The sequence below is a fragment of the Acipenser ruthenus genome, chromosome 3 (assembly GCF_902713425.1).
Source record: "Acipenser ruthenus chromosome 3, fAciRut3.2 maternal haplotype, whole genome shotgun sequence".
Lineage (NCBI taxonomy): Eukaryota > Metazoa > Chordata > Actinopteri > Acipenseriformes > Acipenseridae > Acipenser > Acipenser ruthenus.
The window spans coordinates 1,840,840-1,985,018 of NC_081191.1; the positions used below are offsets into that span (position 1 = coordinate 1,840,840).

A 144,179-nucleotide genomic window follows, 5' to 3' on the forward strand; every position below is an offset into this window, starting at 1 on the left:
AGTTTTTACAAAGTGCATGCGTTCATTTTCTTTTTTTCTTTTCTAACTGGCAAGCCAAAAGAATCTTCACTGACCCTTTTTCTGTTTTCAAATTGTACACAATCCTACACCCAACCAAAAAAAATATATACATATATATATATATATATATATATATATATATATATATATATTCAAGCTTTCAAGCTGCTATTAGAAAATAAAATACAAATCAATGAATAAGTAAATCAATCAAATCCAATAACCATGGCACATCCGTTTGGAACTGCCTCTAATGCGCATGCTGTGAAACACAATTTGGGCTTTTTAAATCTTTTTTTTCTTTAGCAACCAGTTTCTTTTGTCTAAATATAATTGCTCATAGAAAATAATACCTGATGCTCTTTAAATGGTTTTGTATCTGTTTAACCAGGGCACTCATTCTTGAGTCAAATCATACGGTTCAAGTTAAGGTTAAATAGGCAAACTCCCTTATATATATATATATATATATATATATATATATATATATATATATATATAATTTCTAATATTGCCCCACGGGCTTATGTGCAACTATTGGTTTGGCACCATGGGTAATATTCATGATCCTAACCCACCAAAAACAGTTAATGTAAGGCATTTTTTATTTTTTCAAATTGTACTGTTGGAGAAGTAATTATGCATGCTTCATGCTTGTGTTTCACTTTGTTATATTTTTTTTAATATCCCTTACATCACTTGGGGAAACACACCCCAAAATTGAATTGAAAAGTTCAAGAAGAGATGGGGGTTTGGGATCAAACAAACAAACAAACAATAATAAGGCTCAAATGGATTTCCTCCTTTTCATAAGCTGGTGATTGTCAGCGAAGCTGTGGAGACCTGGGGAAACTGAACTAATGGGAGAGGGGAAAAGGCTATTTTTCAAGGTGGCCGGTGAGATTTCCTCGATCTTGTAGGAGACGGAGTGAAAGTACTGGGGGTTCAGCTGTGAGCTGAAGGAGTTCTGGTGGGAAAGCACCCCCCGGCTGGTAAACTCATGGGACCGGTAGCACATGCAAGAGCAGACGGACTGGAGATCAGTCACCTCCGCTTTGTACCGCTGCCGCCCATGCTGCAAGTCTTCCTGGATGTGGATGATCATGCTGTTGTGGTTGCCGGCCAAGGATGCCCTCTCCTCGGCGTCCCGCCTCTCGTCTTCACTGTTCATGGTCAGGAAACGCAGGACCACGAGGTTGAGGAAGGCCCCAATGACTGTCAGCCCCACCAGGATGTACATGAAGCTGAAGGCCACGTACAGGGGCTTCTTCTGGAGGGCTTGCTTGTTCTGCAGGGCTACAAAATCCCCAAAGCCTATGGTAGTCAATGTAATGAAACAGTAGTAGTAGGACTGGAAGAAGCTCCAGTCCTCGTAGTGGGAGAAAGCTGCAGCCCCGATGCAGAGGGTGCCAATGCAGGAGAAGAAGCCCACCGTCACCATGTTCTCCATGGACACGTCGGTACTCCGCATGCCGCAGCACTTCTTGATCCGCTTCAGGAGGCACTTCACGAAGGTGTTCATGCGTTCTCCAAGGCTCTGAAACATGACCAGAGTTAGGGGGATTCCCAGCACTGCGTAGAACATGCAGAAGGCCTTTCCAGCATCTGTGCCAGGAGCAGCGTGCCCATAACCTGCAGGGAAAACACAAAGAAAAAAGCAATGAATAGGAAGTATTAGACACTAGGGCTGGTGTTCTGTGGATTAAAAAATATATATATATATTTTTAATATGTTTTTAAAATGTGAGAAAAGTAAAAAAAATCAGAAGAGTTTTATATGAAGGATTTCCATTACACGAGAGTAGAGGCTAACTGTAATGGGCAGCTTTTTAAATTAGCATGTAATTGTCAAGAAGACGTAGATCTGGGTTGGGGTAATTGTTCCATAGATTTTTGTTCATCTAAAATGTGGCACAGGTCATTCCTAAAGGTAGTTGCTCAGATCAATGTTCAACTTTCCTCTTTAAACAAAATGTTACATCTTGTTGCAGATTTATATCTTTAAAACAATGAACCAGGTAGCCTTTTCAAAGACAATTTACAGATGAATGCAGCTATACTGTACTTTCAACATAATACTACCACCCCACTGTTTACAAACATGTCTCCTCATTTAATTCCACTAAAGCATTTAAATTAAAAGCATTTCATGCTTGCCAACATGAATTTGCAACAGGCCCCTGACAAGGAAATGAGAGGTCCCATTTATGTTATTATGACCTAAAAAATGACCAAGATGTTCAATCAATCAGATCTTATTCTTTTTCTTCCTAGAAAAGGGGGTGGGAACTAAGGGAATATTGATATAGGGAGCTGAGTCTAAGCCCAAGAAGCTTTTAGCTTAATTAGACCTTCTTTTCAGTGCTTTGGTTCAGACTGGCCTTACTCCAGTTCATAGAAAGTTCTACAAAATGGACTTTGTCCTGGGCTGAAGTTGCTGAACCTGCTGGAACAACCACCTTATTTGCCTTAACAACTTCTAATGAAAACAATGCTGAGATATTTAAAAACATGAAATGAAAAAGCTGAGTTATATGTTTGAGGAAGCTGTTATATCACGCAGGTTGACAAATAGACCTTGCTATGGACGAATTTATCCTTAAAGCTGCCCTGCCCCATTGTTATGTTCCATTTAGAGACCCTATTTACTCCCATCATCCCTGCCATAACAGTAATACGCATTCACTACATTTACTGAACTTTTCAAACAATGTCTTTTCACATAAAAAAAATATTAAAACATATCATAATAGCACCAGTTTTTACTAACTATGCAATAAAACCACAATACAGGAAGCAACTTGAGTGACTTGATTGAGATGCATGTAATGTGGTAGTGTGCTTCTAAGCCTACATGTGACAAGGGACTGAAAAAAGGGTAAAATAAATAAATAAATAAATAAAAAGGTGGCAGTTCTAAACCCCCATAAAATAAAGCTTAAATAAATAAATACATTAAATAAATACATTTAAAATAATAAGGAAGAAAATTACAAATTAAGTTAAAAATGTTATTTTTGCCCTCAGCACCACATTTTTTAATAATGACACATCTATTTAACTTTTTATTTATCTGTATTTTGTCGTGAAGATCAATCCTAATTCTGCACAAAAAGCAAATTGCTGTTTACCCCACTGTTTGGCGCCTTCGCAACGCTAACAGTCGTACTGGCACTCTAGCATTGTCTCAGGGCAGTGAATGGGCGAGTCACTTAATCCAACCCCTACAGCTCATAAAACCTCCAGTGAGCGTCACTTAATCCAACCCCTACAGCTCATAAAACCTCCAGTGAGCGTCACTTAATCCAACTCCTACAGCTCATAAAACCTCCAGTGAGCGTCACTTAATCCAACCCCTACAGCTCATAAAACCTCCAGTGTGCGTCACTTAATCCAACTCCTACAGCTCATAAAACCTCCAGTGAGCGTCACTCAATCCAACCCCTACAGCTCATAAAACCTCCAATGAGCGTCACTTAATCCAACCCCTATAGCTCATAAAACCGCCAGTGCGCGTCACTTAATCCAACCCCTACAGCTCATAAAACCTCCAGTGAGCGTCACTCAATCCAACCCCTATAGCTCATAAAACCTCCAGTGAGCGCCACTTAATCCAACCCCTACAGCTCATAAAACCTCCAGTGAGCGTCACTTAATCCAACCCCTACAGCTCATAAAACCTCCAGTGAGCGCCACTTAATCTAACCCCTACAGCTCATAAAACCTCCAGTGAGCGTCACTTAATCTAACCCCTACAGCTCATAAAACCTCCAGTGAGCGCCACTTAATCTAACCCCTACAGCTCATAAAACCTCCAGTGAGCGTCACTTAATCCAACTCCTATAGCTCATAAAACCTCCAGTGAGCGTCACTTAATCCAACCCCTACAGCTCATAAAACCTCCAGTGAGCGTCACTCAATCCAACTCCTACAGCTCATAAAACCTCCAGTGAGCGTCACTTAATCCAACCCCTACAGCTCATAAAACCTCCAGTGAGCGTCACTCAATCCAACTCCTACAGCTCATAAAACCTCCAGTGAGCGTCACTCAATCCAACTCCTACAGCTCATAAAACCTCCAGTGAGCGTCACTTAATCCAACCCCTACAGCTCATAAAACCTCCAGTGAGCGTCACTCAATCCAACTCCTACAGCTCATAAAACATCCAGTGAGCGTCACTTAATCCAACCCCTACAGCTCATAAAACCTCCAGTGAGCGTCACTTAATCTAACTCCTATAGCTCATAAAATGTACTTTTTTGTCAATTGGTAGGTGGTACGGTTTCGAAATACCGCCTCAAAATATTTAAATTACTTTTTTTAAATGTTCTGACTGTCAGAATAACAAGAAAACAGGCAGGGATTCAGAAAGGTTAAAGGGTGTTAAGTTTAAAGCCGTTTGTATGTGAAGTGTGTGGGTTTGTCGTAAATAGGTAAACCGCAACCAAAACTGAGTGTGCCATAGACATGGTGCCGTGGCTGAGTCTGGAAACTCAGTGGCCGCTTGTCTTGTTCACAGCATAAAATCCACTTAGAAAAATAAGATTTTGTGTGCCGAATTGTACAATCCAAAGAATTATATTCTGTGAGATGTATATAATATTTTGAGAAATTATTATTACAATTAATATGGTTTCATTGTCTTTTGTGATATGTAGTAACTTTAGAGCTCTGTAAACATAAAACCACTCAAACAATACTTAAATATTTCAAGACAGACATGCAGTGGACATAAAGTTGTATTCAAAATATATATTTATCTATTAAACTGTCCTTCTCATAGGGGATCATGTGATCACACCCTGTTCCGCCCACATACTACAGGTCATGTGGGCATCTTAACTGACTTCACCACAGCACACAAACTGGCAGTTTAATGAAAATCACGACAAGATTTCAAAATGTTACTGATGAAAACAGAGACGTGTTCATTGAAAATCAGGAAAATGCTGCCACAAGAAAAAAGCCGTTGCGTGATATACATTTGCTAAAAGCGTAACTGGGAAAATGGAAAAATTCATCAAATACCAGTACAGCAACTCGACAACATTGCGGTATACTGGGAAGCAAAGACAGGTATTTAACATGACACGAATATGAAAGTTCAGTTTACTACAGTAACCAAACAGACTTTACAAAAACAAAAGAAAGTTTAATGGCAAAACAAAAGCATTAAAAAAACAAGGGAAGGGAAATGGTCATATGTGCTACTTTTTCAAGCTATTGTAAATGTACAACTAATTATAACAAATAAAGTACACCAAAGTGTGCAATAAAAAGCCTGTCATTGTATCTTGGGCTTCTGGTGACATGGATACTCCCTCTTCGGTCTCGTCATTTATTTGCACAAGAGTTTATTCCTTATATTATTATTAGTATTATTGTTATTGATGTTTTATTTTTTTAACTGCCTGTTTTTGTCACGTGCAACAAGTTTGTGTTCATACGCCGTGCTTAGGGGGTGAGTAATGATTAGTTGTAGTGATTGTGAGAGTAAAATGATCAGAAATGGAACCAGCATAACAGATTTGTGAGCTAGTTTTTCCTCTAGTTTAAGTCTGATGCATTTTTAGCTTTTATTGTTGTTGTGGACTATTTGGCTGTCAGTGTAGTTGCTGTTCTGTCTCGATGGTAGTGCGCTGTGTTTATTCATTTTTAGAAAGGGAAACGGTGATGCAATTTGATTGGTTTTCTAATGTGACAGTGTAGGTGCTGTGAAACTCAGGAAAGAACAAAAATGCAGCACTCTGATTGCCTGAAACACTTTACAGCATGGTGATGCAGAATCCTTATCGGCATGAGATGAGATGTTGGTGTGGTTCAGTGCGTAGCATGTGAATGATTTCTGGGGGCGCTCCTGCCTGTGAAGTCACTCTATACAGGATGAACTCATTGATATTTTGCTGAAACACATTGAGAGAGAGATTGTTGAAGATTGTTGCCACTGGTGAGGAGAAGTCTTCATAGAGACATATTTGGAAGAATAATTTATAATGAAAAGGGTATTACAGCTAGTTAGATGACATTCAGAGATACATAGTAATACACTTCCTTTGGGTCCATTATAATTAATGTAATTAATCAAATTCTTTATCAAAGTCCACTTTAAATAATTAGAGTTGCCATACTCACTGATTTAATGCACACTCCTGTCTTTTACAGTCAACACATTGTTGCTCTAACTCAATCCTAACTGTGAATATATGTGACATAAAACATCACTCTGTGACCTTGAACATGTGTATACCAAAATCAAACTTCACTGAGCTATTGTGATTGTGAAATAACTTACTGTACAAACCTTCCCATCAATGTTCTGCACAATGATAGACATATTCATTCATACATACGTACATACATACATACTATATATATGTGGGCAGCAGTGTGGAGTAGTGGTTAGGGCTCTGGACTCTTGACCCGGAGGGTTGTGGGTTCAATCCCAGGTGGGGGGCACTGCTGCTGTACTCTTGAGCAAGGTACTTTACCTAGATTGCTCCAGTAAAAACCCAACTGTATAAATGGGTAATTGTACGTAAAAATAATGTGATATCTTGTAACAATTGTAAGTCGCCCTGGATAAGGGCGTCGGCTAAGAAATAAATAATAATAGTATACAGTTAATTGATTTCTTAGTCAAACGATTACAACGACCACAACATTATTAGCATACGTGGTTATAATACTACACCTATTTATTTATGTGTTGATTTCAAAATAAGAAAAGCTGCTCTTCCCTCACCTTTACAATTTAGTACCAATCAATGGCAATTAACTTCAGCATTAAATGTTTTAAAAGCCGACTGGAAGGGAATTTTCCTCTCAAGCTACCGCTGTGAAAACTGGGATATGTATTTCTGTGGAGTTTAATCAGAGATAACACTTTGCCCAGGACTACAATCCCACAATGCACTGCAGAGATTAAGCCTTTCTAAGGAATAAGGAAAGTGTTTTTTTTATTTTTTATTTCATATCAAAGGATAAAATAAAGCTAAGATAAACAACCGCTTATTCAATCTAAATGAGTTGGTTAGTGTGATCATGACAGGGTCTATATTAAATAACACTGTCAGATTGGTAGTGATTGATACTCAATAACTGTACAAACACGGGAAACCAAGAAACCGCATTGTTTTGTGTTGAGTAATTACAGGTTTTATTCCATTTAAGTAATACCTAACAACTTTTTCAAGTTAATTACCCGAAACATACGAGTTTCGGCACATCCCTGCTTACCAGTACCATAAATATATTGTGAGAGAGTGTACATTCAATATCAAACTTGGGCAGCTGTGGGGCCCTGGGTGTAAAGAATGCACACTCCAGCTGGGTGAACGATGGTATAACTCTTTGAGAAGGTGTTTAAAAAAGGTAGTAAAGTGTGAGAAGACAACATCAACCAACTGGAGGGTAAACAAAGGGCTCTAAATGTAAATAGTTTGGGTATTGTTTGTGTTGGTGGTGGTTGGCAGGGATGGGGTTAATTCCTCTCCCTGCCAAAATATGTGAGAATGTGGCTGTTCCCAAACGAGGTAATTGGTGTTGATTGGGAACAGCCACAGACTATAAAAGAGAGCTTCCAGCTCCATTAGGGGACTTGAAGAGAGGAGTTACTGAGAGCATGAGTGCAGTTGGTTGTGCTGATTTAAACGGAAGTAAGGAAAACTAAATAAGTTACATGGGAGTGTAAATCGGTGTAAACAGGAATAGACTGTCCCTGTTTAGAGAGGGCCAATTTAACGGTTTAGTTAGACCCAGAAAAAGAGTTAGGCTTTTCTTTTGTTTTTGTGTGCACCTGCAGTGCATGTTTTTGTTTTGTTTCAAATAAAGCCATGCCCTGGTGCGTTTTCTTCTAAGTTTTGTTTTCCATGGATTTATTATTGCTTATTACACACTACAAGGACATTGTCCTGAGAGACAGCAGAAAAATTTGTTACAATATGCTTTAGTAAAACATATTCATATTCAACTCTATATAATATACACACAGGGTGGGACAAATCACTTTGTATGCTGGTGGCCATTTGGCCATTAGCTTTCAAAACCCGGTGACCAAGTGAACTTTTATGTTGGCCAACATTTTCAAACAGGGACAATATGAGGAGACGTGTATATGTTGCATACACGTTGTTTTTGCATGCTTTGTTTTCATGCAGTGGGTGTTTTTTTTATTATTTTTAAATTGTAGGAAGAGAACTATATACAATCGATGTGCCAGGGAACTGACTCCATAGGGAACTATATTCTGTGCATAAAATACCAGGGAACTATATACAATAAATGCCAGGGAACTATATACAATAAATGCAGGGAAGTATTTTCTGTGTGCATAAAATGTGAAACAAAAACACATTGTTTCAAGAAACCATTGGGGCAACCTTAGCCAGCACCAAGGAAATAGGCACAACTGTAAAAGCGGTGTGGGTCAAGGTTGCCCCAATTGTTTCTACTAACTTGGCTTGTGTTTTTTGTTTGATCTGCTTTTATTGTGCCTGAAAAACACACGCCAAGTTAGTAGAAACAATTGGGGCAACCTTGACCCCCACCGCTTTTACAGTATATAATGGATATGTATATAGTGTGTGTGTTAAGTATAATGGCAAAAGCATTTGAATGCAAAGTTATCAGTTTTCATAGCATTCAAAGTTTGTTCATATACATATATATATATATATACACCCTGCCGACTTACCCCCATTTACACAGAACTTGCGTTAACATAATTTGCAGGTGTTCAGTACCGTGATCAAAACAATGATGCCTTTGGTACCTGTCTTGGTATGTGTGATATTATTCACTATACTTTCTGAATATCACAATAGACAAATGAAAAGACTGGAAGACATACTTGCTTTTTGTTACGCAGAACAGCGCATGTCCTTAACTTTACTTGTGGCCATAAACATGGGTTTAATGCTGTTTTGTACATCGGTCACAGAGACCCAGGGATTGGAGTGAACGACAATGCCAGAACCGCTGTTTTTTTATTTATTTTTTTATAGCTAATCAGAATGTAGTGTACAATTAAATTGTTGAAAAATACATTTTTTTTTTATTGGACTGATGCAGTTCTTAAATTGGTGACAAATAAAAATACTGAGCGACAGTGTGGTTAGTAATTTTATTGTATGAAAAAAAACAGGGAGGATGTGATATACTATACAGGGCATCACTGTGATGATTGAAGACAGGGAGGATGTGATATACTATACAGGGCATCACTGTGATTGAAGACAGGGAGCATGTGATATACTATACAGGGCATCACTGTGATTGAAGACAGGGAGGATGTGATATACTATACAGGGCATCACTGTGATTGGAGACAGGGAGGATGTGATATACTATACAGGGCATCACTGTGATTGAAGACAGGGAGGATGTGATCTACTATACAGGGCATCACTGTGATTGAAGACAGGGAGGATGTGATATACTATACAGGGCATCACTGTGATTGAAGACAGGGAGCATGTGATATACTATACAGGGCATCACTGTGATTGAAGACAGGGAGGATGTGATATACTATACAGGGCATCACTGTGATTGAAGACAGGGAGGATGTGATATACTATACAGGGCATCACTGTGATTGAAGACAGGGAGGATGTGATATACTATACAGGGCATCACTGTGACTGAAGACAGGGAGCATGTGATATACTATACAGGGCATCACGGTGATTGAAGACAGGGATCATGTGATATACTATACAGGGCATCACTGTGATTGAAGACAGGGAGCATGTGATATACTACACAGGGCATCACTGTGATTGAAGACAGGGAGGATGTGATATACTATACAGGGCATCACTGTGATTGAAGACAGGGAGGATGTGATATACTATACAGGGAATCATGATGATTGAAGTTCTTCGCTGTGAATGACATAATAGAAAAAAAATCGTTTAAAAAACATGCACGATAAAAATAGCCTTCCCCCCCAAAAAAAAAAAACACCAAAGACAACATTATCCCGCCAGAAGCTTTTAAAACAGGCCAAATTTGGCTGGAAAAATGGCAATCTCAGCACTGGGGCAGTAGCCTAAACGTCACATGTGAGACACATTCATTACCAATTAAAATGAATGTACCCTCAAGTTCAATGTACAAATAAAACGTGTGTTCCTATAATTTGTTTTAGAAAAAATATATATTTTAATTGGCGTTCCGGTACTTTAAGATTTACGACTGCACCGCTGAAAGCTCCCTTACTTCTTTTTCGGATCAATTACTGCCTGCGTCACTTGCTATTTTGTTGGATTTATTTCTTCAATCAACACATGGCAGAACAGCAAATTGCATTTACTTGGGGGAAAAAAAATCCACCTTGAACGCAAAATGCGGTGGCTGTGACGGTTTTGCAGTTTACACTGAAAGTAATGCGCTTCAGTACCTGCACTGTGCCGCCACTGAACCATCTGGAGAGATGGTTCAGTGGCGGAATAAAGTGTGGCTGCATTTTACCGGCATTTCCCATTTACACTTAAAGTGATACCGCATCAGTGCTGCCACAGACACGGCAAATTGCTTCAGTGTAAACATGCCTTGAGAGAAGAGCAGAAGCAGTAGAATGTGTGCAGAGAAGATAAAAACGAGTGAAAGAGCAGTGAGTGAGGACATTAGTTTTATTGGATTATCTTGGCACGAACCACGGCCCAAACAGGGATTCACTGTTTGTTTTATTTTAAGTTCAGTTATCAAAAGCAGCAAGTTCAAACCCCATCTGGTCTCCCCAAGTCTTGTTTCCTTTACAACACGTTCGACGTTACAGTATGTATGTTCCATGAAAGTGTCATTCATATCAACTACATTTTTTTACATTAAAAATGTTAAGTTTGCAATATAAACCCAAGACATGCTTTGAATACAGTTTGCAATGCAGACGCCCTAGCTTTCATGCCACATTTGTTCAATTTTGCAACATTTGCAAGTGTAATGAGCATTGCTGAATAATAGCATATGGGAGGATTGGGAATGGAACATTGCCGTTCTAATTACACGATGTGCTTCTGGTGTTATTTCAGTGCTAGCATTTTATGATGTATCCAGATCAACAGTTGTGAGTGCTGATGCCAGTGGCTATGGCATTGGGAGAGTACTGCTGCAGGAACATGACTCAGAGATGCTACCAGTTGCCTTTTGTTCACGCACGCTGACACCTACAGAACGCAGGTACGCACAAATAGAGAAGGAATGCTTAGTTGCAGTATGGGCTTGTGAGAAATGTTCTCGCTATCTGTGTGGCCTGGACTCTTTTAAAGTGCTGACTGACCATAAACCCTTGGTGCCCCTGATAAATACTAAAGATCTGGACCAAGTCCCACTGCGTTGCCAGCACCTCCTCATTAGAATGATGAGGTTTAACCCTGAAGCTGCATACACCCCAGGGAACTCTACTCATCGCTGACACATTATCTTAGTTATTTCAGAATCTGCAGAATTAGATGGGGAGGTGGAGGCCTTTGTAGCAGCATTGGAAGTGCACAGCCAGCGTCACGACAAAAGCTACAACAGATTGCATGAGCAAGTGCTGCTGATGAGGAGATACAGAAAGTGCTACGGTACACAAGATATGGTTGGCCAAAATATATGCAAAAAGTTCACACTTGTGCAACAGGCTACTTCGACCAGCGTGGCCTGCTGAGTGAATTGGAGGGGCCACTGATCTACGGTTCCTGAATTGTCATCCCTTCTGCATTAAGGGATGAAGTCCTGAACTGGACCCATGAAGAAAATGAAGAGAGTGCACAAAACTTTCAGTGTGGTGGCCTGGCATTAGCAAGGACATTAACAACAAGGTAGCCTCATGCAGGCATTGCCAAAGTAACAGACCAACACAGCGCAGAGAACCTCTAATGACCACCCCGCTACCCAAACGACCCTGGGAACGAGTAGCAGCAGAACTGTGTGAAATTAAGAGGCAACACTACTTTTCAAGGTACATTGAAGTTGTTCATATGCCAGACACTCTTTGCAAAAGAGTTATGGCTAAGTTGAAGTGCATTTTTGCGCTTATTATTCCAGAACAGCTGGTAACCAACAATGAACCGCAGTTCACTGCCTTTGAGTTTCGGGACTTCCAAGAACAATACGGCTTTGAGTGCATCACCTCTAGCCCACACTTTCCCCAGGCCAATGGAGAAGCAGAGAGAACTGTGCAGACTGTAAAGAAGCTCTTGAAACAAGATGGCCCATTTCTTGCACTTCTTAGCTACAGAGCAACTCCCATTGAAGCTACAGGTTCAAGTCCAGCGCAGATACTCATGGGACAACAACTGCAAACGACTCTGCCAACTGAAAACCTAGCTCCCAAGTGGCCTGACCTGGAAAAAGTAGCAGAGTTGGACTCCAAGGCCAAGGATTCCTATAAACACTTCTACAACAGATGTCATGGAGTCAAATCACTACCACAGCTCAATCCAGGGGACCCTGTTCGAGTTAAAATAGATAGGGAAAAGGGGTGGAACACTACTGCAGTCGTAATGCAAAGACAAGAGCTACCCAGTTCCTACACCGTTGAAACCGAGCATGGGGAACTGAGAAGGAACCATAGCCATCTGCTGGTCACATCAGAGTCTGTAACAGACACTCCCCAGAATCCCCAATCTGAAAGCAGCACATTAGTGGAACAGGAACAGCCTACTCCTCCTCCTCAAGACCAAACACCTGAACCTGCATTGAGCGAGAAACACCTGACATCACCAAAAACAACTTCTCGCTATGGACGTGTCATCGTGAAAACAGCCACTGAACCTGCTTTGAGCGAGAAACACCTGACATTGCCAAAAACACCTTCCCCACATTGTCTAGATCCATAGTCCAGAACGAGGCGACAGCGATATTCTTTGATACATTTTCACCTGTGTGTGGTCAAATTCGAAAATAGTTTGCTGGAAAAGATTTCTATTTATTTTCAAAAAGTTTCAAAAAAAAGTGGGGACGTTGAGACAGCAAACTCGCGCTGTCTGAGTGAGGTCACAGACTCACGTCAACCTCTCAGCGAGCTCATTGGAAAAGCCAATAACGGTGGGTGAGCAATAACAATCAATCTGTTCATGTGTATTTGTTTAATCTATCTGTTCAGCTCCGTCAAACTTTCATTTACCACTACACCACTGATAGTAATGTCTGATAAAAAAAACGTAGTGGGATACTGTCCTACCTTTCTGTTGTTACCAAGAAGCATAAAAACATCTTTGACAGGTATAAATTTCCATATTTCCACATAAGTGTACAATACTGTATTTATTAACAATAAATACATAACAACAACATGGGTGTAACTGTTACAGTATGTACACTTTAGCACTGTATGGTATGTGCATGTTTGTTATATAAATTCATGAAGACCTTTTATTTTTAGTTAATATATGTTTGAAACACTAGTCTTACCATATATTAAAGTTAAGAAAAGTAACATTTATTTTGAGTTCGTGACCACTGATTTATATACACAATATTTAGAAATTACAAAAGCAAATGTAAAAAAAAGCATAAAATATTAATGTATTTAACTTTTACTCATTATATACTGTGGGTAGAGGGATATGATTTTTGTTTCTAGCCTAGTATGTGCTGACCATGATTTACACAGTTATCTGCACATGGCGGGTCTGGGGTTTCGTGCCTAGTAATTGTTGGTAGCTGCATGCAGATCTTTGCCTAGCCATGTTATATAATCTTCAATTTTCAACAATACCAGATTTTTTAATGCAGTAAAAACATTAAAATAGTAAATGTGAATTTATTGATAAGAAACGTAAGTTTCAAATTACAGGTGGAACCCTAGTTAGACAAGCTGTTAAAGACATGATACTGTATTATCGTTTATTTAATTTAAAACATCATAAACTATGTTGTTGTTTTGTGGGAAATATCCACACAAATGTAAGCGTAAAACTGTAGGACCAACAGCACTGTGGAATACAGCCTGCTGTTTTGAGAATAGTATTGAAAGTTGTTTTCAGTACTGTATTCAGTTTGTAGTTTTTCCTTTTTGTAATGTTTAAAAAAAAATGTGAAAGCAATGAACTGATATGTATGTGCATACAAATAATAAACACACAGTGCTTTGAATCGGTTTTACGTTTAATGTACTTGTATATAACGCTTCAGTACCGCTGTCAGGTGTACTTTGCAGAGTGATGTTATATACAGTGTAACACTCAGGTTTGGGGCTATCAGAAAAATACTCATTTTTAAATAAACCTTTACAGTGCAATATAGGTATGTTTTTGTAAACATCTGAACGCTCATTAATACAAACCACTGCTGTGTTCCCCAGCTGTTTGGATGAACGGCCTTCTACTGTATGTTATTCTTAGTTCATTTTTTAACTGTTGTTGAAATGATATAGTGCGTTCTGGCACTTTTTTGGGGGGGACTCGAGCACTGATATTGTAACTTTTTCATGTTTAGGAAGTAGCACTCAGGGAGCCGGTGTTGAATTCTCAAAATGTTTGTTTGTTTGTTTGAAACTAGAGAATTCCTGACAAACTGAACAGACAACAAGTCCTGCAACAAAGCAACTGTCCAGGTCGTTCCAATATATATATATATATATATATATATATATATATATATATATATATATATATATATATATATAAGCATGTACAAAAATCTTCAGTAATATACAATTGAACAAGAACTGTTGAGTATTTATTTTCAGTTCATACAGTATTGAATGACATTGTTTATATCTGATAGTGAAAAAGAAATAAATAAATATCAAGATAAAGAAACACAATCTATATGTATTGGTTTTGTATTCATTTATTTAAATATGTATTAATGTATTTATTTATTTACATTTTACTTTTACCAAATATATAGGCTATCCTTCAGCATTAGCTAATTCTCAGAAATTAACATTCCTTGATCTCCAATAGGGACCACAAATAGTGTTACTCTCATCAACCAGTACTGAGAGGAAACCATACCTCCTTGTGCGGACAGGGACCACAATGAGCGTTACACTGACAGGAAACCAAAATTTTTCAGAGATCAAGATCAGAATCTCAGAATGATGATGATGATGACGTGAAAAAATCTCCAAAATCTCCAAAATCTCCAATGTGTCCCAAGAATCTCAGCTGGCTGACTCCGTCTTTCAAAATACTGCTTGTTTGCTCAACTAATCATGTAGCCCTGACAGTTATAACAAACACAACAGGCTTGCAAGCTGAAAGTTATAGGTTCAAATCCCAGTATGCCAGACCGTTTTTTTAATTTCTATAAAGAAAGATATTTTTTGCATGCAAATGTTCAATTTCAAAACATAAATAAATCATTTAATATAAATGATATAGACGTCACAATAAATGCATCCCCTAGTATATTTCCATGACAAAACAACTAAATTGTAATATACATATGCGTGGATAACAGTGCCTGGGGTCTGCAAAAAAAATATGTTGGGAGAAAAAGGAGGACATTTTTAACTTACTTTGGTGACTTATTTCTCTTACTGTATGACAGGTATTGACTTTTTTTTCTACATTTCCCCTAAGAGTGTTGGGAACTACAAATTAAAGTTTGGTGCTTTTGGCTGATTTATACCCTGAAAACACGTAAACTATCCTTGCTGTATAGAGTCTGGCAGTTCTTGTGCTTCGCTGATAACTTGGCTCGAGGAACTACCGTTCCTCTCAATGCCAGGAAACAATTTTTTTGTGCATAAAAATGCCAGTAAGTGAAGTCTATACATAACATGACAGGGATCTATATACATAAAATGCCAGGAAATAGAACTACATTAATCAAATGCCAGGGGAGATAACTATATAAAAATTCCAGGGAAGTGAACACATTTCTTCACTCACTGTCATAGACAAGCTGACTAAAATACTAACTCTGTTAGCTTCTCCTCCTCATCTTCTGTTACATTCTCATTGTCATGTTGGCCAGATGTGGATTTTCCAAATCCAAATGCAAATAGATTTGACTGTTTCAGTTTGTTTGACATTTTATTTCGGGTAAGTATTTTGAGATTTTTTTTTTATTTCCTGTGCCGTCTAAGCAGATCAAGTTAGGAAGTCAGGGAAACTCAATGGCCTGTAGCTGTGTAGTTATTTTAAGCCCCCCTGTCTGTGCGTAAGGCAATACAGACACCTCAACACTCCTTTCATCCCCTGTTGTTGTTGGGGTGAGGGAAAACTACTTGCTTTTAAAGTTTGTTAGTTTCTAAAATGTCTTTAAGTTTGCAATAGCCGTCTCTTCCGAACTGCAGACAACGCAGAATGAATTTGGAATTTTAATTTTGGTTGTTCTACCATAACTTGACTGGCTGTTGTGCGTTGCTATGGAAACAAGAAAAGGGGGCTGGTTCCACAAAAAGATTGGCTCTGCGAGATCAACAGGACAGTGCAGATTCTGACAGTGGCATCCATGGATTGAAGGGGCGGATACGCCCGTTGACCATGGGATCTAAGGGTGACGTTATAAAAAGGAGACGTAGTGATGTGATCTGTTCTTTTGTGAATGGTTATATTAAAGGACCAGAAGGAGAACCTGTATTGTGAAACATGAGTGTTTTGTGTGTCGTTAATAATAGTGTTTGTAATTATTTGGACGGCTGACACGATCCGGAGCTGTCGCCAATGGCCAGCATTAAACCCGGATCAACACCACTGCACTTTTGTTTAACACTAAAGAACTGTATTCACCATGAGCACTAGCGCACGCACTGTGGACTGGTGTTTGTGTTTGTGTATGTGTTACGTGTGGGTGAACTAAAACGGGACTGTTATTATTTCGGCGCCAATCCAGGGATTACAAATAAGCAATACAAGCCGCTGTATTGCTTCATTACTATTGTTATTATTTACTGTCATTTTGCCATCAGGCCATTGCATTTAAAAAACCATTAAACAACATTGCACCTGGATTATAATTGTCTGTCTGTTTATTGATCACATGCACCTGCTCACTGCTAACCACTCTGCCACAATACAGTACTGTAAATGGTTAGTCGCCAACGTGGCGACTTTACGGTAAAATCTGCTGGCCATATTAAAACTGAAGGTCGCATTTGGCAACCCGGCAACCTTATTTGAACCACCCTGTATGCACATCATGTCCCAACATATAGAATCATCACAGGGTTCAGGAGGAGAAATAAAGCTTCTTCTTGTGAGGATAGGAGTTCGGTATTTGAGACTGGGTAATTCATTATGCATTTTCTTTCTTTAAGTTAAAAAAACGAAATGTTACAATACTTGAAATAAACCATGTTGAAACACTGGTTATTTCTTCTTAGTACTGAACATATTTAGTTTTCCTTTACAAAAAGACTAGGCCTGTGGTAGTGTAGCGTACCAGACAGTCAAATCAGGTTATTTGCTGGATAGAAGCTAGTATTGAAAATACTAATGCAAAGTAGACACTTTGTGATCAGCCATAATTAATATTAGTATATTAACCATGTATGCTAATAATGTTGTGGTCGTTGTAATCGTTTGACTAAGAAATCAATTAACTGTATACTATTATTATTTATTTCTTAGCCGACGCCCTTATCCAGGGTGACTTACAATTGTTATTATTATTATTATTATTATTATTACGTACAATTACCCATTTATACAGTTGGGTTTTTACTGGAGCAATCTAGATAAAGTACCTTGCTCAAGGGTACAGCAGCAGTGTCCCCCAACTGGGATTGACCCCACAACCCTCCGGTCAAGAGTCCAGAGCCCTGACCACTACTCCACACTGCTATCTACACATATCTCTAACCAATCGCCTTTCCTTTCTGTAATATTAGATTAGTTGTGCGCACACACTATTCTTAAATAAAATGTTGTTTTATATTTCTGACACGTTGTGTGAACGTTTATTATTGTCAAGGGAATCTGAGTTCTACATGATCCTTAAATAATGTATATGTCATTTCTCACATTTTGATGTCCCTGAGTGGGCGAATAGAGACTAATTTATATTTAAATAAATTGTATACCTAATTCACTACAGTAGGTATATTGGATATCAGCACTGGGGTATTACACCTTGAAAGGAATTTATGACCAATTGCCTCTTAATTTATTTTCTTATGCCACCCACAATATGTGTTTAATGTCAGCAGTTGCTGTAGTCACTTGTTATTTTCATTGTACCACCCACTTATTCTTTTGACATTGGTAGCTGACTGCATTACAACGTATTGTACTTGATTTCACATTTTAAAGCTAGCAGTCAAAAATGATTCTAAACCTTATGACACTGACAACTAATTCTGTGCACCATTTGTTTATTTTCCAAAGTAATTATCAAACTACAGTATCTGGAATCTGGTCAATGTTGACGGTCAATTTTGTGTGATAATATTGCACTTAAAACATGAAAAAAAACCTAATGAGATATGAGTAGCGGATGTTTTAAAGCGAGGGAGAGGGTTAAAAGACAAGGTCTATTCAATAAACAAGCTCAATTCAGATTAATAACACTTATTTATTTATATCTCAAACCTCTGGTGATCATTTTTCTGGATCCCCAGCCCCCTGGTATTAATAACACAAACTACAATATTAACCTGGTGCCTGGAAAGATTAAACCGTCTCTAAACTGTTATTGGATAATATATTCCTCTGGGTGCAAAGAAGCAGAGGAGCTGAGTAAGCGGTCTACTTCATGCTCTGATGCAGGTGTACCTGTGAGCCCGGCAGGGACAGAGCGAGGGTTCCGCATCTATCAGAGGTCAAAGCTATGTGCTGTATGTCATCTACGTTTTCATAATGCAGTACGTCATGTATGAACTATTTCATATTCTAGTACAGTACGTGTGTTCTGTTTGATTCTCTCTTGTTGTGAGATCATTGTTGTATTTTCACGGTATCATGCTGCTTTTCCATGAAACTCTGAGTCATAAGACATGCCCTGACCGCATTAATAAATGGAGTATAAAAAACACGCCTCTGTTTAAAAACAACTTGTGTTTACTGGCTCACCTACTAAAACACCACAGCTTGGAGGGCCTGGTGGTCCTGCACATTTTTGCCATGGGCTCACAAGGAATGCTCCAATTAACTTTTTGCAAAATAGGTCCCTCTGAGTTTTTTTAATAACACAGGACTCCCTTGATATTTCATAGTTCACTAATTTTGCTGGATTTGGTTAATTCATGGTAAGGCCATGTAGACAGTCAATTGTAAATGTACTTTACTTAAAGGACCTTAACCAATTCAATAGTTCAGGTGAAGTGAAATAGCAAAAAATAAATTAAAAAAGAGCACTATAATGGTATCTTAGTAATGTTGATGTTAAACTTTAATTGCAATGTTAAACGTTGTTTGTAAAACATGTCTTGGCTACATTGTAAAAGTCCATGCTTTTTCTGTATCTAAGTGAGAGGGAAGGTTTGCTGTTGAATAATACATTGTATTTTCACCAGTGAAGGATTCATGATTTTGAAACTCGTCTCAAGTAGAAATGTCCTTATATCAATGCAAACCATCTCCCATTACATTTATCCTATTTGCTGTTACATTCAATTTTTTATTGTATGTATTCTATCTCAGGGCACATCTGCCTCACTGTGTCACACACAGATGTTAAGAACGGGTATTGTAGTTTTAACATCTGGGAATCGTAACGGCAGTACATAGTAGCTAAAGTACCTGTATTTCATGTTTACTAAACGTTTACTACATCGGTTTGTAATGTATTGGCAGCTGAGCCCATTGAATTGAATGCAGAGACCAGGGCTGGACATGAACGGTTCGAAGACGAAACTCTTACCATTCCCCTAAAGAGCAAGCTCAGTAGTTGAGAGGTAAGTATGTGTCTCATGCTGATGTCAGTGTTTTTAACTCAGAAGATCCATTCCAGGTTATGCAAGTTGCTACACTGGAGTGTTTGCAATATAGTGAGATAAATCCTACTAGACACAGCTGTTGAAAATGTATCTCTTTGGTGTCCGTTATTTGGAAGTGATTAAAGATTCCTAGATAGAGGATAGCTGGACTCCACTGAGTGTGCCTGCAGGACACATAATCTACACAAGACCAATGGGTAAACCAGGCAGTCAGTCACTCTCCAACAGTGGCAACTTAAAATGTCCTCACCAGAAAGATAATGTGTTCAAAACCTCAGCTACAAACTGAACAGTAACAATGTGCTCACCAGAAAGACAACATGTTCATAACCTCAGCTACAAACTGAACAGTAAATCTTTAACTTATAGAACGCCACATTTAAAACAATTGCACATGTGCATAAACTCTAGGTTGCACTATGCAGCATAAACTCTGGGTGAGATTTTGTGCAAACAAACTATTAAGTGCTGGATGGATTAAAAACTTGGACTACTGGATGTCACCATGGACCAAAGTTGAGAGTCCCTGTCTTAGGCAATGACCTAACACACCACCTGGAAAGTCTCACTCTTTGACCTTGAATCTCACTCTTTGGGGCTGTAGAATCTCACTCTTTAGGACAGCCAACTCTTGGCATCTCTGGTAACAATAATCAAGTGTTGGGTGTTGAGGGTTTTTTATAATCCGACCTCCAGTCTCGTCTCATCAATCCAACGTTTTATCCACAGTTCCCCGGCAGAGTACATTGTTAGTTAATTCAGCATCAAAAAATGAGCTAAAATGTATATATATATATATATATATATATATATATACAAAACACTTAAATATTAAATACTGCTTACCATACTATCAAAATATGTTAATACTGCTACAGCACATTTCATTTTATGGAATAAACTTTATCTCAAAAAAATTATAAAATAAACAAGCACACGCACATCCTTCAAATCCATCCCGTTGAGCCTTCTTTTTTTATATTGTAATGCAAATACTTCAGCTCATCATGAAAACAGCCATTACCTTAATGACGTGTTGTGATGTATGGGCGAGAGGTAGGGATCCCAGCCCTGCTTTAGGCTGCCGCAGCACAAAGGTGCACTCAGCAATTCAACCCCTGCTTTATATCCCTGCGACAGTCAAGCTGTCCAATAAATAATATCCACCTGTGGAAGCACTGAACATTTTCATTCCACATTTTCAAGCCACAATGACGTAGAGAATACAGGGACTGCATCCCCCACTAGCAGTTATAATTACAGGGTTATATGTTCAGTTGCTGTTATTCTGTTGGGTTACATAGTGTCGTCACAGAGCCTGCCAGCTGTAGATGGTACAGTGAGGCTCTGAGGGCTTGTTAAGGAAGAAGTAAAAAAATAAAAAACACACACACACACACACACACATATATATATATATAGAGAGAGAGAGAGAGAGAGAGAGAGAGAGAGAGAGAGAGAGAGAGAGAGAGAGAGCCTGCTATAAAATTGCTGAGCTGATCTAATAAAAGAAAACGTAATCCCGGCCATAGTAGTTCCAAAAGTTCCTACGTTTTTAGATGTATCATACATGTAATATTAGCATCCAAGGTTAGCGTACAACGCAGTTCCAATCAGATCGATCCCGTCGGCTTGGGGTTCATTGCCAAATTCTGAAAGTAGAAATCTGGTCGTGTTTGACTTGGGGTTTTCATCTCAATTCTGAAAGTAGAAATCTGGTCGTGTTTGACTTGGGGTTTTCATCTCAATTCTGAAAGTAGAAATCTGGTCGTGTTTGACTTGGGGTTTTCATCTCAATTCTGAAAGTAGAAATCTGGTCGTGTTTGACTTGGGGTTTTCATCTCAATTCTGAAAGTAGAAATCTGGTCGTGTTTGACTTGGGATTTTCATCTCAATTCTGAAAGTAGAAATCTGGTCATGTTTGACTTGGGGTTTTCATCTCAATTCTGAAAGTAGAAATCTGGTCGTGTTTGACTTGGGGTTTTCATCTCAATTCTGAAAGTAGAAATCTGGTCGTGTTTGACTTGGGGTTTTCATCTCAATTCTGAAAGTAGAAATCTGGTCGTGTTTGACTTGGGGTTTTCATCTCAATTCTGAAAGTAGAAATCTGGTCGTGTTTGACTTGGGGTTTTCATCTCAATTCTGAAAGTAGAAATCTGGTCGTGTTTGACTTGGGGTTTTCATCTCAATTCTGAAAGTAGAAATCTGGTCGTGTTTGACTTGGGGTTTTCATCTCAATTCTGAAAGTAGAAATCTGGTCGTGTTTGACTTGGGGTTTTCATCTCAATTCTGAAAGTAGAAATCTGGTCATGTTTGACTTGGGGTTTTCATCTCAATTCTGAAAGTAGAAATCTGGTCGTGTTTGACTTGGGGTTTTCATCTCAATTCTGAAAGTAGAAATCTGGTCGTGTTTGACTTGGGGTTTTCATCTCAATTCTGAAAGTAGAAATCTGGTCGTGTTTGACTTGGGGTTTTCATCTCAATTCTGAAAGTAGAAATCTGGTCGTGTTTGACTTGGGGTTTTCATCTCAATTCTGAAAGTAGAAATCTGGTCGTGTTTGACTTGGGGTTTTCATCTCAATTCTGAAAGTAGAAATCTGGTCGTGTTTGACTTGGGGTTTTCATCTCAATTCTGAAAGTAGAAATCTGGTCGTGTTTGACTTGGGGTTTTCATCTCAATTCTGAAAGTAGAAATCTGGTCGTGTTTGACTTGGGGTTTTCATCTCAATTCTGAAAGTAGAAATCTGGTCGTGTTTGACTTGGGGTTTTCATCTCAATTCTGAAAGTAGAAATCTGGTCGTGTTTGACTTGGGGTTTTCATCTCAATTCTGAAAGTAGAAATCTGGTCGTGTTTGACTTGGGGTTTTCATCTCAATTCTGAAAGTAGAAATCTGGTCGTGTTTGACTTGGGGTTTTCATCTCAATTCTGAAAGTAGAAATCTGGTCGTGTTTGACTTGGGGTTTTCATCTCAATTTCCCCATGGCTATGCAGAATAAGTCAATATAGTTATAAATCTACCCAAAGTGTTGGGTGTTGTGCATTTACCTATCTCCAAAAACGATTTGAAATTACAGAGTTAGTAGTTCTTGGACACAGGATGGCCCTAATCCACGAAGGACCTTATATGTTATTACAGCAACTTTAAAATCAATTCATCAACGCACTGCAGTAATATGTATGACTAAGTATATACCGTAGTTTAAGCCAGATACGACTGCTACAATAGTACTACTACTGCGGGTACTACTGACTAATAATCCAAATCATAATAGTAATAATTGTAGCATTTTTAGAATGCTTTAGCATGAGTTTATAATAATGCAAGGAATACAGTCTGTGTTTATGTCAGTTTTCGTATTGGCAAGCAATGCTGTTCTATACTTGACTGACTCAAATTTGCAACATACTCCTGATGTCACCAGTAAGAAGATCCTGAAGAATGAACATGTCTCTATGTGAGTGACCTGTAGAAATCCAATGTATATGTAAGAAATAACCCACGACAGGGTGAGTAGTAAGATACTTATTTCACTTATAAAATGGCTAATTTTTTTTTTTTTTTAAATAATTACACAAACTAGCTTTTTTAAGGAAAAAATTAGAAATCTATTATGTATCCTTCCACTGCAAAAAAATAGTGCCTCAATACATATATTTTGTACTTTTTTATTTGCCATAAACATTACATTGAACATACCCATTTATAGTAAAATTTTCGAGATAAAATGGCATTTGGTAATTGAAAGCAGACTGATTTCCCACATTTCCCCACTTAATGTCACTGCACTGGCACTTGACATCAAGGGAGGAGCTTCCGAGTGTTTTGTGTGTGTGTGTGTGTGTGTGTGTGTGTGTTTTGTGTGTGTGTGTGTGTGTGTGTGTGTGTGTGTGTGTGTGTGTGTGTGTGTGTGTGTGTGTGTGTGTGTGTGTGTAGGAAATGATCCTACTCAGGTTTTGCGGTCTTCAAGCAAAGCTGACCAATTATTTCAATGGCCGGTAACCGGCATAATTTCCCTAGATTGTAAACCAGCATTAGATGATATGTGGAGTAAACGACTTCCGTGTCAGTTTGCGCAGTGCCGCAGTCCTTCCCGTCCGCGGCGAGCACAATAGAATTCTACGCTGAACCCGACCTTGTTTAGAAGCCCAACGCTTGTGTCAGAAGAGAGCAGGAGAGATTTAAATTTTGTTTTAAATATGTTTCTGAAATCGCAGGTGATATTTAGTTTAATAAGTAGGTGCCGCTGCTGCATATACAGTATGTTACATGCAGAGTGAGACTTGCGTGGTGATTTCTCAGATGGCTTTTGAATAAAGTGTTACTGTTGCTGCTTACCTCAGAGTTTTCTTTGTTCTGTTCTCTAAATACCACAGTATATTTGCCATTTTTTCTGTAACTCTTAGTCACAGAGATGAAAAAAAAAACATTGTTTGTTGGATGATTTAAATGCTGTTTCAGTTGTATGTTAGCATTTTTACCTACAGAAACATGGTTTATATAATTGTCACTATTAAGGTGTAGTAATAGTAAGTAAGTTGGTCTATGATGTCATAGCCGTGTGGTAAGACAATTCTTACAGCACGGTCATGTGATCTTGTTAAGCCAATTACAGCACTTAATTTATCTAAGCCTAGATAATAGATAGATAGATATTTAAAACAAATAAATGTTTTGCCTGCTTCAGACGTGTGCTATCAAAATCTGGGGTCGTATCTCAGGTTCACACATCCTGCTCACCATTTGGCTTCTGTCCCTGCTGGAAGCACATCTGACTGTCTCGGAGGAGTAAACTAGGTAAAGACTCCCGGGAGAAAGCAACCAGACATCTATTCCAAACTGAATGCATTGCCCTGTTCTATTTATAGTGCATCCTTATTGAGCTGTTCCCCAGCAAAGTCATTTCCATTCCTCTACAAGGGCATTCACAGGGGCGGCCTACTTACTTTATTATTATTTATTTTTTTAATTTAAGCCTTTTCCTTCCCACAAAGTTAACCAGGTAAAACAATTTTCAGTTTTTTAACGCAGCATAATTTATCTTAATTAACAAATTGACAAATTTATGTAAGATTATATGACATTTGGGATCTCTCTGTCATTTGCTTTCATTAGTTTAGATAAACAAATGTTTATAAATGTAGCCTGTCACTCAGCCAAATGACTGTTCTGGCTGAAGTCAGTCAACGACAGTCTCCCTCACTAGATTGTGAATCCCCACTCATTAAGACTGCTATCTCCTCAGTTCCTGGAAGTGATTGGTTAAGATTATTCTAATCCAGTAGAGAAAGTGGTTTTCACTACAGGTATAGGTATATGGGATTTTCATTTTTACTTTACTTGCACTAATAATCACAGTTGTTTGTGGTGTAAGTTTGTTGTTAAAATGCTAATCTGGATTTAAATAGATACAAACCTATGAAATAGGAAATCTAATATAAATTATATTACAATATAAACAAAAATGAGTAAGTGGAACAGGGTGAAGCTACTGAACCATGTCCAGCCTCCCGACTATAGGTGGCGCTGATGGGAACTGCAGGCTCCCCTCACATGGATACTGGATAAAGCCCTTTAAGGTTGCCATCTTTGTGAGGTCAGATAAGGTAGAGAACATGGTCAGCCATGTTGGTAAGGGCCCCTGCTAGTAGTCTATAGGTCCAGGCTGATTGGAGAGGTGGAGCTTCTGAGTATATATGGACCTACCTAGCCTGGAGCCTCTGGATGGGGCTTGAAGGAAGACAGGCAGTGAGACAGGGGCTACAGAAGGGAGTGTTGTGTTTTTAACTTTTGTTTTCTGCAAAACCTGTGCATCTATGTCTTCGTCTGTGCCACCATTTACAGTAAGAAAAAAACCTGAATAAGCTGTCAGCTACTGTACAAGCAAGACTTACTCTGTAACCATGAAACAAATACTGTAAGTGAAGTATGAGAAGATAATTAAACAACACTCTACTCGGTTTTACACGGGGCAGCAGTGTGGAGTAGTGGGCAGCAGTGTGGAGTAGTGGTTAGGGCTCTGGACTCTTGACCAGGTTGTGGGTTCAATCCCCCGTGGGGGACACTGCTGCTGTACCCTTGAGCAAGGTACTTTACCTAGATTGCTCCAGTAAAAACCCAACTGTATAAATGGGTAATTGTATGTAAAAATAATGTGATATCTTGTAACAATTGTAAGTCGCCCTGGATAAGGGCGTCTGCTAAGAAATAAATAATAATAATAATACACGGGCGCCCTTCAAAAGTATAATTATAATAATAATAATAATAATAATAATAATAATAATAGTTCTTGCACTGTGTTTTTCACTTCTTTCAGTGTGCAGATTGTTTCATTTCATTCCCCTCATGCCTGCTATGTATAAATACCATTCTGCAGAATGCAGTCCTGACTGCCTGGTCCCAGGGGTTTGCCATGCCCTCTGCTCCTGCAGTGGCCTCCAAATGCTCATATATCAAGCACACTGTGATGAGGCGGGCAGGCCTGACACACTATTTCAGAGAGAGGCTCTGCTTTATAGGCCCCTTAATGGCCACCCTTCTTCTCCATCGGCGTTCAATAACAGCTTCCCAGGGGCCATAATGCTTAGAGCGTCGTAATTGAATGATATCATTAACGGTATCATCATCTGTGTTGTCTATTTAATTAACTTGAGGATAAACGATGCCCTTATACATGTTCTTGATTAGTTTTTTTAATCACCTGCTGCAGCGAACTCTTGATGAATTAACTTAACCCAAGTTTGCTTCTTTTACAAGGTACCTTGCCAGCCACAGTATGCCTCTACAGCTGACAAACAATACATTAAAAAATACCTTCTTACCAAATGTACCACTACAGGTATACAGCAGAGTCAGAAAAAAAGAGAACTGCCAAACCTACAGTATTTAAAAATTAAATCTAGACTGTTATGAATGTTTATAACTAATACAACTTGTGTGCTGTTTAGGAATACCTCTGCCAAGATGTATTATGTTTAGTAATTTACGTGCTCGGAAAAAATCGGACTAGTTCTGTAATATAATAATACCACTGCCAGCCTTAGGAGAAACTGTTTTGATATTATTCAACAGACACTTATTTAACATATTCTTGCCTTGAAGGCTTCAGTTATTAGCAAAGGCAAATCAAACCAGAGCTTCTTTAAGTGTACATGTTGTGACAGAAGCTGTAAAATAAATGTACTGTACAAGTTGACAAAAATGTATCAACATGAAATAAGAAGAGCCTTTAAATAGCCTATCCCGATACAGCAGGCTGTGTGAAAGAAGCGGCACTGGTTTAACAATATAGGAGCGTATTCCTGACAAGGTTAAAATACAATCTGTTAGTGAAGCTGCATGCAGGTGTGCTCTCCAGCTGCTTATTGGTACAGTCGCTGCATTAGATACATATAAACCAATGTCATTTGAACCTGGATGCTCATTTACATGTACACAGTCTCTGGAACATGCATGGGCATTCACGTTGTGCAATTTCCACAGCATTTGGATTCTGAAAGCGGATCTGTTTAAATCTCTTATTTACATTCTCAGAGCCTGGTTACCTGAAAAGCCCACAATCTTTATGCAGGGATCGTTTCTTGGGTTTACTCAGTGTGTTTCCCTCCTTTAATTTAGGTCTCAGAGATTACTGCTGCTCCCAGTTTCTTTATTTTAGTGTTTAGTCACTTTGTTAGTTTCAAACATACAGCATAATACAGACATAAAAAGGTAGGCTTTAAACTGAAAAAAAACCTATGAAATGTCTGCTGCAGGAAGCAATTAATATTATCATGCTACCGTATACCATAGTAAATTTGCACAGTAATTATGTAGTTTTACCAAGCTTTTACTATGCATTTACCATGGTGTGCCATGTTTTCTTTTATATTTTTCATATACTTAACTATACCTCTCAGGGACAAATAAATATATGCCTGCCACCTCTCTGTAGCAGCTCAAACTGGACTACAGACTGGCCCCTGCCTGCCACCTCTCTGTATCAGGTCAGACTGGACTCTACAGACTGGCCCCTGCCTGCCACCTCTCTGTATCAGGTCAAACTGGACTACAGACTGGCCCCTGCCTGCCATCTCTCTGTAGCAGGTCAGACTGGACTCTACAGACTGGCCCCTGCCTGCCACCTCTCTGTATCAGGTCAGACTGGACTACAGACTAGCCCCTGCCTGCCATCTCTATGTAGCAGGTCAGACTGGACTACAGACTGGTCCCTGCCTGCCATCTCTCTGTAGCAGGTCAGACTAGACTCTGCAGACTGGCCCCTGCCTGCCACTTCTCTGTATCAGGTCAAACTGGACTAGAGACTGGCCCCTGCCTGCCACTTCTCTGTATCAGGTCAAACTGGACTAGAGACTGGCCCCTGCCTGCCATTTCTCTGTAGCAGGTCAGACTAGACTCTACAGACTGGCCCCTGCCTGCCACCTCTCTGTAGCAGGTCAAACTGGACTACAGACTGGCCCCTGCCTGCCACCTCTCTGTAGCAGGTCAAACTGGACTACAGACTGACTCCAGCCTGCCATCTCTCTGTAGCAGGTCAAACTGGAACCTCCACTCTGCACACAAAGTAAGCTATCTGAAGAGTGTCACGCAAGGAGCACTGGGACAGCCTCAAAAAATCCTCATATTCTCCCAAGAGTTTATTCTTCTTGATGTTTTTTTTTTTATGTAACCCCAGGTTTACAATCAGTTCCTATTTAATCTATTTCCCTTGATGTGATCTCATGTGATTCTCCAAGATACAAACCACAACCAAAACACAACCTTTGTTTTACACAATCAAGTGCCAAATCTAATACGAAAGTCGGCTTTTTAACGTACATTGTCCTACATTTCTGCAAGAATGAAAGACATTGTATTACACACTACGAATTTTGTTCAGCTGAAACTTAAACCCTGATAAATCAATATGGCTATTATTAATTTAACTGTGAGTTTAAAATTTGCTTAGAATTTTATCATGAAGTGTAACAGTTATCTATGATTACCCTGATCTAACTATCAGTGGTAAAATAACTTAAATGAAGATGCTAATATAAATGCATTAAATAATAGTAAAGGGTTGTTGCCTGTTTACACCAAACCACATTAATACAGTGGAGAGGGTTAAAGGGGTGTTCAAATCCATCACATTGCTCTATGATGAACTTGACGATGTCTGTTCAAAATAAGTTACCTGTTCTGAACCACTCCTTGACGTCAATTAGGTTTTCTCTGACCATTTGGTTTTAAAAGGTATGTTTTTATTGTTTTGTAGTTTGTTGAGATGTATGACAGGATCATGCTGTAAATGAACCATACAGTCAAGGTGATTCAAAGATTCATTATAAGAAACATACGCGTGTGCGTATCAGCACGTAACAATTTCATGTCTGCGTGCAAGGTGATTCTATCACAATACAAGCCACATTTGGTCTAATTGAAATTCATTTCAGTCAGTACTAGGACACCAAGTCAATCTGTCCTCTGTACCATTGTCAATCAGGATAGAAACGCAACTTTCATCCCAGGTTTTACTGCAAGTTTCATTTGTCCCACTTGAACTTTTCCTGTCTATGCGTTGTCTCATGAAGCCTAGTTCTAACTAATTAAACTCATAGCAAAACTGCTCCAAACTTCAGTAGCTCAACTGCTATCCAATGGGAGTAGTTTTTCAGCAGTGTTTTTCATCACGTAAACCAGTCCTATAAACCAGTGAAAACTCAAGATTCTCCATATTCTGTAATTGAATACTTAAAGCATTGTTAATTAAAATTCCAAATCAGGCAGAGCCTACCTTGACTAAAGTCATTAACATTACAGTAACAATGACATCATTATAGAATTTAGAATTTGAAGGGTCCCTGGGATACTTTTGCTATTGAATAATCTGCTGTATAAGCAACATTTTCTTTTGTGTCTTTTGTCAAGTTATCTCCACTAAAGTTTCCAAAAATAGGTATTTTAGTCTATCTGTTTTTGATCTTTGTTGTTTTGTTTTTTTCAAAAACAGCATCTATTTTTCATTTAATGTGCCTGAAGTCTTTATTCTGGGCTGACAAATCCTTCAGCTCTAAATCTTTTTGCACCACACACGTTCATCCTTTATAAATGCGTTATTAGATTCCTTTCTGGAAAAAGGGTACATGGCAGTGAATGAAGATTTACCACAGATTAGGATGGATTGAGAGATATCCAGTTTACTGACATTGTGACATTGTTCACTGATGCATCAATGATAGTAAGCAACACACTAAATCAGATGATATTATTTCCACTATTGTAGCTTCCATTGTTAAATATATTTTATATCCATAACAGATAAAGAACCTCTTACAGATAAAGAAATCCATAAATGCTAACAGCATTTTTTAAGTTTAAACAGTTTGTGGGGATGTTTATACCTTGGTCACATACTACTGTATTTAAATATATTTTTTAGTTCACTGTTATTTGCAAGAGTTCATATAATAGCTTTTGATTGATCTAATAGTCCATTAATCTCATGAGAAATAATAATAATGAATACCATTATCTGCTCTGGTCAAAGCATTGTCATAGCCTCTTTCCAAGCCATTTCAGACACACCGCTTGTGTCTTGTTTATAACCCTTATTCTTGTCACCGACCCCTCCCCTGTATTGATTGGAATGTAGTTTATCAACCAGAACAGCTGACCTAGTAATAAGAAAGTATGATATTTACATATGTCAATGTTTTGTTTTCTCATTCAGATAAATATGGTGCATTGTACAGTAAAAGCCCTCTAATCCTATCCTAAAAAGTCCCTTTTACTGTGTTTCATGTTATTGTTTACCAAACCCCTTTTCTAGGGAGGCTGACCAAAACAAACAAACAATAGACCAATAATAACACTTCTACTGTATAACAAAAAACTAACCAACGAAACAAAGCTCTGAATAGAACAATACATTTTCATAAGCAACACCAATGACAACAGGTCTATATATAGATGAATCATGCCTGTTGTATCAATTTACAAACAATTACAATACTCATTAAATTCAACAGTTAGCTTAACTCCTGTATTGCTACTGTTATGAAGACCATTGAAAAAATGCTCTTTCACTTTTCTCGCTCCACTGAGCTGGAACTTCTGCCTTCCTGTTTTTAGAATCAAATGCAATTTTTCTGTTGGTGAACTCAAAAGTCATTATTGTTTTAGTTTTCAATCATCTGAAAGATTTGTCTTCAAATCTTTAATTCGCCTGCTACAGTATTTTTTACACATTTCCGTGATTGAGGTATATTTCCATCTGAAACAAAAACATATTGGAAATGTGAAAAAAGTCAAGTTATCAAAAGTGCCCAGCAATTTAAAATGGAGATATCAAAAACACAAGCCAAGTTTCAGGAAACCATTGGGGCAACCTTGCCCAGCACAAAGCAAATAGGCACAACTGTAAAACCGATGGGGGCCAAGTTTGACCCAATTGTTTCTTTTAACTTGTATCAAAAACACAAGTTAAGTTAGAAGAAACAATTGGGTCAACCTTGGCCAGCACCAAGCAAATAGGCACAAATAGGCCCCAATTGTTTCTACCTACTTGGCTTGTGTTTTTGATGCAAGGTCGATCCCCTTTTATTGTGCCTGAAAAACACAAGCCAAGTTAAATAGATTTGACTGTTGTTTCAGTTTGTTTGACATTTTATTTAGGATAAGAGATATTTAGAGATTTTTTTTTTTTAATTTCCTGTGCGGTCTAAGCAGATCAAGTTAGGAAGTCAGGGAAACTCAATGACCTGTAGCTGTGTAGTTATTTTAAGCCCCCCTGTCTGTGCGTAAGGCAACACGGACACCTCAACACTCCTTTCATCCCCTGTTGTTGTTGGGGTGAGGGGAAACTACTTGCTTTTAAAGTTAGTTAGTTTCTAAAATGTCTTTAGTTGGCAATAGCCGTCTCTTCCGAACTGCAGACAACGCAGAATGAATTTGGAATTTTAATTTTGGTTGTTCTACCCTAACTTGACTGGCTGTTATGCGTTGCTATGGAAACAAAAGGGGGCTGGTTCCATGAAAAGATTGGCTCTGTGAGATCAACAGGACGGTGCAGATTCTGACAGTTAAACAGTTTATTACAGAACTGAAGAAGGAGGAGAAGGACATTTTTACCTTAGTTTGGCGACTTTTATTTCTCTTACTGTATGACAGTGTAACAGGGCGAGCAGCCCTGTACATTGTTTTGTGTTATTTTTAGAACGAGGGTTCATCCTCCGCCCCTGTGCAGATTATTGTTTTTGTTTATTATGATTTATTGTATTTATGTCGGCGAGCGCCGTATGTTTTATTGTATTATTTATGACGGCGTAGCGCCGTGTTATTGTTTTGTTTATTTTTAAAACATGTCCTGGCAGAGGCGAGATCGGTGCTCGTCCTCTGCCAGGTGTAATGAAAAAAACTCGTGCAGAAGGTGGCCATCTCCCGAATTAATTAAGTGATTAATTTTGTTGCTAATCGGGAGATGGTCACCTGAATATAAAAAGCCTGCAGATCTCCAACTCGTGGCGGGGTGTTGGAAGGAGAGAGTGAGCGAGAGGATTAAAACGAAACTAAAATTAAACTCCAGGAACAGTGAAGGCAAATGCTCAGCCTGACCTGGGTTTTGTTTATTATTTTTGTGTTCGTGATTTTGTTTTGTTTAACTATTTATTTTGCTCTGTGAGCGAATGTTTTCTGTTTGAATATTTTATTTATTTTTTGTTTGCTTTGAATAAAACGGCGCCCGCGCCACTGCACTATACCTTTTTGTTTTTGTGGTCCCTTCTTCTGCCGTGACGTCAGACCCTCGTCCATTCCTGTCACACGTGGTGTCCTGCGTGGGATTGCAGCGCCTCCAGGACGCAGGCAGAAGAGAGTACTGCATCTTTTTCATTTTTTTTTCGTTTTTTGAGTGTGTGGAGGGAGAAAAGGAGACTGAAGAGGAGGATGGGAGGAAGGAAGATGGGAGGAAGAAGGATGAGGAGACAGCAGCCGCTGCAGCAACAACAGCAGGCACAGGAGGAGATGAGCTGGGAAGCCCTCCTCCATAGCATAAGCCAGCTGAGTTGTTGCTGCATCTGTGGGGAGCGGGGGCATTTCCCAGTTAATTGCCCCCTCCCTGAAGACTGGGATTACAGCTGCTGGAGGGGAGACAAGAGGGAGGAGTTGGTGCGTCCTGTGCCTGAGTGGGAGGAGCCCGAACGTCCTGCGCCTGAGTGGGAGGAGCCCGAACGTCCTGCGCCTGAGTGGGAGGAGCCTGAACGTCCTGCGCCTAAAAGGGAGGAGCCCGAACGTCCTGCGCCTGAGTGGGAGGAGCCCGAACGTCCACAGCCCAAGAGGGGGGAGTCGGTGCGTCCACAGCCCAAGAGGGGGGAGTCGGTGCGTCCACAGCCCAAGAGGGGGGAGTCGGTGCGTCCACAGCCCAAGAGGGGGGAGTCGGTGCGTCCACAGCCCAAGAAGGCCGAAGGTCCACAGCCCAGGTACCTGCCAGCAGAGGGAGAGTTCCTGCTGGTGCCACCTCCACCGCCCTGGGAGGACTGGGTGTCTCTCCCACCTCCGCCAGCGGAGGGAGAATACCTGCTGGTGGCGCCTCCACCGCTGTGGGAGGACGACGTGTCGCTCCCACCACCACCAGCAGAGGGAGAATACCTGCTGGTGCCACCTCCGTCTCCATGGGAGGACTGTGTGTTGCTCCCACCACCACCAGCAGAGGGAGCATGCCTGCTGGTTTCCCTGTTGCAGCCAGAAGGGGAGGCGCCCCTGCCACCTTCGCTGCCAGAAGGGGAGGAGCCGCCTTCGCTGCCAGAAGGGGAGGAGCCGCCTTCGCAGCCTGAAGGGGAGGAAGCCCTGTCGCCTTCGCAGCCTGAAGGGGAGGAAGCCCTGCCGCCTTCGCAGCCTGAAGGGGAGGAAGCCCTGCCGCCTTCGCAGCCTGAAGGGGAGGAAGCCCTGCCGCCTTCGCAGCCTGAAGGGGAGGAAGCCCTGCCGCCTTCGCAGCCTAAAGGGGAGGAGCCCCTGCCGCCTTCGCAGCCTGAAGGGGAGGAAGCCCTGCCGCCTTGGCCGCCAGAAGGGGAGGAGCCCCTGCCGCCTTGGCCGCCAGAAGGGGAGGAGCCCCTGCCGCCTTGGCCGCCAGAAGAGGAGGAGCCCCTGCCGCCTTCGCAGCCTGAAGGGGAGGAAGCCCTGCCGCCTTCGCAGCCTGAAGGGGAGGAAGCCCTGCCGCCTTCGCCGCCTGAAGGGGAGGAAGCCCTGCCGCCTTCGCCGCCTGAAGGGGAGGAAGCCCTGCCGCCTTCGCCGCCTGAAGGGGAGGAAGCCCTGCCGCCTTGGCAGCCTGAAGGGGAGGAAGCCCTGCCGCCGTGGCAGCCTGAAGGGGAGGAAGCCCTGCCGCCTTGGCCGCCTGAAGGGGAGGAAGCCCTGCCGCCTTGGCCGCCTGAAGGGGAGGAGCCCCTGCCGCCTTGGCCGCCTGAAGGGGAGGAGCCCCTGCCGCCTTGGCCGCCTGAAGGGGAGGAGCCCCTGCCGCCTTGGCCGCCAGAGGGGGAGGAGCCCCTGCCGCCTTTACCGTCAGGAGGAGAGGAGCAGGAGCTACCTCTACCTCCACCACCACCACCATTGGGAGAAGTGGAGCTCCTGCTGCCGCCTTCATGGCCAGGGGCTCCCCTCCCGCCGTCGGCATCGCCTAGGGTCGCCTGTGTCTCCCTTGCATCTCCTAGGGTTGCTGCTGGTCCTGCGTCACCTCCCGAAGGTCCGCTGCCGCTGCCGTCGCCTCCCGAGGGTCCGCTGCCGCTGCCGTCGCCTCCCGAGGGTCCGCTGCCGCTGCCGTCGCCTCCCGAGGGTCCGCTGCCGCTGCCGTCGCCGTCGCCTCCCGAGGGTCCGCTGCCGTCGCCTCCCGAGGGTCCGCTGCCGCTGCCGTCGCCTGGGGTCGCCAGGGATCCGGCTTCGCCTGGGGTCGCCAGGGATCCGGCTTCGCCTGGGATCACTACATTGTGGTCGGAGCCCCACGGAGGGGAGCTGCCGGCCATCAAGAAAGGGGGGGAGGTCAGGAGACCAGCTCCCCCAGCCGCACTTTCGCGGCAGGAGTTTGGGTGGTCAGAGCCCCACGGAGGGGAACTGCTGGCCATGAAGAGGAGGGGGAAGGTCAGGAGACCAGCTCCCCCAGCCGCAATTTCGCGGCAGGAGAGAGTGTGGAGGGAGCCCCAGAAGAGGGAGCTGCCGGCCACAAAGAATTGGGGGGTACCATGGCCACCCCCCAGAAGCAACTCGCTTCCCCCTCGTCCGGGACTTTGAGACTGAGGGGGGAGGTGGCCGTTGGGGCCATGTGTGCGTTGCACAAGGGGGGGGATATGTAACAGGGCGAGCAGCCCTGTACATTGTTTTGTGTTATTTTTAGAACGAGGGTTCATCCTCCGCCCCTGTGCAGATTATTGTTTTTGTTTATTATGATTTATTGTATTTATGTCGGCGAGCGCCGTATGTTTTATTGTATTATTTATGACGGCGTAGCGCCGTGTTATTGTTTTGTTTATTTTTAAAACATGTCCTGGCAGAGGCGAGATCGGTGCTCGTCCTCTGCCAGGTGTAATGAAAAAAACTCGTGCAGAAGGTGGCCATCTCCCGAATTAATTAAGTGATTAATTTTGTTGCTAATCGGGAGATGGTCACCTGAATATAAAAAGCCTGCAGATCTCCAACTCGTGGCGGGGTGTTGGAAGGAGAGAGTGAGCGAGAGGATTAAAACGAAACTAAAATTAAACTCCAGGAACAGTGAAGGCAAATGCTCAGCCTGACCTGGGTTTTGTTTATTATTTTTGTGTTCGTGATTTTGTTTTGTTTAACTATTTATTTTGCTCTGTGAGCGAATGTTTTCTGTTTGAATATTTTATTTATTTTTTGTTTGCTTTGAATAAAACGGCGCCCGCGCCACTGCACCATACCTTTTTGTTTTGGTTGTCCCTTCTTCTGCCTGACGTCAGACCCTCAGCCATTCCTGCCACAGACAGGTATTGACTTTTTTCTGAATTTCACCTAAAAGTGTTGGGAACTACAAATTAAAAGTGAAATGGTGCTTTTGGCTGATTTACTTTGTAAACTATCCTTGCTGTATAGAGAGTCTGGCAGTTCTCGCACTTTGCTGATAACTTGATAACTACCGTTCCTCTCAATATGTGAATTTAAAAGGAAAACACTACTTTGTGATTCTTTTACCCCAGGCTATCATCAGCATAGCATGGAGCCCTGTGGAACACCACAGACAACTTCTGATAATGCCAGTAAGTGTGTGTGTGTGTGTGTGTGTGTGTGTGTGTGTGTGTGTGTGTGTGTGTGTGTGTGTATACAAAATTTACATTTTCAGCATTTTTCTGCTTATAGTATTTCACTGTTTCAATGCCCTTTGATATCACTTATTAATGAGTAAATTATGACTAAAGTGCTATCTGTTTAGTTGAAGTGGTTTTCACAGATATGCAGAAGTTAAACCCACTCTTAATTTCTGACAGACTTTATCAGTTGCTATAGGGCAAAGGATTTTAATGAAGTCAGACAGCAGAGAACAAGTGTGTAATAATGTAGCCTGAACAAAATATGGGTAAGCAGCAGAATTAATAACACTGAGTTACCAACAGATATTAAACTGACATGTTTAGGCTGTCAGCTGTTTTGTAGATGGCTAAACAATATTGAATTATGTGTTTGCTTGTTGTTTTGGCACATTGTTAGTCTTCATGTTTAGTTGAAAGCAAGCTGCACCCTGGGTGAATACACATGACAGCTAGGTCTTATAACCTAGAGATAATAGTCTTGGTTTGGAATAAACTAAGAACTGGAAGAGACAAAGGCAATAGCTGGATTAACACTATATACTATATACAGTACAAGGTACTGGATACCTGTTTACTCACAGACCTGTGCTGCAATAGCAATGTTGAATTAGCAGAGTCTGCAGAGTGAGAGTGAATTACTGAAGTGTGCCTTGTTTGTCCAGCACATCTTTTAAATGCAGTGAACTGTATACTTCTGAAAATGAAAGTAAACACATGTGTCAGATTGACTGCAGTTCCCAGATTGCTGTTTCACTGGCCATATTTATTCTCAAGATGTGTGAAGCGCTCATTTTACCTCCAGGGAGGCCACTAGAAGTATTGCAGCAGTGCTCAAGGTCACTCAAGAAAAAGGATCTGACCAATTGATTTTTGCATATAGAAAGTAAAACCCAGACTAATGCAATAATTCCAAAAAGGGAAATGTTTATCGCATAAACCGCGATATTGAGCGCTATTCATTTAATTTGAAAAAATTACCATAAAAAACCATATCCTTTGCACTGTGCTTTCCAAAGGATTGGCAAAAGACTTCAGGCAATTCAACTGGTACAGAGATAGATAATGTTGCCTTTCAAGTACGAAATGTAACCATTACCATATAGGCTAATGGTTACATTTCTATTTCTGGGAAGCAGGGTTATGATCATAATCTAACTTTCCCTTTCAAGTACAAAATCTAACCGGCTGACTTTCTGCTCTCCTCCCAGGCTGCATAGCTCCAGCTGGAGCTTCTTTAAATTCTCATCTTTGCTTTTTAGCACCTTTCAAGACTTTATATTATTTATGTAATTGTTTAATTACTGTTTTTTGTTGAGAAAGTATTTTCACTTTGTGAGTTTTCTGTTATTTACAGATTCTACATGCAGGCCTGTCTGCAATGTGGTGTTCAGCACACATGCAGGGCCAGCAGCTGCTGGGCTCAGCAGCACTGCGCAGGACCAAGATTCTTGCTTCAGTTGTTATTGCTTTAATCAATTTCAACCACAGTATCTTGATGTAGTTTTGGTGACAGCTTTTTAGCATCACCGTTGCGAAGGCTGTTAGTCCATTCTAACAAGCAGGCTTTCCTCTGTCACATGTGTGGTACTGATTTAGTGCTAATTAAACAATTACAAAAAAACAGTAACTAAACAGTTACATAAATAACAAAGTCTAAAAAGCAAAAACAAGAATTGAGAATGGGACGGCAGAGTGCACAGAATAGCTGCCTGTTTGGAGCTCTTTCAGCTCAACAGAGTGCTCACGGTAGTGACATTCCAGAAACTACTGGGCTTGATGGCAGCAGCTTCCCAAACCCTTCCATTGGGTTTCCTGCGCATGCGCCACCTGCAGGCCTGGTTCAACAGCAGGGTTTTTCAGCCCCGCGTTGAACCGCGACCGCCTGTTGACAGTGTCCTGAGGTGTGCAAGGTGGCAGGGTCTCCTTATGGCATCCCGACCCATCGAGTCTGCAGCTCTGGGTCTGGCCCCTGAATGGCTGCATTTGAGCTGTCTTGGACTTTCCAACAGGGTTATTGACACCCTGCAGAATGCCAGGGCAGCGTCCACTCATTCCCAGTATGGCTACAAGTGGGGTGTTTTCCAGACGTGGTGTCTGCCTCGTGGGTTCGACCTCACTCCCTGTGCCATGGCAGTTATACTGCAGTTTTTGCAGGACCTTTTTGACAAGGGAAATCCCCCTCCATGTTAAAGGTCTACCTGGCAGCCATTTTGGCTTGCCATGTCAAAATTGATTTGGTCTACCCAGGAGCTCAAATTTATATCGTTCAAAGCGTCTTTCCTGCTCACTATCACCCCTGCAAAGCGGGTGAGTTAGATGCAGGCATTCTCAATAGCAAAATCCTGCTTCATTTTTATAGAGGCCAGGACAAAGGTCACACTCCGTACCAATCCTGCCTTTTTGCTGAAGACTATCTCAGCATTCCATGTCAACCTGTCTGTGGAATTGGAGGTTTTCCATCCACCTCCTTTCCAGTCTGACAGAGAGCGACAGCTCCATAAGCTCTGCCCAGTTCAGGCCCCGTCATACTACATTGACAGAACAAAAAGTTGGAGGCAGTCCAGACTACTTTTTGTCTGGTATGGGGTAAAGTCCCATGGTCAAGCCCTGTCTAAGCAGCGGCTGTCCAAATGGATAGCAAACACGCCATTTGCCCCCACTAGAAAAGCTCACTGCCATTCCACCAGGGGCATGGCAACTCTGTGGGCTTTATTCCAGGATGCAATTATCAAGGACATATGCAATGCGGCAGTGTGGGCTACTCCCCATACTTTCATTAGGTTCTACAGGCTGAATGTCATGGATCCTCAAAACTCTGGTTTTGGAACTAGAGTGTTAAGGGCGGCTTCCCTGTCGACCTTTACAACACAGGCATAGAGGTGAGTTTCTCCCTCAATTTCTTTGCCCTAGCTATTGTTACTGGGATTCCGAATGTTAAAGCACAGGGCAACCTCTCGGCTTAGCCTTGTAGCATTCCAGTCATTCTGCAATATTGCCCTTGCGATGGCTCTGGTACACTTACCCATACGGTAATGATTACATTTCATACTTGAAAGGGAACGTTAGGTAATCATCATAACACTGATTCCCTGAAATATAAATGTAGCCATTAGCCGTCAAGGTCGCTGCGTCCATGATTGCAGCATGCTTGAAGAAAAATGACACTGAGATCTGTGAGCACAGTCCTTTTGTGCCCTCTGGGGCAGGCCACGACTGCGTCACAGGCTCGCTGAGCAGCTTTGGCATACAATTTTCAGGATTTGGATCTTTAGAACGTAAATACCCATACGGTAATGGTTACATTTCGTACTTGAAAGGGACTTTTAAAAAGTAATCTGTTACAGTTACCAGAACACATTGTAACTAATTTATAGTTACAAATAGTTACTTCTCAGAGATTTATTTTTTATTTGATGTTTTCTGGTCAGGCTGCAGCTTGAAATATTCTCTGAAGATCCAGCTATCAAACCCACTTGTTCCGTCCCCTGATGTTATTTTCTAGCAAAATGATATGAAAAGCACGTTCATGTGTAAAACCTGACAAGCTCGTTCTGATTTCCAGATTATGCATTAGCCGTAGTTCTTTGTAATGTATTTAAAAGTAACTACGTCATTTTTTTCACATAAAATGTGTTTTCAAATGTCCTTACTTGTCTGAAAAAAGAACCATTACAGTTACACCTTACTTAAAAATGTAACTCCACAATACTGGTTATTGTATGATGTGGTTGAAACACTGACCAAATTATGAGGGACGTTTAAGTCCAATGCTAAAAACAGCAGGCTGTCAGTTCTCTAAGGCATAGCATTTTAATTAACTGAACTGTTGCAACAGGTTGACATAGATAATCAACTGAGCAGTGTCATCTATGGCTTAATTTAGCAACAAGCTAATGAGAAGCATTCAAAGAAAAATGCAGACTTTTTTATTTCTGCCATAGGAAATCACAGAAAACCTATTTCAAGAAAATAAATAAATGGTACTTCTAGGGTAATTATCCCCGACAACTTTCCTCTGAGAGATGTTGGTTGGAAATGCTTTCTACTAAATACTGAAATACTTTTCAGCAGCATGCTGTTGAAGCAGTTCTGGTCCAAGTTCCTGGTAATAATTGCATGGCTTCAGATACAAAGTTTTATTTTTGTTATTTCCCCCAGTGTGTACCTGGCCTAAAAATTATTATTGGCAACAACTGCTGGGCCTTGGAGGATCAGCCTCACTAGTCAAAATGTTATTGGAATGAAATTCCACTGAAAACAAGCCACTGTCTTAAAAAAACTTCACCCTTAAACTAAAGGTGTGAGACCCTCCCACAATGCTCCACAAAAACCTTTAACTATAGCTTTTTTAAATGATTGTTTTATTAAAGCTGTAAATATCACAACTGTGATCAAAGTGGTGCACAAAGTAGTACCACACTGACATTACAAATCTTTTGCATTAGCCTCACGTTTAGAAATATAGGATTTTTATTTTAGTTTTTGAGAATAACATGAAGGTATAAGATACATATATCATAATTTTCAGGAAGGAAAAACTCAGCCAATAAAGTTACCAAACTGAAAATAGACCCTTTGTTTTATGTTTAACTTTACATACATGTCAGTGAATAGACCCTTTGTTTTATTTTTAACTCTACATGCATGTAAGTATAGATGCGGCTGCTAAAGAAGATGCAACAGACCAAAAAATATGATTTGACTGGTGATGACAGACAATATTGTTTTATTGGACTTCACAAAGAAAGTTTTTTTCAGCTTAGTATGGAAACCTTTTCACTAGATCGATTCATCTTGTCTACCTGAGTGCAGTATTAAAAAACAGTGCATGAAAATGAAATCTTGTAAAATGGTGGAGACCTTGGCAAAAAGGCAACTGGAAGTTATCCCCAATATTTCAGAATATCTCATCAGTGCTTTCCTTTCTCTGCAGCACTACAAAGTGTATTGTGTCTTCTAAGTTGCAAGTAAGCTGATTTTTCTTTTTATTCAACGTATTTCTTTCAAACGGTATCAGAAAATTAACAACTATACGTGACAAAGAAAGAATGAATCTTGGTTATAAATCTCCCTCCCAACCTGTGAAGGTGCTGTGTAAAGGGAACAGTGTGCCTCGGACTAGATGGTTTGGCTGTTCATTCCAGGGTCAGTCGGAAGTCGGCCATCCAGGAAGGGGGCAGAGCCACAGTACACCAAGTCATCGCCCCAGACGGGAAGCGATCGCAGATTAGAGGAAAAGCGATTGCACTCGCTAACCAAGGGGGCATGACTGAAGGTACAAAAGGGGATGTGGCCGAGCGAACTGCTCCTTTGTTATGGTTACGAGAGAACCGCTGAAGGACTGTGATATAACCATGATTGTTTAGTGTATGTTTGTTTTGTCGTGCTAATTGTACTCGTTTGATCTTGTTAGACGGCTAACACGTACCAGGAGCTGTCGCCAGCACCAGCCTGGACAATACTGCACTACTGTTCACAAATAAATGTATTTCACCACTCGCACTTAAAAAAGCACTCACTTTGGACTTGTGACCGTGTTTGTGTTCTGTGTGTGTCTTTACTGTGATTATTATTTCAGGACTGAGCCCCGTGGGTTTTACTGAGCAGTACACACAGTTGTGTATTGCCAGTGATTATTATTTACAGTTGTCAAGTGACTTTGGATTATAAATAAATCATCATTGCACTGTGAACGTTGTTCTTTGTCATTACGGCATCACCTCTACACCTGCGCACTGAAAACCACTTTGCCACACAATATAAGACTTTTTTTCAGCTAAATGAAATAAAATAGCACTCACTAAGTTACCTTTGTTTAGTCCGAAACTTGAAAGCTTACGTTATATTATTATTATTTATTTATTTCTTAGCAGACACCCTTATGCAGGGCGACTTACATTTGTTACAAGATATCACATTATTTGTACATACAATTACCCATTTATACAGTTAGGTTTTTACTGGAGCAATCTAGGTAAAGTACCTTGCTCAAGGGTACAGCAGCAGTGTCCCCCACCTGGGACTGAACCCACAACCCTCCGGTCAAGAGTCCAAAGCCCTAACCACTACTCCACACTGCTGCCCTGTTATACCAAAATCAGATCTGTTGAATACAGTATTGTAAATTGTAGTGCAATTGGTAATTTCCAGTAATATGTATGTTACAGTTCATGTGTAAAATCTATAGATTAATGTGTAGATTAACCAGCTCAGCAGTCAATGTATAAAATAACCAGTATATGTGTAGATTAACCAGCTCAGCAGTCAATGTATAAAATAACCAGTATATGTGTAGATTAACCAGCTCAGCAGTCAATGTATAAAATAACCAGTATATGTGAAGATTTACCAACTAAGGAGATGTTAGTGAACTATCTATTTTACTTACATCCATGCTAACTGTCTGGCAACAATTCACAATACAAAATAATCTTGCATCCCTGCTGGCTCATGCTGTGTCTCAAGCAACAGAAATATGGCTAAACAGAATAAACAAAAACGTTCCTTGCGGAAGTGAAACCTTCACGTAGGTGTGGCTGTTTGTTATTTCGTCGGCTTAAGAACGGCTGTCATGCATTTTGTCTTGCTCAACCCAGGTCAAAGCGTGTCGACCCACATACTGAGGTGGGTCGCTGTGACCCGGGTCAAGCCAGGTACGACCCAGGTACGTGGTTTCACAATATATGGGATTGTGACCCGGGTAGCCAGTGTGAAAGGGGCTTTAGTAGAAGCAAGGGTTTTGCTGAAGAGATGTCGTTATTACCATACCTAATGTTTGCCTTATGGTAATTTTTTATTTAAAATAAAATCGTGAAAGTGCATTTTTTTTACATAAATCAAAAGACAAGCGGGATAAAATCATTAGAAATAAAACCAGAAATCTTTCTCTAATCCTGTCTGTATATAAAACACGGTCTCTGATAAATACATAAATTATTACAGTACACCTTCACTATAACGGCCTTCATTATAACCAACCTTCGGCTATAACGAACCTGGCCCCTGGACCCCAATAAAAAAAACAAAAAAAGATCATATAAACCCACACTGTCAACATCCCAGTCTGTACACACGGGATGACACCTCCGCAGTGAAGTCAACTCTTTTGTCTTAATAAAAAGTGTGCGCTGTGTAACTATGCCTCCGAAATGTAAATTTATGTTGCAACAAAGCTGGAAACTATATTGATCATTTGAAAAAAGGAGTAACGCAGGCATACCTGTCATGAACATAGGATGTCAAAAAGCACTCTCTTTATTGGCTTGTTCAGCAACCATGCAGCAAAGCAAAATTGATTAAAGAAAGAAACAACAACAACAACAAAAACTTGAGGATCTGATGAACTTTTCATGTCGGGTTGATTTGGAATAAAAGCTCGGTTTGGGATTCTTGCATGTTGGATTAACATTCGGTGCACTTTGAAACGATTCGTGTCAGATTGATTTTTGAATAAAAGTTCAGCTTCAATTCGGGATTTTTGCTTTTTTGTACTTGTGGCAAAGTGGTTTGCAGTGCGCAGGTGTAGAGGTGATGCAGTGCTCAAGACAAGGACAAACAACAAAGTACTGATGAAATGATGGGTTATTTATAATCCAGTCTGATGACAACAGTAAACAATAATGAGAACAGACAATACACAATGGGTTGCGTATTCCTCTGTTGTAATTCACGGGTTGGCCCTGAAATAATAGTCCTGACACATAACACAAACACGATCACAAGTCCACAGTGAGTGCTATAGTGCTCATGGTGCAAATACAGTTAATGGTGACATAAGTGCAATGTGGTCCGGGTTTGGTGCTGGCCTTTAGTGACAGCTCTGGATCGTGTTAGCCGTCTAATAACAACAAACAAACAGTTTTTAGACACGACAAAACAAACAAAACACTCACGATTACAATACGGGTCTCCTTCCGGTTTAGCTTTAACCATAACAAAGGAAACGACAACCTTACTACGTCCCCTTATATACCGTCAATCATGACCCCTTGATAAACGATTGCAACCGCTCCCCCAATCCTGATGCGCCACTCGGGAGCCCCAGCGTATACTCTTGATGTATTTTTTATCTTTTTCTTTTAGACATGGCATTTGTCTGAAGGAAACGCAAATAGGCAGTACATTTTGTTAATGGCACGTGTGCAGCACACACAACTTACTGTAAGTGTATTTTTATTTGTGTTTTTTGTTGTTCTAAACGTCTTACACAACAACACTCGCACATGTTTGGTCACCATCACAACTGTTGCATGAAACTGGGGTGACCGTATCCTGCTGAACAAGGCACCTCTGGACTTCCAAGCATTTGTATTTCGATCAGATTGTTACCGTCCTTCGTGCACTTCGGTTTGAAATGTGATATTCCGGCAGCATCCTTTGTGGTACAAGTGCCACAGTTTTTTCAGTCGCACCTGCAACCTTTTTAGTCACAGCCTGGAGCCCTGTGCATGCTCAGTACCTTCACATATATTTACATGATAACGCACAAAAAACTTCCAGCATGAAAATATATTGAAATATTTATTTTTAAGTGCAATTTATTTTGAATGTATTTTATGTTTTCTTCTTGCAAGCTAACAGGTTTTTAAACTATTACATCAAATACAGCCTGTCAAGAAAGCCTAATAGAGTTCAATGCATCACATCACACCAAGGCCTTCAAGCGCTGCTAAGCAACATGGATTAGCATGATACCTCCTCACATGCACGGCTGCTAGCTCTGTGTCATTTCATTGTATATATTCCTCTGCCTCGTAATGAGGAGTCATGCATGCTTAGGTTCACTTAGGTTACTTTAGCTTCAAATAGGTCCTTCATACACTGCTGAGCAAGACAGATTAGTGACGTACCATCTGCCAGCTGTCAATAACTGAATATGTTTAAGTTTATGCACTCTACTAAATATTATACTTCAGAAGATGCATGTGATTGCAAAGCAGCACTTTACATTTTAAAGAACGCATCTGGTGGAACCACAATTAGAACCACAACTCAATCTCAATACATTTTGCACTGCAGCATCATACTCATTTTATTAACCTTAGCTCTGCAGTACCTTTTGCATTATAACACGATAACCATAAAGATAACAATTTTTTTATTACCCCCATTTTTCTGCCCCATTTAGAATTTCCAATGACGTTCCCTCACCGCAATCCCCAATGAAGAACATTAAGGACAAAAACCTGCGCTCCCCTGACTGTATTCCTCACTCTGCACACCACACGGTCGTGCCTGTAGTCACCTATTCAGAAACCACCTAAAGCTTTTGCATTTTTAATGTACAGTCCATATTAAAATGCAATGGTGTAACCACTCAGCTCATGATGCTCCTCAGTCTAGCTCTCTATGCACTGAGCTGCACTGTACTGCATGTTAAGTATTCTTACCAATAAATCATGTGATCTTCAAAGTGTTCCAGAGTTCTCACTACTCAGATTCTCAATGTTTAATGAGATTTTGAAGAGAATAACAAGCAAGTTCCTTGCAGTCCAAAGCTCTAACCAATGAACAACTTGCATTGACTACTGTATATTCGACAAGGTGTGCCCAGTTACCCACAGAATGAATGCAGGTAGCGAGGTGTATCGGTTGAATGCATTCTGGTTTGCGGGTGTACAGGTAGCCACTTTGTTTGTCTGCACCCTGTATATGTACTGTATTAACGTACTCTTAACAGTGAGCCAACAGCACCAATATAAAAACCTGGCACATAAAAACACAATGCAAAATTTAGTAAAAAAAATGAATCAACATTGACATTTAAGTCAATGTTGTTGGTGATACCAGGAGGACAGTCAACCAAGTGATAAAAAGGTAAAATTCAGCTATGAGGTCTAGGACGAGCTGCGCTGTGAGACAATAACGCCTCACCACCACATCCTCCGGCATCCCAAACAAAGTGACACAGGGTCTTATCTGTCTTGCCCTTCTCCTCCGAAGGTTTTCCTGCCTGCCCTCAACAAAAGCCAAGCATCTTGTTGGAGCATGTAAATAATACACCAGTTGATTACTTTTTTTGTTTTTTTTTACAAACCTTGCACTGACGCAACATACTTAAATAAAGCGGTTTTGAGACATTCCGTAACTTAAAGACCAGTACAGACTTATACGGATAAGCAAAAATGATAAGGCTGCTCTGTAACATTTCTTCAAACTGCCATGCAAAATTGAGTTGCCAGTCCTTATTCACAAGTGACCAATCTCAAAAAAGAACTCAACATTGCAAACCTGCAAGCACTTCCATGCAAGACCTCAAGGTGGAGCTCTAAACTCAAACTTTAAGACTGTCCTGTACAACACCCTGATCTTGACTGGCAGCTAAGCCCAGTCAGTGTGCACCGGAGTGCAACAAACTGCTGTTACAGAACACAGACCTACACTCTGCAGCCCTCGAGGACAGAACGCACTCTCCTGGACTGCACATCAAGGGCTCATTTCTGGCAGTTTCTTCATGTCTGACTAGGTCTTTCAGGTAATAGTTTGACCTCTACCTCGCTCTACAGCATTGAATCCTTTCAACCCGCATCAGGGTTTTTGTGGCTCTTTGCATGTAACCAGGTTTTATTGTTATTTTTAAAAGTAAGGATTTGTTTTTTATGAGAAGTAAATATTTCCCTTTGTGTTAAGTACATGTAGAGCAGCAGCAGAGCAGCCCCAGCGCTGGAACAGTGCAAGCATGTAGTCATGATAATAATAATAATAGAACTCATAGTCTTTATGATAAAATAAATTACATGATCACATACATGCCAACAGTCCCTATATGGTCGGGACAGTCCCGATTTCCTAGCAAATGTCCCGCGTCCCGATGCATAGGAAGAAAGCCCCGATATTTACCCATAGAAAAAATATATATATTCTGCACAGTAGAGTTAGTGAAAACCACACGCTGTGCTCTTCATGTGGCTGACACATCTGCTGATCACTAACTTATACAAAGGTAAGAATGCTTCATTATGTCTATTTTTACTGTCATGATGGTCGTGTCGTGTTGAGTTGGGGTAGATACGAGTGTTTTTTTGCGTATGACTCCTCCCATGTGTAAGATGCATATGACCCCCCCATGTGTATGATGCATATGACCCCTCCCCCCCCCCCACCCCGAGACGAGCGTCCCGCTGAACAGTTTCCAAATGTTGGCAAGTATGCGATCAGTTTAGTTTTCAATAACCGCAGCCCTTCTTCAGATAAGTACAAGCCTTGCCGCTTTATGAGTGAGAGGAACACGTGACAACATAGAGACAGGGGGTGTGTTCACGGAGATCATTCTGCGCAGATTCTGACCAATTTAGCTAATGATCTTCTACGAATGATCTCCGTTAACACACCCATTGGCTAAACTGGTCAGATTCTGCACAGAATGATCTCTGTGAACGCACCCAGAGAGAAGAGCATCAGCAGCATGGCAGGTAAATCAAGAGTACCTGCGCCAGTCGAGTTCGCTTTTAAGAACTATGCAGTAGACATGCCAAACTAGGTGTCTAAAATAACTGAAATCGGTTTTGGTCTTTTTCATTATTTCTTACTAAGTATCAATAGGAAATTAGTCATTTGGTGGGTCAATCAATAGATTTGTATTTAAGTAAGCTTCAAACCTAAATGCAGTAGAAAAAATAGGGGTTCAGTGTTTGTTATCTGGTTTAATGTATATTGATCTAAAGTTATACTATGTTTCAAAAATAATAATTGTTTTAGAAAACAAAAAAAAGAACTGGCAAAAAAGTCATATTTTGTTAAAATTGTAAGTTGTTTTTAAACTCCAAACTACCACTATATTGTTTGGGGCTGCCTATAGCCTGGAGATCGCAGGTTCGAATCCAGGCTATGTCATTGCCGACCATAACCGGGGGTTCCCATGTGGAGATGCACAATTGGCTGAGCGTCGCTTGGGTAGGGAGGGATTAGGTCAGCAGGGCAATCCACGGTTCACCGAGCATCAGAGACCCCTGTGGCTGATAGGGCACCTGCGGGTCTGCAGTGGAACCATTCAGATCTGTGTTGTCCTCCGGCACTATAGGTCTGATGGCTTCGCTGTGGATCCGCAGTGCGAAAAATGACAGCTTGGCAGGAACACGTTTCGGAGGATGTGTGTTTCAGCCTCTGTTTCCAGAGTTGCCGGGGGGTTGCAGCAGTGGACCGGGATAAAAATAATAATTGGGCATTCCAAATTGGGGTAAAAAAAACATACAGTATATATATTGTTTTGCACACGAAATTTAATGTAATAATGCACTGTACAAGAAATTAAGACACAAACAACCCTCTGGAGCTTTAATAACTGTATTTATTTTTTTACATCTCCGTAGCCTTCTACAACCACTGGCAGCACATGGTACAGATGATCAATAAAGCTGCTGGACTCATAGTCAGTTTTCTCTGCTGGATGCAGTGGTGTCGCAAACCCAGTCACTTGTGGTGTCCCCCAAGGTTCTTGGGCCCCTTTTCTTCAATATCTACATGCTTCCCTTGGGTCACCTCATCCACCAACACAGCCTCATGTTTCACTCCTATGCTGACGACACCCAGCTCTACTTAAAACTCAACCCTGGAAGCCCCTCTGCCATGGTCCGGCTCTCGGCTTGCATTCAAGACATCAAGGCCTGGATGTTTGCCAATTTTTTTCAGCTGAACACAAGCAAATCTGAACTACTTCTAGAAGGATCTAAAATTCAACTTAAGAACCTCAATATAGCTGCCCTGAACCACGGAAACTGTCTGCTGCTGCCTTCCCCCACAGTACAAAGCCTTGGTGTACTTCTTGAAAGCAACCTCTCCTTTGATTCCTACATCTTCTCCGTGGTCAAATCTTCCTTCTACCATCTTCAAAACATCTCCAAAGTTCGTCCCTACCTTTCCCTCCCGGATGCGGAGATACTTTGTCATGCATTTGTCTCCTCTCAACTCGACTACTGCAACTCTCTTTATTATGGTCTCCCAGCACGCACCATAAACCGACTGCAGCTAGTTCAGAATGCCGCTGCCAGGATCCATACCAGATGTAAAAAATCTGAACACATCACCACCACCACCCCCCCCGCCTTGCCCAGCTGCACTGGCTACCTGTTAAGTTCAGGATTACTCTGACCTGCTTGTTATCCCCAAGCAAAAGGTACCACACTTGGAGAACGCTAGTTTAGCTTCATGGCTCCAACTCTTTGGAACGCACTGCCAGCTTTGGTGCGTGATGCTCCCACCTTCACTCGCTTTAAATCAACTCTCAAGACCCACCTGTTCTCTCTTGCTTTCCATGCTCTTTAAGCCTGATATCTGCTATTAGCTGCTGTGTTGTTGCTATTGTCTCCTGTATTATGCTACTATATCACGTATTATGCATTTTTCACTGTATTTAATGTATTATTATTTGTTTATTTAGCAGACGCCTTTATCCAAGGCGGCTTACAGAGACTAGGGTGTGTGAACTATGCATCAGCTGCAGAGTCACTTACAATTACGTCTCACCCGAAAGACGGAGCACAAGGAGGTTAAATGAGTCAGTGGCTGAGGTGGGATTTGAACCGGGGACCTCCTGGTTACAAGCCCTTTTCTTTAACCACTGAACCACACATCCTTCTGCATTGGTTTTTTTTTTTTTTTTACTGTATATCATATATTATGCATTTCATTGTATTTAAAGTATTATGGATTTTCTTGTTACTGCATCTTGTAAAGCGCTTTGTGATGTTGGTCCACTATGAAAGGTGCTATATAAAATAAAGATTGATTGATTGATTGATTGATTGATTGTTGCACGGTCATCTTTGTTTTCCAGAATTCCCGAATTGAGTTAATCAGCTCTAGACGTGTTTGATTAATTTTATACATCAGGATTTGCATGCTGGATAGATGTTTTAGAGTTAGTTTGGTTAAAAAACGTTTTGTTGTTTTAAAATTCATAAAAACAAAACTGTTGGGAATAGACACAATCAACATTGCTAGATGAAAGGCGGTTGAGGACGGAACGGCTGTTTTCAATTAATTTAAGAAGTGTTTTGTGGATTTTGTCATAGTGGTTGAACAGATCAATTATTACACCGGTATAAAAAAAAAAAAATGTTAATTTGTGCTGCTGGGGTATTTTGCATGTGTTTATGAAACAGCAGCTACAATACCAGCCTTTTACGTTAGTAGGGTTATTCAAAATACAATTGACATCTTAGTATTACTGTAGATTTGCACATTTTAACTACATTGATGACAATGATTTAAACAAACTGGGATTTTATTGTGCTAAGTATAGGTGGTTAAAGGGTTTATGGTGCGATTTGTTCTGTGTAAAATATCTTCACTATTTTTTTTTAAATGTATTAGTGAACAACCCTTTTTTATCTGAAAATAACAACAATTACCTATTTTGTAACACACATTATTATGCTAAACTCTAAGCCTTTCAAGATTCATTTCGTTCTGTAATATTAAACAAATTAGGTTGAGTTTATTGATTTTTAACTGTAGAATATACAGTTGTAGTCAAACGTTTACATACCCCAATGGAAAGGTAACATTTCTAGAAATTTCTTGAAAACAAAGAATTTTAGGAAAAATCTTTTGTAGCAAAAGTTTTGCTCTAGTGGATGAGGAAAAAAGTTACACGAAATAGATGTCTAGAATTGTTTATTTCAGCAATTTTTTTTGCAAATCTCTAAAAATGCTAATTCAAAAGTATTCATACCCTGCCAAAGAAAATTAAATTAATAGCTAGTTGAGGCACCTTTAACAATAATAACCTCTTTTAAACAATTAGGATATTTGGCAATGAGCTTTTGGCATGATTCTTTAGTTATATTTGAGCATTCTTCAACGCAAAATTGTTCCAGTTCATTCAAATTCCGAGGACTTCTCTTGTGCACGGCCTTCTTCTCATACCAGAGATTCTCAATCAGATTTAGATCGGCACTTTGACTCGGCCATTCCAGAACCTTGATTTTATTCATCTTTAACCATTCTGAAGTAGATTTTGATGTGTGCTTTGGATCGTTGTTGTGTTGAAACATCCAGTTGCGCTTTAAACCAAGTTTTGTAGTGAAGGGTTTCAGATAATTGGCCAATGTCTTTTGGTATGATATGGAATCCATTTTACCATGGATTGGAACTAAATTTCCTGTGCCATTAGTGGAAAAACAGCCCCATAGAAGGATATTACCACCTCCAAGCTTGACAGTAGGTATGGCGGTCTTTTCTTTGTAGGCCTCGCCAGACTTTCTCCAAACATAACAACTATTAGTGTGACCAAATAGCTCGATTTTTGTTTAATCACTCCACAAAAGCTTTGACCAGAACTCATATCCATCATTCAAATGCCGTTTTGCAAACTTTAAGTGATTGTCCTTGTGACGTTTTCCAAGAGCACCTTGAGTCCCTCGCAAGTTGTCTGATTTAAAACAGAAACTGAGCCCCCTAACCTGTCTTTCATGAAGCAATGGAGTCAAACCACCCAGTCTAGTCAAGTTTACCTGCGTATTTCAAAGGAAAATTAAATTTAAAAAAATAGCATTCCTTTCTTTCGGCTAAATAGCTTTATAAATACTACATTTTGCTTCATGGTTATTAGAACAAAACAATGCTGTAGGCCAAACAAAACTAAAACTCAATATTGAGTTTTATTTAGCTGCCTTAATGATTGCTTCTTGATGGAAGTCAACAGAGAATTGTGTCTGTAAAATGTTTTATACAGACACTTATTTTAAACACAGTTTTATTTTTCACGCTAAGTGAGGCAACAGTTTGTCTTTCGATAACTGCAAAGCGGGCTGCGTGTGAGGCTGCCTCCCCTGTGTTCTGCTGTACCTTCTATCAGAGAAAGATAGATTTTGGGTTATTTTGGAGTATAAAAAGCAAGGCGCTATAGCAGCTAACCTCTCGGATCTATATTTGATCTGTAAGGGAACTTGTGAGATGTTTAGCCTGTCCGCTTTATTCAGCTCAACAGATTATGGGAGGCATATTTAGGATGGTTAGCAGGGACCCCCTTCTCATTTCAGGATTTGCATTAAAGTTGCCCAGAGTTACAGCCCTGAAGGGGCTGATGATAAGGGGCTGATGGGTTGGCTATAGGCAACCCATGTATAAATATGTGTTAGATACTGAAGAGATGGCTGCTCATGCATGTTTGCACCCCATTTGATTCGCTGCAGTATCAAAAGAAAAGTAATTTTACCAGATGATTATATTGAAACCCTAGTCAGAATTTCACATTTCAAGGGCTCACATTATTCTTTCCATACATGCCCTCTAAGAAGGTAACCAGCCTGTTGATATCAATCTGCTTGTAAGTAGGTTGTTCCTTCCTGCAAGGGCTGTGTCGACATCAGCTAGCTGAAATATCTCTTATGGTTAACAGTAATATTGTTTAAAGGGCTATAGGGATTAGTAATACAACTTCAGATGTAACATGAGCAACTGTCAGAGGGGTCTTTAGACTAAAACGTTAGGTCAGCTCAATGGTTGGTATCAGTTGCAGATCATTCCCTGCGGACTACTTCAATTCCTACTCATTACTTTACCTTCATTGAGGAAGGGTTCCCACTTCTACCACTCTGAAAGAACCAGGGACTCTCTCACAGATACATGATATAGAACTCAATGGACTCAATTCAGCATTTAAAGATAAAAATGTCAAAGCCTTACCTGTGTGGCATGCTTTCTTAAAGGATTTGCACTAGGGATTATTTATATTTGGCAACATATGATGTCAGGTTTAAAAGGCATGTCGTATGCAGACAGGCTAAAAGAATTGAATCTGTTCAGTCTTGAACAAAGAAGACTACGCGGCGATCTGATTCAAGCACTCAAAATTCTAAAAGGTATAGACAATGTCGACCCAGGGGACTTTTTCCACCTGAGAAAAGAAACAAGGACACAAATGGAGATTAGATAAAGGGGCATTCAGAACAGAAAATCGGAGGCACTTTTTTACACAGAGAATTGTGGGAGTCTGGAACCAACTCCCCAGTAATGTTGTTGAAGCTGATACCCTGGGATCCTTCAAGAAGCTGCTTGATGAGATTCTGGGATCAATAAGCTATTAACAACCAAACGAGCAAGATGGGCCGAATGGACTCCTCTCATTTGTAAACTTTCTTATGTTCTTATGTTCTTATGATTAGTCGACTGAAAAAACTCATCTATCAAACTAGTCTGAAGCTGTCGATTTCCGGTGTTTGTACGCGGAGCACAGCAGCTGGTTTCAAAATAGAAAAGGAAGGAGAGCAAAGATGGAGAGGTCAATACAAAGTTATGTGTTGAAAACCTGCGAAATAAAAATGAGTTTAAGAAACAGGTACGTTAATGTTAGTATTGCCACTTTTTACTTTACTTTGTGAAGTGAGTTAAAAAAAAGTTGCTTTATAAATATCAAACATCAAATATATGGTAATTTCAAGCAACATTTCAAAAAAATCTTGTCTTTTACGTACTTGCTTTTAAAATGGATTCATAGCATTAATTCACAAGAATCTTGAAAAACGAATTGCTGATTGCTACGCTAAGTTCATGGGATGGTAATGTGTATTTTTTTTTGAATGGTGTTTTATTTTATGTGTCCCCTGTAGTGGATCGAGATGAACTATGAAGGAGATACTAGAAACTTAGAAAGGTGTACCGGTACACACATCGTCAATGTGATACAATCGTGATGCAATTAAAGAGGATTTGTGCTCTAAGCTGGCTCTTTTTATGTTTGGTAAACAAATGTTAACGCATGACAAAGTCTAAATATATGTGTACAAAAGGTATTTATTTAAAGGGTATTTAGTGTGACGATAATTATGGTTAAACGGTTAACCGATAGAAATCAAATAGTTTAAACCGATTTTTTATTAAATTATATGTACATCCCTAATGTGCACTCTGTAGACAGGTTAACTGTAAACTTGCAGACATTATATATTGTGAAGTTTATCTCCACCAGAATGAATGCTTAACTACGAATTTCAAAACGGTACTGTATACCTGTCCATCGCACCTTGTACTTTTAAATACACCTATGTAAAAAAGCACCAGTGGATACACTAGTGTACAGTATGTGCAATACAATATCATTGAAATATATTAAGAACCAGGAGGGATCTACAATGCCATCGTCTTTCCTTGTGATCTATTGTTGCAATCTGCCAATCTCGTTATTCTGTGGCACATATTATACCTTATCTGCAGCATATCTTGTAAGTATTCATATCAATTGAAATAAGCAATACATGAAGTAAGGACTAAGTCTGTAATAATAGTGCATGACTTATTTAATATAGTAATGTAAAAAAAAGCTATAATCACACTTTTTGTAATTACATCTGTGTCATAATGTCCTTCAACTGTTACATATAACTAGGCTTGCTACTTTTCGATTGTAATCGGTAAAGCTCGTTAAACGCCGAATTCCGAAAGTTCAACTGAAATAAATTTATATAGGATAAATGTCGGAAACACCACTCATTATTATTATTATTATTATTATTATTATTATTATTATTATTATTATTATTTTTCTTAACAAAAATAATAATTGCAGAAATCATCTCGTCTGTGTAGTTTTTATACTTGCTGTCTGTCCCGTCTCCGTTCCGCTCTGAATGGATAGGGGTTGCTGTCAGTGGTTCCTTAACAGGCTAGTGTAGTTTTACAGTCAGTCATTTCATCCTGTCCTGACAGATCTCGTTGGCTGAAGCAGCGCTAGAATGCTCTCATTTGTTTAAATGACTGTCAATCATCAGACTGACTGCACACTTTAATTTGGCAGCTATAGCCTGTCATTCAAAGCGGCTACTTTGAAATTACTAGCGGGTTTAAAGGTGTAGGTAAGAGTTTGCTATTATAGGTATATACAGTGACAGTTACTAGTTTGATTTGAAAATGGAGCGCAAGAGGAAAACACTTAGAGTATTGTGCACAATACCCTGATCGACGGCAGAAGTCTCAGTGGCAGGACAAAGCAGGCCAGTCTGCCTTGCCTCAGTGAGTCCAGCTGTGCTTAAGGAGAGGGGCGGAGCTCGGAATAAGTGCAAGTTAGTTCTGTTCAACTCTCTAATGTTTTGTTGTTTCTACTTGTAAATGTATGCTGTAAACGTCTCTGTAATACACTTTATATGCTGCGTTTTCTACGGTTTATTTGAGACTTTTTTTTTAAAGTTTGTGTAGGATTTATATCTACGAGGTATAGCTTCGCTGTGACCAAACGTTATTTCAATTACAATGTTGGTAACCATGGTTTTGTTGCATGTAGAATATGATAAATGTGTTTATCTCAATGGCATAAAACTTTTTTTTTTTTTAAGCATAAAGGTCGATTTCACCCATGCTCTGCATGAATTGAAAACTAAAGATCGAAAAAAAACGGTACATTCTTTCAAAAATAAACATCGATATTAATCATCGATTTCGCAAAAAAATAAAAATCGAATAGTAGCAAGCCTAATATATTTGATTTTCATTAAACTGGACTATACAACATGGGCATGGCACATGGCAGCCTTGAGCTGTTAAACTGTGCAAACCCCTGAGATGTGCCTTCTAATTTAGTGGGATTGCATGGCACATTACTCTACAAGCATTACAATCAGCGTGTTCAATAATAATATAGCCATATAATATTACTAGTTATGGCCTGGCGATGGCAGATATATAAAAAAAACTGGTTCCTAAAAATAAGACGAAAATGCCTCGTTAAAAACGTTATAGATGATTTCACATCTCAAGAACATTGTTCCAGTCCTCTAATGTTTTCTAGGAATTTTCAACTTGGTCACAGACTGTATAGGAAGCTTTGATAGTAAATGTAATATTGCTTGGTGCATTAATACTCTTTAATCTATTCTTAACACTCCTGAGTGTAATATTCAGAATGCTTTTTGCATCTCCCTGCAGAATGGACTGGTGTAAATCTGCAATGCAGAAGGGTGGAACTGCAGTGTTTCTCTGCACTGCTAAATAAAAGGTTGTAGGCAAATACTATGTCAGTGTGGGTGGCAGAAATGCAACGTTGTGTAAGTTCCACTTGACATGTTGCATTTAGGATCATCAGCCTTTTAGGATCATCAGCCCACTTTACAAAATTGGTCGAATCTGTCTGCCAAGAAGAATCAGTCCATGCAAGCACAGCTCAGAGGAGTGATATTGAGCTGACCTGTGGATGCTCACTTTCCATCATTGTCTGCAATCCTCATAATATTGTTATGGTACCTCATGACCAGATCTTTCTTTTACATTCTATTGCTGAGCATTATACTTTTCATTTAAAAACAACACTGTTTATAAAACATTAATACTCACAAAATACAAAATATTTTAAGATGGAAGTAAACTTTGATCTCATCTTTACTTAGATGAGGATATTTTATTTTAGGAACTTCAAAAAGACTTGACAGAACAGCAGGTATGAAGAATGCATTCCTCTACACCCAGCCCAACTGTGGGAGGGATCCGTTCAGTGGCAGAAGGATAATAAACTCGCCCAAGGGCTTGTTTGTTATCAGCAGTCCGCCCAATGCAGAAATACTGTATCTTATGGTTTTTCATGACATATCCTCAATATATCCAGCATACTGTACATTGTACAACTTAATACTGATTACAAAACAATGCATACAAGATCAGAATTATCGGATATTTCAGTAGTATTTCAATAGTGAACCAACAATGAAAACTAAAATACATAAGCCACTATACAAGAATTTCCCAAATAAATAAACTATAATCATAAGCACTGTTAATTAACTATACCAGATGGCTCAACATACTTAAGAAATAAGATCAGATGCAGACAGTTTAAACAGACACACAGTTTAGGTGGTAATTGAGTTACTGAGTGACAACACATTCCTACATTTCTATTGGAGACTCCGCTTGCGAGATTTAAAACGAGATTACAATCAGGATGGAGGCTTGTTAGCGGGATTTAAAGATGTATTACAGTTAAGATACGGAGGAATTGTGGAAAAATGTACAAAAATGCCTACACACAGAAACCCCAGAAGAATGTGCCCGTGACCATAGAGATTTCGTTGTAAGGAAGACAGCAAAGGAAAGAAGGTACAACTTAATTGTGCAAGTACTGTCGAGTTACTATACATGTTTTGACACACACAGACACACACAAAAAACGCTCAAGCATCTTGGAAAGTAACCAAAAACACTAATTCCATACAGTATATCAAAAACAAAAGCCCCCCAAAAAAACGATTTACATAAAACTCAAAAATAGCTAAAAATAAACACCAGAAAATACAATTAATAAAACCCGAAAAACAGAAGCCCTACATATAAATACAATGGACCTAGATACATTCTTTGGGCTATTCAAGAGATTCAAGATGACATCCTTCACCCCTGTTCCTGAAAAATCCCCCCAGTTCAGGTAGATATTGCATACCTATGCTGTGAATGTTTTTAAACTAGATGACCATTATATTGCGCTTAGAGGTATAATTACAATAACTGTAGTTCTGTATTACTAATAATCTTTGAATGCTAATCTTTGAATAACATACACTTTGATACATAAGTTTCATTGAATTTACTCACTGTTGTCAAGTATCATTAATAACATGGATTAATTCAAAGTTAAATGAATATAATTGCTTTGAGCTGTAAATAGATGGCTGCAGCAGCTCAATGTGAGGGTTTGTCTTGATTTTGTGAGCATTCTTACGACACATCAATTTCTTAAGACACACCGAGTTCAGAAAACATGTTCATGGATGTACAAAAAGGTAAAGGTTGAGCTTGTGGTTCAACGACTTGAATTTATGTAATTGTTTTTAACCCTCAAAACATTAAAAACATTGCATAATTACTAATGGGCTGTTACAAACAATATGGTGATAATATCAATAAAGGTTTAACCCAATAGTTGTATCTGATTTAGTCTTGAATTACAATGTTACATTATTTTGCAAATGAATTAACTGTGTTCTGTTCTACTTAGCCCTACACATGCCTAACCCATCATCAGAGCAGTGTGGTATACCAGTGTTGTCACTAGCTTAGGCAGAGTACAACCTCCTTGTCTCAGACACATCCATTTGAAGAAATTCTGATTCTTGTAGAGTTTTTTTTCAGTCGCATGGTTTACTAAGTGTAGCACCAGCTTTGGAGGTGGAAACATATATAGCAATTAATCACCAAAATGAGGAAACTAGACTGTCTGGCAGTGCAGAAGATGAAAATGTAAAGTTGATCCGAATACACAGTATCTATCTGGTTCTGTCTTTTTTTCTTTTATTCACTTGATCACAAATACAAAAAAGTAATGTTCCTTGCAATAACTGTGAGATTTTCTTCAGACAAACCCAATTTAGACATATATTTCTTGCATCTGTTTGCATGTGCTCTACTCAAATTACGTACATTCGGATTATTTACAGCTTTTAAAAAACACCCCTAGCTAATTTACAACATGGTTATAAAGTAAGTAGCCCTTTTAAAATGGCAAAGCAGAAAATGTGTTCATTATATAAATTATAGGATTATATTTATATGAAAGGATAGTAAGTATCTGTTAATCCATCTGATGGCTCTAACCTATAAGACCTGGAACAGCATCATGCCCTGGAAAACTGTTACATTTTTCACCAGTTTCTGGGGGTTGCCCAGTGCTGCAAACATTGGCAGCTCCTTCTGCACAAGGTGTCAAAGTGCTTCACCTGTGCAGTCTGAGATGTCTGCAACGCTGTTGCATATGCACTCAACGTGATGACCAGGGTCAGAATGGGGACTGCCAGCAGGTGAACGTGTCCTTTCATACCTTGCTAACCAAGTTGTGTGTTGGCCACACCCTCTTTGTCTAGGCCCTTGTTGGATTCCTGCTACATGTAGTTGAACATCGATATGATCAATATACAGTATTTGCTGCTAAGTCATGCTAAAAGGGTCTTCTTTATTAATACAGCTAATGTGAATTTGCAGTCAAGGAATGGGACAAAAATTCTAGTTCCCTGACTGCTTTCTTGGAGAAAATAAATTCTACACTAGACATAAGGGGGAAATAAACATGAACCATCAGATTAAAATATTTGGCATAACTTTTCTGGACTGCAGCTGTACAGATGCATTTTGGGACATAATTTCAAGTAGCACAGTCTACAAGAGACCTGTCTGCTATCAAGGAATATAGGCAATACATGCCTACAGGGGTCTTTAATGTACGTTCATGGAGATCTGGAAGTAGCCAGGTTGTTTACAATGTACTGTATTTGTAGATCGTCTGTCATAGCATACATAACAAGGTGGCAAACAGAAAGTCTTAAGTATTAATTACATGTTTGTGAAAGTCCAAACATTCCACACATGACGTTTATTACAACATAAATTCTATTAAATCATATAATAACTGTGACCAGGGACGGAACTGGTGAGTAACTCATTATGTATGCTAAAAGTATTGAAAACGTTTGATACGAACAGGAAGAAACAGAAGTTGGGGTTTCAATCAATTAGATAATATCTGCATTCTGGATATTGAAAAGGGTGGTGCAGATGCGAGTGTCAGTTATTTATTTATTTTTGCAGCTGAGAGTAAGAAATGCTTTGTACTGTATTTTCTGAAACCTTTTTTTTCTCACTTGAGCCAGGAAATTGATAGTTTGCAACATTTCACAGTCATACCGTATAGCATAGTGTGTTCAGTAGGCTGTACATGAATTTATAAAGTTGTCTAGTGTGGTGTTTGATTGTACAAATTGCCAAAGGCCACACTGTAAATCTGCTGCTGAGCTGGGATTCACATTTCTAACTCCTGGCCTAACCTTGCTATTCTCAGTTTCACACAGCACAGCCATTCAAAATATCATTTTCTGAATATTAAACACATTCTCAGGCTTGCTTGTTTGTGCAGCACAGTGTATTTTTATCTTTAGCCTACCAAAAACAAAACTATGGATTTTCATGGGCAGGTTAAAGGCAGGCTAGGTGTAGCTTCTAAAAGATGATACACCATATTTTGTTGAGATACTGGCACAGTTATTTTTACTGAAAGCATTTAGTGCCAAAAAAAACAAAACAGATAGGCAGACAGACATGTGGCCTTTGTAATTGACTGCCAGACCCTGGTGGTTAACCTGGTGAGAGCTGAGTGCTCATCTGTACCCAACAAAAGGGAAAACACCAAAAAAGTTTGACAGCCCAGCAATTCATATTGAAAATATATTATTATGAGCGACTCAATACTAATGGACTAAATACTGATTAAGCATGTTGGGGGGAGGGGGGCTGGCTTTCTTAATTAAATAAAACTCACTAGAAAAATAAAATAAATAAATTAAACATGATGCAATGGAAGATGGGGGAGGATTTTGTAGGGAGTTTAAAATCTTAAAATTGCAGTAGCCAGCAATGGCATTTCTGTATAACTGAGTCTTTTATTTGTTAGTCATGTGGTATAATAGTAATAAGACAGTGCAAGCAGCCTGAGCCCCACAGCGGCCAACCTGCAGCCCCTACATGCCTGAACAGGTAAAACAAGGAAACAAAGGTTGTCTAATTTCTCTGTATGTTTAAATTAAAGAGTATGTAAATCAGACCAGAACAACTGCTAATAAACAGCATTGAGAGACCTTAATGCCACATCTTTATTAACAGCTTTATTATCTAAAGGTTACCGCAGGCTGCTCACCCCTGTATTAAAGTAGAAGTTGTGTTGTTTATAGCTTGAATAAAATCCTCCTTATGCTCATTCTTAGCTGTTTTCTTTAGCTGTAACCAATAGAGCCGTATGCACTATCACTTAATTATACAACAACTGAACTGCAATGGCTATCCCATTATTGTTTTGTTTTTTTCATGGAGGTTAACCATTGTGTTGTTACTCAGTAACGGAATGGAAAATAAAACACAGCTGAGAGATGACACTAGTACATGACACCTGTTCTAACATCACTGCTTACTGATGAAACGCTTCACACGGGCGCTCTGGTCTAACATCACTGATGAAACACTTCACACGGACGCTCTGTTCTAACATCACTGCTTACTGATGAAACGCTTCACACGAACGCTCTGTTCTAACATCACTGATGAAACACTTCACACGGGCGCTCTGTTCTAACATCACTGATGAAACACTTCACACGGGCGCTCTGTTCTAACATCACTGATGAAACACTTCACACGGGCGCTCTGTTCTAACATCACTGATGAAACACTTCACACGGGCGCTCTGTTCTAACATCACTGATGAAACGCTTCACACGGGCGCTCTGCTCTAACATCACTGATGAAACACTTCACACGGGCGCTCTGTTCTAACATCACTGATGAAACTCTTCACACGGGCGCTCTGTTCTAACATCACTGATGAAACACTTCGCACGGGCGCTCTGTTCTAACATCACTGATGAAACGCTTCACACGGGCGCTCTGTTCTAACATTACTGCATACTGATGAAACAACTCACACGGACGCTCTGTTCTAACATCACTGATGAAACACATCACACAGACGCTCTGTTCTAACATCACTGATGAAACACTTCACACGGGCGCTCTGTTCTAACATCACTGATGAAACACTTCACACGGACGCTCTGTTCTAACATCACTGATGAAACACTTCACACGGGCGCTCTGTTCTAACATCACTGATGAAACACTTCACACGGACGCTCTGTTCTAACATCACTGATGAAACACTTCACACGGGCGCTCTGTTCTAACATCACTGATGAAACACTTCACACGGACGCTCTGTTCTAACATCACTGATGAAACACTTCACACGGGCGCTCTGTTCTAACATCACTGATGAAACGCTTCACACGGGCGCTCTGTTCTAACATCACTGATGAAACACTTCACACGGACGCTCTGTTCTAACATCACTGATGAAACACTTCACACGGGCGCTCTGTTCTAACATCACTGATGAAACACTTCACACGGACGCTCTGTTCTAACATCACTGATGAAACACTTCACACGGGCGCTCTGTTCTAACATCACTGATGAAACACTTCACACAGACGCTCTGTTCTAACATCACTGATGAAACACTTCACACGGGCGCTCTGTTCTAACATCACTGATGAAACACTTCATACGGGCGCTCTGTTCTAACATCACTGATGAAACACTTCACACGGGCGCCCTGTTCTAACATCACTGATGAAACACTTCACACAGACGCTCTGTTCTAACATCACTGATGAAACGCTTCACATGGACGCTGTGTTCTAACATCACTGATGAAACGCTTCACACGGGCGCTCTGCTCTAACATCACTGATGAAACACTTCACACAGACGCTCTGTTCTAACATCACTGATGAAACACTTCACACGGACGCTCTGTTCTAACATCACTGATGAAACACTTCACATGGATGCTGTGTTCTAACATCACTGATGAAACACTTCACACGGGCGCTCTGTTCTAACATCACTGATGAAACGCTTCACACGGGCACTCTGTTCTAACATCACTGATGAAACACTTCACATGGGCGCTGTGTTCTAACATCACTGATGAAACACTTCACAGGGGCGCTCTGTTCTAACATCACTGATGAAACACTTCACACGGACGCTCTGTTCTAACATCACTGCTTACTGATGAAACACTTCACACGGGCGCTCTGTTCTAACATCACTGATGAAACACTTCACACAGACGCTCTGTTCTAACATCACTGATGAAACTCTTCACACGGGCGCTCTGTTCTAACATCACTGATGAAACTCTTCACACGGGCGCTCTGTTCTAACATCACTGATGAAACACTTCACACGGACGCTCTGTTCTAACATCACTGCTTACTGATGAAACACTTCACACGGGCGCTCTGTTCTAACATTACTGCATACTGATGAAACACATCACACGGACGCTCTGTTCTAACATCACTGATGAAACACTTCACACTAACGCTCTGTTCTAACATCACTGATGAAACGCTTCACACGGGCACTCTGTTCTAACATTACTGCATACTGATGAAACACTTCACACAGACTCTCTGTTCTAACATCACTGATGAAACGCTTCACACAGGCACTCCGTTCTAACATCACTGCTTACTGATGAAACACTTCACACGGGCGCTGTGTTCTAACATCACTGATGAAACACTTCACACGGGCGCTCTGTTCTAACATCACTGATGAAACGCTTCACACGGGCGCTCTGCTCTAACATCACTGATGAAACACTTCACATGGATGCTGTGTTCTAACATCACTGATGAAACGCTTCACACGGGCGCTCTGTTCTAACATCACTGATGAAACACTTCACAGGGGCGCTCTGTTCTAACATCACTGATGAAACACTTCACACGGGCGCTCTGTTCTAACATCACTGATGAAACGCTTCACACGGGCGCTCTGCTCTAACATCACTGATGAAACACTTCACATGGATGCTGTGTTCTAACATCACTGATGAAACACTTCACACGGGCGCTCTGTTCTAACATCACTGATGAAACGCTTCACACGGGCGCTCTGTTCTAACATCACTGATGAAACACTTCACACGGGCGCTCTGTTCTAACATCACTGATGAAACGCTTCACACAGGCACTCCGTTCTAACATCACTGCTTACTGATGAAACACTTCACACGGGCGCTCTGTTCTAACATCACTGATGAAACACTTCACACGGGCGCTCTGTTCTAACATCACTGATGAAACGCTTCACACGGGCGCTCTGTTCTAACATCACTGATGAAACACTTCACACGGGCGCTCTGTTCTAACATCACTGATGAAACGCTTCACACAGGCACTCCGTTCTAACATCACTGCTTACTGATGAAACACTTCACACGGGCGCTCTGTTCTAACATCACTGATGAAACACTTCACACGGGCGCTCTGTTCTAACATCACTGATGAAACGCTTCACACGGGCGCTCTGCTCTAACATCACTGATGAAACACTTCACATGGATGCTGTGTTCTAACATCACTGATGAAACACTTCACACGGGCGCTCGGTTCTAACATCACTGATGAAACACTTCACACGGGCGCTCTGTTCTAACATCACTGATGAAACACTTCCCACGGGCGCTCTGTTCTAACATCACTGCATACTGATGAAACACTTCACACGGGCGCTCTGTTCTAACATCACTGATGAAACGCTTCACACGGGCGCTCTGTTCTAACATCACTGATGAAACACTTCACACGGGCGCTCTGTTCTAACATCACTGCATACTGATGAAACGCTTCACACGGGCGCTCTGCTCTAACATCACTGATGAAACGCTTCACACGGGCGCTCTGTTCTAACATCACTGATGAAAAACTTCACATGGATGCTCTGTTCTAACATCACTGATGAAACACTTCACACGGGCGCTCTGTTCTAACATTACTGCATACTGATGAAACACTTCACACGGGCGCTCTGTTCTAACATCACTGATGAAACTCTTCACACGGGCTCTCTGTTCTAACATCACTGATGAAACGCTTCACACGGACGCTCTGTTCTAACATCACTGATGAAACTCTTCACACGGGCGCTCTGTTCTAACATCACTGCTTACTGATGAAACACTTCACACGGGCGCTCTGTTCTAACATCACTGATAAAACACTTCACACGGACGCTCTGTTCTAACATCACTGATGAAACACTTCACACGGGCGCTCTGTTCTAACATCACTGATGAAACACTTCACACGGGCGCTCTGTTCTAACATCACTGATGAAACACTTCACACGGGCGCTCTGTTCTAACATCACTGATGAAACACTTCACACGGACGCTCTGTTCTAACATCACTGATGAAACACTTCACACGGGCGCTCTGTTCTGACATCACTGATGAAACACTTCACACGGGCGCTCTGTTCTAACATCACTGATGAAACACTTCACACGGACGCTCTGTTCTAACATCACTGATGAAACACTTCACACGGGCGCTCTGTTCTGACATCACTGCTTACTGATGAAACACTTCACACGGGTGCTCTGTTCTAACATTACTGATGAAACTCTTCACACGGGTGCTCTGTTCTAACATTACTGATGAAACGCTTCACACGGGCGCTCTGTTCTAACATCACTGATGAAACACTTCACACGGGCGCTCTGTTCTAACATCACTGATGAAACACTTCACATGGGCGCTCTGTTCTAACATCACTGATGAAACACTTCACACGGACGCTCTGTTCTAACATCACTGATGAAACACTTCACACGGGCGCTCTGTTCTAACATCACTGATGAAACACTTCACACGGGCGCTCTGTTCTAACATTACTGATGAAACACTTCACACGGACGCTCTGTTCTAACATCACTGATGAAACACTTCACACGGGCGCTCTGTTCTAACATCACTGCATACTGATGAAACGCTTCACACGGGCGCTCTGTTCTAACATCACTGATGAAACACTTCACACGGGCGCTCTTCTAACATCACTGATGAAACACTTCACACGGGCGCTCTGTTCTAACATCACTGCTTACTGATGAAACACTTCACACGGGCGCTCTGTTCTAACATCACTGATGAAACACTTCACACGGGCGCTCTGTTCTAACATCACTGATGAAACACTTCACACGGACGCTCTGTTCTAACATCACTGATGAAACTCTTCACACGGGCGCTCTGTTCTAACATCACTGATGAAACACTTCGCACGGGCGCTGTGTTCTAACATCACTGATGAAACACTTCACACGGACGCTCTGTTCTAACATCACTGATGAAACTCTTCACACGGGCGCTCTGTTCTAACATCACTGATGAAACACTTCGCACGGGCGCTGTGTTCTAACATCACTGATGAAACGCTTCACACGGGCGCTCTGTTCTAACATCACTGATGAAACACTTCACACGGGCGCTCTGTTCTAACATCACTGATAAAACACTTCACACGGACGCTCTGTTCTAACATCACTGATGAAACGCTTCACACGGGCGCTCTGTTCTAACATCACTGATGAAACACTTCACACGGGCGCTCTGTTCTAACATCACTGATGAAACACTTCACACGGGCGCTCTGTTCTAACATCACTGATGAAACACTTCACACGGGCGCTGTGTTCTAACATCACTGATGAAACGCTTCACACGGGCGCTCTGTTCTAACATCACTGCTTACTGATGAAACACTTCACACGGGCGCTCTGTTCTAACATTACTGATGAAACACTTCGCACGGGCGCTCTGTTCTAACATCACTGATGAAACACTTCACACGGGCGCTCTGTTCTAACATTACTGATGAAACACTTCACACGGGCGCTCTGTTCTAACATCACTGATGAAACGCTTCACACGGGCGCTCTGTTCTAACATCACTGATGAAACACTTCACACGGGCGCTCTGTTCTAACATCACTGATGAAACACTTCACACGGACGCTCTGTTCTAACATCACTGATGAAACACTTCACACGGGCGCTCTGTTCTAACATCACTGCTTACTGATGAAACACTTCACACGGGCGCTCTGTTCTAACATCACTGATGAAACACTTCACACTAACGCTCTGTTCTAACATCACTGATGAAACACTTCACACGGGCGCTCTGTTCTAACATCACTGATAAAACTCTTCACACGGGCGCTCTGTTCTAACATCACTGATGAAACACTTCGCACGGGCGCTCTGTTCTAACATCACTGATGAAACGCTTCACACGGGCGCTCTGTTCTAACATCACTGCATACTGATGAAACACTTCACACGGGCGCTGTGTTCTAACATCACTGATGAAACACTTCACACGGGCGCTCTGTTCTAACATCACTGATGAAACACTTCACACGGACGCTCTGTTCTAACATCACTGATGAAACACTTCACACGGGCGCTCTGCTATAACATCACTGATGAAACACTTCACAGGGGCGCTCTGTTCTAACATCACTGATGAAACGCTTCACACGGACGCTCTGTTCTAACATAACTGATGAAACACTTCACACGGACGCTCTGTTCTAACATCACTGATGAAACACTTCACACGGGCACTCTGTTCTAACATCACTGATGAAACGCTTCACACGGACGCTCTGTTCTAACATCACTGATTAAACACTTCACACGGACGCTCTGTTCTAACATCACTGCATACTGATGAAACACATCACACGGACGCTCTGTTCTAACATCACTGATGAAACACTTCACAGGGGCGCTCTGTTCTAACATCACTGATGAAACACTTCACACGGGCGCTGTGTTCTAACATCACTGATGAAACACTTCACACTAACGCTCTGTTCTAACATCACTGATGAAACACTTCACACAGGCGCTCTGTTCTAACATCACTGATAAAACTCTTCACACGGGCGCTCTGTTCTAACATCACTGATGAAACACTTCGCACGGGCGCTCTGTTCTAACATCACTGATGAAACGCTTCACACGGGCGCTCTGTTCTAACATCACTGCATACTGATGAAACACTTCACACGGGCGCTGTGTTCTAACATCACTGATGAAACACTTCACACGGGCGCTCTGTTCTAACATCACTGATGAAACACTTCACACGGACGCTCTGTTCTAACATCACTGATGAAACACTTCACACGGGCGCTCTGCTATAACATCACTGATGAAACACTTCACAGGGGCGCTCTGTTCTAACATCACTGATGAAACGCTTCACACGGACGCTCTGTTCTAACATCACTGATGAAACACTTCACACGGACGCTCTGTTCTAACATCACTGATGAAACACTTCACACGGGCACTCTGTTCTAACATCACTGATGAAACGCTTCACACGGACGCTCTGTTCTAACATCACTAATTAAACACTTCACACGGACGCTCTGTTCTAACATCACTGCATACTGATGAAACACATCACACGGACGCTCTGTTCTAACATCACTGATGAAACACTTCACAGGGGCGCTCTGTTCTAACATCACTGATGAAACACTTCACACGGACGCTCTGTTCTAACATCACTGATGAAACACTTCACACGGACGCTCTGTTCTAACATCACTGATGAAACGCTTCACACGGGCGCTCTGTTCTAACATCACTGATGAAACACTTCACACGGACGCTCTGTTCTAACATCACTGATGAAACACTTCACACGGACGCTCTGTTCTAACATCACTGATGAAACGCTTCACACGGACGCTCTGTTCTAACATCACTGATGAAACACTTCACACGGACGCTCTGTTCTAACATCACTGATGAAACGCTTCACACGGACGCTCTGTTCTAACATCACTGATGAAACACTTCACACGGGCGCTCTGTTCTAACATCACTGATGAAACACTTCACACGGACGCTCTGTTCTAACATCACTGATGAAACACTTCACACGGGCGCTCTGTTCTAACATTACTGATGAAACACTTCACACGGGCGCTCTGTTCTAACATCACTGATGAAACACTTCACAGGGGCGCTCTGTTCTAACATCACTGATGAAACACTTCACACGGGCGCTCTGTTCTAACATCACTGATGAAACACTTCACACGGGCGCTCTGTTCTAACATCACTGATGAAACACTTCACACGGGCGCTCTGCTATAACATCACTGATGAAACACTTCACAGGGGCGCTCTGTTCTAACATCACTGATGAAACACTTCACACGGGCGCTCTGCTATAACATCACTGATGAAACACTTCACACGGGCGCTCTGCTATAACATCACTGATGAAACACTTCACACGGGCGCTCTGTTCTAACATTACTGCATACTGATGAAACACTTCACACGGGCGCTCTGTTCTAACATCACTGATGAAACACTTCACACGGGCGCTCTGTTCTAACATTACTGATGAAACACTTCACACGGGCGCTCTGCTATAACATCACTGATGAAACACTTCACAGGGGCGCTCTGTTCTAACATCACTGATGAAACACTTCACACAGGCGCTCTGCTATAACATCTGTTCTAACATCACTGATGAAACACTTCACAGGGGCGCTCTGTTCTAACATCACTGATGAAACACTTCACACGGGCGCTCTGTTCTAACATCACTGATGAAACACTTCACACGGGCGCTCTGTTCTAACATCACTGATGAAACACTTCACACGGACGCTCTGTTCTAACATCACTGATGAAACACTTCACACGGGCGCTCTGCTATAACATCACTGATGAAACACTTCACAGGGGCGCTCTGTTCTAACATCACTGATGAAACACTTCACACAGGCGCTCTGTTCTAACATCACTGATGAAACACTTCTAACATCACTGATGAAACTCTTCACAAGGGCGCTCTGTTCTAACATCACTGCTTACTGATGAAACACTTCACACGGGCGCTCTGTTCTAACATCACTGCTTACTGATGAAACACTTCACACGGGCGCTGTGTTCTAACATCACTGATGAAACGCTTCACACGGACGCTCTGTTCTAACATCACTGCTTACTGATGAAACACTTCACACGGGCGCTCTGTTCTAACATCACTGCTTACTGATGAAACACTTCACACGGGCGCTCTGTTCTAACATCACTGATGAAACACTTCACACGGACGCTCTGTTCTAACATCACTGCTTACTGATGAAACACTTCACACGGGCGCTCTGTTCTAACATCACTGCTTACTGATGAAACACTTCACACGGACGCTCTGTTCTAACATCACTGATGAAACTCTTCACACGGACGCTCTGTTCTAACATCACTGCTTACTGATGAAACACTTCACACGGGCGCTCTGTTCTAACATCACTGCTTACTGATGAAACACTTCACACGGACGCTCTGTTCTAACATCACTGATGAAACACTTCACAGGGGCGCTCTGTTCTAACATCACTGATGAAACACTTCACACGGACGCTTTCAATGGACAGTTATTTCAGACCAAGGCAAATAAATAAATAACTTTAAACAGTTATAGTATAATAAAGATAATGGCATTGCTGGAGTGTTACGGTGGCAACTCTCCGGTTTCAGGCTTAATTATTACTTCCAACATGCAACAGCAATGCCATTATCCACTAATTATATTAACAGCACATAAGTAAACTGTATCATTGTTCCCAAATACATTTTGCTTCCAAATATATTTACATATAACAGAAAAAGACAAAACGTACTCATTGGTAATTCACTTACAGCAACTTACTGTAGTTTACCACATGTTGAGAAGATTTGTAAACCCATTAAGCAGCATCTTCACCTTTTAGATAACTTTCCAATTTGCTGTCTGAGATTACGAACTGTGAGATATGAGTATTTACAGTTGGATTACAGTTTGAAACAACTGCCGCAAATTCATATGAATTCTAGTTTCGTAGCAGTTATTCCGAGGGTGTTCTATTTGGATTCATAATGAACTAGAAAATGTATTACAATATAATTATATACATAGTATCATCCAGAAACTCAATGTTATTATTTATTATATTATTATTTATTTCTTAGCAGACGCCCTTATCCAGGGCGACTTACAATTGTTACAAGATATCACATTATTTTTACATACAATTGCATTATTTATACAGTTGGGTTTTTACTGGAGCAATCTAGGTTAAGTACATTGCTCAAGGGTACAGCAGCAGTGTCACCCACCTGGGATTGAACCCACAACCCTCCGGTCAAGAGTCCAGAGCCCTAACCACTACTCCACACTGCTGCCACATTGCCACTGCTGCAATGTTATCAACTTTGAGGCAATTTCTATCTTTACAAAGAGTTCTTTGTTATTTGCCTTGGAAAGTGCTGAAGAGAGAAAGCTCCTCAGTTCTCCTTCCAGTATTTGTATTGCACCAAGTAGCACATTCGTTCTGTGGTCTATAATGTACACAAGCCTCTAGTGATGAAGACCCTTTACTGTGCAGTAAGAGCTGTTTATTCTTTGAGGATGCTCAAGGTACATCATGGACACAGTGCAGATCACTTAACTATAATACCTGTAGTGCTTCCAGATTCTGTTTGTTTTTTATAAAAGCATCTTGATTTAAACTGTGGGGTATTCCTTTGTCTTTTGGGGTCAAAACACAATATATCCCTTCAAAAAATGACAACAACTGCTGGTGAGCTGGTGACCAGTAAGCGTTGTAAACTGGAAAATCCATTTACTGGTTTCTTACTGGATAACCAGCTGGTATGCAAAACCCTGGTGCAGGTTCACAGTAATTCTATTGGTAAGAGTAAAGACCACCAGCACATGCCTTTCTGTTGCAGAATAGGCCCCTTTGATAAGTCATAACCAAGGTGTTCAACTCAAGTGGAAGTGTATTTTGCAGCACTTTTTAAGGAAATAAAACCAGAGCATGGTGCATGGGTCAGTGGATACAAATCTAAAAATGGAAAAACAGAAGACTCGAGAGCAAAGAAATAGAAAAAGACAGATGGCAACTAAAGAGAAGACTGAAAAGGAGACCGATTGTGTGGATAAACATGGAATATGACCAGTGCAAAGAAGAAAACAAGACAAGAAAATGTATTAAAAAGTACAAACAAGTGGGTGAAACAGAGACACCGCTGTATTATCTGGTAGGGTAGTATATGAAAAGACATTAGAGAGGAGGATCTGCCTAATGCAACATAGAAAAAGAAAATCAAACAATACATAACAAAGAAAATGCACAGAAAGGGCAAAGAACATAAAAGAGTGGTATGGTAGAGACAATGTTTCATTTTAATACTATAGTAACATAGTTTGTACTTCAAGATAATTGCTCATTAGCATTTGTAGATGAGAGTCCAAAAGATTGAATGAAATACATATATATATATATATATATATATATATATATATATATATATATATATATATATATATATATATATGGTTCTAGGTACAGGGAGGATGTAGTAACATTAAGATACAGTCTGTGAAATTTCAGGATTGCTGGAGACCCTGGATAATACATAACCTAGATTGATATTTACATGCACTTACTGTTATGTATTCTTCCTTGTGGTTCTCTATAATATATGCAGTGCTCATCCAGGCATCCTGTCTAAAATGAGGAGCCTTGGTCTAGCTGCCCATTTGTCCAGATGGTTGGCAAATTGTACTTGATTAGGGGGGAAAGGGGTTTTAAATCAGTACCAAAGCAGTCCTGCTAAAAAGAAAATAATCAAACTAATTGTTTTGAACAGCCAGAAAGCATGGTCACTGATAAACAAAACAGAAAAGTAGATTTGATGATAATTATTATTATTATTATTATTTCTTAGCAGACGCCCTTATCCAGGGTGACTTACAATTGTTGCAAGATATTACATTATACATTTTTTTTCACGTTATACAGATATCACATTATTCTTTACATACAATTACCCATTTCTACAGTTGGGTTTTCACTGGAGCAATCTAGGTAAAGTACCTTGCTCAAGGGTACAGCAGCAGTGTCCCCAACCGGGGATTGAACCCACAACCCTCCGGTCAAGAGTCCAGTGCTTGTGCTGCAATGAAAACCAGCTGTGACAGTATTGGCTGCGTATCAATGGAGATATAACTAACAATATTTGTATGGTTAACACTGTTAAAATTTATGAAAATCAGCAGAAATAGTGTGCCATTGCACTTAATTGCATGTTTCTCATAGACAATAAAGTATTTAGGCAGCTAATTTGTAACCTAAACTAAACTAGAAGGAATCTGTGTTAGAACAGAGAAGCTCACAGAAACAGTTATTTGTAAAGAAAAAACAATAACTCCAAAGTGCTTGAACATGATGATATGGCAGTGGCAGTGATGCAAAGAGGCAGCTGTACCATGCTGTTCTTCATGGACTGCTGTTCATGTATCGGACACTGGGGCAGTTTACAAGCAAAAACTGAAAAGCGTGACAACAGATCTCTCGCGCTTTTTTGGTCATGACAGTTCTGCTTCCACGTTTACATGAGAGTTTATTTTAGAGCGAGAATTTAGTCCAAATGCAAACAACCTCATTAATAATAGAATAATGGGAGGGTTTATTTAAATATCACCAAACGCACTGAAAAGAGATGCTGCGCAAGAAAGGATATCGTTCAAATAATGCATAGGGGTTTACATGAGGCTTTACGCACTAGGCAGAGATGAAGAGGTTACCCCCAGCTGTCTAGAATGCAAAAGGCTTGCAGTTAAAACGGTTCATGCTGCCAAGAAGAAGAAAATAATAATAGTTATTACTATTATTGTTTAGAATTAGTTATTAAGATTATTTATAATGCACATTTTTATTGCCTGCGTGCAGTACATTGCACTTTTCGCTATTAAATGCCATTTGCCATGTGTCTGCCCAGTTCTGAATGCTGTCTAGATCATTTTGAATGACCTTTGCTGCTGCAACAGTGTTTGCCACTCCTCCTACTTTTGTGTCATCTGCAAATTTAACAAGTTTGCTTACTACACCAGAATCTAAGTCATTAATGTAGATTAGGAATAGCAGAGGACCTAATACTGATGCTTCTACATTCTTCCAATGATGGTTATGTAGTTGCTTAACCCCATATATTTCATGACTGCAGAAGGTTTTAAAGACATTGTACTGGAGTTCAATATACTGAGTGTGGTGTGTCTGTTACTGTACAAGAGCTCTCATGAAGTTTGGGTGAAAGGCTGGCTGGTTCTGGTTGATCAAGCTGTGAGAAATGATGCCTCTTATGATACGATAATAAGACCCAAAGCACACTGTATAAATCACAATCAAGAAGACTGCACCAAGGAACTAATATTAAACATAAAAAGGTGATGCTGGGTTTAATTAAAAATGTGCTGTATGTTCCATGCAGTAATGGTGATTGGTTGATTTCTTATAGCTGATTTATAATGCACGCACTTATTCATGTCATTACTGCTTTTACAGCTTTCTTCTATAATGCTGCATGGACAAGGCACAATGTGATAGAAGCATTATTTTAAAAAAAATGGTACCATAAGTATTCAGTGTTATTTCCCTGAGTAGAATGACTATACGTGATTTAACACTGGGGTTGAAACCTCAAGGTTCTGGTCCGTAGCCCCGGCTAACTCCAGTTCTGATACAAATCAAGCATTTCTGGACTGACTTGCAGAAGGTGGTGAAAAGAAGCCAGTTGTGACATATCCTCTAGAATATATGATAAATGCAAAGGAGAGCACATTTTAATAAAGATATGCTAGATGTGTGCCAGTCCTAAAATATGTGTATTCAGCAAAGAACAATAGTTTGGTATTTTCATTGAAGGTTACATAAGTATTTAGCAGCAGCTCAATACAGCTAAAGGATAATTGAATATCTGAAACCACAGGCTGTTGATACTTAAGGGTATCGCTCTATACTGTACACTGAGAACAGCTTCGATAGTTTCCTTTGATATGTGTATGTGTTCTATATAATTAAGTGGATGATGCAGACATGAATCACCAATTCAGGATTACCACTTAAAGCACTGCCTTGCATTTCAGAGTAGGATTACATCATCCCTAGCATACAAGGAATATCCTACAATCTCCTTTAAGATGACAAGGGGGTTGCATTTGCGACATGTACAGAGCATTAACCTTTTCTGAACCCAGCGATTGCAATGAATGTGGAGTAGTGGTTAGGGCTCTGGACTCTTGACCGGAGGGTCGTGGGTTCAATCCCAAGTGGGGGACACTGCTGCTGTACCCTTGAGCAAGGTACTTTACCTAGATTGCTCCAGTAAAAACCCAACTGTATAAATGGGTAATTGTATGTAAAAATAATGTGATATCTTGTAACAATTTTAAGTCGCCCTGGATAAGGGCGTCTGCTAAGAAATAAAATAATAATAAAAATAATAATGAATGCCAATACCTCAAGAAGCAAAAGGGGGATCTAGAGCAAAATCAGTCATATTGCAAAAAAATGAATATAATCAATTAATTAATGATATTTAATCAAATAAAAAAGTAACATTCCTAGACCTGCGCAAAAAAAAATGTTTAATTGTAGTTTAAGAAGCACAATTCCTTTCTAAGAAATAGAAACTGTAAAACCAAGAGTACCTAAAATTCAATCTCTGCTTCTAACTCATCTAATTCTTAAACATTTAATTTACATTGTAGTGTTATTTTCAGTTTCTTCCCAATGCATACGACCTTATTAAGTGTATATAGTATCTTCTTAATTCATAAATATGCAGTCAACCTTCAAGATACAAAGAGAGGGACATACTGTATGGGGCCATTGCGATGCAAAATGTCATTATCACATACAGTATAAATGTTTATTGTTGCAGTGTAGTCCTACTGTGCAAGTAACAGTATTCAGCATAGAGATGATTGACTAATGCTAATACAACAACAACAACAACGACAATAAAATAATAATAATAATAATAATAATAATAATAATAATAATAATAATAATAATAATAATCATCATCATCATCATTTTAAAAGGAACCCCGTTAATACACGTTTCTTTTTGTTAGCTTTCAGTACATTATTTTATAACTTGGAGGTGTCAGAGTAAAAAGTCTGTAACAGTTATCGGGTTCAATAGTGTGTGTGTAGTGTGTGTGTAGTGTGTGTGTGTGTGTGTGTGTGTGTGTGTGTGTGTGTGTGTGTGTGCGTGCGTGTGCGTGTGTGTGTGTACAGATTCGTAACGTACAGATTCAAGTAAAGTACAGAAGAATGGTAGGCGCGCAACGAGTGTGGCTGCTGCAACAAGCGGCCCGTTGGGAGCTGTTCTTTCAGCACTGCGCTTGATCTCAAAATAGAGTTTTCACCTTCTGCTTAATTCATTTCAGACTGGTTTGTTCTGAGTCTCCACAGATCCTACACAATGCGCTTTTTTTTTAAATTATTTTTTGTATTGTTATTTTTGACAATCCGGAAACACGTATAGTATCATTTTACAGAAAACTCCCTGTAGATTTGGGAAAGTCTTACTAACTCATTTTATTATTTACTTTATTTGTATCATTTCATTAAAATGGGGTGTAATGGATATGTATGTATATATATATATATATATATATATATATATATATATATATATATATATATATATATATATATATATGAAAAAAGCTAAGTATACAATGTGGCGAGGGCAACAATTGCGCTGGAACTCATTCATGATAATATTATGAAGCACATCGAATATATCCTTTTTACGCTAGAAAGCTGTTAAACAGCAAATCACTGTTTAAGAGCCTGAGTGTGTGTGTTCTTTGGATTTTCATTGCTGCTTATAACAAGAGCTCGCTCACCAAATGCATATAAAAGCAACTGTAGCCAGTGTGTGTAAGGTTACTTGGTTGTGATTTGAAATGTACAGTAGTATGGTTAAAATAGAACAGCGCCCGTAGCATTTTCCGTCTGACAAACTGAATCTCAAGAGAACATTGGCATATAAATACACAGGCATCTTTGTGGAAGTATAAGTTCTATCTTTATGAAGTTTCGTTTTTAAGTTAAATATGTGCCTCCAATAATTTTCAAACAACTGAGCAAATAAAGGTTTGCTACATGTTGCTTATTTGAAACCTATACCTGTTTTAATGTTTGCTGATAGGTTATAGAACGATATGTTTTATAATATCAAGCAAGAGCCCACATCAGACCAACAAATTGTAATGTATAGCATATTGTACAGTGCTATAATCAAACTGTGTGGGGGTATTTCATGTGCTCTGTTTGCATGTCAAAATGTGGGTACATATAGCTAACGATGTCTCTCCATAAATTAGCGCTATCCATGTATTAGCGCTATCAACGAAAATCAACATACAAGAACGCTTTCTACAGTGTTGTGTAACGTGATATTAATCTAACCAGACACTCTAATGTCCGAGCAGCAACAGAAAAGTCACGCCCGTTATGTAACATGTATCCACCACAGCGCAAATGTTTAACTCCTTCACTACCTACTGTATACACCTGTCGATTTATAGAACTAAAGCCATATGTAAATGATGCAGTACTAGAACTCTCCAGAGAGAGAGAGAGAGAGAGAGAGAGAGAGAGAGAGAGAGAGAGAGAGAGAGAGAGAGAGAGAGAGAGAGAGAGAATAGTGTCTGGGTGTTCTTGGTAGTCACTGCAGTATTTCAATACTATTATGGCCCAAACCGTAGCACAAACTTAACTCTATGGAAGATAGATGGACATAATTAAAAGCAGAGTAATCTACACTACGCTCAGCACATGCATATGGATCACGTTGAAGTGTATTGTAGTTTCCTAAAAATTGACATTAATATGATGGATTTAAGAAAGTGTTTGCATTTTTTTTTAAAATAAAGCAAACTGAACTTTAAAATAAAAATCTGTATCATTGTTTTGCACATTATCGGTGATTTCTCAACGTGTATGTATTGTTATAGTTTCGTTTTTGGTCCATCAAAAAAAAAAAAAGTTCTGTAACCATATTCTATGATGAAAAGCAAACCAATGAACAAATGATATATTAAACAAAGTTGTTTTCTTTTATATAAATAACTTTAAAAGCACACTTACCTATAGTGGTGATGACCGTGATTGCAAAGTAGAAGGAGCCAGCAAATTTCCACTGAACCCCAGCCCTGTGAGGCTCGGCCTCCATTATGATCGTCTCCAGCTGCTCATAGTCCTCTTTACTGATGTTGTATTTCCCTTGGAGACGTCTTTCCTCGGTCTCCAGCTTTTCGTTCTCTCTCACTTCGTAATCGGACTCCAGGGCATCGAACACCGCCGCCCCGACCAGGAGATAGGTGAACGTGCAGATAATCAGGGACAGGGTCCGCACGTTCTGCCGCTTCATGGCCACCAGGAATCGGTGAGTGAGGGGATCATGTCCCCTCGGATTCTCCAAGAACGCGCAGCAGCAGCTGGGGAGGCTCTGGAAGCGATTGGACCCACGGGGGTAGAAATCGCAGTGGCGGGGCTGACGGAGCGGGCAATGGGCGCTGGTGTGGTGGAGACACTGCTGGCCCCTATTATCGTCTCCCTGTTCGTGTTCCTGGGAAGAGGAAATACACAAGAGGCTGCTCGATCGCCGGGACCAGTTGCCCTGCAGCCGAGAGACTCTGCGCAAGACCTGCCCAAACCAAGTCGAGCCAGTGCGTCGTGCCATCAACAACCGACACAAAGATTTCCTGGGTTTTTTTTGTTTGTTTGTTTGTTTGTTTTTGTTTTGTTTTTTTTTTATGCTGGATTTTAAAATAAAATATATGATTTATTAAATCAATTAAAATTAATAAATAAATTAAATGAGGGGTAATTTGTGTATCCTAAACATTTTATTTTTAAGACATATGAAAAAGCGCAACCTATTTATTTAGATTTGGTTCGGAGAGGGATGTCAGAAACATTCTATTGATTTCTAAAGAAACATTAAAGATCCCGCGGTGAAAGGCAGCCCTGGCGGATCATCCCTTTACATTGCGTTGCGAAGTTTCGTGTAGTTAACTCCAATTTATTGTGTATATTTTCACCCACGAAAACTGCAGCCTTTTTGACGTGGAGAGAAAATAAACGAAGCTGTTGTAAACCCCATCAAGTACTGCTAAAAAAACCCGCACGAGATGATAATGAACAAAGCAATCGCTTTTCTGTTTTCTTTTCGATCTTGCAGCCTGGAAAATTTTAAATGCAGCACACTAGCAGAGCTGAAAAATGCAGCTCTCTGGATGATTGCCGCGAGGGTCTATGATCAGAGACGATGATCTGCATTAGTTTGAGCAGAAGTTAAACGTACAACTTGGTCGGTTAGTATATAAAAAAAGAGCATTTGTTTTCGAAACCCGCTCCCCTTGACTTGTTTTGCCTTGTCTTGATTTCAGTCCGAGTGAAGTGCTCACGTTTAAAAATGAAATATGAAAAGCGGATTCTCTGATTTTACGGATGGATTAAGAAAACGAAACGCACTGTTCTGTAATCTTTGAAGTCCACCAGTTTAGCGACCCGTCATATCTCCAGCCTTGTCACACGGCAATTCAGAACCACAGAACAACATTGAAACCAAATTGAGGGATGCGTGAAACGTGCAAACTATATTTCTTAATGTGTTATTCACATCTTGATAGCAGTATTACAGTATAGCATTGTATATGGTCATATGAATGTACGGGCAAAAATAACAACAAAAAAATAACTTCCTCTCAGCTACTGGGGTATGAAAAACACATGTTGCACTCCGGTATGTTGATCATGTTTCGTATTCATCAATCAAAGCAAGCTTTAGGAAAAAATAGCACTTTTACTCAAGCTGATCGTAGAGAAAGGAAGGGAGCCAGGCACCATCAAAGAACTGGTTAAATGCAAGTCCACGAGCACTTGTGCGTCCTTCGATTACACAATAAACACGAAACAGCCACCATATATCAAAAGTTCAAAAGAGTGGCACCAGTTAGGAGAAATCTCCTTCGTAAAGCTTAGTCCATGGCTTTCTATTTGAAACCACCCCCTCTCTACTTTCTCTTGTCGAACGTTTCTCTTGGCAAAGGGTTATATCCCGTTGACTCTCCTACTCTCGCTTTCTCAGTCTCTTTCTCCCTGCCTCCCCCCCCCAACCCCCCACCCGTCCCTCTTTCTCTGGCCACTCCTACTAATAAACATCATCATTGGGGTTTTGCAGACCACGTGCTCGTAGTCGTAAATGTGTGTGTGTGTTTTTCCCACTAAAGATAAGCAAGGGTAGATAATCCATGTGTGAATGCGAGAGGGGGGGTGGTTGAGTCTTCTGTGCTTGCCCCGTTTACGTACCCTAAATGCACAGTGAGCGTAAAATCAACTGATGAAAAAGACAACCCTGATGCAATATCAGCGCACGAGCGACACTGAACAGCCCACTGAACTTCACAGTGGATGTTGCTGCACTGCTGCGAGAGACATTACAGTGAAGTGCAAATCGAGTTCCAAACACATGTACCATGTTTTGAACATGCGGATGTGTGGACTAATTATATTAACCCCAACCTTGACATTTCAGAAGGGTCTTTCTGTTCAGCTCCTCTTAGTGCTGAATACAACAGTACAAGTTATGATTATCCAATGCTGCCAGAGGTTAAATTATATATGTTTGGTTTTGTTTTAATATCAGCACATTGTTATGTTAATAGGTACTTTATCAGAACAATACACCTTTGTAGTTGAAGCATGATTCATGTTTTTTTTTTTTTTTTTAGAATTATTATTATTATTATTATTATTATTATTATTATTATTATTTATCTGTAGTTATTTTGCTTGTAGCTATCTATGATTAATTGTGTCATGTCATACGCACATTTAAAATACCCCATTTGTGCGCGGTTTTAAGTAGTGCGGTCTGAAAGCACAATGTGTAACAGATTGGGCTGTCAGTATACTGAGAAACTCAACAGGAGTGATTGCTGGGTTACCTAAAGACAATATCATTAATGCGGTTCAATGTGGCTGACTCGCAGGAAAGGCTGTTGCTATTTTTGGCAACTCGAATTGCTTTTCTAGAATACCCAGGGTTTTGCAAAATCTCAATTTGCCTCCGTGTTTCTCTTTCATTATTTAAGTACTACTTCATGAGGCAGTTCTTCGCATATGTTCTTTTCTACTACAGAATTAAGGGGCTCTACACACCAGGCCCCAGTTTTAGTTTTATTTTGAACCCCTTATAACTCTGATGTTTAGTATTAGGCAATGCTTCTTTATTCAACCAAAACAACACATCGCACGAACCCCGTTTTTGTCTATATAGGATGATGTATAATCAGGTGTAGTATCAAATCAAGTTCCCCATGAAATACGGTTTCCTTTGTTTTCTTAATATAAGAGTAACATTATGGGCAACGCAGTGTTTATAGGTGCTGTTTATTTAGAAAACGTTGTTTATTTTTGCTGAATCATTAAAAATGTATGGAGTTCGCGGAAGCTTAACATGAATGACGCGCCTTGCGCGTATCCGCGGAAGATTCTAAATCGCCGGCAACCCGCTTTGATTAAATGAGCAGGGCACGTGTTGTGACAAGCGAAATATTGAACTGAATTTGATACTACACCGGTCAAGGATTCCTGAATTTAATGTAATGGAGTTTATGGCCTGCAGAGTAAGTCTAAAATCACACACTCACCAATCAGTCCCACCTAGCAATGCTTAGCAGAGGTTAATCTCACTGTCACTGCAATACATTGTATTTTGTAGTCGGTAACAAAACCCTAAACCATCAGCCTATTATCTATAAGGTCATTGATTAATGGCATGTACTGAATGTATTTGTTAATGCAAATGGTTTAGCTTTAAATAGATGGATCTTGCTCTGCTATGGGGAGCGAGACAGCGCATTTGCTTTCAATTTACTTACTGGGGTGGCCAGTTGTCATGGTTCCTTATTTGTGGCAGTAATTGCTGTTCTGATGAAAGAGGCCCTCGATTCTTGGTTGTATTGTAAACTGACTCATGTACAGGTGAATCATAAACTCTTCTATACAAGGAGAACGAGGTATTAAGTGTGACATTCGTGGAACGATTACACAGTGCCAACACCATTCTACAAACGCCTCATTAATATAAAACGGCATTTTCTTTATAAAAAAAAAAACTCGTCTTGAAACTTAAAAAAAATAGCTCATTAGTTATGGTGTTTGAATTGGGCTCATAGTCCAGTTTCTGATGCATGTCAATGATTTGCTGAAACTGTTCTTGATCAAATCGGCAAAATGTATTCTAAAAGACTTTTAAAACGGGCTTGGGTCACCAGTGTCATTCCATAGGCAATATGTCAAACTCCACTGAATAGTCTCCGTTGATTAAATGTACATGTCTATATACAAGAGACAATGTAACACTAATAAGAAGTGAGTAGCCTATTGAGTTAGAAAAATATGCAATTGGAATTTTGAGAGCTTCATTTACAAAGGGTAGCTCAGGGCACACTGTAATTATTCCTAACAGCAGTTTCGCTGTGGGATTATCCTAATACCAAAACGAAGAATATACTGTATATATCACCAAGACTAGGAATATATATATATATATATATATATATATATATATATATATATATATATATATATATATATATATATACAGTGCCTTGCAAAAGTATTCAGACCAGACCCCTGACCAATTCTATCATATTACTGAATTACAAATGGTACATTGAAATTTTGTTCTGTTTGATATTTTATTTTAAAACACTGAAACTCAAAATCAATTATTGTAAGGTGACATTGGTTTTATGTTGGGAAATATTTTTAAGAAAAATAAAAAAACTGAAATATGCATAAGTATAACCATATCAGGAGATATTATATATTATATTATATATCCTACGACTTAACAGAAAACACTGAATTACAAAACATACTACAAAAGAAAGATGCTCCAAACACTAAAATGGCGATTAAAACATTGCTGTCACTGTTTTCGGACTTTCTGAAATTCAAACAAATTCATCAAGATGAAAACAAATACGATGGGCGTGATATAAAGTGGATTATGCAGCAGTGAGCATGCCGCAGGGAGAGCTGTACGCCAAAAAATCTTTGATAACTATGCGGTATGAACTCCAAAAACATGTTCTGTTATTTATTTATTTACTTATGCTATGTTATAGTTATATTTAAACATGTCAGTATTTATTTATGTATGCTGTATCAGCTATATTTAAACAAAATATATAATGTCATATTTACTGTCCAACCTTGCCTCACTTATTTTCTAGACTGATTCATATATTAAATATGTACTGGAGAGTCAGCCATAGTGGAAAATTAAACCTCAGGAAGACTATCGTTACCTCCAGGGTGCAATGCCCTCAGCCTGCAGCTTCGGGCATTATAGCCCCCTGTCAGTAACAATAGTCTTCCCTCGGGTCAATAATTTTCCACTATAGCCCTCCTCTCCAGTCCATATATATATATGAACAAGTTTCAAGAAATGTCATTAATATTTTTGTTTAAAAAAAGAAATGAACAAGCGCTGTATGGGGGGGGAGGGCTTAGGACAGCCAGGGTAGCCAGGGTGTCCTCAGCTCACCGCACACCAGCGACCCCGGTAGTCTTGCCTTTAAGCTTGTAAACAAGCTTTTTTGGAAATTTCTAAGAGGTCTGCTGCTACCTCTTCACCTGTTTTTACTCCAAAACCAACTAACCCACTCTCACAGGTTGCTCTACATATAGACCTGTCTAGGCCTAGGCTCCTCCCCTATCTATACCATTATACCATTCCCCAATAAAATTATATATTATTTATAACACACAAAAATAAATAAAATATTTGAACAAAAAAAACAGTGCTCACCGAGCAAAATAAAAAGATAAACAAAAACAAATCACGAGCACAAAAACAGCCAATACAAGTCAGGCTGGGCAAATGCTGTCACTGATCCTGTATATCTTTTAAATTTTACTTTTAAACTCCTCTTGCTCCCGTTCCTTCTCTCTAACACCCACCTAGAGCTGGGAGAACTGCAGGCTTATATACAAGTGACCATCTCCCGATTAGCAACAATTAATTGGTCACCTTCTGCACAAGGTTATTAATGTGGATGGGGCTTCCCATCCACGCTGCTAAACAATGTAAAATAATAACAAAACACGGCTCTGCCGCTATATTTATAAACAAACACACCATAACAATAACAACAACAATAATAATAATAATAATAATAATAATAATAATAATAATAACAACTACAATGAAACTAATACAAAACAATAAACTGCACAGGGGCGGAGGGGTACACAGGTCTAAAAATAAATAAACAATCATGTACAGGGCTCCTCGCCCTGTTACAATATACAGTATTTACTATATATATATATATATATATATATATATATATATATATATATATATATATATATATATATATATATATATATATACTACCGGTCAAAAATTTTAGAACACCTCCATTTTTCCAGTTTTTATTGAAATTTATGCAGTTTAATGTCTAAATGTAGCCACCTTTTGCAGATATAACAGCCGAACACACTCATGGCATTCTTTCTACAATAGAAATCAAATATTGTTCGGAAAGTTCTTCCCAACACTGTTGCAGGAGTTCCCACAAATGTGTTGCACTTGTAGGTTGCTTTGCTTTCACCCTTCTGTCCAGTTCATCCCAAACCAGCTCGATGGGGTTTAAGTCTGGAGACTGTGCTGGCCATTCCATGATTCGAAGCCTACCGTCTTGTTCTTTTCTTCTAAGGTAGTTCTGACATAGCCTGAAGGTATGTTTTGGGTCATTATCTTGCTGTAGGATGAACCCCTGACCAACTAGGCATATATACCAGAGGGTATTGCATGGCGCTGCAAAATGCTGTGGTAGCAGTTTTGGTTCAGGGTGCCACTCACTCTGTGCAAGTCGCCGACTCCGGATCCAGCAAAAGAGCCCCAGACCATCACGCTTCCTCCTCCATGTTTGACAGTTGGTGTCACACACACCGAGGAACCATCCTTTCGCCTACTCGACGGTGTACAAAAACCCTGCGTGATGAACCGAAGATTTCAAATTTTGATTCATCGGTCCATAAGACCTTCTTCCAGTCTTCAGTAGTCCACTGGCAGTGCTTCATGGCCCAGGCAAGCCTCTTTTTCTTATTTTGCCATCTTAGCAATGGCTTTCTTACTGCCACTCGACCTGTCAAACCTGCAGCTCGAAGTCTTCTCTTCACAGTTGAAACTGAGACTTGCTTACTTCGACCAGTGTTAAGCTGTGCTTGAAGCTGTTGTCCTGTGAGCTGCCTATCACGCAAGCTGTTGACTCTCAGAAACTTGTCTTCTGATTCTGTTGTGGCTTTGGGTCTGCCAGACCTCTTCCTGTCAGAGTTTCCTCCAGTTTCCAAGTGCCTTTTGATGGTGTAGGAAACTGTACTCACTGACACCTTGGCTTTCTTTGCAATTTCTCTAAAGGAAAGACCTACACTTTTAAGGGTTATAATGGTCTGTCTGTCTTCCTTTGTTAATTGCCTTTTTCTCGCCATTATGAGAGCAATATACTACTTCCTGCAGTACAATACTGTCCAAATAATGCTTAAGAGGGTGTAGTAACACAGTCTGTTCCAACACTGTTTTTATACAGACAGAGGGTTTGTAAGTAATCAACAAAAGTTGGGACACCTGTAGGAATTGTTAGCATCAACTTTCCAGGCTTAATTTACTTCCATTGCTGCAGAACAGCTGTAAGTTGTTAACCCATTACTTGTTCCCTGAAAAAGGCCTTTTTGTATAACTCTGAAATGTACATTATTTTTCAGTTTTTGGTAACCTAAACTTTTATTTTTAACCTCTGGCAGTTTACCGCTTACCTTTGTACCATTTCAGGTTATTCACTGGACTTGAACTGCTTAACTTTCAATAAAAACTGGAAAAATGGGGGTGTTCTAAAACTTTTGACTGGTAGTGTATATACAGACGTGCTCAAATTTGTTGGTACCCCTCCACAAAAAACAAAGAATGCACAATTTTCTCTGAAATAACTTGAAACTGACAAAAGTAATTGGCATCCACCATTGTTTATTCCATATTTAATAGAAATCAGACTTTGCTTTTGATTTATTATTCAACATAATATTGTAAATAAGAAAACAAATGAAAATGGCATGGACAAAAATGATGGGACCGCTAACCTAATATTTTGTTGCACAACCTTTAGAGGCAATCACTGCAATCAAACATTTTCTGTAGCTCTCAATGAGACTTCTGCACCTGTTAACAGGTAGTTTGGCCCACTCTTCCTGAGCAAACTGCTCCAGCTGTCTCAGGTTTGATGGGTGCCTTCTCCAGAATGCAAGTTTCAGCTCTTTCCATAGATGTTTGATAGGATTCAGATCAGGACTCATAGAAGGCCACTTCAGAATAGTCCAATGTTTTGTTCTTATCCATTCTTGGGTGCTTTTAGCTGTGTGTTTTGGGTCATTATCCTGTTGGAGGACCCATGACCTGCGACTGAGACAGAGCTTTCTGACACTGGGCAGTACGTTTCGCTCCAGAATGCCTTGATAGTCTTGAGATTTAATTGTGCCCTGCACAGATTCAAGGCACCCTGTGCCAGGCGCAGCAAAGCAGCCCCAAAACATAACCGAGCCTCCTTCATGTTTCACTGTAGGTATGGTGTTCTTTTCTTTGAAAGCTTCATCTTTTCGTCTGTGAACATAGAGCTGATGTGACTTGCCAAAAAGCTCCAGTTTTGACTCATCTGTCCAAAGGACATTCTCCCAGAAGGATTGTGGCTTGTCAATATGCATTTTAGCATTTTAGTCTGGCTTTTTTATGTTTTTCTTTCAAAAGTGGAGTCCTCCTGGGTCTTCTTCCATGGAGCCCACTTTCACTCAAAAAGCGACGGATGGTGCGATCAGAAACTGACGTACCTTCACCTTGGAGTTCAGCTTGTATCTCTTTGGCAGTTATCCTTGGTTCTTTTTCTACCATTCGCACTATCCTTCTGTTCAATCTGGGGTCGATTTTCCTCTTGCGGCCGCGCCCAGGGAGGTTGGCTACAGTTCCATGGACCTTAAACTTCTTAATAATATTTGCAACTGTTGTCACAGGAACATCAAGCTGCTTGGAGATGGTCTTGTAGCTTTTACCTTTACCATGCTTATCTATTATTTTCTTTCTGATCTCCTCAGACAACTCTCTCCTTTGCTTTCTCTGGTCCATGTTCAGTGTGGTGCACACAATGATACCAAACAGCACAGTGACTGATTAGTTTGAAATATCACTATAATCCAATTATTTATTATCTTTTCTAAGGGGTATCAACAAATGTGTCCAGGCCATTTTAGAATATCTTTGTAGAATAAACAATTATTCATCTCTTTTCACAGCTTCTTTGCTTTATTCTATGACATACCAAAGGCATGCAAGTATACATGATAAAATAGCTTTTAATTTCATCACTTTTCAGGAGGAATGAAGCATTATTTCAATGAGCTGTAAGGGTACCAACAAATTTGAGCACGTCTGTATATATATATATATATATATATATATTATATATATATATATATATATATATATATATATATATATATATATATATATATATATATATATATAATTTTCTTAGCAGTCTTATAATTGTTACAAGATATCACATTATTTTTAAATCCAATTACATTATTTTTTTTACATACAATTACCCATTTATACAGTTGGGTTTTTACTGGAGCAATCTAGGTAAAGTACCTTGCTCAAGGGTACAGCCTATTTAAGGGCCAGTAACAAACTGCGCCGGCTGCCTATTGGCAGCCGGCGCACCAGCTGCCCAAAGGCAGCCGGTGAAAAGATTCAGTTTGGCATCCACTAATCAAAAGGGGGTACCAACAAAAAACCGGCCATTAACTAACCCAGTGTTTGTTTTTTTTTTTTTTTTTGTTTGTTTTTTTTCCCCTAAATTAAACGTTCAAAACAAAGGGGGGGGGTGGTACAGAGCACGCCACCCAGAGCCCACTGGTCGACAAAAGCCGTCATGTCACCAGTGGACTCTGCGTCGGCGTGCTCCAACGCCACCCGGGAACGAAGGAGGGCCCCGAACATGGCCCCACAGTCAAAGAGACCCTCCCCGGTGATCTTACGCTTCCTGGTCTTGTAGATGGTAAATTTGCCAAGAGCCAGGAGCAGATTCACCAGGAGGTCCCTTTTCTTGGTGGAGCCACGAACAGGGTGCCCGAAAATAAAAAGGGTAGGGGAAAAATGCAGCCAGAACTGCAGCAAAAGGTTCTTGAGGAACACAAAGAACGGCTGCAGCCTGGCGCAAAGGAAATAATGTGGAGCACCGTCTCGGACTCACCGCAGAAAGGGCAGACGGGGTCCGAGTCGGTGAAGTGACGCAGGACCTCTCCTGACGCTAGCGCTCCGTGTAGCACCCTCCATCCCAAGTCCCCAGCACCTCTGGGGACCAGCGGGGAGTACAAAGCCTCCCACTGGGGACTCTCGCCCTCCGGGGGTTGGAGGGGCTCCCGCCAAGCGGTGTCTCGGTGGGAGACGAGGGCGAGGAAGTGGATGGTGTGGAGCACCATCGCGTACAGGGTCCTCCTTGACACGGTCGAGGAGAACTGCGAGATCCTGCTCAGGTGATTCTCGAGGGGAGGCTGAGGGGGAGCCCGATCCTTTGGTTTTATCAGCAGGACCGGAGAGCTGGGGGTAGGGAGGGACGATGGCTCCCCGGTCCTGAGGACCCCCTCGAGATACCCGACAGAGTCTGGGTGCAAAGCTGCTTTGCACTCCCGGATCGCTCGGCGAGCCGTTCTGAGGGTCCCCCGAGTCGCCCTGGTGACCAGCGACTCGGGAGTCAGCCACGCCGAGCGTTGGTGATCCAGGAGATCCGAGACTCTGGTCACCTTGTCCGAGATCAACAGGCTCCGCACCGTGGGGGATTCCAACGCCTGCACACCTAGATGGGGGTTGTGCAGCAGGGGCTCCAGAAGGAATTCCTCCCCCTCGGTCGGAACCGCGTCTCGGCCGATATCGAATATGCTCCGGGTCTTGAGCAGGTCCCTGTAAAAGACCGGCAGCTCAGGGAGATGGATACCCAGGAGTTTGAGCCAGAACAGCCGGTCGTAGCCCAAGCGGTGCAGCTGGCGCAGGAGGAGGGAGGCCAGCGCGCACCACTGCGGGGCCGGGTCTGCGTACAGGTATCTCTGCAGGGTCTGGAGGCGGAAGGTGTGCACCTGAGTCCTGATGCACACCAACCCTTGTCCTCCCTCGGCCAGAGGGAGGCTCAGCACCCCCGCAGAGACCCAATGCTTTCCGGCCCAGAAGAAGTCCGTCAGCTTCCTCTGGACCCTGGCCATAAACTCAGGGGGCGGGCTCAGGATGGTGAGTCGATACCAGAGCATCGACGCCACCAGTTGGTTGATGACCAGAACCCTGCCCCTGAAGGAAAGCACTTTCAGCAGACCCAACCACGACCTCAGTCTCGCAGCAACCTTCTCCTCCGACTCCACCCAGTTGGCTGCGACCGAGGTCTCCGTGGGGCTCCCAGGTATTTGAAGCTGTCCGCGCTCCACTGGAATTGCTGGAGCGCGGCAGGGAGGGAGTCCACCCGCCAGGGGCCTACCAACAACCCGGAGCATTTGGTCCAGTTGATCCTAGCAGAGGACGCGGCAGAGTAAACACTCTGGCAGCTCCGCATCCTCTCCAGATCGACTGGATCAGAGGCCACTAGGAGCACGTCGTCGGCGTAAGCCGACAGGACCACCCTCGTGTCCGGCGCGCCGAGCGCCATCCCCGTGAGCCTCCTGCGAAGGAGGCAGAGGAAGGGCTCGATGCACAGCACGTACAGTTGTCCGGACAGAGGGCAGCCTTGACGTACTCCTCTCCTGAATGCGAAGGGCGCGGTCAGGGACTAGTTCACCTTCAAAAGGCACTCGGCAGAGGTGTACAGCATTCGGAAGAGGCCGACGAACTTCGGCCCAAATCCGAATGCTCGCAGGGTTCCAAAGAGATACTCGTGATCCACCCGGTCGAACGCCTTCTCTTGGTCGAGAGACAAGAAGGCGACCGACCAACCGGTCCCCTTGCAGTAGTGCAGTAGGTCCCGAACCAGGAAGATGTTGTCGAAGATCGTCCGGTTCGGGACCGTGTAGGACTGGTCGGGGTGGATCACGTCAGCGAGACCGGGCGCCAGTTCTTAAGGCAGCGGAGATCCCCCTTCTTGGGCAGCAGCGTGATCACCACTCGCCTCATCGAAAGGGGCATCTCCCCGGTCTCGGAGTCTTCCGCCAGGACCCGCGCAAAGGCGGGCCCCAGCAAGTCACAAAAGTTTCTGAAGAACTCCATGGTCAGCCCGTCGATGCCCGGCGATTTGTTGTAGGACATCAGACTAAGCGCGCCAGAGAGCTCGGCCAGGGTCAGTCGGCCCTCGAACTCTTCCCTGACACCCTCGCCGACCGTGGGAAGCCCATCCCAAAGAACCCTGCACGCGTCGGAGTCGACGGGATCCGGATAGAAGAGGTCAGAGTAAAAGGCTCTGGCCCTCTCGTTCATGCTCTCCGGATCCGTCAGAAGGGAGCCGTCGTCTGCCAGAAGGCAGGTGATGTTCCTGTGGTCTCCCTTCTTTTTCTCCAACGCGTAGAAGAAGTGTGAGCCGCGGTCCATCTCCCGAAGGAACTGGATCCGCGAGCGCACAAACGCCCCCCGGGACCGCTGGAGCTGCAGGTCCCGCAGGGTGCTCTTCTTCTCTTCGTATGCACTCTGCTCGAGTTGGTCCCCGCGAGCCAGGCGGCTCTCCAGATTGAGCAGCTCCCTTTCCAGCCGCTCGATCCATGAGTCCCTCCACCTGCTCGCGCCCCTCGTGTACTCCTGACAGAAGATCTTGATCTGCGCTTTCCCCATGTCCCACCACTGACGCCACGTGGGGAAGCGAGATCGTCTGCCGTGCCAGACCATCCAAAAGTCCCGGAAAGACTGCTCAAAGCGCTCGTCCTCCAACAAGGCGTTGTTAAAGTGCCAGTAGGTGGAGGCGTGCCCGACTGGCACCAGGGTTGTGGTCCGTGAACGGCGCCGGCCTTATGTCGGAGGAGCGAACGCAGTGGGACTGAGACACCCGCCCCTCCCTCACCCTGGTGAAGGTGAAGGCGGGGACGTCTGGGTGATGCCAACGCCAGATGTCGACCAGAGAGAGCTGAGCGGTCAGCTCTCTCTGCGCTGCCGACGAGAGAGGGTAGTGTTCTTGCCCCCCCACCCTGTCCGCGGCCTCGAGGGTGCAGTTGAAATCACCCCCGAGGACCACACACTCGTCGGCGCTGATGTTGTTCATATAGGTCGACATCCGGCGAAAGAACTGGACCCTCGCCGGACCCGTGGACGGCGCGTACACGTTCACCAGGTGAACGATACTGTCGCCATCCCGGATCCGGTGGTGTAACAGACGGCCCGGCTCGACGTCTACCACATCGAGCACCGTGGGAAGAAAGGACCCGGAGAAGAGCGTCGCCACCCCACAAGAGGTGCCGGTGAGATGGCTGAACGACACTCTCCCCCCCACTCCAGAAGCCAGTTGGCTTCCGCCTCTGGGGTCGTGTGGGTTTCCTGCAGGAAGCACACAGAGTAACCCCCTTTTTTCAGGTAGGAGATTACCTGGGCCCTGCGGAAAGGGTCCCTACACCCGTTGACGTTCACAGTACCGATGTGATACATGATCTTCTGTCAGGAGTTGTCGGTGACGCTCACGGGAGATCCTGAGTTCTCCCGAAGCTCACCAACTGGTCGTGTAACTTGCGGGCCCGAATGTGCACGTTCGAGCCCAAAGTTTTATTGGCGTGGCTGGCCCTGAGGAAGGACCTCACAGAGGTTAGGATCCTCTGGAAGTCCCCCCATTTGTCCAGGGCCAGCTGTACCTTGTCCCTGCGGTGGACGGTGGCCTCCAAGAACTCCAGGAGATCCGCCGCAGGGATGTCCGGAGAAGGGGCGGACAGACTTTCCGAGCCCACGCTGCCCGTGGACTCGGTATCCTCCTCCCTCTCCCTCAGCTCTCCATCGCCCCCCTCGCGATGGTAAAGCACAACGCACTCCCGTTGGTGGGTGAGCGCGTTGCGCCTTATCTTGAGCTTCACCGGTCCTCCCTGCGCCCCACCCCCAGGGGACGCAGCGGGAGAGACCGGCGGAGGGACCCTCGCGGAGAGGGAAGCCTGAGGCAGCTCTTTTTCTGGTTGGGAGGGCTCTTCTCCCCCCTCCGGCCCCTCAGCCAGGGTCGCCTGCATGGGCTCCGCATTGTCCGCGGAGCCCACACCTGCCTCGGGGGCCGAGTCCGCCTCCTCCCCAGAGACAGGAGCCAGAGGCAGCTCTTTTTCTGGGAGGGGTTGTACTTCCCCCCCCTCTGGCCCCTCAGCGGGGGTCGCTTGCATGGGCTCCACGTTACCTGCGGAGCCCACTTCTGCCTCGGGAGCTGTTTCCGCCGCCCCCTCCTCGGCAACACAGGTTTCGGGACCTGTGTCGCTACTGGAGGAAGGCGGTGCCCGAGGCAGGTGTTCTGTCGGGGGCCCCTCCTGCGCCCCCTCGGCGACCTCCGCTGCAGCCGGCCCCTCGGTGGTAGAGTCGGGGCCGGCTTCCGAGGTCCCTTTAGTGACGGGGAGGGGATCTACCCGAAGGGCTCCATCTGCCCTCGTGGGTTCCTCCCTCCCCTTTGGCCTCTCGGCGGGGGCCTCTTCCATGGGCTCCGCTGTTTCTTCCGCGGAGCCCCGGACCGCCTCGGGGGATGGATCCGTCACCCACTCTGTGGCATTACGAGGACCGGGGCCCTCATTGCCGGCAGAGGGGGGACGCCGAGGAGGTCGCTTTGGTTTTTGGGGGCCCTCTTTTGCCCCCCCGGGGACCCCCACCGTGAGGCCGGTACGTGTGCACGCGGCGCGCCTGCGCCTTCCTCTTCCCCCTGATGCTGCCGGAGGCGGTCCCCAGCCTTGTTGCGGCGAAGGGGAGCTCACCTCCGGCAGCTTCTCTCTCCTCACCCCCAGGGGTGAGGTGTTTAGTTTTTCGGGCGGCTTTGCCGCCCCGCCTCGCGGGGGGTGCCGTGGAGGGAGTCTCCTTATCAGGTACTCCCCCAGACCCACCGCCAGATGGTGCGGCAGTGGGCTTCGTCTCCCCCCGCTTGGCCTCCCCGGTGGACCTGGCCGCCGCCTTCTTTTTGCGGCGGGCAACCGCGGTCCATTCGGCGGCCTTCTCCCCCGGCGCGCTTTCAGGAGGCGCGGAGGGTCCGGCCACCTCGGGGGCTTTCTCTCCCTTTCCCCCCTCAGATGTTCCTGGGAGGGGGGCGGGTGCTTTTTTGTCCCCCTCTGCGGGCGTGTTTGAGGGCCCCGGGGGTGAGGTGGACTCGGAGGGGCGCGGTGCGGGCGCGGGTGGTTTTGCGCCCTGCTGGAGCTTGGGGCACCTCTTTTTCTAGAATTTTGAATGCTTGAATCAGTTCGCCGTGTAGTCTTCTTTGTTCAAGACTGAATAGATTCAGTTCTTTAAGCCTGTCTGCATATGACATGTCTTTTAAACCCAGAATAATTCTGGTTGCTCTTCTTTGCACTCTTTCTAGAGCAGCAATATCCTTTTTGTAACGAGGTGACCAGAACTGAACACAATATTCTAGATGAGGTCTTACTAATGCATTATAAAGTTTTAATATTACTTCCCTTAATTTGAATTTAACACTTTTCACTATATATCCAAGCATTTTGTTGGCCTTTTTATAGCTTCCCCACATTGTCTAGATGAAGACATTTCTGAGTCAACATAAACTCCTAGATCTTTTTCATAGATTCTTTCTTCAATTACAGTATCTCCCTGTGGCCGAGCTGTTGCTGTGATGACGTCATGGACCAGGAAGGAACGACACATAAACAATGAATGGGCGGGTGAAGCTGAACGCAACGGTGCTCAACTATTTTATTAAATAAACAAAACAACACAATTTGAACAAAACAAAACACAACAAACAAAAAGGCGCGTTGGCCAAACAAATAAACAAATAAGTATCGTGCTGGTGTACAACCAACACGCTTAGTAATTGGTATCTTATTTTTACCTACCGTCTCTGCTCTCGTTCTCTACTCCGAACCCTCTACCCTTTGCGCAGATAGCTGCAGGCTTTTTATATTCTGGCCGAGGGGTTAACTAGCTGTTAATTATCTTATTACCCCTCGGCCAGAGTCTGCACGAGTTTAGTAAGGATGCATGACTGTCAGCTAGTTAAATAAATCACTAGCTGATCAGTCACACATCCTCACGAGGTTTTTAAACACAAAAACAATAACAAATAACAAAAATCGGCTTTTGCCATAATAAACATAAATCATAATAAATAAATAATAAACAAAGGGGCGGGACACTCTGCCATACTCCCATATGGTATTTATAATGCACATTTGTATTGCTTGCATGCAGTACCTTACACTTTTCCATATTAAATGTCATTTGCCATGTGTCTGCCCTGTTCTGAACACTGTCTAGATCATTTTTGCCACTCCTCCTATTTTTGTGTCATCTGCAAATTTAACAAGTTTGTTTACTATACCAGAATCTAAGTGTTTCATGTAGATTAGGAAGAGCAGAGGACCTAATACTGATCCCTGTGGTACTCCACTGGTTGCCTCGCTCCATTTCGAGGTTTCTCTTCTAATCAGTACTTTCTGTTTTCTACATGTTCTATAGAAAGAGAGTCAAATACAGCCACAAAATGCCTGGTCCTGGGGAGCATTCCACTGAAAAATATCTGGTCCTGATAGGGTTAAAGGAAATGCCTCAGGATATTGTGTATCATAATCACAGACAACAAGAATATACCTACTCCCTGTCCTGCTCCTTTCCAGTGGCTCCACTTTATCCATTCCTATCCTTTCAAAAGGAACATCTACAATAGGTAATGGCTGTAATGATGCATGACCCACTTTATCTCCTGTAGTTAGCTGAAATCCTGGACAAATTTTATAAAAGTCGCCTACATCTTTATAGCAACTCAGCCAATAAAAACAACTGACAATCATGGCAAGAGTCTTTCCTATACTTTCCTATATCCCCTGCCCAAGATATTGAATGGCTTATAGTCATCACTCTCTGTGTGAGAGACGTTGGAACAATTATCTGGTCTGTATGTGTCTGTTTTTGATACAAGTCCTTTTGCAATACAAAATTAATCTAAAAATATCCAAAAAATATATATGTCCTGGGATACCTTCCAATCAGTTTTCTGCAATTTCTCTCCTTGTTTCAGACTTTTGGGCCTACAGGTCTTTCCTGGCTCTCCGTCAATTTCAGCCTTGTAAAATGGACTCTAAGGGGTCAACTTCCTCACTCTGCTGTCTAGCTTGAGCTCCAGTAACCACAGCATTACAGGGTTTTATCTGGGAAAGCAAATCCAGCATTAGAGGCATGTCTTGTCCCAGTACAACTGGATAAGGCAACGCTTTGGCCACACCAACTGTAACTAAATATTCCTGACCTTCAATAACCAGATAACCATCAGCAGTATGATACAAGTTTATATCCATGAACACATCTGACTTATACTTCTACCTCCTCGTTCCACCATTCTTGAGGCACCCATCTTTCCTGTACTATGTTTTGGGAACTTCCAGAATCCAATAAAGCTTTCAAGGGCTGGCCATTAAGTACAATGGCAACCTGCTTCTCTAAGCCTGTTCTTGTTGCCTCAACTTGCACTGGTCTACGGATAAGGCACAGATTAGAAGACTTTGCCTTTCTAGCAGGGCACCATGTTTTTATATGCCCTAGCTCACCATTGTTATAACATCTAACTTCATTTTCTGTTTTGCTTGACAAGCTAGATTTTTTACTAGGTTGGTTAAATGTAGGGCTAGATTGGCTCTGATAGACCAACCCCATGATCACACCTTTCTGACTCACTTCTGGACTAGCTGGACCAGTGCTGTAGCCATGTATGACATTTTGGGTGGGCCAGGAATTACGATGGAGGCGCAGGTGGTGTGCAAACGCTCACGGTGTTACATAATAGTGTTAGTTACTGTACCAAGTTTTAAATGATCTGTTTAAAGAGTCACAAGCATTTTCACAAAGTAAAAAAAAAACTTAAAGCATATTTTATCATGAAGAGTTAGTTAAAAACATGAAGCTCCCCCATAACTTCAAACACTCAATAATAACTTATGCTAAAATAAACTGGGCATTAGTAATAAATGTATACCGTATAACAATGAAGAAGACGGAAGTCAAAATGTCTGATGCCAGACTAAGCTCTTCAAGTATCCTATGAAATGATTAAGCACTGGGTGATGTCCTCTCTCCATTGTTGAATATGCCAGTAATACTGTGGTAGTCCAGCGAATCACACAGTTTTAATTCCCTGACCCAGACTGTCATGGCTGTTGTTGTATTGTTTTCAGAAGGTGCGGGGGTTGATGATGATAATGCTGGTGATTCTTTCACTTCTAAATTGTCGTTTTGGTATTCAATTTTTGTGTGCTTGTCCTTGCTCTGGGGTCTTTTAAAATAATTAAATAAAGATATGTGTTTTGCCATTCTCAATCAAGTTTAATGGAGTATAAACAGTCGTCTTTTTTTCTTAAGTGATACTGAGCGCTCCACATTCATCATCATCTGTCAATCAAATGTTGCTTGCGCATGGTTAGCTCACTGGGCAAAAGAAAAACCTCCCCCACAGTCGGAATAAAGTCTCTGATTGGCCAACAGTACTGTACAGGTCAAAAACATACGCTTTGGCGACAAGTTACAGGGAGCTAAAAGAAACAAAAGAAACGGCTGTGTTTGACATACTCAGACACGGGAACCATCATGCGGTGCTGAGCTGCTTCTCTGGGGCAGTGGCTGGACTGTGCTCCTTTACCCAGACTTCTAGTTCGGGATTAATCATGCACAGGAATTGCTCCATTACGATAAGCTCCCCAATGTCCGTAACTGTCCGCTCCTGTGGTCTCACCCAGTTTTCATGAAGTTCCTTAGGAGTTTCTCCAAGACGATTGTTCATGGCACCAAACCTCTGGATTGATTTCATATTTATTCAGGGTGGCTTCTTTGACCTTTTCATAGCTAAAGCCATCTTCTCTCTCCATGGCCATATATGGCACTAACTGTATTGCCCATTCATGTTCTGGACATTGGCAAACAGCTGCCATTCTTTCAAATGTGGTTAAGAACTGTTCAATGTCATCATTGTCTTTCAGCTTCCACAGCTGAGGTGCTTTCCATCTTGTAAAACATTCTCCTCCAATTATTTAATTAATTAATGAGCATAATGGCTGTGGGGAGCAATAAACTAATACAAATACTGAAAGAAGTCATTTTCTTACCACTTCTTGACTGCATATTTTGTTTAATCACTTATAATTCTTTTTTGAAAGTATTTAATTATTACAAGAAGAAGCGGAGGTGAGATTTGGAAACATGGTGCCACAATAACTTTTAACCTATATAGAGTATTAACCCAGTAAGACACTGTTTGGCGGTATGCATTACAAAATTACCAAAAATTATAATGATACACTACAATCCCGTTGTAACAAATATACAATATAGCAATTCTGCATATAACTTACAACCCCTTTTTTATACCTCTTTTTGTAATGATTATTTAAGAATGTATACAAATTAACTTGCAGCTATTTTTTTATCGACTATCGAGAGGCACAGCAGTGTTACTCTAGCTTCTCTTCTAACTTGGCTGGACACTAGGTGTCATTGCAAAATACCTGCAAAATGTATTAATTACCACTCTATTCCCATATGCAATCCGAACAAGAATATCCTTTCTGGGCTCCAGGCACTCGCCCCTGTTTTAGCTCCGCCAATCTATGACATCATTGTCCTATTCTTCTTTTTACTATCCTTGGTACCTGCGGGTATTTACTCTACCAAATACTTAACCGCCATTAAAAAAAACTATAATAATTAGTTCATAGACAGAGCATTTTAAGGTCTGGGGATCGAGATCGAGAGCAGAAATCAAAGAATGATGAATCCTTAAGGTCTTTGCACATTGGATCCGTTCCGTCATTGGAAAAAGTCATCTGTCAATCCATTGCACACTAGATGCGTTAATATCATACTCCAGAGAGCTGATGTGCAGTAGAGGCTTTGTAGTAAATATACCTAGTTTCAGTATTTTAATAAAAAATAAATACAATTCTGTTAATTCTTACATAACTTTTAACACAAAAAAATGTTAAATGTAATATAAACTTAATGATCAGCAAACGCTGATGGAAAACGTTTGCTAATTATTACATTGCTACTAGACTACAATAATGTTGTTTACGCAATACATAAAAAAATAGCATCAGGAACCATATGACCAATATTTAATTTTTCAAACACTCGCTCCTGTAATAAATATATATCTAAAAGTTGGGAAACTAGTAATGAGCTACCGAAAATACTTTCCACCACTTTCATGTACTGCCCCTCTTTTCTGACTGTTCAGCTCTGACCGCTCTCCCTGTCACACTTCTTTCTCTGATCTGTGTCTACAGGTTAGGCCATTGTTCCTTTACTTCCTCAACTACAATTGAAATAAAAAGTGTATGCTTGTAATAACCTATACTGCACAAAACCCACTTTTTCATGCTTATAATACATATCATTCATGCCCAAGTCCACGGCAATGTCTTTCCATATGTGTTCCTTTTTTACAAAGTCTTTGTAATCTTTGTTGGATTTATCATAAAGTAATTTTTGTTTGGCGGCACACAATTAGATTTTCCATTTTGTTCATGGAACTGAAATAATCCACGTGTCTTCCCAGTTGTTTTTCATTGGTAAATGTCATTTTTAACGCACATTAAATCGGATCAAATCGAGCTTGTTTCGATTCCAAAATTGACACATCACCGTCGTACGACAATTCCAGATTCTTTTTTTTCCAATTCTTTTTTTTCTGTTTAGACGCATGTTAAATTCGGATGCGTTATCGGACCCAGTGTGCAATGGCCTTTAAAACATATTTTGACAGTTTCACTACAGATGTGGTCTGCTTTGTGCAATACCACAATTTATTTTAGAGTGGGCTACTGTGTGAATATAGCTACGATCCATGTAATTAGTTATCTATCTATCTATCTATCTATCTATCTATCTATCTATCTATATATCTATCTATCTATCTATATATACAGTATATATATATAGTTTTTAATTATGTATGCCATTTATTTCCTTTACAAGAAGTCAAACCCCCCAGAAGATTCACGTGTTGGCTGGACGTCCACCTTTTCGTATGATTGACCAGTTTTCAGGCTCCACTGCATTCCTTTTTGTAAAGTAGAATACAACGAATGGGAAGCTTAGCATTGCTTTATGAAAAAAACACCATTTGATAAACAGATCTCAGGATCTTCCTAAAATAGTGGATCGTAGACTGTTAACCGTCGGCCACAGTATGATATTTTCACATAATACCCTATTTATTCATACTGCAAACATGCAGTATTGACATTGCATTATCCATCGTTATAAGAATAATATAATTCCACAGTTTAGGTTTCCTCTAGAATTCTCCACTCTGTAATAATCCCATTTCAAACCAATGGTGTGGACATGATTGGAATACCTGTTCCTGTTGCAGAATCAAGTGTCAAGTAGAGCTGTCCATGGTACTGAAACAGAGTTAATGTCGAGTAGAGCTGTCCATGGTAGTGAAACTGAGTTAGTCAAGTAGAGCTGTCCATGGTAGTGAAACAGCGTTAATGTCCAGTAGAGCGGTCCATGGTACTGAAACAGAGTTGATGTCGAGTAGAGCTGTCCATGGTAGTGAAACTGAGTTAGTGTCAAGTCGAGCTGTCCATTGTACTGAAACAGAGTTAACCCTTTGCAGTCCATTTATTAAGTGCGTGTCAGGCACGTCAGGTCCAATTTATTTTCACACGCGCAGTTAATTTTAGACGCGCTGTTTAAAAGTATTTTTTTCCACAGTCAAACGGGTTTAAAAGGCCCTGCATATCAACAAAGCACTCACTAGGCAACTCCAGCCCCGCCCCACCCTTTCGTTCGCTATAGCTTTCACATATGCTAAGAAATAAATAATAATAATAATAATAATAATAGTCGTAAACTCCTCAATAATGCGATCCAAGTCATTATTTTATTACTATAACATCTCAAAAAAACTCTGCAAATGTCTGTGTTATTCTCTGTGTGCTGATTCAGTAACAGACAGCTTGTTTCCTTATGGCCGCCCCTATCTGATGCCAGGGGCAAGTATGACTATTCATGAGATACGCCCCTTTTTTTTTTGTCTCTTGTCTCGGCTTCTGTCGCTCCCACTCGGCCATTGAATGTTTTTCTCGGCTTTTTCCAGCGAAAAAACAACTAGAAACCCATTTTTTGCGTTTTTTTGATGATGTAGGACAGGGTCCAACATTGGACCGGATAGGAATAATTGTCGGACCTAGGACCGCAAAGGGTTAATGTCGAGTAGAGCTGTCCATGGTAGTTAAACAGAGTTAATGTCGAGTAGAGCTGTCCATGGTAGTGAAACAGAGATAGTGTTGAGTAGAGCTGTCCATGGTAGTGAAACAGAGTTAGTGTTGAGTAGAGCTGTCCATGGTACTGAAACAGTTAGTGTCAAGTAGAACTGTCTATGTTACTGAAACTGCAAGCTGTGTCAAATAGAGTTGTCCATGGTACTGAAACAGAGTTGGTAGAGTAGAGCTGTCCATGGTACTGAAACAGTTAGTGTTGAGTAGAGCTGTCCATGGTACTGAAACTCTGAGTTATGTCAAGTAGAGCTGTCCATGGCACTGAAACTGAGTTTGTGTTGAGCTGTCCATGGTACTGAAACCGAGTTAGTGTCAAGTAGAGCTGTCCATGGTACTGAAATGTAGAGTTAGTCGAGTACAGCTGTCCATGGCACATTTTGGAAATTGAAAGTGCCGATACAGGGTAAAGGTAAATCGTGTTTTTCAGCTCTGCCAGCTGTTGCTTTAACTGATTTAAGTGCACATTAAAAGTTGTATAAAAGAGATGCATTGGTAAAACAATATGTTACAACACAGAACTTTGCTTTTCAATAACTCTATCTTTGTGATATTTTAAGATCTCACGTGAACATATATATATATATATATATATATATATATATATATATATATATATATATATATATATATATATATATATAAATGCATAGCCCAGCAAAGCGTTGAGTATAATCCGTAACAAGAATAATTATGCCTAACTATGTTTCCGTCATAAAAAATAAGATTGTATTGTGTCTAATAAATTATTGTTTTTTGGATTGGATTGTTGCATGGAGACAGGGGGGATGAGTATAACATCTCGAGTCAATCATTTTGGTTTAACCTTAGAACTGGAATAAAAGTACAAACTGAACATTTCAACAGGTAGTCCAAGTTGGCCTATTCAAAGCCAAAAAGTCAATCTGAACTATTTCTGTTGGTCTCAGGTCTAAATATGAGGATGCTGCAGGAAGACTTTCCTGGCTGTACAATAGCTATATTGTATGCAGTGTACTATACTCATAATCAAACATCTGGCATACTAGTGCAGGGCTTTGCTAAAAGACTATTGGATCATGTTTACTTTCAGGACAGCTTTATAATATATTAAGGACTGTTTGATTAATTAATTTTCTGTTCATGAAGCTCTTTTCACCTGTATTATTACGAATATTCTAATTTTTCAAAGCACAGTTTAACCTAAAAGAATGTTAAGAAGCACACTTAAATCCTTAAAACTTAAAACAGTTGATAAAGTTTTATGAATAGGGTACTGTAGAAGACGCGTGTGAATTGCGGTTCACATGACGGCACAGGCATCCAGTTCCTCCCCCTTGTGTGGCAGCAGATCCTCCTACCAGCCAGGGAGACATGGGCTGTTCTTCATTCTCATCCTGGACCTCTGGCACCTCCCACTGTAGGTCTGTGTCCCAATCAAGTTTTTGCTCTGAGCAGTTTGCCTCCTCATGCCTGTATATCAGGGATAAGAAGCCCCACTCTGCACCATCCCAGGCCAACCTGAAATGAACCACGGTCCCCTTCATGGCAGGAACGACCCTCAACACTGCAGCATGCTGATGTTTAGGTTGCGTCCTTTACAACCTAAACATCCTTGTTGTTGGTTTGTATTGCATTGTGTTTCTTGCTATGAAACTTAGGGCAAGACATGCCTTGAATATCACAAATACCAGATATTCAGAAAAGCAGATGATAGCATACATAACCCAGGCTTAAAGCTATTTCATGAGATTTTACAAGATTTGAAAGTGTCCACTGTCACAGAGTCTCTGATCGTTTTGGGTAAAGAATTCCACAGTTGTGGTGCTGCACAACACAAGGCTCTATCACCTACAGTGCATCGCCTGGTTTCAGGTAAGATGAGAAGTCCTTCATCAGTAGATCTTACATTGCGTGTTGGAGTATACTCACACAGTAAGTCCTTAAGGTAACCTGGAGCTATCCCATTCAATGCCTTATATGTAAGTAGCAGGACCTTAAAATCAACTGCATTTCACAGGGAGCCAATGCAATTTATACAGGACTGGAGTTATGTGCTGAAATAGAGAAGTTTTTGATAGTACCCAAGCTGCAGCATTCAGGACATACTGGAGTCTATTTAGTACCTTAACAGATACCCCAGTAAATAAGGCATTACAGTAGTCTAATCTTGATGAAATAAAAGCATGTATCAATTTTTCAGTAAAAATAACATCTAGACTTCTTACTTTAGGCATGGAGCTAATTTCAGTGCCATCAATAACCACACTGAAATCACCAACTTTGCGCAGCTGTTGTTGAGAGCCAAAAAGCAATAACCTCAGTCTTATCACCATTTAACTTGAGAACATTCTGTTGCATCCATAACTTGATATCTGACAGGCACCTATAAAGTGCAATAACAGCAATATCAGTATCTGGTTTAGTTTGTAAATAGATCTGAGTGTCATCAGCATAACAATGAAACCCAAGTCCATGTTGGCGAATAATCTGGCCAAGAGGCAGCATATATAGACTAAATAATAAAGGTCCCAGTACAGAACCCTGGGGAACACCTTACGTAACAATGACAACATCAGATTCATAACAACCAAAGTTTACAAATTGTCTCCTGTTAGCCAAATAGGAGCCAAACCAACGAAGGGGAATACCAGTGATCCCTAAATATTTATCCATACAATCCAGTAAGATATCATGTTTGACAGTATCAAAAGCTGTACTTAAAGGGTACATACGGACCTTTTTATTTTATTATGTTACATGTTCCCATGTGCTGCTACAACTGTTTAGGTAACTGTTTAAACTTTTAAATTGCATTCCCTGCCTCAAGATGGCTTCTCATGTACCCGCATGGACCTCTCAGAACTACATTTCCCATCATCCTCCTACACACACTTATTAATGAATACCCTGGGAAGTCCAAATGTAACAGACAAGATGAAAGTTAGCCACATGGTGTGGCACAGCCTTGCGTTACCACTTTTCTGACCTGCTTGCCTTTGTCCGCTGGCTTCTGTTAATTTATTGATATCTAAAATATAAAGTATTTCAACGCTCGTGCTAATGTCAGCAGTGACATGAGTATATGTGCCTGCTTTGTTTGGGAAGGAAAGGTTACTTTAAAAGAGATCTGAAGTATGAAAACTGAGAGCAATATTTGTTGACAGAATGGATTGAAGATATTTTATAGGAAGTTTGCACCTTGGATCGTATGTTTAGTCTTTATTTAGGCCTCTTTATTCTGCACTCTGTTAATCCTTTGGTCATTGCTCTATTTGATCTATAGCACAGTGTATCTGGGTCATTATAACTATATAGCACTGTATAGTTTGTGAAGGAATATCTGACTAGTACAAAATAGCACTGCACATAATTGGTGAGGAAATATCTGACTAGTATTATGTTCCATGAAAGGTTTTTAATATGTGTTTGTTGGCTAAATTGTTGAATTTGATGAGACACAATGTTTTGTCTCTTTGAATAACCTGACCTTGTCTACCCTATTTTAAAGAACCTGCTGTGGAAAGATATTTTGGTTGTTCTAATATCAATCCTAGTATCAGTCCCAATTAGTTCAGATAATTGACTCTCTACTGTGTGTGTGTGTATGTGTGTCTGTGTGGGTTGTGTATATATAGAGAGAGCACAAACAAAAGCATGCAATGTTATTATAAGAGCAACAAAACTGAAATGGCAGTGGGCCAGACATGTAGCAAGAAGAACAGACCATCGCTGGACCAAGGAGCTACTAGACTGGATCCCAAGAGATATAAAGCAACCAACAAGAAGACCTCCAGGAAGATGGCAAGATGAAATTAGGAAACACGCTGGAGCAACGTGGATGAGAGATGCAGCAGACAGGCTTTTGTGGAAAAATCTTGGGGAGACCTTCATCCAGCAGTGGATTGAAAAAGGCTGAAGATAATGACGATGATATGAATAAGTGGTTGGGAATTCTGGCCTGTAATTGGGTAAAACCTCATCATAGTAGCAAAAATAGATTGAACTATTGCCCTAACATCCTTACACCACCGGGCAGTAGTCTCCATCTGTCATGTGATTGGTTCACATTACTGTTAGTCCCGACCCTTTTCAAAGGAACGCCATTTTAACAGAAAATTAAATTGCATAACATTCTACAAAAGAAAGATGCTCGAAACCCTAAAATAGTGATTAAAACGTCACTGTCACTGTTTTCTGACTTTCTGAAATTCAAACAAATTCAACTTGACGATATAAACAAGACAGGGCGGATATAAAGTGGATTATGCAGCAGTGAGCATGCCACACGGAAAGCTGGACACCAGAAAACTTTGATAATTATGAGGTAGGAACTTCAAAAACATTTCCAGGAAACCCCATTAATAACAGAAAATGTACTTATGCCGTATCAGCTATATTTAAACAAACTATATAAATTCGTATTGACTATCCAACCTTGCCTTTCTTATTTTCTTGACTGATTCATATATTAAATATGTACTGCAGACTCAGCTCACAGGCCCCCCGGGATGACTATTGTTACTGTTAAAAATGCAGCTTCAGACATTATAGCCCCCTGTTGGTAACAACAGTCTTCCCTTGGGTCAATAATTTTCCACTATAGCCTTCCTCTCAGCCCATATTTACTATGTGCATATCTATCTATCTATCTATCTATCTATCTATCTATCTATCTATCTATCTATCTATCTATCTAGATAGATATTCTATGTCACCATGGCAACTGTCATGTTCACAGGAATAATTAAAAAAAGGAAAATAAAAAAAGGATTCTGCAGCGGCTTCGGGGAGTGGGGAGGAGTCGATCTGGGGCCCCGTTTCGGTTTCACAAGCCAGCAGCGGAGGGTCAGACCCTGTGTGCAGCGGGGCCAAGTTCCATCTCCGTGAACAGTGGCAGTCAGGGTCAGGCACACCCGCCCCATTCTGCCGCTCCGGGTGATTCGGAGCTAAGAGGGAGCACCAAGGTCTAATCTTGGCCGGGGCGAACCCTCTTGTTCGGGGAAGGCTGAAGACATGAGCACCAGTTCTCATGCTGGTGCTGTCACTGTCTTAACCCCGGATGCTCCTTCTGAGTCGACTGGAGCTGCAGAGACGGCGTTGGTCGCGGACCAGGAGATTGAGGAGGCAACCCTAGAATCGAAGGTGACTGAAGAGGGCGAGTGGAATGAGGAGTGGGGGATGTCAGGGTACGGAGAGGAAGAGGAGGATGACGGAGAGATTTCTGACTTCTTGCAGCTCTCTGACCTCCCGGCCAGCCAAACCTCCAAGTGAAAATTATATACACTTGCTTTACTTTATAGGTAAGACAAAAGGTAAGAGGGGGGTTGATGTTTCATCCTTTTTCCCGGATTTGAAATTGTTTTTGTTTTCTGCCAATATTATTCTCCGGAAAATAACTTTGGCAGAATTTGATCAGAAAAAACGTGTTAGTAGTTCCTGTTAATGTTTAAGGGCAGCAGTGTGGTGTAGTGGTTAGGGCTCTGGACTCTTGACCGGAGGGTTGTGGGTTCAATCCCCAGTGGGGGACACTGCTGTTGTACCCTTGAGCAAGGTACTTTACCTAGATTGCTCCAGTAAAAACCCAACTGTATAAATGGGTAATTGTATGTAAAAATAATGTGAAATAATGTATAATGTGATATCTTGTAACAATTGTAAGTCGCCCTGGATAAGGGCGTCTGCTAAGAAATAAATAATAATAATAATAACTAAAACCAAGCATTGAAATTGATTATTTTACAGTGCATACTTTTATCCTTGCTTGTTTTATTTTTTTAAATGCATGCCTCACTTTATTATCCATGGAGAAACTACTTTTAGCAACTTTTAATATTAATTTCAGAGTTATTGGGAAAGTGTAACCCAGTACATTTACTCGTGGTAGGGGGGATTTTAATTGGACCCTGTCTGACATCATCAAAAAGACACAAAAAACAGGTTTCTAGTTGTTTTTTCTCCGGAAAAAGCCGAGAAAACCATTCAATGACTGAGTGGGAGCGACAGGAGCCAAGACAAGCCGAAAAAAGGGCGTATCTCATGAATAGTCATACTTGCCCCTGGCATCAGATAACGGCGGCCATAAGGAAACAAGCTGGCTGTTACTGCATCAGCGCTCAGAGAATATCATGGACATTTGCAGAGCTTTTTTGAGATGTTATAGTAATAAAATAATGACTTGGATCGCATTATTGAGGCGTTTGGTGATAAAACGAGTGATCAGGAGATGATTGATTGGTATGTATGACTATTATTATTATTATTATTTATTTCTTAGCATATGTGAAAGCTATAGCGAATGAAAGGGTGGGGCAGGGCTGGAGATGCCTAGTGAGTGCTTTGTTGATATGCAGGGCCTTTTAAACCCGTTTGACTGTGGAAAAAATACTTTTAAACAGCGCGTCTAAAATTAACTGCGCGTGTGAAAATAAATTGGACCTGACGGGCCTGACACGCACTTAATAAATGGACTGCAAAAAGTTAAAATGTTTTGTCAACAGTACACTCAGTACTCCACTAGGTGTGTGGCAGAGGCAGTCAGTGAGCTGGAGAGAGAGAGATATTGGAGTTGGAGAGGCAGCTGGATGTCCAGAGCAGTGGCCAGAGCAGTGAGACAGCATGTCAGAGCCTAAGGGAGAGGAGGCAGTGCCTGGGCAGGCTGCTGGAGGAGAGGGTGCAAGGCTTGCTGCTCAGGTCCCGCTTCACTCAGCTAAGAGACATGGATGCTCCCACAGCCTTCTTCTTCGGCCTGGAGAAGAGGAGGCTAGAATAGAGACAGATACATTGTCTGAGGCTGCCCTGTGGGAAGGAGGTGAGCAGCCTCAGAACTGGATTCCCCCCTCACATTCCAAGAGCTTTCCAAAGCTGCTATGCAGCTGTCCAACGGCAAGGCACCAGGCATCGATGGACTGCAGCCAGAGTTCTACAAGCACTTCTGGCCCTTGCTGGGTCAGGACCTGTACCATGTGCTGACTGAGTGTATCAGGGAGGGACTACTCCCACTGAACTCTCGCCATGCTGTCATCACCATGCTGCCTAAAAAGGGGGACTTGTGTAACCTTAAGAACTGGCGTCCAGTGTCTCTACTCTGTTGTGACTGCAAGTTGTTTTCCAAGGCTCTGGCTGTCCAGCTGCGGGGCTGTCTGGAGTCGGTGGTGCACCGGGATCAGTCTTATTGTGTGCCCGGATGCTCCATTGCCGACAACCTTTTTTAATTCAGGACCTTTTAAATGTATCCAAACTTTTTAACCTGAACTTTGGCTTAATTTCTCTTGACCAAGAGAAGGCATTTGACAGGGTTGATCACAAATATTTATTTGCCACATTGAAGGCTTTTGGTTTTGGTCCTGTTTTTATTTCTTATATTAATCTATTGTATTTTAATGTTTTTAGTACAGTTAAGGTGAACAACAGCCTGAGTTGGCCCTTCCCAGTGCAGAGGGGGATTCGGCAGGGATGCTGTCTCCCCGGAATGCTGTACTCCCTCTCCATAAAGCCCCTGCCGCATCAGCTCCGCCTGCGCCTGACTGACGCCCTGCCCATACAACTCTCTGCCTATGCTGATGACCTGTCTTTGTCACTGGAGACCGAGATGTAGCCACCCTGCAGGATTGCATCCATACCTTTGAGAGGGCTTCGTCAGCCCAGGTCAACTGGACCAAGAGTGGGGCGTACCTGGCTGGCAGCTGGAAGGGTGCTACCCCTCACTCCTTACCCCAGACCCTGTCCTGGAATACAGTTGGTCTCAAGATCCTGGGAGTGTTCCTGGGTAATGAACAGTTTATGCAGCAAAACTGGGAGGGGCTGCTGGAGAAGGTCCAGGGGCGGCTGCAGAGATGGCAGTGGCTCCTCTCCCAGTTGTCTTTCAAGGGGAGGGTGCTCATCATTAATAATCTGGCTGCCTCCATGCTGTGGCACAGACTGGTGTGTCTGAACCCCCCCCCCTGGACTGTTGGAGCAAATCCAGAAGAGCTTGTTGCAGTTTTTCTGGAGCGGGCATCATTGGCTGTGCCCCATGGTGCTGTACCTTCCCCCAGATGAGGGGGGCTTGGGACTGATTAACCTCTCTTGCAGGGTGGCTGCTTTCTGACTGCAGGTGGCCCAGCGGCTGCTTTACTGCCCCGGGCAGGCCGGCTGGGTTTGGACAGACATCTTTTTTTTATTTCCCCTGACAGATTCCCCAACTCAGGACTGGACACATTTTACAGTACTATGTTCAATGCCTGGCACCTCCTTCACACCAGCAGGGCTGACTCCTCCCCGTGCAGCCAGTGGATCTTTGAAGAACCCCTGTTTTTTTATCCTATTTTCAATCACGCTCATTTTAATTCTGTCACTATGTGTGGTGTGTTTTTAAATGCTGGATTTACAAAACTGGGCCACCTTATTGAATTCACAGATTTTCGGTGGAGGTCCAGCAGGGAACTAAGTGTGTTGCTGGGTATCAGATCAGAGAGGTCTCTGGAGAAGATTCTGGCTCACCTGAAGGCCTCCTTGTGCCCAGCTTTCTCTGGGTTTGTGGAGAGGTGTCTGACGGAGCGTGTGGTCCTCGAACCCGATCTGTTGTTCCCTACAGTGCTGGTCTCTCCCTCGGCCCCCCTGGCGGAGGAGAAGCAGCCTGGAGGAGAAGCACAACCTCACTGAGCTGCAATTTCATGCCACAGAGAAGAAACAACTGTACCACCTGTGTGTTAAATCTCACTGCTCCCCGGAGTTGAGAGATCTGGTGGATACTAAGTGGAGAGCACACCTGGGGGTGAGCGAGGCCATGCTCCCGAGTTGGTGCTCTCTGTATAAACTGCCCCTGCCCAAGCGCACATGAGACCTGCAGTGGCTTGTGTTGCACAGCATTGTGGCCACAAACCGCTACTTGAGCCACATGGAGCCTGGAGTGAGTGAACAGTGTCCCTTCTGCCCTACCTCCGAGACTGTGTATCACCTGTTCACTGACTGCCCCCGATTGCTACCCTTTTTCCAGCTTTTGACAGACCTGTTGGCGTCTCTTGGTGTTATTTTTAGTAAAACGTTACTTGTTTTTAGTATCACCTACAAATCAAAACAACGTCAAAAATGTGTGCTTGTTAATTTTATCCTTGGTCAAGCAAAGTTAGCCATTTTTAAATCTCAAAAAAACAAGATTTTAGCCACTGGTTTTACTGATGCCTGGAGTGTTTTTAGAGTCCTGCTTGTTAGCAGGATTCAGGTAGATTTTTTTTATTACCGTTTGGTAAAGGACTTGGACAAGTTTAAACAGAGGTGGTGTGAGGGGGGTGGGCTGTGTGATGTGAGTGAGGAGGGGGAGCTCATTTTGTTATTTTAACCTTGTCACGCTAAACAGATTTATATTGCAACTTTTGTTGTTTTTTTGACTGCTTAATTGCTGTTTTTGTTGTGTTGGTTTCCTTTTGTGGCTATCTTGTTTTATGTATTTTGTTATTGTTTCAATAAATGGATTTTAAAACTCAAACTCTCTCTCTCTCTCTCTCTCTCTCTCTCTCTCTTTCTAAATATTCAAAAGTATGCATACTCTTTGATGCTATGATAGTATTGTCTACAAGGTGCTAGAAATGTCAATATGATAATGCTGAACCTAATTCTAGAAAAGTCTAGAAAATTCTGGATTATAGGTGAACATTCTTAGAGTGTATAAAAGGGTTTTGCAAAGGATGATTGCTGTCATTACCTATACGTCAAATGGGAAAAAGTAAAGAGCTATCTGAAGACCTTAGGAAAATGATTTATTGTCATAAAGCTGGAGAAGGATACAAGAAGATTTCCAAGCATTTGAGTATCCCAATTTCAACTATTGTTTCTATTATCAAGAAGTACAAAACTCATGGCACTGTCACAACACTCCCCCTGTCTGGAAGAAAGAAGGCTCTTTCACCAAGAACAAGTAAAAGAATTGTGAGGAAGGTTAATAACAAATATATTCAAAGTGAACTGGCTGCAAGTGGGACTGGGGTTTCCATTTCAACCATAGGTCGAGTATTGCATGGTGAAAGTCTCAATGGTCGCAGGCCAAGGAAAAAGCCACTCTTAGGAAAACGTCACGAGCAATTGCTTAAAGTTTGCAAAACAGCATTTGAATTATGGATTTGAGTTGTGGGCAAAGGTTTTGTGGAGTGATGTAACAAAAATTGAGCTATTTGGTCATGCTGATAGTTGTTACGTTTGGAGAAAGTCTAGTGAGGCGTACAAAGAAAAGAACACCATACCTACTGTCAAGCATGGAGGTGGTAATATCCTTCTATGAGGCTGGATGTTCCAACACGACAACAATCCAACGCACACAACAAAATCTACTTCAGAATGCTTAAAGAAGAATAAAATCAAGGTTCTGGAATAGCCAAGTCAAAGTCTTAATCTAAATCCAATTGGGAATATTTGGTATGAGTTATAGAAGGCTGTGCACAAGAGAGGTCCTCGGAATTTGAATGAACTGCAACAATTTCTCGTTGAAGAATGGTCAAAAATAACTAAAGAATCATGCCAAAAGCTCATTGGCAAATATCCTAATTGTTTAAAAGAGGTTATTATTGCTATTATTGCTAGGAGTTTTGCAAAAAAACTGCTTGTAACTTTTTTTCCTCATCCACAAAAGCAAAACTTTTACTACAAAAGATTTTTCCTATAATTATTTGTTTGAGAAATTTCTAGAGATTATACATTTCCAATGGGGTAAGTAAACTTTTGACTAAAACTGTAGTTCCAATGGAACTCACAGATAACTGCAAATTAATGACATAGTGCAACACAAAGTATCTAATGTGGTAGTGTGACAGAGACTGATTCTTGATGATAAATCTCTCTCCCGGCCTGTGAGGACGTTGTATAAAGGGAACAGAGTACCCTGGACTGGATGGCCTGACAATTCATTTGCAGGGTTAGGTGGAAGTTGGCCATTTAGAAAGGAGTCACAGCTGCGGTACATTAAGTCATCGCCCCAGAGGGAAAGTGATGTGGCAACCGCGGATTGGAGGAGAAATGGCTGCATTTGCTAACCAAGGGGGATGACTGAAGGTACAAGAAGGGGCTAGGTGATCTGTTCCTTTGTAATGGTTAAGAGCGAACCACTGAAGGACAAGTGTTTTGTTTGTTTTGTCGTGTCTAAAAACTACTTGTTTGTTATTATTAGACAGCTAACACAATCCGGGGCTGTCGCTACAGACCAGCATTAAACCAGGACAACACTGCACCACTGTACCACTGACAAATTATATTACACCACAAGCACAATAATAATCACTCTGGACTTGTAAACGTGTGTCTTTGTGTGTGTTCTACTGGGTTTATTATTTACGAACTGCGTCTTATTATTTCAGGACTGCAACCCGTTGTTTTGGAACAGTGCAATACACATTGCTGTGTATTGCCTGGGATTATTCTCTGTGGTCGCAAGACCAGGATTACAAATAAACCTATTGTTTGGACCATGAACTTTGTTCTTTATCTTCTGTTACGTAATCACATCACTACTACACCTGTGCACAGCAAACCCACTTTGCCACAGGTAGTTTACAAATGAAGCAAAAAATACAGTGTGGGCAACCAAAGCATATAAGGGGCAGAATTACAATACATAGAACTGAACAGGGAAAACAAAACAAAAGTAGAAAAAGCATAATAATGAATCTCAGTGCTTGCAGTAGAACAAAGAGTTAAACAAAAGGTGCTTGTGATCAGTGGGTGATGTCAAGTAGTGCAGCACAGTGCTTGTGATCAGTGGGCTCTGTTGAGTAGTGCAGCGCAGTGCTTGTGATCAGTGGACTCTGTTGAGTAGTGCAGCGCAGTGCTTGTGATCAGTGGGCTCTGTTGAGTAGTGCAGCGCAGTGCTTGTGATCAGTGGGCTCTGTTGAGTAGTGCAGCGCAGTGCTTGTGATCAGTGGGCTCTGTTGAGTAGTGCAGCGCAGTGCTTGTGATCAGTGGGCTCTGTTGAGTAGTGCAGCGCAGTGCTTGTGATCAGTGGGCGGTGTTGAGTAGTGCAGCGCAGTGCTTGTGATCAGTGGGCGGTGTTGAGTAGTGCAGCGCAGTGCTTGTGATCAGTGGGCGGTGTTGAGTAGTGCAGCGCAGTGCTTGTGATCAGTGGGCTGTGTTGAGTAGTGCAGCGCAGTGCTTGTGATCAGTGGGCTCTGTTGAGTAGTGCAGCGCAGTGCTTGTGATCAGTGGGCTCTGTTGAGTAGTGCAGCGCAGTGCTTGTGATCAGTGGGCGGTGTTGAGTAGTGCAGCGCAGTGCTTGTGATCAGTGGGCGGTGTCGAGTAGTGCAGCGCAGTGCTTGTGATCAGTGGGCTCTGTTGAGTAGTGCAGCGCAGTGCTTGTGATCAGTGGGCGGTGTTGAGTAGTGCAGCGCAGTGCTTGTGATCAGTGGGCGGTGTTGAGTAGTGCAGCGCAGTGCTTGTGATCAGTGGGCGGTGTTGAGTAGTGCAGCGCAGTGCTTGTGATCAGTGGGCGGTGTTGAGTAGTGCAGCGCAGTGCTTGTGATCAGTGGGCGGTGTTGAGTAGTGCAGGGCAGTGCTTGTGATCAGTGGGCAGTGTCGAGTAGTGCAGCGCAGTGCTTGTGATCAGTGGGCTCTGTTGAGTAGTGCAGCGCAGTGCTTGTGATTAGTGGGCTCTGTTGAGTAGTGCAGCGCAGTGCTTGTGATCAGTGGGCGGTGTCGAGTAGTGCAGGGCAGTGCTTGTGATCAGTGGGCTCTGTTGAGTAGTGCAGCGCAGTGCTTGTGATCAGTGGGCTCTGTTGAGTAGTGCAGCGCAGTGCTTGTGATCAGTGGGCTCTGTTGAGTAGTGCAGCGCAGTGCTTGTGATCAGTGGGCTCTGTTGAGTAGTGCAGCGCAGTGCTTGTGATCAGTGGGCTCTGTTGAGTAGTGCAGGGCAGTGCTTGTGATCAGTGGGCGGTGTTGAGTAGTGCAGGGCAGTGCTTGTGATCAGTGGGCTCTGTTGAGTAGTGCAGGGCAGTGCTTGTGATCAGTGGGCTCTGTTGAGTAGTGCAGGGCAGTGCTTGTGATCAGTGGGCGGTGTTGAGTAGTGCAGGGCAGTGCTTGTGATCAGTGGGCTCTGTTGAGTAGTGCAGCGCAGTGCTTGTGATCAGTGGGCTGTGTGGAGTAGTGCAGGGCAGTGCTTGTGATCAATGGGCGGTGTTGAGTAGTGCAGCGCAGTGCTTGTGATCAGTGGGCTCTGTTGAGTAGTGCAGCGCAGTGCTTGTGATCAGTGGGCTCTGTTGAGTAGTGCAGCGCAGTGCTTGTGATCAGTGGGCTCTGTTGAGTAGTGCAGCGCAGTGCTTGTGATCAGTGGGCGGTGTTGAGTAGTGCAGCGCAGTGCTTGTGATCAGTGGGCGGTGTCGAGTAGTGCAGCGCAGTGCTTGTGATCAGTGGGCTCTGTTGAGTAGTGCAGCGCAGTGCTTGTGATCAGTGGGCGGTGTTGAGTAGTGCAGCGCAGTGCTTGTGATCAGTGGGCGGTGTTGAGTAGTGCAGCGCAGTGCTTGTGATCAGTGGGCGGTGTTGAGTAGTGCAGCGCAGTGCTTGTGATCAGTGGGCTGTGTTGAGTAGTGCAGGGCAGTGCTTGTGATCAGTGGGCTCTGTTGAGTAGTGCAGGGCAGTGCTTGTGATCAGTGGGCGGTGTTGAGTAGTGCAGCGCAGTGCTTGTGATCAGTGGGCTGTGTGGAGTAGTGCAGGGCAGTGCTTGTGATCAATGGGCGGTGTTGAGTAGTGCAGCGCAGTGCTTGTGATCAGTGGGCTCTGTTGAGTGGTGCAGCGCAGTGCTTGTGATCAGTGGGCGGTGTTGAGTAGTGCAGCACAGTGCTTGTGATCAGTGGGCGGTGTTGAGTAGTGCAGCACAGTGCTTGTGATCAGTGGGCAGTGTTGAGTAGTGCAGGGCTGTGCTTGTGATTAGTGGGCGGTGTCGAGTAGTGCAGGGCAGTGCTTGTCATCAGTGGCCGGTGTTGACTAGTACAGCACAGTGCTTGTGATGCAGTTTATATGATGTCACATTAAGGATGGGAAAAAAACACATTGCATATTCTTAATTTTAGAATGGAGATTAGATAAAGGGGCATGCAGAACAGAAAATAGGAGGCATTTTTTTACACAGAGAATTGTGAGGGTCTGGAACCAACTGCCCAGTAATGTTGTTGAAGCTGACACCCTGCGTTTAGTTTGAGAATTAATCTTTTATGCGGGACTTTGTCAAAAGCTTTCTGGAAATCTAAATAAACCATGTCATATGCTTTGCAATTATCCATTGTCGATGTTGCATCCTCAAAAAAATCAAGCAGGTTAGTTAGACACAATCTTCCTTTCCTAAATTCATGCTGACTGTCTCCTAGGATACTGTTACCATATAGGTCATTTTCCATTTTGGATCTTATTATAGTTTCCACAAGTTTATAATAGAAGTCAGGCTTATTGGTCTGTAGTTACATGGTTTGGTTTTGTCTCCCTTTATGGGGATTGGGATTACATTTGCAATTTTCCAGTTTCAAGAGACTGTTGCATGATCTGGGTTAGCGGTTTGTAAATAACTTCTTTCATTTCCTTGAGTACTATTGGGAGGATCTCATCCAGCCCAGTGGATTTATTTATTATAAGAGCTCCTAGTTCCTTTAACTTTTCTGCCTCTGTTATGCTAAAGTTATTTAAAACTGGATAGGAACAGGTCGACATGTGGGGCATGTTGTCCGTATCCTCTTTTGTAAAAACCTGTGCAAAGTAATCATTTAATATTTGCTACTTTTTTCTCTTCATCTATGAATTTGCCATTTGTATCTCTTAGACTTTTTACTTCCTCCTTGAATGTTCTTTTGCTGTTATAATATTGAAAATGCTTTTTGGAATTGGTTTTAGCCCCCTGTGAACAGGATGGCTGCAGGGGTGATGTCACACCAGAAACACAGACTCAGGAAGTAGCGGGGCGAAACTGAGGCGCTACGGTGCTCAGTATTTTATTAAATAATAATCAAACAAAAGAGTTAAACAAACACAAAACAAAAGGGGCACGCTGGCCAAACAAACAGAAACAAACAAGTATAGTGCTGGTTTTTAGCCAGAACATATGGCAATTGTTTACTCTAGACTAGTTTTTACCTTCTAACTCCTCACTCGTTCTCCACTCTTGAACACCCTTCCTCGAACAAAGAAATCTGCAGGCTTTTATATTCTGGCTGAGGGGTTAACTAGCTGTTAATTATCTTATTACCCCTCGGCCATAGTCTGCACGAGTTTAGTAAGGATGCGTGACTGTCAGCTAGTTAAATAATCAGTAGCTGATCAGTCACGCATCCTCACAAGTTTTTAAAATCAAAAACACAAAACAATAATAATACAAATAATAATAAACAGTGCACACACACACACACATATATATATATATATATATAGGGGTGGGTCATTCCACCACACCCCCTTAGCAATGTTAATTTCTATCTCTCGCTTGGCCTTTCTAACTTCCTTTTTGACATGCATTTGCAGTTCCAAGTACTCTTTCTGTATACTTTTGTTCTTGATCCCTTTTAAAGGCTCTGTAAAGAGCCTTTTTCACTGAATTTTTTGTTTTTTTAATTGATCTGTTAAACCATTTTGGCCATGTTGTTTTAGATTTTGATTTGTCTGCTTTTGGGATGTAATTGATTTGCGACTTTAGTACTACATTTTTTTCTGTGGATGTTTTCTCTATTTTACTCCAATCTACTTCTGTTAGTCTCTGTTTCATTCCTTCATAGTTTGTAAACCTTAACTTTAGTCATCACTTTTGGGGTTTTAAAAAGCACTTCAAATGAGACCATGCTGTGTTTGCCAATGGTTCTCTGACCTCTGTTATTCTGTTGTTATTTGAAAAGACTAAATCAAGGCATGCCTCCCCTCTAGTCGGTGCCTTGACAAATTGTGTTAGGAAACAGTCCTTTGTCATTTCTACCATTTTAATTTTTTGCTTATTTTTTGCATCTCCGCTTAATGAAAAACTGTGAGATTTGCATCGCAATAGAAAGCCACGGATGCTTAAATGCAGTGGTAGTCCTGACAGTAAAATACTGCACTGTAATGTCATTTTAATTCAAAGGCCATTACACGTAATTCTTATAAACGGAGTGCACTGTATATATATATATATATATATATTTATAGTAGATGATTTTAATGGAATGAAAGTGGTACGGTTTGTACTTCCATTTGCCCCTTTATGCCATTCCACCAACACTTCCAACTCTATATTGGAGCAACCGCTCAGAAAATAGTAAGGGATATGTAAAAAAAAGAAATGACAATTACTTATGAAGCTACTTACTCTATAAGTGTTTTATAACAATAGCTGGAATATTTGTCTATTTGTATTGTTCATTTTTGCGGAGCAGAGAGGCTGTACTTTCTATAACTCAACAGTGAAGCTGCTGAGAGAGTTTATTATAATTGGCATGACAGACTTTGATAGAGGTGATTGAGGTAGACAGCTGATTCTGTAACAAAGCCTACACAAAAGAGTGATGCTTCACCATCTCAAAGTGATCAATCAGAAGAACAGATCTAAACAGAAAGGAATATACCCTACCCAATTTGGCTGTACTTCTCTCAACTTCTATCCTAATAATAATAACTGCTATTGAGTCACTGATTCCTACACAGACTACAGTATCAGCAGGCCCACTGGGATAAGTACTTTCACTCTGTTTTATCATCATGTAACCCAATATACCCAGAGTAATAATAACACAAATGTGACGATGAAAATAAAATGTTTGAAAGCTTTTCCCCAGAGACTGACATTGCCATTTCAAAAGGCTCATATCTATCAGCAGAGTCATAAAACCCAAGTGCAATTTGAAACAGAGATTCTCAAACATGCAATCCAATTCAATTAAAAAACAATGATTTAGATGGGGGATTAAATAAAATCAATATATAGTGTAGTCTGGCAATGCAGATCTGCTTGGTTGCTTAGTAAATAACTTGTCATCCTTTGCTATAAAACATAAACTTAGAAATAATAAAAGAAACTTTTTAAAGCCAAATACAAACATTTAGACTAAAAGTCAGTGAGAATAGATAGATTGATAGGTAACCGTATCTCCAAAAGGCAAACCGTAAATATCTTGGAACCCGAGCGCTTTGTAGAGTTGCAGTTTCTTTAGAGAGTAGAAGCACAGAACCAAATCCTAACAAAATTGTATATTGCTAAAGATTTGGAAGCTCTCTTTGCACCACCAAATTATATTGATGCAAACTGGAACTGACCAAATCAATGAGCAGCTAAGTAACAGTCTAAGGATGGGCATGCATTGTGGAAACAAAAACAATACAAAAGGCAAGTTAATCTTTTTATGAAGTACTGGAAGACATACCCACACAATTATATATTACAGAAACCAGCAAACTTTTCTCTGGTTTCTATTCTGTTATATGACATCTTTGTCCATGGGACATACTTCAGATTTGGTAGAGTATTTTCTAGCACTAAAAATATATAGATTTGGTACTGAAATAAATATGCAAAGTCTTGAATTTGTCACTCAAGACGTTGTACAGCAGACAAGATATAGTTTAAAAAAAAACTTAAGATAAACCATTATATAGTTGTTATGAGTACCATTGCCTTAATATTATATATACATTTCTTGCATGACATAGTTTGGTACAGCAAAGGCCCTGCACATTGTAAATATGATATGGGTTTAGAAGGGATGGGGTTAATACCCTAAATAAAAAATGCTTTTAATGAGAGACCTTTCCTAATTAGAGAGGAAGAGGAAATCCATGTGTGGAATGTGGTCAGGCTAGATTAGATCATTAATGACCAATTTATCCCTGGCCACATGTATAACTTTTTTAGTATATCTTTAGGCAGCTATTGTTCTTCTTACTGAAGTTTTCATTTCGAGTTATTTTTTCTTGGAATTTCATGTTCCAGATAAATGGTAAGACTCCACCAATAGCAGTCGGGGTACTATATCAAATAAGTCAAGCTTCATCAATATAGGACAGTGAGAAACAGGTGGTCAGTGCGGGTAATCCTAACAAAAGGTAAGACATTCCATTTTTAAACCCTCCTCAATGGCCAAATCAAGCAGAAGAGTGTGTGTAACTGTCACAAAGACGGCTAGAGTGGGTGGCGTCAGACCAGAAAAGGATTACACAGAGACGGTGATGGTGATGAGAAATGCTGAGTGCAATGGCTGCACTCAGCGTTTAATGACAAAATAAAAGGTTTAAACAGAAAACACGGGACACGGCACTTGCGCCAAAATAAATAGACAAACGAAACGAACTAAACAGTGCACAGACAGACGAACAAAACACGGTGAGCAGATACAACTAATTTACGTTCTTACTTTGTTTTATTTTCTCCTTCTCTCTCTCCCGTTCTCCACTCACCGAACACCAACCACGACTGAGTGAAAATGTGCATCTATATATACTGTTGTGCTGGGATTCAATTACTAATTAATCATTCACTTGAATCCCAGCACGTGAATTAATTCTGTGCAACCCCGTGCTCACATATTACATTTAACCAGCACGTGAAGTGATTTGTGCTCTCCTCGTGCCTAAATACAAATCTACACTTTAAATATACGTGAAACACAGACCCGTTTATATCCCGTGTACCAATCTATACACCAACATTAACACACACACGCACGCAACATACAACACAGATCACACAAATGCACACAGGGGCGGGGCACTTTGCCACATATACCCCCCCTTGTGCGCAGCACACATGGCCTCAACGGCCACCTCCCCCCTTAAAAACCCAGCAGTCCAGAACAAAGTCTCGGGCTGGGAAGGGAGGCTTCAGTGGGCCCTTGGCTGGCAATGCTGTCAGCACCCCTGCCGGTAGTGGCACGGCTGACAGCCTGTTGGTCCCATCCTGCAGCGAAAAAGCTGCGGGGGCAGGTGGTCCCCCGACCTCCCCCTTCTTCGTAGCCGGCAGCTCCCTCCTGTGGGGCTCCGGCCACAAGAACTCCTGCAGCGAAACTGCTGCTGGGGAAAGTGGTCTCCAGACCTCGTCCCCCTTCTTCGTGGCCGGCAGCTCCCCTTTCTGGGGCTCCGGCCACCGTACTCCCTGCGGAGGTACGGGCAGCAGAGGCAGCTCTTGCTCCTCTGCTCCTGGCGGAGGCAGAGGTAGCTCCAGCTCCTCTGCTCCTGGCGGTGGTGGAGGCAGAGGCAGCTCCAGCTCCTCTGCTCCTGGAGGTGGTGGAGGCAGAGGCAGCTCCTGCTCCTCTGCTCCTGGAGGTGGTGGAGGCAGAGGCAGCTCCTGCTCCTCTGCTCCTGGAGGTGGTGGAGGCAGAGGCAGCTCCTGCTCCTCTGCTCCTGGAAGTGGTGGAGGCAGAGGCAGCTCCTGCTCCTCTGCTCCTGGCGGTGGTGGAGGCAGAGGCAGCTCCTGCTCCTCTGCTCCTAGTGGAGGAAGCGGTGGAGGTGGCGGAGGCAGAGGCAGCTCCTGCTCCTCTGCTCCTGGTGGTGGTGGAGGCAGAGGCAGCTCCTGCTCCTCTGCTCCTAGTGGAGGAAGCGGTGGAGGTGGCGGAGGCAGAGGCAGCTCCTCTGCTCCTGGCGGCGCTGGCTCCCTCCGCTGTGGCGGCTGGGCTGGTGCGCGCCGTGCTGCCTTCAGCAGCATGAATAGAGGCTGCTGGGGGACACCAGCCTCCTGCCCCTCTCCCCCCCAAAAATTTCCAGGGGGTTGGGCCTGTAACTCCTCCCCTTCCGGCCCTTGGGGCTGAACCAGCAGGCATTTTCCCTCTGCTGGTGGCTTGGGTCCCAGGGCTGTGGAAGCCCCGACTTGCCTCCCTTTGGGCTGTGGACGCACCGACTCCTCCCTTTTGGGCTGTGGACGCACCGACTCCTCCCTTTTGGGCTGTGGACGCACCGACTCCCCCCTCTTGGGCTGTGGACGTTCGGGCTCCCCCCACTCAGGCGTAGGACGTTCGGGCTCCTCCCACTCAGGCGTAGGACGTTCGGGCTCCTCCCACTCAGGCGTAGGACGTTCGGGCTCCTCCCACTCAGGCATAGGACGTTCGGGCTCCTTCCACTCAGGCGTAGGACGTTCGGGCTCCTCCCATTTGGGCTGTGGACGCTCAGGCTCCTCCCGCTTGGTCTGTGGACGCTCAGGCTCCTCCCCATAGCTGCGGAAGGGACAGTGGGCGAACAGGTGATCCTGGTCGCAGAGGAGGCACCCCGGCGATGGCTTGTTACATCGCCGTGGATGCCTGGCCCTTAGGCGGCACTCCTCCTCCCTGTCCTTCACCTCTTTATCCGGTTCCTCCTCCTCCTCACCTTGGAAGGGGCAGATCGCCACCGTGTGTCCGTAGACTCCACAGGCCATGCACCAGCCTTGGTCCTCGAGGCCCCCGAGGAGGTCCTCCAGGTCCCGGCAGCCGTCTCTCCAGCCTTCCATTTTCACTTTTTTTTTTTTTGAAACCAGTCCTGTGGTTTTTTTTTTTTTTTTTTTTTTTTTAAACACAAAACCCCCTCTCCTGGTCTGACGCTTGGAGGCGCTGTTATCCCACGATGACACCACGTGTCACAAAGACGGCCGGAGTGGGTGGCGTCAGACCAGAAGCAGGAAGGAATACAGAGAGACTTGGGGTTTGGTATAAGCTGGGCGCGTGATCGCGCTCAGCATTTAATAAACAGAACAGAAAATAAAAGGTTGGAACAGACAAAAACACGGGACACGGCACTTGCGCCAAAATAAATAGACAAACGAAACGAACTAAACAGTGCACAGACAGACGAACAAAACACGGTGAGCAGATACAACTAATTTACGTTCTTACTTTGTTTTATTTTCTCCTTCTCTCTCTCCCGTTCTCCACTCACCGAACACCAACCACGACTGAGTGAAAATGTGCATCTATATATACTGTTGTGCTGGGATTCAATTACTAATTAATCATTCACTTGAATCCCAGCACGTGAATTAATTCTGTGCAACCCCGTGCTCACATATTACATTTAACCAGCACGTGAAGTGATTTGTGCTCTCCTCGTGCCTAAATACAAATCTACACTTTAAATATACGTGAAACACAGACCCGTTTATATCCCGTGTACCAATCTATACACCAACATTAACACACACACGCACGCAACATACAACACAGATCACACAAATGCACACAGGGGCGGGGCACTTTGCCACAGTAACCCGTGTGGCCCAGCCTGTTGATGCCTTGAGTATGAGTCATTGAGATACCCAGGCAGCGGCACTTCAGACTTCTTGAAGGTCACACAGAGGATTTTGAAATCAGCTCTAGAGGATTTTGAAATCAGCTCTGACAGCAGATGGAAACCAGTGATGTACTGGTTTGATTTTGTAAGGTTAGGATACAGGCTGCCACATTTCAATATATTGTCATATACAAATGGGAGCCGATAAACATGACCACTTTCTTCTTGTGCTTCAAGTGCCCAAATATTCTTTCAACATTTCAATACACGTTCAAACATTCTATCATTTGTATTCAGCTGGAATGAGAACAATCAAAGCCGGTACCACTACCCCACCAAATGACCTGACAAAAAAGGAAATACTCTGTGAAGGAAATGACTATTACTTTAGGTCATTCTTCTTGTGTGGCATGAATAAGTATTTACCTGAAATTCAGTTACATGTTGATAAACAGTCAATACATATGCAACAGATGTCAAATCAATACTTACAAATATACTTTATTTGTATAGTGCTTTTCATCTCAAGGCATTTAACAGAAAACAACAGTTTAAAACATCAACAATAAAAATGCAAAACTGGAAAAATTGAGGTGTTCTAAAACTTTTGACCGGTAGTGTGTATATATATATATATATATATATATATATATATATATATATATATATATATATATATATATAACATGTATAGAAGAACAGTAAAAACAGAAAAACAGTAAAAAAAAAAATGACAGTCAGATTAAAATGGAAACAATAGATCATAAAAACAGGTTTTCAATCTTGACTTAAAAATGTCCACAGTACAGGCGCCCTACAACTGAACGCTCTACATGCCTGTGTTTTTCTTAGAAGCCCTTGGGACAGTAAGCAGCCCAGCATCCTGGGAGCGGAGAGGCCATCCAGGAATATAAGTTACTAACAGATCCCTTAAGTATGATGGGGCCAGACCATTCAGGGCATTATAAGGGCAGCATGCATAGGGGAAACAAAATTGGTCCATGAACAGAACCCTGGGGGACTCCACATGTAACCAGATAGAAAGAACAGAACCCTGGGGGACTCCACATGTAACCAGATAGAAAGAACAGAACCCTGGGTGACTCCACATGTAACCAGATAGAAAGAACAGAACCCTGGGGGACTCCACATGTAACCAGATAGAAAGAACAGAACCCTGGGGGACTCCACATGTAACCAGATAGAAAGAACAGAACCCTGGGGGACTCCACATGTAACCAGATAGAAAGAACAGAACCCTGGGGGACTCCACATGTAACCAGATAGAAAGAACAGAACCCTGGAGGACTCCACATGTAACCAGATAGAAAGAACAGAACCCTGGGGGACTCCACATGTAACCAGATAGAAAGAACAGAACCCTGGGGGACTCCAAGTGTAACTTCAGAAAGAGAGAACAGAACCCTGGGGGACTCCACATGTAACCAGATAGAAAGAACAGAATCCTGGGTGACTCCGCATGTAACCAGATAGAAAGAACAGAACCCTGGGGGACTCCACATATAACCCGATAGAAAGAACAGAACCCTGGGGGACTCCACATGTAACCAGATAGAAAGAACAGAACCCTGGGGGACTCCACATGTAACCAGATAGAAAGAACAGAACCCTGGGGGACTCCACATGTAACCAGATAGAAAGAACAGAACCCTGGGTGACTCCATATGTAACCAGATAGAAAGAACAGAACCCTGGGGGACTCCAAGTGTAACTTCAGATAGAAAGGAAGAATCTTCCTCAATTTTAACATATTGTAGCCTATTTGAAAGATAGGATTTACACCAGGACAGTACACTACCTGACAATCATACAAGACTCTTAAGACATTCACTCAAAATAGGATGATCAATAGTGTCAAATGCTGCACTTAGATCTAAAGGAATAAAAATCGAGGGGGAGCCCGTATCTGACGACAAGAGCACATCATTTACCACTCTAAGAAGAGTAGTTTCAGTACTATGACCCAGGCAGAAACCTGACTGAAATCTCTCATACATATCATATACTGCTAGGAAGGTATTAAGCTGGTTAGCTACCACTCTCTCTTTAGATAGAAAGGGGAGGTTAGAAATAGGCCTAACGTTGTTAAGGATTTTGGGATCCAGAGTAGGTTTTTAAAGCAATGGTTGTACTACAGCAACCTTGAAGGGCTTGGGAACAGGACCAGATGAAAGTGAGCTATTAACAATATTTAAAGCGGTATTATTAATCCTCGAAAAAACTTCTTCAAGCAGTTTAGTAGAAATGGGGTCTAAAGCACTAAGTAAGTTAAATCTAGCTGATTAATCAAGGTGAAAGATTCAAAGGTTTGGTCCAGAGTAGCAGGACCCAGAGAAGTAGTTTTGTCAGTGTTGTAGGACAGCTTGTTTAAATTGTCTGTACTATTAGATATCTGATTTCTTACATCAAGGATTTTTTTATTAAAGTGGTTGATAAAATCATCATTACTTGCTGGCAACAGTGCACCCAAGGAGTGCTGGTTTGTTAATTTAGCTATTGTTTTAAAAAGAAATTGAGGATTATCTTTATTTATAATTCATTTATAATTCTCATAGGATTACATTTCCCTATTGCAATCTATATTGTCTAAGAGATACAAATGGCAAAGTCATAGATGAACAGAATCATAGATGAAGAGAAAAAAATAGCAAATATATTAAATTATTACTTTTCACAAGCTTTTTACAAAGGAGAATATGGGCAACATGCCCCACATGTCGACCTGTTCCTATCTAGTTTTAAATGACGTCAGCATAACAGAGGCAGAAGTGTTAAAGGGAATAGGAGCTCTTAAAATAAACAAATCCCCTGGGCCGGATGAGATCCTCCCAATAGTACTCAAAGAAATGAAAGAAGTTATTTACAAACCGCTAACCAAGATCATGCAACAGTCTCTTGACACAGGGGTTGTACCGACAGACTGGAAAATTGCAAACGTAATACCGATCCACAAAAAGGGAGACAAAACCGAACCATGTAACTACAGACTGTAACAGGGCGAGGTGCCCTGTACATTTGATTTGTTTGTTTATTTTTAGATCGGGGTCTCCCCCTCCGCCCCTGTGCAGTTTGTTTTTGTATTTATTATAATTATTATGTTTAGATGACGGCGTAGCCCCATCCACAAAATAATTAGAAAACTTGTGCAGATTGTGGCCGAGGGGTAACAGAATAATTAATTACAAGCTAGTTAAACCCCTCGGCCACGATATAAAAAGACTGCAGCTCTCCAGCTCGGGGTGGGTGATGTAGGAGCGGAGAGAGCGAGAGTGGAAAGAAATGTAAACAGTAAAACATTTAAGCATAACAATACAGGAACAGTGACAGCGACTGCCCAGCCTGACCTGTATGGTTTATTTATTATTTAGTGTTAATGATTTGTTTTTGTTAAAATATTTATTTTATTTTTGTGATTGATAAAAACGGCGGCCAGCCTTTACCTGCAGTACTTCCCTGGTGTTAGTGTTTTCTCGTCCCTGCTTCTGCCGTGATGTCACCGCTCAGCCACCCTGTCACACCACACCAATAAGCCTGACTTCTATTATATGTAAACTTATGGAAACTATAATAAGATCCAAAATGGAAATTACCTCTATAGTAACAGTATCCTGGGAGACAGTCAGCATGGTTTTAGGAAAGGGAGATCATATCTTACTAACCTGACTTTTTTGAGGATGCAACATCGACAATGGATAACTGCGAAGCATATGACATGGTTTATTTAGATTTCCAGAAAGCTTTTGACAAAGTCCTGCATAAAAGATTAATTCTCAAACTGAATGCAGTAGGGATTCAAGGAAATGCATGCACATGGATTTGGGAGTGGTTAACATGTAGAAAACTGGAGCGAGCAAAACACAACAAGCCAGGATGATATTGCTAACCTTCTGAGGAGTGTACTGTAGTGTTCCCCCAGGGACATCCAAACATCGGAATCACATTTTGAGGATTCCAAATATTTGCTCAATTACAGTACGAGCACATTTAAAGGTATTGTTACACCTCTGTTCATCAGGGGTCGTGGGGTTGAGCAGCGGTGCCAGTGGCCACCACTTCAGTGGATACCCGTTGTCTCCTCTCAGACTGTCATCCTGCTGAAACGCAGCTGTCACCTCAGAATTAGCGAGGGTAAATAAGTTATGAGTGGAGCAACAATAGTTTGCATACACATTTGTGATGTAGTTGTTGGCATCACAGATCACACACTACTTGTACGTTGACAGAATCGGTCCCCTTACGATTTACATAGAGGTGCCTATTCTGTGTTGGTGTGCGTACCTCAGTGCTACAAGCAAACAGTGAGATCTCGGCACATCTCCTTCCAGGTCAGCCTGAAGCAGTTATATAGATATCAGTGATTGTTTGTTTGTTGAGGCTAAATTGCTGCATCCCTTGTGTGTCAGACAGGCTCGGAAAAGACAGATGACTTCTAAATATTTGGGGACGTCTCCTCTTCCTCTATCTGTCTGGCCACGTAGAAATTATTATTATTATTATTATTATTATTATTATTATTATTATTATTATTATTATTATTATTATTTATTTCTTAGCAGAGGCCCTTATCCAGGGCGACTTACAATTGTTACAAAATTGCATTTTATAAAACGGATTGTTACAATGCTGCATGCTGATTGGCCAATCAGTGGTTCTAAGACGTGATATAATCCCTGGTATAGTAACTGTTGGGTAAATCACTAGACCCGTGGCACTATTGTATCACTAAGCCTATTGAAATAACACTAATAATAATAATAAAAAAAACACCTGTAAAAATACCTGTCAGTCATGGAATACACCACTGAAGGCATCACTTTTGAGCTGTTTGCTCCGATGACAATCAATAAATGGGTAGAAATAGAAGCTGCGTCAGCTCTTAGTTGCAAGTCTCCTGAAAGCAAAGAATAGAAAAAGTTAAACCGTCACGCTGAGGTACAGAACTCTAACATTGATGTGCTAGAAAAAACTGGAAATGAAATGAATACCACCAAACAAACCCGTTGGGCTGTTAAATGCTTTAATGACTGTCTGTCTGAAAAAAAAAAATACATATTGAATTCACACAACTAACAAGAGCTAAATAATATCCCTAGAGATTTTTATGGCACAGTCTGAAACTGTAAAAGCGAGCAATACGGAATCAGCAGCTATGTTGGGCTCCGTGCTGGACTGAACAGGCATTTAAATGACCACCCGTTGAGTTTATCCTGGTGTCTAATGAGAGACACAGAATCTACAAGTTCAAACAACGTGTTTGTGGGTACAATTAAAAAACTTAGATGAGCAGGCCGGGATAAAACACATCATCATGCAATAACTGAAAGAGATTTTCAAATAATCAAACATTCTGAAGCTCTGAACCCTGACACAGCTGTTGGTCTTGTGAGTAAAGTTTAGTTTGACATCCAGTTGCATTTTGGACGCAGGGGAAAAGAAGGAAACAGACAACTACTGGCAATGGAGTTAAGTATGCCACCATGACCTTTAACAAAAGTACAAAAAAATCACAAAAATCCCTACAAACAGAACAAAGAATGTAACTGCGGCTTCATGTTTGAAGAGCCCGGAAATCGCTTGTGTCCAGTAGCATCACTAGAGAAGCTCTTATCAAAACTGACAGCAAATCCACCTGCCTTTTATCTTCACCCTAACAAAGGAGAACAAAACACGTTTAATTATCGCGGTGTATGGTGTAGGCTAGAGCCAATGGGAGTGAATTACCTACAACAATGTTCCCTAGAATATGCAGAAAGGCAGGCACAACATAAATATACATCAATCATTGCATCCGCAATCCCTTAATACAGAAAGTGTCCAACGCTGGATTGCAAGCGAGAGAAATGATATCCGTCAGCGTCACAGATCGGAGAGCTCCCTGCAGAGTTATGTCCGTCAGCGGTCACAGATCGGAGAGCTCCCTGCAGAGTTATTGGGAACCGTCGTCAGAAAATCGAAAGCGCTGGAGGAACATCTTGACGGAGGAAAACTCCACAGCATCACCAAGCAAAAAAATAAGATCAGATGAAAGCAAACCCCCTTCCTGCACTCCAATGCCCCCTTCTGCAACAATTCACAGTCACTTTAAGAACTGTACGGTTAATGGCAACATTCAAATTCATGTCTATGAACACAAAATTGCAACTCAAATAAAGAAAAATCTTACCTGAGTATCAATAGTTCATAGGAACTATTTTCTGTTATCCTTCAAATTTCTTATTTAATCTTCAGAAGCTATCTATTTCTCTTGTATTAATTTACATTTCCATTAGTAAATCTGTTTTATAAAAGCATTAAGGTGCTTGAGGGCGTGGGTTACCGTGTATATTGTCACTGCTTGGTCACGTTGCTAAATAGGGCCTAGTATGTATTAAAGCATTGTATAATTCTCTACAACAAATGTTCCTAAATATTTAAATGATTTCCTAAAAAACAGTAGATGCTAAATTGTAGAATATTTCATTTTTGTATGTCCACCTTTTAAAGACTTTCTATTTTCACCATCAGTGAATTATCAAACAAAATAAAAACATCAATACTGATAAAAAAAAACTTTCTTGTATGGACAGAGTGATCTTTAGCAGAAGTATTTCCAATCTAAGATGCAGCTGGTCTCTTTCTCATTGAGAACATTTTAAAGAAATCGTGCAGCTCTATGCAGTGTGTGTTCAATCATTTACCGGAAGCAAACTAAACTGACTGCCAGGTTCCAGTGTAACTGGTAGTGCTTCAATAAGCCAAATGTTTACTGTATTTATTTAGACCATTCTTTCAGAAAAGGGAATTTTCACAGGGAATTACACATTGCACAGCAGTGAGTACATTTCACTGAAATCGTGAAATCTATGATAACAGTGAAAAAAAATACAGCCTTAATCATAATATATTATAAATAAATAAATACAAAGGAACTGATGCAGGTCTGGAGATTAAACATGATCAAACATGATGCTAAATAGCATGATCTGAGTATCATCAACACCCTTTCGTCACTACAGCTGTAAATCAATTTTCTTGCGCTTGTGTCTTCAGCGCATTTGCAAGTATAAACTGTTGCTGTTAAGCTGACAGCTGTCCATGAGAGAGTGAATATCACAGAGCAGCTGATGTCAATGCACTGCACAGTTAAATGCCTGCTGTCAATGGAATCGTCTCGATGTGAGGAAAGTCCTTTGCATTCACTTTGACCTTGTTACATGTGAGTGGAGCTGATCTTCTTCAACACTTGAGCAAGTCTGGCATGCCACTTTAAATGTATAATTACACGTAGAAGGGGAGTTTCTTCGTCCACTGATCTGTACATTGACCATCTATTTCCGTTCTTCAGTGTTAAAATAAAATGTTAAGGATATAAATCAAAGAATCAAAGATGATGTTTCATTTATGTTTTACTCTTAACAGAAAACGCTGCCCCATAACTGTATTGTATGGCTTGTCTCAGACAACATTCAAATAGCTTCAATAACCCTTTCTGTTCATAATACCAATTAAAAAAAAAAATCTGTATGTCATTTATATCAGTATTGCTTCATAAGAACATAAGAACATAAGAAAGTTTACAAACGAGAGGAGGCCATTCAGCCTATCTTGCTCGTTCGGTTGTTAGTAGCTTATTGATCCCAGAATCTCATCAAGCAGCTTCTTGAAGGATCCCAGGGTGTCAGCTTCAACAACATTACTGGGGAGTTGGTTCCAGACCCTCACAATTCTCTGTGTAAAAAAGTGCCTCCCATTTTCTGTTCTGAATGCCCCTTTATCTAATCTCCATTTGTGACTCCTGGTCCTTGTTTCTTTTTTCAGGTCAAAAAAGTCCCCTGGGTCGACATTGTCTATGCCTTTTAGGATTTTGAATGCTTGAATCAGATCACCATGTAGTCTTCTTTGTTCAAGACTGAATAGATGCTTTTAGCCTGTCTGCATACGACATGCATTTTAAACCCGGGATAATTCTGGTCGCTCTTCTTTGCACTCTTTCTAGAGCAGCAATATCCTTTTTGTAACGAGGTGACCAGAACTGAACACAGTATTCTAGGTGAGGTCTTACTAATGCATTGTAAAGTTTTAACATTACTTCCCTTGATTTAAATTCAACACTTCTCACAATATATCCGAGCATCTTGTTGGCCTTTTTTATAGCTTCCCCACATTGTCTAGATGAAGACATTTCTGAGTCAACATAAACTCCTAGGTCTTTTTCATAGATTCCTCCTTCAATTTCATTATCTCCCATATGATATTTATAATGTACATTTTTATTGCCTGCGTGCAGTATTTTACACTTTTCTCTATTAAATGTCATTTGCCATGTGTCTGCCCAGTTCTGAATGCTGTCGATCATTTTGAATGACCTTTGCTGCTGCAGCAGTGTTTGCCACTCCTCCTATTTTAGTGTCATCTGCAAATTTAACAAGTTTGCTTACTATTGAATCTAAATCATTAATGTAGATTAGGAATAGCAGAGGACGTATATGTTTATGCTTTTGACATGTTGCTCTGGGCTGTCTTAAACACTATCTCTGGTGTACATGACCTCAGCAGTGGGTGACACATACTTAAACATTTAGCATCAAAATGATCTGTTCTTTTTGTTGCTGTTTTTATTGTACTTTGACATCACACTTCAAGGGCTGATTACAGTAGTACTGTACAGGATTCATAAGAAAACCCTAGTGTCTGTTACTGTACAATATACTGGTAAAGCAGACTGAGAATAGGCTAAATACATGCTTAAGAAAACAGGCTGAAATCCTGACTAAGGAAGTAACCGACCTCATCGATCAGCAATACAGGGAATATGTGTCACTACATTTTGGATTAGTAGTCTCTGGTGTATGCTTTGTGAGTTTGCAGGACACTCCATGGCACATAGTAATGAATAAGTCTGTTACTATTAACAGACATGCATTGTAGTCACATGCTTCACACACAGCATATGGCATCTGAGAATGAGCATAATGAATTATGAATTAAGGTAAACATGTTATTAACGACTTTGTTACGCTATAAGGATGAGACCAGATTATGTTTCAAATTCTAATAATGTTTACCACTTATTAGTTCCACAGACCCATATGAACATTACTGTTTAGATACAGTACTTGCCACTAGTATTAGCAGAGGTAGGCAATTGATCAGATTACCTGAACCCCTGAAGAGACAGCCTCAGATGCTACACAGATGGTCCACAATGATCTAGAGCAGTGGTTCCCAACCTTTTTCAATGCAGGGACCACCTTGGTGTTTTGAATTTCTCCAACGGACCTCGCAGTTTTTCACAGCAGCATTTGGAAATGCATTTTTAGGTGTCTATGTATAAGTACATGTAGAAAGTAACTTAATGAGATCCCTGGGCTTGAATGTTTACTACAAGTTCATCACGCAATGTTGTCATTTTGCGCATTGAAAGTTGCTGATGGCAAAGTTCCTGTTTCTTTTTTGTCACATTCTGAATGCTTTGTAGATAAATGGCGACTCAATTTTACAGGTTCAAGAGTTTCGTTTGACAAACCCTCCTGACAAATAATGCATTGGGGCTTTGGGTAGTCCTCGGATCCAGTACATGGGAAGCAATTTTAAAAATCAAAGAATGATTGGAGAGTGTACAGGATGTTACCACTTCTGGTGGGCTGTGATGTGTACATTAAACGGGATTGGTGGCGCACAGTCGATAGGATTTATATCATTTTGGTTAAATATGACGCTGTCAGAACAGACTGTACACATTATTTCCAGAAGTAGTGTTAATAGAATTTCTTTTTGGAATATAGTCTTGTGAGATAGTAAACTGGCTGAATAAACCCATATAATAACATGGAGCTGAAATCGATCATTCACACTACGGAACAGTTCACAAGTCAAGCTACAAATATAGCCTGTTTTTGTTTCACATTAACTTCTGTTATTACATGCAGCTAACCTCTCCAAAAATAATATGAAAACCTATTCCTATATCCCTGGCTAAAACTACTAAAACTGTGGTTTTAATGGTTTGTTTGTTTGTTTGTTTATTTTGATTTAGTCATTCCAACCGAGTTGGGAATATTGAATGCAGTGCACTAATTTATGCAGAGCCAGATTCATTTTTTTTCCTGAACAGAAAACAAGCAGTAGAATAAGCACAGATTAGAAAAAATATGCATTGTTTTAAATAATGCTGCCTAAAAAAGAGAAATCTGTAATTTTAACAAGACAAATGTGCCTTCATAATGTGTAAGTTATTTAGTTAGTACTTGTTTCACATTAGAAAGCTGTTTCAGTTAATGGCGGTTTTGAAGGCGATGCTTGGCATTGCATCAAAGGGAGCTGTAATATACTGTATATTAATTTATAAACACACCCGCAATAAAAGAAAACAGATAAAGGGGGAGAATTCAGACTTCATACATCTTATAATTATATATCACAGGGATAAAGTTGTTTGTTGTGTTTAGTAATAGCAGTAGCACAACATGTGATTGTGTAGAAATGGGTTTAGGCACAAACTGCCTAAACAAATTTTGGGAGTTGTTTGCAGACCACATGGAATTTATTTATGGACCACAGGTTGAGAACCACTGGTCTAAAGGTATTGAAATCTTCTCTTTAATAGTTATTCAGCTGTTACTTCACTCAGGTGCAACCAACCGCAAACTACTCTCTGTTGAAGGTTACTGTGATGTATTCTTCACCATATTTCTCCTTCCCATATCTTCTTGCACATGCTTTATCACTTCAACCATTTCAACCTTACCTTAGTAACTCTACCTATGTCAAAGTCACCTTCAACAAACTGGTTTAACATTACCAATCCATTTCCTATGATTACTAATACATTTTCACTGTACAGAAGGGATGCCCTGTATATATATATATATATATATATATATATATATATATATATATATATATATATATATATATATATATATATATATATAATATATAAACTCACATACTAAGTCTTCAGTGCAACCCTGTATGTCATAGACAGCATTGCCAATGTTATTTAAACCTTTCTTGAAGGGCTTCATACAGTACAGGAGAAGGTGGCCTAGATTCCTAAACAATAAATTCAAGACAGGCAAACACTAGCTTCCATACCCTTCTTTCTCCTCTGTCTGCTTGTTTGAGGTGCCAGTGGCACATTAGATATATTTTATATGTATTGATTCTGTCTTCATGATAAGCGCTTCTTAATTATTTTGTGTTTGTTTGTTTATTTGTGCCACACTACATCTTCTAGATAATGTTAAACACATATTTCACCCTGTTTAAATAGTTGTATTGGTTACCTGGATGGAATCATTAAGTTTAGATTATGGGCACTCTGAATGTGCATCCTCCGCAGGTTCTATTTGACTTCAGTCAGTCGTGCCACTTGCATCTCATGACTTTTCGGGTGCTTATCTAAAATGAGTTCTCGCCTCAGCCCAGCTCCTTGCGGACAAGATATCTATCCACATTGAACTAGTGCCTTTTATACAAAATAAAATATTTTTTTTCAAATAAAATGGTTTTATTTCTGTTACTTTAAATGTAAAGTTGGGTAAGCAGTTAGTTTGAATACATAACAAATGGTGTTAAAAAAGGGGAAATGTATGTGTGTGTGTTGCCTGCCAGACTGAAACTAGCAGGTTTTAGTCCAGCAAGTTACAGGAACAGAAGTAATAAGTTTTCAAAGGCATTCTGGGTGCCTTCAGGAATGCGCATACAAGTATTTCAATAACACTACAATCACTCAGTTTCTCAATGGGATTCATCACTATATACAATATAGTATAATACAGTAATAACTTGACATCTGAAGGCAGTTGTAATACATTTCTATATAATATAACATTGCAAGACATTAATAAACTTTTATACTGGCCATATTAAACAAATTTCACCTTGCTCAGTTGAAATATGCTGGTGACTTCATAAAACATACTAAATATTGACGAAACACACTAATAAAATACATTCTGTAAGTATAGAGAAACAAAGCAGTGTGACACTAACTGATTTTGTTTATATTTTGCAGGAAATGCTTGTTAGATTCACAGACATTACCAGTAAAAAATAAAAAAAAAACACAACACAGTCTTACTGCCATACTGCTGTATTTTTATAAACCTTAACAGATTTGTTTTAACAGTACAGTAATGAATTATGATAAAGAAAAATACATATGACACAATTTCAGAGGGAGTTAGGTATTACTTTAAATGTCTGCACTATTCTATTTAAAGTAATATCTAAGGAGCACAAACAGAACCAGTTCAATACATACCCTATGTTAACATGATTTCCATTACATGAGAGTAGATGTTAAAACTCCATGCTGATTTGAACTCAACTCTCACTAAGATAAGCACCAACTAAGTTTACAGTAAACTAATGTGATCCATCTGCGTCTCCATCCATTTGCATTTCTTTCCATCTGATGATGTAGATATCCTTCTGCCTGGTGTTGATGGCTGAACTGTAATGCTGGCTCCAGGGATCAGCTTATTGTGCCTCCCCAGCACATCAGCACACACAACGGCTGCGATGCTGGCTCCGGGGATCAACCACAGTGCGGCCTCCCCAGCGCATCAGCATGACAACCGTATGGATTGAGCTAAGTAGAGTACATCTCTGGGGTCTTCAAGTGGGCACCTTCCGTCCTTGGTGTTTCGTCGACTAGCCCACAACACCTCAAGAGGGCTCAACAGTGATTCTGGCGTCCATCACCCACCTCCATCCACCACTCAACTCAGCCCAGCTTACTTATCCGTTCATCAACGTTGCTTTCTTTCTACTGTGCTTGAGATCCCCAGCCAGAATCTTTCCGTCTCAACCACAGCTTTCTGCTGCTTCAGATAAGTTCTTCACTGTGCGACGCAACTCTTGGCCACTGAATCCGACATCTCTGAGAAACCGTGTTGTAGAGTGTGCCACAAATCCTTGACAACCCACCTCCACTGGGTAAACCCAAACTCTCCGTCCTTGCTGTTCCACTTCAGCAGCTAATTGAGCATACTGAAGTTTCATCCTCTCATACGCCTCATCCACAGCATCCTCCCATGACACTGTTAACTCTACTAGGTGAACAAGGTGTCTAACAGCTTCCAGTTGTCCTGGGTGAGGCTTGGTTTTAACACCTTTTCTTGGTGGTTGCTCTCCTGGATGGAGGAATATTGTCTTTTGTGTGTAATGATTTGATGGAACTGGTGGCAACTTATTGGTCATGTTACGCTTGTCTTAGAATGCTAAGGCCAAACATCGGAACACCTGGTCATGGCGCCAAGTAAACCGTCCTTGGCTAAGACCCACCTTACATCCTGTCAAAATGTACCTTAATGTTGCAGGTGATGAACACAAAGGACATGAGGGATCTTCACCCACCCAGAGGTTTAGGTTCTGTAGAGATGGGAGAACATCATACAGTATATTGATCTGATGAGGAAACTAAACTTTGGTAATAGTTTTCTGGATTGTGTTGTTGTTGTTGTTGTTGTTGTTATTGACAGGTGATTAACCATGTTGATAATGATAGCAATCTAGTCAACACGTTCTGTAAGGACATGTTGTTTCCGGTCAGTAGTTGTGGAGTGTTAGATCAGCTACAAAATATGACATAACAATAACATGTACTGTAAGCGTTTGAATGCAATAAAGAATCATACATAACGCCTCAGCTCTGCTTAACACTGATATTGAATGTGATTTCATGCATGTTTATCCACTCTTCCCCCGATTTATTGAACTCATTAAAAAAGATTCTAAGGCAATAGTAGGAATCAGTGGATCCAGGGGAGGTAAATGTGATTGCCATACTGAGGCTAGAAAGACTAGCTCTTTGAATATATATTGAATATAATTGGATCTATACCAATTATATGTATTTGTTGTCCATGGCATTTAAAATTACTGATGCTGGGTCCCAATCGAAACTGTCCCAATCTGTAATCCATTCTGTTCAAGGCAAGCATAGGTCAAGAAGCAGCAAAGCTACCCTCACCCAGGACTAAGATCATTAACAGAAACTGCCATTTCCAGTTTTCTAGTAGGGGTTGAGAACAATATTCACAGGGGCTGTCCCCTATTTAAATCAGCTGCCACTCTCTATTCATGTCATGGTGGGTGGTATTTTTAGAAGATGCCAGGACCATTTCTCCAATCGAGCAGGAGCTCTCAATATAAGAGACTGCCACTGATGATTTTTATCCACGTGATTAAAGCTTGTTTTTCACAGCAATCCATGCCCTTTCTGACCACAGCTTTTCTTTGACCAGCACCCTGGGCTATTTATCTTGTCATCTATACATAATTGAGGTAAAGCTTTTGATGCATCAGGTTGACCGGCATAAACATCTACCGTTTCATTTCTGACGGTCAGAAGTGATTGCGTTCTAGTGGAACTTTGTTTAGGTTTGTAATGAATTGTGGGCCAGTGATCCTTATCCACAAGAAAATTAGCTTCCTCAGAGATTTATCCAGGTACGCTCCCCAGGTATATTACAGAAGTAACTGAGAGTAAACTGGGAGTAAAAGCCACTGAATTCAATTTTCATCTGATACGGCGTACTCCTGAGGGAACCATGCCTTCAATTATCCGACTCAAAAAAGTGCATACATATGTCAGAGGATCGATGGTTAGGCCCAGTACTAGACAGATACAGATTTGGTTTATTTCAAATGAGTAAGCACTTTTAGAATGCTTGTATCAGTCTCTCTTTTATATGAGATATGTTTCCTGTTGCTTAAAGTTGCTTTGTCAGCTGATATCATTCTTTTATTTTTATCAAAAAAGTTACTGGCGAATACAGAATAAAAAAATAATAAAATAATGAAACAGTTTATCATTTTGTTATTGACTTTCATCTTCGAGCACCCTATAATTCATGCCACTGTGAACAGCAGAAGGTACTAAACTGATCTAAAAGACAAAAGCACACAATTCCATCATTTAAAAATAAGTTTGAGCCATATCAGGCCCTATTCAGTTATTTATAGGATGGTTTTTCAAAGTGTGTTGGTAATAATATATCGCCACATAAATTCAATATGAAAAAAATAAATGCAATGACATTCATCAACTGTATGTACAAAACAGCATAGAATAAGAAATTGCAATGAAATGTTTAATCACACTTTGATTATCATTCCTACAGCTATACTGTACTGTATGACAAAAAAAATTTAAGTGAGACACACAGATGGACCGATGTACAGGACAGACGGACACCCCCATATAGCTCCCAGAATCCAATTTTCGCAATAACATGTGCTAAATAATTTCAATACAATTAAAAAAGGCAATTCTCCAGATAATGAATACAAATTGTGAAGCACGACATAGAGTTTCATTCCCAGCAGTGTTTAGCATGGGACCAGGGGTCACAAATGGAGATTAGATAAATGGGCATTCAGAACAGAAAATGGGAGGCACTTTTTTACACAGAGAATTGTGAGGGTCTGGAACCAACTCCCCAGTAATGTTGTTGAAGCTGACACCCTTGGATCCTCCAAGAAGCTGCTTGATGAGATTCTGGGATCAATAAGCTACTAACAACCAAACGAGCAAAATGGGCTGAATGGCCTCCTCTCGTTTGTAAACTTTCTTATGTTCTTATGTTCTTATGTGTTGTGTTCTGGTGAGTTTAAAATGACATACGGCAGTGTGACAAAGAAAGAATCTAAGCTGCAAATCTCCCTCCCGACCAGAAAGGGCGCTGTGTAAGGTGGACGGTATGCTTCCCTGTAGACTGGTCAACTTGACGGTAGGCAGAAACTGGAAGTCGGCCATCTTGGTGGAAGTGCATAACGGCACATACGTGAAACGAATCCCTTGCGATCGTTTACGGGGCGGGCAGCGACTGGACTCACCATGCAGCCACCCAAGAGCTACAGCGTCGGAGGACAACGCAGCTCTCGGGCAGCTTACAGGCAAGCCCGCAGGCGCCCGGCCAGACTACAGGGGTCGCTGGTAGCCTGGACTTGAACTCGCGATGTCCAGACTATAGAGCACATCCTGCACTCCACGTGGAGCGCCTTTTACTGGATGTGTATTTTTAATTGAAATGTTCTTTTCTTGTTACTTGTAGATTGCTAATCTCCTGTAAAATGAATCTGATTAAATTAAACTGTCTCAAACTGTCAGAACTAATGACTTGAATTGACTCGAGCCAGATAGTTGACTCAACTCAAGCAAACTCTTTGACTGGACTCGACTTGAGCTTGGCACGTCAAAGACTCGACTCAACTCGAGTCTTACCTCCCTGTGACTCGACTCGACTAGACTCAAGTCCCAATTTTTGTGACTCGATTACAACACTGCATTGTGATAGCCCTAAACACACCTGCCAGCTAATTTCATAGTACATAGCGATTTAAACAGTTTGACCGCGTTGTTTTGCTTTAGTTTTATTAACATTACTATATTATTATAGTTTATTTAGATACACTTGCCTGTTGTTTGGCTTTTACTCATTCAGTTCATTTCATATGTCGATTCAAGTGCGTCATAACAAGTAATACATATGTATTTATTTATTGATTGATTCATATTGTGTCTGGTGGCTAACTCCGTATTAGAGAACGCTTCGGCTATAAGAACACTTTGCTTGCTTCCCGAGGGGTGTTCTCTTAGCAGGAGGCGACTGTATCTACCATTCTTTTGGAGATTTTAACTGAATGTCATGCTATGTTTTTTTGTTGTCCATTTTATTATTATCAAATCTACACCATATAAATGTGTGTTCCAATATAATGCTGTAGTGTGTTTAGCATGCTGTTGCATGTTTACAATACAATACAATTGTTTTTTATATAGCGCTTTTCACAACAGAGTTATCACAAAGCACTGTCCAATCAAGAATAAGCCTAATCGAAAAAGGAACATTTTTAACCTACTTTTAAAAATCAGAAGCTAGTCAGCCTGGCAGATATTCTCAGGGAGTGAGTTCCAGAGTTAGCATGCTGCAGTGTGTTTAGCATGCTGTAGTGTGTTTAGCATGCTGCAGTGTGTTAAGCATGCTGCAGAGTGTTTAGCATGCTGCAGTGTGTTAAGCATGCTGCAGTGTGTTTAGCATGCTGTAGTGTGTTTAGCATGCTGCAGTGTGTTAAGCATGCTGCAGAGTGTTTAGCATGCTGTAGTGTGTTTAGCATGCTGTAGTGTGTTTAGCATGTTGCAGTGTGTTAAGCATGCTGCAGTGTGTTAAGCATGCTGCAGTGTGTTTAGCATGCTGCAGTGTGTTTAGCATGCTGTAGTGTGTTTAGCATGCTGTAGTGTGTTTAGCATGTTGCAGTGTGTTTAGCATGCTGCAGTGTGTTAAGCATGCTACAGTGTGTTTAGCATGCTGCAGAGTGTTTAGCATGCTGTAGTGTGTTTAGCATGCTGTAGTGTGTTTAGCATGTTGCAGTGTGTTTAGCATGCTGCAGTGTGTTAAGCATGCTGCAGTGTGTTTAGCATGCTGCAGAGTGTTTAGCATGCTGTAGTGTGTTTAGCATGCTGTAGTGTGTTTAGCATGTTGCAGTGTGTTTAGCATGCTGCAGAGTGTTAAGCATGCTGCAGTGTGTTTAGTATGCTGCAGTGTGTTTAGCATGTTGCAGTGTGTTTAGCATGCTGTAGTGTGTTAAGCATGCTGCAGTGTGTTTAACATGCTGCAGTGTGTTTAACTCTCTGAAGTATTGTATTCAGTGTTCTACACATTGACCAATCCTGTTACTCTTTTAATACATTTTAATTACAAGCATTTTTGAATAGATTCCATTTATCCTACCAGTGTCAGGCCTCATTAATCCCATCAAGGACTTCTTCGGGTAATGCGGTTTAAGCCATCATCCCTGGATGTTCACTTACTGTATGCTGCTTTATTAATTGGGCATTTAGGTATATAATAGTCCAGCAGTCAGTCAGCAGACTTTGTTTAGAACTTTAAGTGCATTCCTGCATGTTATGATTCAATTCACTCACCGATTGCTGGCATACTGCACAGGCTAATGCAGATAGCTGTAAACTGTAGGTAAAGTTAGAAATTAAACAGTGTGTGGAGTTTAGGGTGCTGTAAAATAAAGCTATAAAACACAATGAGCTGATGCTGTGTGTTAAGCAGGCAATACTAAACAGTGATTCTCACAGTGATTGATAGAATCATTATCTGTAATCCCCCTCTGGTTCCCGGTAATGAATGTTAATATTCATTCAGTATATGTTGTACTATGGGTAAAGAGTAATTTGTGGGGTTCCAAAAAATACAGTATACATGCCACTATAAATGTCTGCTCTAGTGCACTGGGGTTTGAGATCTGCCCTCTAAATCACTGCAGGAAGAGTGATTTAAAAAAAACCTAAAACATAACAACAAGTGCTCTGGCTTTTCTGTTCCGTACCACATCATGGATCGTTATTTCTGTGATACCTGTTTGACAATGTGGGCAATAATCCTTACACTATCAGTGCACTAGAGTGGCCATTTTGAAAAGAGCTTTGAAATGGAGTTTAAAGTTATAAGTGTAAAAAGTTGTCAGGATGTTAACAATGAAGAGAAAAATGACAGGTACGTTATTTAAACAGTTGTAGCAACACTTGGGGATGTATAACACTATACAATTAAATAATAATATATTAATTGATCATTTTTTACAGTGCTTGGTTAACATAAAGGGTTAATACTATACATACATATTTTTTTTATTTTTTTTTTTAAATCTCCAAACATATCTTAAATTAAATGGGCTCCAATTTTCCTGCTTCCTCAGCAAGTCTTTGATCTGTAAGAACCTCACGTGTGAATATCATTCCAATATAATATTGATTGCTTGAATGGGGTTTTCAATGAACAGGATATACTGTAAAAAAAAGGAAACATTTTAAAATGAGTCCCTTGGTCACTTTACTACTGGTACACTAAGAAGAAAACAAAACGTTGGGTTATTCTCATAACCCTAGTTCCCTGTAATAGAAATGTAACCATTACTGTCTGCGTATTTACCTCCTAAAGAACCAAATCCTGAATACTTTATACCAAAGCTGCTCTTTGAGCCTGTGATGCAGTCACCCCACCACCAATCCATTTTTCCTTCAAGCCTGCTGTGAATAATGGACGCAGTGACCTTGAAGGTTAATGGTTATATTTCTATTTCAGGGAAACAAGGTTATGATAATAACCCAACGTTCCCTATCAAGTACAAAATGCAACCATTACCGAATGGGTGAGTATACCCAAGCCATCGCAAGGCCATGATTGCAGAACGACTGGAACGCTACAAGGCTAAGCCGAGAGGCTGCCCTGTGTGTTACCATTCAGCACCCGAGTAACCACTAGCTAGGGTGAACATTTGAGGGAGAATTTCACCTCTATGCCTGTGTTGTAAGGGTTGACTAGGAAGCCGCCCTTAACACTCTAGTTCCAAAACTAGGAATTTGAAGATCCACGACATTCAGCCTGTAGAACCTAGTGAAGGTATGGAGAGCAGCCCACACCACTACATTGCATATGTCTTGACAGATGCACCCTGGAATAAAGCCCATGAAGTTGCAAGGCCCCTGGTGGAATGAGCAGTGAGTTTTTCTGGAGGGGGCAAGATGTCCAGCTCATAGGCAGTCCTGACTGTGTCTGCTATCCACTTGGACAGCCTCTTAGTCAGGGCTTGACCATGGGAATTTGCCCCATAGTAGACAAAGAAAATGCAGACTGCCTCCAACTCTTTGTCCTATAAACATAATATGCCAGGGCCTGAACTGGGCAGAGTGTATGGATCTGTCGCTCCCTGTCAAACAGGAAAGGAGCTGGATGGAAAGCATCCAGTACTACCGACTGGTTGACATGGAACACCGAGATAGTCTTTGGCAAGAAGGCAGATTGGTTCGGAGCGTGACCTTTGTCCTGGCCTGTGGCAGGGTGGCTGGTGGTGATGTCAGACCAGGAAGAAACACAGACACCAGTACTGTGGGTTGAAGCACTGCGCGCATATTTATTAAATACAAATAAAAGGTTTACACAAAACAAAACACTGATACACAAAACAAAAGGCGCGTTGGCCAAAACAAATAAACAGACAGACACCAAACACTGAAGCAAACGAGTATCGTGCGGGTGTAAAGCCAGTATGAGTAGCAATTGTTATAAACAGAGAGACAAACACCAAACACTTGTAACGGTCACTCAACTATGTTGATTTAACAACAGCACTATTCTCACTAATGAGCTATTAACAGCTCATAAAATACTGATACAAATGATTAAGCTTAGTAAGATTGACCGACAGCAAAACACAGGGACATTAGAAGTACCAATTTGCAAAGAATCCATGGTTTATTACATTGAAGTCAATAAAGTAAGTCAATGAAACAATTACAAAAACCCAGATTGCAACAGATGTCGAAAAGTATAAAGATGAACAGCATCACTTGAGAGAAAGTAATCAGAAAAGACAGAAACAAATGAGAGGAAAATGGATCATGAAAAGCAAAACTGACTAATACAAAAAGCAAAAAGAAACACATTACCTCAAAATCTATTATAACATTAACAGACAATAAATCAATTTTTCTACAGGCAATGACAGGTGGCATAAAACACAAAGCACCAAGTCCTTTAGATCTGACAGTGTTGTAAACAATCTCAGATGAAGTACATGAAAAACAAAGTAGCAAAATAAAGAAAAAAAACACCTTTTTGCCAACGATATAAAATGACTTAAACAAAACAAAATCACAATCCAGCTGGAAAGGTGAATAAATCATTGGATCTTACCAGGTGTAAATGTAACCAACAGCAGTGATGAATGAAGCAGATGAATTTGAAAGCGTTGCAAAGAGGATCCAACATGGCAATTACAAAGTTGCTATTAAAGTCTAAATGAAGATTGTTCAAATATAAACATTAAGACAGTAAATCTGAAAATAACAAAAAACAAAGTACAACTCCTGCCTCAAAACTTACAAAAGCGTTGCTGGGTTTGAACAAACGAAATAGACTTAAAGTTTGCAAAATATAGAAAAAAATGCAAAAGTCTTAAGTCCTGCTTGAAAAACTACCCTACAGGTAAATTACAAAAAATAGTGTTTTTTTTTCTTTTTTATCTCCCTCTCAGCCTCTCATTTGAAAACAGGCCCTCTAGTTTATAAAAAAACAGGGTTTAAATACCAGTACTAATGAGTTGGCACCCTCTGTTTGGCAAGAGAACATTTGAATTGAGCCAGTGAGGTATGAGCCTAGAACATAAAGACTACTGGGAAATGTAGTTGTATTGAGTTAACCTGGCCAGGCTATTGCCACTAATTTAACGAGTATCATGCGGGTGTAAATCCAGCACGAGTAGCAATTGTTATAAACAGACAGACAGACACCAAACACTGAAGCAAACGAGTATCAGTAGCAGCATGAGTAGCAATTTTTATTATATTTTCAGTTCTTACTTTTCAGTTCCACCTCTGAACAACCCCAAAAAACCCTGTTAGTCAAGGGATTAACTGGCTAACAATTACCTGTTTTATCCCTCGACCACATTCTGCACAGGACTACAAATATTATTATTATTATTATTATTATTATTATTATTATTATTATTATTATGCGTAATTTTCAATATGGCTTTTTTACTGTAAATATGTTATTAGAAAATGCAACCATTTGACTCTCAAGGGGCACATAGAAATAAATTTTTTAACAATTTTTATTGCATAGTAAAGTGCAAGACCATGTCTCGTCTGTGCTGTGCTGCTCTATACAGTCCCTGATCTTTACGATGCAATAAAAGTTGCAAGAAATAATTGTTGCTTCCTGACCATCTTTATTATTTTCTCATTGATGTTCATTGATTTAGATTATTACTTTTATTACAAGGAGTGATGTTACTCACCTAGAGACAGTGTGGGTTTTCTTAGCCTTTCAAGATAAGCTGTCTGCCTGCCCCAACAATCACTCACTCAGTTCCTTTGTTTGCCAGTCAAAGTAAAAATGAAAGGAACTGAGGTGTTTTCAGTCTGGCAGCCTGATTTGAGAGCAGCCAAGTTCTCTGCAATCTCATTATTATTGTAGACATTTAGCAGACACCTTTATCCAATAATAACATATGTTCACCTGTCAGCAGTGCAAATACTGTACTTGAATCTGTAATAGTTGATTTTGTACAGTTTGTTTGTTTTTTCAGTTTTTAGCACTTTAGGGATGTAAATAATTCATTTGTTCATTTTGTACAGTTCGTGTTGTTGTTTGGTTTTTGTTCAGTTGTATTCATTGTTTGAAAAAGAAAATATTTGATTTGAAGTACACACTTTATTTTGAAAAAAAAAAATCTCCTCATTTTGCTTCTTGACATTTACATACTTTCAAGCAAGCGAGTAACAAAAATACAGAATCAAGTACTGAAAATTCAGAGCTACAGAAAAGTCTCAGTAGAAACATTCTCCTGCACAAACACACAGTTATGTGAGAGCAATGTGCCTGACAGTTGTGGCATATGAACTGAGAGGATTTGTCATGCATACTCTTCATGGATACATTTTGGGCACCCCAAAGCTCTCCAAAAAGGCCACCTTTTGAATGAAATATTGGACAAAAAAGTAAAAAAGAGGATTACAAAGTCTAATTCATGTGGCAATTTATAGCATGTGAGGTGCCAGAAGGTAACATCCCTATTAGAACTTGCACAAGAAACTAGTGTATAACTGGCACAATACACAATATTGCCTATGGTTCGTGGAGCGGGAACACAGCAAATGTGACTGGTAGGATGCTATTATAATTCCCTAGCCGTGCGGCAAATGCCCCGGCTGAACAGGCTCTTTTGAGGATCACCTCACAACCCCGGCACTGCTTGTTAGGGCAGGCAGCATCCTTGGATAGCAGCGCCAAATTAGGCGCCTGGACCAAATCAGCAATGGAACCCTCAACCGGCGGAAAATGGGCCAGGCCCAGATTTTCTGCATCATGCACCATATACAGTATAAGGTGTCCATTGTATGGGAAACAGAAGGAGCTGTTGTCGGATGGTCCCAGGAAGACTGGATTTCATATAGAAAATCTGGGTGAACTGGGGGGAGATATAGGAGAGGCAGTTGGGTCGTCATCAAAAATGGATTGTCTTGTTTGCCCTGTTGTAGACAAGGACACTTGCAAGGTTGCAGTGGCTCTCTTGATTAGCGATATGAGCTCATGCCCACTGGAAGAGTTTTACCGCTGGAGACAACTCGTCCGACA

The 144,179-nt window shown here is 41.3% G+C and overlaps 1 protein-coding gene across 1 annotated transcript; it reads right to left on the reverse strand.

Annotated features, from left to right (window-relative positions):
- Positions 1–548: 548 nt before the first annotated feature.
- On the reverse strand, positions 549–79,436 carry LOC117395023 (potassium channel subfamily K member 9-like). The gene is made up of 2 exons (XM_033993861.2): positions 77,488–79,436; positions 549–1,653 (listed from the first exon to the last, which is right to left on the reverse strand). The coding sequence occupies exons 1-2, from the start codon at positions 78,080–78,082 to the stop codon at positions 809–811; spliced, it is 1,440 nt and encodes a 479-aa protein (XP_033849752.1). The 5' UTR covers positions 78,083–79,436; the 3' UTR covers positions 549–808.
- Between the last annotated feature and the right edge of the window lie 64,743 nt (positions 79,437–144,179).

Bases quoted from the DNA above. Each gene is read 5' to 3' on its own strand.
- LOC117395023 (XM_033993861.2), bottom strand. From the start codon at position 78,082: ATGGCACGACGCACTGGCTCGACTTGGTTTGGGCAGGTCTTGCGCAGA. The intron at 1,654-77,487 runs GTAAGTGTGCTT...TTTTCCCTGCAG, and splicing joins CACGGTCATCACCACTATAG to GTTATGGGCACGCTGCTCCT.